Below are 144179 nucleotides of genomic sequence, written 5' to 3'. Positions count from 1 at the left end.
ACCATGTGCCTATATTTAGAATAATCTCCAACTAAAGGGATGGGCCTACCTTGCCTGGCTTAAACCAATTGTGATCCATCCCCACTGCCGATGGCTGTCCATCTACTACCTGAACAGACTTCTTAGATGAAAAATGGGAGAAAGAGCTGCTGGGAGGCCACCATAGAGATCGTCATGTTGTGCAGAGAGCAACTGCAGACCTTCTTGACGACAGCTGTGTGATGCTGAAGGACAACATGAGGAAAAGAAGTTACTCATCCAAGGGGCACCCTGGCCCTAATGAACAAGAAGCAAGAAGGTCTCATTTCTTCCCTGATTCTCCCCGGGAAGAAATGTGTATGGGGAGAGGAGCAGGGCAGGTGGTTCTCATTGCTGTTCTTCCTGAAGGGAGAGATTATAACAGCATGCTGCCAGGACCCAGGCTGGCATACTGGAGGGAAGGAAATGCTCTCCTGTAGGAGAGTCCATGAAGTTACATCTCTTCTTCTCCTTTCTTGTGTCACATCTGACATGGTATCTCAGCACACTCTGCATCAGCACTCACTTTATGTGCACATCTTTCTGTCCTCTGCCTCCTGAGTCCCTTCAATGTTGGGCCTGTTGTTCCCTGGGCTATGAACTCAGTTTAGCATCTGTATTAGTTACCTTTGTGTAGCTGTGACCAAATGCCTGACAGAAACAGCTTAAAAAGGAAGGATTTATTTTGGCTCATGGGTTCAGAGGGTTCAGTCCATGGTTGCTTAGCCACCTGTGCTTGGGAAGAGCATCATAGTATGGGAAACATATGGTGGAGGAGAGCTGTTCATCTCAGGGTGGACAGGAATGAGAGAGAGAGAGAGAGAGAGAGGCGGGGGTGGTGGTGGTGGAGAGGAGAGGAGAGAGAGAGCGAGCAAGGGTCCAGGGCAAGATGTAGCCCTAAGGACACATACCCAGTGACCTACTTCCTCCAACTAGGCTATACCTCCTACTTTTCATCACCTCCCAGTAATATTGTGAATTCATCAAGGGGTTAATACATTGATTCAATTAGAGCCCTCAGGATCTTGTCCCAACTGGCAACCATGCTCCCTAGACATGAGGCTATGGGGGACACTTCATACTCAAAACATGTCAGCATCTCAGATATGTCCTTGCACCTAGTGAGGGCACAACGCATGATTGTTGAGCCTTTTGGTTCCCATGTGTGGGACAGAAGCATGTTACATTCAGGCCTCCTAATAGAGACTTACTCTGCTCTTACCGTGTGATGCTGGAATTTGGCAGTTTTAAGTAACTGACCAAAAAAAAGTGATGGCGTGAGCTGTTCATTTATTCAGGTTTTTAACACACATTTTGGAAACCTGCTGTGTGCCAGGTTCACTCCTAGAAGCTGGGATCTAGAGATGCCTTCCAACAGCTCCCCACGTGGGATTTTGCTGGTCACCTTTGTGCACACTAATGGAACATTGCGCAATTCTCTTCCTGTACTTCCTGCCGCCCCAGCGTGGAAGCAGCGCTAGTGCAGGAAGTTAGGAGCCATGGGGATCTTCTCCCATGGACCAGAGTGAGAGATAAGAGTTCAGAATCTGCCTGTTCCTAGCATTGTTACCTTTCCTGTAATGTCAGTTTGCATAGCTGTAAAATAGGAGTACTAATGGTACCTAATTTGTAAACTTGTTGTGAGGATTAAGTTAGTAACGCATGTGAGCGCCTGGCACACTGTTATCACTGTTTCATCCATTAGCTTCACCGCCTTCAATAAATGCACCGTTCTGAGTAAAAATGATTCCTTGTTCACGTAGAGAACACAGAATAACAGTTTTTTAGTCAAAGCTTGGTGTCAGATTTTAAATGGACTATAAAGGAATCCTTAAAAAATAAAATTAACTCATACCTTCAACTTTTCACTAATGAAGGGTTTGATTAATTTTCATTTAAAAATAATTTCTGGATGATATTCGTTGCAGAGGTGAACTAAGTGCCTCTTACCAGAGCCCAGAAGTCTTGTTGCTTTTTAAGTATTGAAGAAATTATCTAATTGTTTGAGTAGGAACTAGAAATTAGGAAAATGGTGAGATTCAGCAAAAAAAGCAGGCAAAGAGGGATACTTGCAACCATGTGTGGAAGGGATTGGGCAAGTCTTCACTCTAGCTGCTTATTCCTTCAGCCTTTCTAGATTTATTACTCAAGAACTCTCATGTCATGATAATTGCCAAAACCTAGGCACTTGCCTTAGTCTGATTTTAGGTCATAAAGTTAAATAGACTCCCCGCTCTTTCTGGTTTTTAGGGAAGGAGCCTCAGGGAAAACATTGTGTTAGTTGGAAAACCAAATGTACAGCAGGCCAGAGCTTTTGGTGCGGCTCTGAGATGATCTTGTCATGGAGCTGGTGATTCCTGGGAGATGAGACACCAGACTCTACGCTCCTTGAGGGCAGGACCCTGGTCTCCTACAGTTCTGTTTCTGGAGCTTAGGATACCGCTCAGTAGGACTGGAATATGGCTCAGGTGATAGAGTGCCTGCCTAGCAAACGTGAGATTCTGAGTTCAAATCCCAGTGCCACCCCACCCAAAAAGGATATTACTCAGTAGTAAGAAGTGCTTAATAAGTATTTGTTTAGCTCACCTTGTTGAACTACAGTTTAGCTGGGCATGAAGCTGCGTGCCCATGCTTTTGTTAAACATTTGATCTTCTCTGCAACTGTTCACTGACTTCTCATTTGTATTTGAGAAGTCTGCTATCTACTTACTTAGCATTCCCCTACTCTCCAGAGGTGATTTTATTCTGAAGTTTGTGTATATTTTTCTCATCTATATTATTCTACTCTTTGTAACTATATGTATTTAATCATAAACTAGTGTAGTGTTTAAAAAAGATTATATGAATTATTACCCTACCAATATCCTGCAATTTGCTAAGTATTGGTCCTGATATTTAGCTGTTTATACGAGTAGTTCTATTTCATTCATTTTCACTGTTGCGTAATATTTCATCATATGCGTATACCACAATGCATTTCCTCACCAATGATCACTAGGTAGTTGTGACTATTGCCAACAGTGCTTTTGTGAGCATCCCTGTGTTTACCTGCTTGTATAATAAGATACACATTTAGACATGAACTTGCTGGGCCATAAAAGATACGAACATCTTAAATACTGATGGTTGACCTCCAACGTGACTGTATGAGCTTACGTTTCCCCAAGCTGGGTGCAAAACCTTCCTTTCTTCACATTTTCTCTCTAGTGGAAGCTCTCTTCTTGATGGGAATACCTCCAATTCCAACTTTAGACTTCCTCTCTGGTCATTTCATCCCCTTTTTACAAATGACAAAACTGAGACTAAAGAGTAGCATGCTCAAAGTAGGAATGAGTGAAGGAATGGGAAAATGTGGTGACACGGCTTAGCTAGCTAATTAATTATTTCTCCTTTGAGAATAGACGGTCCATAAGTACAAAGATATTGCCCAGTCTTTAGGGCAGGTTTATTTAGGGCTTCTTGCTGTTGGAAGAATGAATGGAGGATCCTAGGAAGGAAATGTCTCCAGGTGGCTGCCCTTACCCGGAGCTGTGTTCTGCACTCACTCTGCAGAACTGCAGAAGGCAGGGCTCTGGCTATCTCTGCCATTGTAAGTGTTGAGGCCTGTAGCAGGCTGGGCTAATGGAGCTGTGTGTTTTTAATGTGTGTGTGGTGGGGATGTGGGGGGTGCTAGCTAAGAAGTTTTTCAATGGGAAATTAAATCTGCCCAGTGGGAGTCTGATGAGAAGCTGGGGCTGGCCTGCAGGGGGAGGCAGCTGGGGGGCCTGTCCATCTGGCTCTCACAGGCCTCTGGATGTGGAGAGGTTATTCTTAGCCATTTTCTCTTCAGTCTTTATTTTCTCTTAATCAGGGCTCTCTTGATTTTGCAATTGGTGCCCCCCCCCTTTCCTTCTGTACAGCAATGATTTTCCATATAGTAATTCTTTCCTTCTTCAGTCTTCCCACAGTGGGTGGGTGGTTCCTTTGTGCTCTGACCCCCTGCACATTGCCTCCCACCCAGCTCCTCCCCTGAGTATTTTTGTGGCTGGTGGAGATGTGTTATGTGTGCTGGGCATTTGGCCCCCATCTCCGTGTTTGTTTACAAAGAATTAACCATACCACTCTTCCTGCTAATTATTTTTTCCGAGTAACATCTACTATGAGTACATTTGCCACTCTTCCTCCCTCTACCTCATGTGTCCTGAATTCTGCTGGATTAATTAAACTTGCGCCTGAAGAGGCAGCAAAACCAAGGGCAGGTGGCTCAGCTTCAATCCTGGACTCCTGTGTCGCAGTCATACTCGCTCGCAATAATGCCTGGCTCCGTGGTTAACAAGCACTTCCACATCCAGTAGCTCCTTAGTCTTCACAACAACAGAAGCGAAGGCCTCTGGGGTTCAGTGACATCCCCAGCATCATGAGAGAATGAAGAGGCAAAGTCTAGCTTTGAACTTGCTTTTCTGATCTTAAATCCCCTAATCTTTTCTTTCAGTTCATGCATGGATCACCAAGTCAAATGTTTAGGGGGAAGGTAGATGATATGAAAGAGAGAAACTGGGCTCGAATAGATCAAGGATTATAAGGATTGCAAGGGACTGGAATGCATACCTCGTCTAAAGGTGTTAAAATGCAACCCATTTGCTGTAACTTGAACCACCCAAAAGGTCCACGTGTGAAAGGCTTGGTCCCCAGGGTGGTGCTATGGGGCATGGTGTAGGCCTTTAGGAGGTGGGACCTAGTGGGAGGTCCTTGGAGCACTAGGGGATGCTCTTGAGGGGGATTGTGGGACAGTGGTCTCCCAGGCTTTCTCTCTGTTTTCCGGCTCATGCTGTTGGGAGTTCTACTTCTTCTGCCTTGCTACAAGGCCTAGAGCAAATGGGACCACCCAATCTTGGACTGGAACTTCCAGAACCATGAGCCAAAATCAACATGTTCTCCTTGTAAGTTAATTGCCTTAGGTATTTTATTATAGTAACAGAAAACCGATGAATACAACATTTAAAAAGCAATGGGAAAAAAAGAAACCCATTTATTTTATCACCTACTCAGTGCCCGGTCTATAATCAACCTCTTTGTTGGTAGAAAATGGACAACATTCACGTGGTATTGCCTTTTACAAACTTAACCTTATGGTCCTGGTAAGCTCCCCTTTGGTTGTAGTAAGTCTATTGTATGAGTAAGTCTATGTATAAGTCTATGTATGTACAGTATGCTAAAGTAAGTGAATTCTTCTATTGCTTTCAGAATTGAATTTCAGGTTTTAGAATAGCGTTATAAACCCGGGCAGGTATGGGATGCTGGGCCTACCCATCACCTCTCCTTCCCTAGAGTTTTCAAGGGATGGAATTCAAAGACAATGACAGTGGCAATGAGATAGGTAGGCCCTCAAGAGAACCCAAGGTGACCTTCTCATCCAGGACCTGGGGCCTGGAGAAGAGGGGAAAGTGTGGCTCTTGCCTTTGAGGAGAGTAACCTCACCTGCTCAGGGAAGGTCATGAGCTTTGGACAATCTATGGGAATTCCTCCTGAGGGAGTTAGGAGGGAGTAGGCCTAGTATCCCTAGCATTAGTAGGGAAGCAGGAAGTCTGCCCAATGGAAATAGAGTGGTTAAGACTACAGGCCAGAGAATACAATGCTCCACCTAACAGCTGTTATTCAACCTCATTCCCTAGCATTTCATCTGTAAAATATGAATGACTGCAGTGGTGTCAAGGATTAGCTGAGATAAGCTATGTGTATTGTTCAGTAAATGTGAGGTTTTCTGTTGTTTTAAGGTCTGCCTCCATGCCATACCCTTGAGCAGCTCATTTTAGCTAGGACCTGAGGAAGCCTTCCAATGCTGGCAGAATGAGGAGACCATAGAACAAGAATCAGCAATCTGTGACCAATTTCTTCTCTTCAGAACTGTACTTGCCCAACTGCCCTGGTTCCACCTTTTCTGTCTAGCTCCTCACCCTCAGATGGTCCTGGGAGCTGGAAGCCTGGGCAAGATAGCTGGGACTCTGCTAGATGGGACTTGGTTCTCAAATGTGCTTTTGATGAGGTACAACTGTGATTTTTCTCAAAATATTCACTCTGACTTAACTGTCATTCAGTTGAAAGTTATCCCAAGCAGTTGTTTTCTCATTTGTCCTCAGTTGGCTCCTTGTGGAACCAAAAGCTGAAAATGGCACGTTCCTTTCCCAGTCTTTAGAGTTCATTTTCACTGGTGTGTTTTACATATATCAATAACAATAGGCCATCATAGATATTGCTGAGGCATAGAGTTAGATGTTAGATTCTACTAAAGTGTGGCTCTTTTTTGAGATCCTCCTGCCTCAGTCTTTGGAGTGCTGGGATTGCAAGGATGTGCCACCATGCCTGGCTAATGTGAGGTTTTTTTTTTATCAACGTGCAGAAGTAGAATTGAGATACCATACAGTAGGCTTACAATACTCTGAGTTTTTCTTAGCTTTCACCCCATAATGTTTCTGTTGAAACCAAGTGACAGAATAAGAAGCTTGGCAAAGAAAAGTCAGGGATAATTCTGAAATGAAAATATTCACAAATTGCATGTATTTTAGAATTGGGTCAGTGATATGCCTCTCCTCCCCTCCCCTCCTCTCCCCGCTCCCCTTCCCTCCCTTTCCAGTTCCTCCTGGCTAAGCCCAAAAGAAACTTCCTGGAAGTGAAGGGAAGGGCACTGTCCAGAACATATGACACCCAGATTCCAGGTCCAGTCCTGCCACCTCCTCACTGAGCAATCTTCATCCATCTGGGTCTCAGCTTCCTTATGTATAAATTAGTAGGGAGGGGCTGGTTCCATGAGACTAAGGAGCTCTCAAACTTTCATAACTCTTGTGCATTCTACCTTTCTAGCTTAGGACCTAGCAGGTCTCAGCAGCTGGCCACTTAGCTAATCCCCCAAAGCAGATAAATGCCTGCAGGAGAACTGAGAATCAACCCTGATCACAGCAGAATCCAACTACTCTAATAGATACTGGTGCCTTTGGCTCCCTCACCCATCCACCAGCCAACCCAGGGACAAAGCTGGCTGGAAAATTGGATGGATATGTTGGAAGGACCAGTGCCATCTCCAAACACAGCATCTGGGAAATGCCCATGCCCCTGGAGGGGATTGCGGAAACCGTTCACATTGCGGTGCTGTGCAAGAATCAGGCAGACCAGGTTTTGCATGTTGCTCCTGCCACTTGTAAGGGCTCCCCTCTGGGCAAGTTGGTTTGAACTGCTTCATATTCCTCCTTCATATAATGAGAGTAGCCATCTGTCCTCATTGCTTAATTGTGGTAAGGAGCAAGGTCCTTAGAGGCCTCACAGTAACTACAAAGCATAGGTCCTCCAAAGGACTTAGGAAACTGCAATAGTTGTTGTCGTCCTGTGCCCTTTCTTCACAGGAGTCTCTCAGGGGACTTGGGTTTGAGCTCCTGGCTGTGGCTGGGAAGCCTTGGCTTCTGGCCCCAAGCCCAGCCATGCCAGGGAGCCTGGTTCAGAGATGCTGCTGGGGTGTGATTAAATTCTGAGTGAGGAGCTCCAGCATTCTGGCCCAGAGCAGAAAAGCCAGAATATCTAGCATACTTGGTGTGGATCCCTAATGAAGATATTTTTCAAAACTGCCCTTTTCGAGGTCTCCGTCCCCTTTCCTCACTTCTCTCTGGGTGCCTGCCAGAAAAGGAAAACAAAACAATGTGAGGCCCTTCCTTCCTTCCCCCATCTGAAAAGCAGAAGATGGGAGGCAAGGAAAGGCTATTTCCCTTGCAGAAAACCTGACCACTCGAGGTGGCTGCATACCCATTGAGGCTCAAGTCCCCAGCTCAAGTCTGCCCTCCCGCAGATCCCTGTTTTCTTAGCAAAGCTCAGCAAAGCTCAGCAAAGCTCTCAACTCTCTCCTTTATCCTTTATCCCGACAGCGTCCAAGTGCTCTGCTGGGAAGGGCGATTAAATAGCACTAAGTGTATTTTTCCATTTTCCAGGATCCACCTGGTAAAAATAAAATAAAACAAAATAAAGGGAGGCCCAGGGCTGAACTGTCATTTTTTTTTTTTTAAAGAGAAGGGGGAGGTGGTCACATGACTGCGAGTAACTGATTTAAAAGCCAAGTGGCTGCAACTCGGAGTTTGCTGCAGAGCCGCCCCTCCCGGCTGGAGCGCTGACGTCACGGAAAAGCCCCATCGCGGGCGGCCGGGCTGCTATAAAGCGCGGGCCTCGGCGGCTCCCGGCAGCGGGCGCGGACGGCGGGCACGGCGGGCACGGCATCCCAGCGCGGACCCACGCACCCACCCGAGTAAGGGGCGTCCCGGAGGGGCTCCCCCGGAGGCGCGGGGCGCGGGAGGGCAGAACTTTCTAAGTTGGGAAAAGAGCCCCTGGACAACGCGCGGTCTGCACAACTTCAGGTGCAAAAAGGATGCTTCAGGAGGGTCCCCGCCTCCGGCAGAGCGGTGGCCGGCAGGCAGCCCTCAATGACATTGGGCTTTCCCTGTCTGAATGCAATCGGCCAACTAAGGGACACTGGCGGGTGTCCCGGTTAGTGGCGAGATGTTGGGGTGTGGGGTGTGGGTGAGAGTTGCGCGTTCCGCTCTCTCACGCGTGGATCTTGCTGACTCAAACGTGGGAGCTTAACTTTATGCCACGCAGCCTAGGGGAACAGATCTAGGTGTCCCGCGAGGCGCTCTTGCAAGGATAAAGTTGGACGAAGTTGTGAAATGTCATTTAGGAGAGTCTTTGGCCTTCTTAATTTGCCTCAAGAAGACGGGAATGTCGGAGAGGACGTGGTTTGATAAGAGTGAAGCACTTCCCCTGCGAATTTGATAGGTCTCTCCCTGCCAGAATGATTAGGCTTGAGGTTGGGATGTTTTAAACCTGGGATCTATAGGCAAGAGGGCAGAGCTGAGGCATAATCTCCGCAGTGTCTCTTCAAGCAGCTGGTGAGCATCAGGGCAACTTTACTAAACATGGAAGTTCCCCAAAGTGCCTGTCCAGCCCAGCCAGGGGGAGTGATGTCATTGCCACGTGTTTCCCACTGAGGCACAAAGGGCTGCAGGATGCTGGTGCAATGAAGAGCCATGTTTAGACAAGAGCAGCTAACCTGGCCAGCTGTCCCCAGCAGCACTGACTTGTTGCTCCTCAAAGCGTCTCTGGAGGCTGTGGGTTCTGTCCCTCAGCCTTTGGGCCAGCTCTGAGTGGGATCCCAAGCTTATTTAAGGATGGGGGAAGCTTATGGGCAGTGGGCAATGATAATGGTGCTGTTTTCTCTATGTAAATGATAGCCTGCCTGTGTGTGTCCAGTTGAAAGCTTGGCTTGCTGGGGCTTGGGGACTGCTTCATTGGGATACTTGCTTCTCACCCATCTAATAAAATATCACTGATGACTGACTGTGTGTTTGAGTGCCCTGAGTTCTAGCTTATGCTTACTAATGCTGGTGTCTTGGTCTCTTTGCTTCCTAGGACCCCACGATGACTCTGAATAATGTCACCATGCGCCAAGGCACTGTGGGCATGCAGCCACAGCAGCAGCGCTGGAGCATCCCGGCCGACGGCAGGCATCTGATGGTCCAGAAAGAGCTCCCTCCGTACAACCATGGCAACCGCCACTCTGCGGCCCCTGAGGACCATTGTCGCCAGAGCTGGTCCTCTGATTCCACAGACTCCGTCATCTCCTCTGAGTTGGGGAACACCTACTACCGTGTGGTGCTTATAGGGGAGCAGGGGGTGGGCAAGTCCACCCTGGCCAACATCTTTGCAGGTGTGCACGACAGCATGGACAGTGACTGCGAGGTGCTGGGAGGTAGGTGGCTCAGCCCAGTGGGCTTTTGTCCCTTAGCAGTGATCCATGCAAAAAGAGCGAGCTTGAGTGGGTCATTTACCTGCAGAGCTGAAAGAATAATTATGTATTCTTGGCAATGGATGAGGGAGCTAGGTCCCCAGAAAAGCCCAGACACAGGCCCTCAGGTCAGGAAAATGAAAATGCTTGTAGATGTTGAACCTAACTCATAAAGGGAATTTCTGAAATTCCAAGTCTGAAGGGTCTCAGCAGGCTGATTAAAGATGACTGAGCAGGAGGTAAGGATCCCACTTCTGGCTTTTGCTGATTCTGACCTGGACCATATTTGAAGAGCTCAGTATAGACACAGTCTTCTTTCATGCTTATACATTTGTAAAAAAACTGTTAGGATGGATTCATCAGTTTGTGTCCATCAATATTAGAGACTTTTGTGAGCATAAAATAATTCAAACTCTGTATTCAAAATAGTATAGTAATTAAAAACTTTTTTTGACAGTACTGAGATTTGAACTCAGGACTGTGCTTGTTAAGTAGGTGCTCTACCACTTGAGCCACACCCCTAGCCCCAGAGTCTGACAGTTTGTAAGACAATTTTCCCTGTAGTCTTATTTCCAATATTTATTTATTGTATCCTTACCTATTTCCCATACTGTTCTGAGGTGACATTATCTCATCAATGTCTGTATCTGGGATCAAATGCAGCCTTATATTCTGGGATGTAACATGAGGATCCTATTAGCCATCAGAATCCATACAGTGTCCTTTAGCCCTGGCCTCAGTCTTAGCCTGTGTGACCAAGGCAGCAGTATGTCCCTATTTACAGTGACAGAAATGAAGGAAGAACTGTTGTGTGCTTGCCCACGTCACATTGTCTGTCCCTAAAGTCACTTATGATTATGCACAACTGAATCACAGACTTCCAGGTAGGAAGATGGCTTAGTGATGACTCACTTGTCCTTCTCACTCCATGTGTATGAATCGTACTCCTCACTACAACAGCACATTTCATCTAAGGGTTTTATTCATCTTGATTGTCTCAGCGTCAGGGAGTTCACTGCTTACAGAGGCAGCTCAGGAACTAGGCCATAAATGATGACTCATTGATGTAACATTGATTTGTCTCTCACTTCCGGAATCTCAGGGACTACAGCTAAGCAAGAGTCAGGGGAGAAACAGGGCCAGTGTCATACAGTGGATTCTCTTTTTCTTTGTGCAAACTGGTAGATGGCTGTGGCTAGAAGAGAGGAAGAGAAGGAAGGAGCTAATAGTTGGAGCGAACATTTACAATGGAATTTGTAGATTGGTTAGGTGCTTTATAGTCACCATTGTTTGTTTTGGTCCTCACCAATAGTCCTGTATTCATATGAGTAAACAGAGTCTCAGGGAGTCTGAGTAGCAGATCTGGAATTACCCAGTGGGGAAGCTGGGTTTAGAATTTGGGATTTTATAATCTTAGTTTGGTGCTTCCTGGTTCATTCTACCATTGTACCTGCTCTTTGCTGGCACTGTGCTAAATACTTGTAATACTTGCAAGAACAGAACCTATATAGTATTAATATTCACATTTTACAGGTGAAGAAAGGGAGGCTTACAAACTCATGGCACTTTCCCAAGGTGGAAAAGCTATACATGGTATGGCTAGGATTCAAACCCAGTTGTGGTTTTACCCTAATCCTTCTTCCACTGTCCCCTGCAGTCCCAGGATTCAACTTCCAAATGCCATCAAGTGCTCAGGATATTGGGTGGCTCTGTGCCAGGCTCTGGGAAACCCAGTGATGGGTGAGCCTCACCATATCCTCTTAGTAAGGATCTCAGTGTCAGTGGCCATAACTCAGAGCAGGGTGAAGTTAAAAAGTAACCATAAAGTGCTTTGATGATTGACATAAGGAGGAGATCAACAGAGAGGACTTTTTATTTGTCTAACGTGTTTTTAAGAGGGAGGAATCAAAAAGTTAGTGGACATTCAAAAGTGGGTTTCCATTAGAAAGGGATGGTATCTATGCAGCGGGTGGTATGCCATAGACATAAGACCTAGTCACACATGGCATTTGGAAAGGCAGTCTTCTGTATTGGGAAAGTTCTTTGTTGGAAGAGAAGGAGAGGAGGAGAGAGAATCTTTTCCTTACCCCCACACCAACCTTTGACAGTGAGAAGCTTCTCAGGTGACTCATCCCATCTTACATGTCCTGTCTGAGTAACTGTTGGGATCACCAGATAGCTTTGTGCTTCACAACAGGAAGGTTTTCCAAGGCACACCCCTGCATTGGTTCTCTTCTTCTTTTTTTTTTTTGGCATTAACCATAAGAGAATCTACATAATATTCTCATCACTATTTCTCCTAATAAAGATGGATGTTGTATAGTTCTACTGCGACAATCTTGTGACTGTCTGTGCGCATTTGTTGCCATTCATTCATTTCTAAGCCGTTACTGAACATACACCACAGCACTTGGGGAGGCAGTGTGGGGACATGCAGAGTCCCGGGACTCCCTCCTTAGTGGTGGTCACAGTGTGCAGTGGAAGGCAGACAAATACTGACTCCAAAGCAAGCTAGGAGAAGGAGAAAGTGCTACGAAAAAGTGGAATTCAGAGGAGAAAAGAGTTCTGGCTGTGGAAATCAGAACAGGCTTCATGGAAGAGGTGATCTCTGAGGCCAGCCAGGACCTGGGAGCCCTAAGCTAGGTGAGAAGGCTCTGTGCACACACACAGGAGACAGGATAGAATACTGGATTGGAGTCGATGAGTGGTTTAGGTTCCTGTGGTGACACTTATCTGGGGTTCTCAGACAAGTCACGTAACTTCCTGAAGCCTCCTCATTAATCTAGTCCAGGTGATACTGCACGGGTGGAGTGAGGAATTAAGAAGAGTCGTTGCATGTGCCTCGGGGCAAGTGGTGCAGAACCACATAGGTAGTAGGAGATGGTTCACAGCCACATGGTATCTGTTTCATTCATTGGATAAATTTTTGTCAAGCACCCAGTACCTGATGTGGGTATCAGGGGATACAGTAAGCATAGTGTAAACCTCTGCCCTAACATCTGGGGAGTGGGAGACAGCAAATAGGAAGATAAGTCAGTTACATGTGTTGTGTGTTAGATGATCGCCAATGCAAAGAAAAAACCATAAAACAGGAAAAGGAGTAAGAAGTATTGGTGGGAGAGAGGTGTTGAGTTTCTGAATCAGTGAATAGGAAACACTTTCCCCAAAGCAAGGGGACAAGACTATAGATAGAGAACGGAAGAGATTCCAGGCAAAAGAACCAAAAAGAAAAATGAGAAATCAGCTGCTCAGCAGGCAGAGACTGGGAGGATTATAGTTCGAGGCCAGCCCTTTCAAAAAGTTAGTAAGACCCTATCTCAGCAAATAAATGAGGTGTGGGGGGGCAGGCCTGTAAGGAGGAATAGAAAGAAGGATCACAGCCTGAGATCAGCCCCAAGCAAAATGAGACCTTATCTGTAAGCAAAAAGGGTTGGTTTATGTTCCAAGTGTGGCAGAGCATTTACCTAGCAAGTACAAAGTCCTGAGTTCAAGCCCCACTACTGCCAAAAAAAAAAAAGAAAACTGATAAATCATTGTGAAAAATCATAATTTTCAAATGATGAAATTCAAAATAGGAAAGCTTAGAGTAGGGATGGGCTCAATAGTGTGGGGGTTGAAGGGAATCCATCTTGCAAAAGCCCCAGTGAGGCTGGAGCTCCTCTCTGTGCTGCAAGTGAGCTGACTGCTGCTCTGTTGCTGTACTTAGCTGAAAACCAAGTCAGTTAGTCTGAGGCAACTGCATAATTTTTTTTTTAAAGGAAGAAAAACTACAGCCCAAACAAGGACAGTCTCATATATTTTTCTTACACTTTTCCAAAGAGGAGAAATGTCTCTGAGCTCAAATCTCCTGAGATTGCCAGCAAAGGCTGAGAACTACCCACTGCAAGGTAGCACTGAAAAGCTTAGGACCAAATGAGCTTGGAGTTAATGCATCCTTATCCCCTCATCCGTTCATTCTGAGTCAAAAGCTCTTTTTTTTTTTTTTCCCAGTATTGGGATTTTAACTCAGGGTCTACACTTTGAGCCACTCCACCAGCCCTTTTTCTGTGATGGGTATTTTTGAGATAGGGTTTTGCAAACTATTTGCTCAGGTTGGCTTCGGACTGCGATCCTCCTGACCTCTGCCTCCTGAGTAGCTAGGATTACAGATGTGAGCCACCCGTGCTGGCTCAAAAGCTCTTAAGTGAGTTTATCCTCCTAAATGGTTTTCCTATATAAAAGGTCCAAGAATGATGAAAATGAGCATCCTTTAATTCTAGTGGTTTAGTGATACACACTGCAGAGAGGTAGGCAATGTATTCAGTGAATACCAGAGGGTTTCCATCACCTGTTGTTGAAAACAGTCACTTATCTTTGTGAATATTTACATAATTGGTTGCATGTTTAGTAAGTATATATTTTTAATAAAATTTTTTATTAGGATATATTCATTTTACAGGGGGGAGTCATAGTGACAATTCCGATTAGACTTATATTGTGCATTATTTACATTGCCCCCATCATGTCTCCCCCTCTACCCCCTCCCCACCCTACTTAAAGCAATTGCAAGAGGTTTTTTAGTTCTTTGTAAGTGTATTTTTAGCATGACTTTCTACATTACCTTTTATGTCAAAGTGTCGCATATTCACCTGACTCCAATATCAACCTTCTTTCTTTTCCAGAAGACACATATGAGCGCACCCTGATGGTTGATGGGGAGAGTGCGACCGTCAGCCTTCTGGACATGTGGGAGAGTAAGGTACGAGGAACCTGCAGCTCTCAGTGGGTTTGGTCAGGGCTTGCCTCTCGGCAGGCTGTTTAGTGCAAGGGTAGCCCTGCCCTACATAGTGCTGTTGTACTGAGGTGGGCTTGTTTCCTTGCTTAAACTGTTTACTTGGGAAAAACAATATGGTTGGAAGGCACAAGCCACTCACAGATGCACTCTGAGTAACAAACAAGCTGTAGTGCTTTGCCTTTAGTGCTATTAAAAAACACAAAAAGCATATTTGTTTCAGGGAAAGTTCAAACAAGCATGAACGGTTATTTTCAATGACAGAGAATCATCTTGTATGAAGTTGACATTCTCGATACGTGTCTTCGACATTTGCTTTTTAAAGGTTTTGGGCTTCTCAGCATATATTTGAGGCTTTCTGTTTGTTGAGAGCCTTCCTATTCTCACAAAAGGATTCTTAATTTTGTCTCTTGGGAAAGACAAAAGGAAGTTTTTGGAAAGTCAGAAAAAGCCCATTTTTGGTAACTTAGATGCAAGTTGGAAATACTGCTTGGCAGAGTTGTTATGTAATTTATCAACTCAAGCTGTAGGAGAAATGGGAAAATAAAACCTTTTGGGCATAAACACTATGCAGGATAGCAATCTTAACAGCTCCCAGATAGCTTGTAGTCATGGATGACTGACACATTTTGGGGAGTGGGAAGCAGTCTTTTTCCTTTCTGTTATCAGCAAATTATCTAGGATACACATTTTGTTCCTTCAAAGTGAGTACTCATTTCCCAGGCCAATTTGAGCTCATGGGAGATTTCTTGTTTCATTAGGGGGAGAATGAATGGCTCCACGACCACTGCATGCAGGTTGGGGACGCCTACCTGATTGTCTACTCCATCACAGACCGAGCAAGCTTTGAGAGGGCATCTGAGCTGCGAATCCAGCTCCGCAGAGCCCGGCAGACTGAGGACATTCCTATCATTTTGGTTGGCAACAAAAGTGACTTAGTGCGGTGCCGGGAAGTCTCTGTCTCGGGTAAGAGGGGTGGGCCCATACTGTGGAAACCATCCCTGGATCACATGAACTTGTCTTCATATAGGTGCTTCTTCCTTCCTCTTGCATGAGGCTGGACTCATTAAAATGCTGCATGGCGTCTGATGTGTACCTTGTAAGACTCTACAGTCCCAGTGGACTATCTTCCAGGTGGTTGCTCGCCTTTGTCCATCTGCCTGCAGATTCCAATCTCCTCGCCTGGCTTGGGGTGGTGGCCTGAAAGTCCTGTAGGGAAGAGACCATGCTTGGTGATTTACTGGCTCTTTATCCTTTCCTTTCTCTGATGCCAAGAGTTTGGGAGAGGGGAAATAATATCTTCATGCAAGGAGGCTAGGGAACTCTGATTTAGGGGAACTGTGGGAAAGAGTTTCACTAAGAAAAAGAATTATGTTCTGGCTGCTGCTAGTTCCTTTAAACTCTAGATATATCCTCCCACCCCTCATGGCTCCCTAAATTTCAGTTAAGGCATCAGTCTGATGGACACATATACTTTTTCATAGTTGGTTCAAGGATAATTTCTACTTGCTGAGTGGGCAAGTGCTTTTAAGGATCTTGAGATTTTATTGGCCTAATACAGATTTGGTCCCTGATACAGCTGTAAAAATAAAATACAGCCCTGCTCAGGGGCAAAGACACCCTGGCAAGGCAATGCATTCAACTACTGGTAGACGCGTCTTTACTACCTTGACATGACCGTCTACAGTAATCATTTCCCACCAGACCAAAATCTGGACACGTGGTTCTGAACACAATGAAATATTTGAAATTGAGACTGTTCCAGAAATCTTGAATAGTTTGATATGACTATTCATTTGTAAAATCCTCAATTTTTTCCCCAAATATCTTAACACTACTTTCTTTCTTTCTTTTTTTTTTAAAGAGAGGTAAGCCAAGTAGTAGAATTCTAATTTTCAATTTGGGTAACTGAATCAGGAGAAAGGGTATGGGTTTAAAAACTAAGCGGAATTCACTGTCCCAGGCTGTGGGAACTCCCTGAAGTTTTTAAAAGACCCCACTCAATTTCTTCATCTACCTGATGGGGATAATTTATTTTCTATTAAGTTTATGAGGATTAAAAATGTTTATAAAGAACTGAGGCTGGATTTTGGCATGTAGTAAGGTCCACAATAAATTAAGGCTATGGCTTTTGCTGCTATAATTAATATCACTATATTTGATGAAATTGGACCTCCACACAGTGAGTTTGTGGTGGACCAGCTGTAATAAAGCCCATATTTCTTGTATCCAGGGATCCTCCTGTAACTTCTTCTCTGTCTGCGCTGAGGGTGGACATGTCACAGTGGCCTTCTCTGTCCATGAAATAGCTGACTGACTGAGCGCTGTCCTGAGGGCATTCTGAACAGGAGTCCTCAGGCTTTCCTGTGTGCTGTGTAGGGTTGTGGTCTGCAGCCCCTCTCACTTTCTTCTCTCCTTTTCCTTCCCAGAAGGGAGAGCGTGTGCAGTGGTGTTTGACTGCAAGTTCATCGAGACTTCCGCGGCTGTGCAGCACAACGTGAAGGAGCTGTTTGAGGGCATCGTGCGGCAGGTCCGCCTTCGGAGGGACAGCAAGGAGAAGAATGAGCGGCGGCTGGCCTACCAGAAAAGACGTGAGAGCATCCCCAGGAAAGCCCGGCGCTTCTGGGGCAAGATTGTGGCCAAAAACAACAAGACCATGGCCTTCAAGCTCAAGTCCAAATCCTGCCACGACCTCTCTGTGCTCTAGGCGCCCACTGTCACCCAGATGCCATCCTGATGGACATCGTTGGTGGCCATCGAAGCCAGTAATCTATATTAGATTGGATACTTAAGTATTGTTAGACATGGCTTCCCCTGTTGCAGCCGGGAACTAACCATGCAGCCTCCTGGCAACGGAATGCGTGAGAAGTGAAAGATCTCCGTCAAGAGTCAATATCTATTCATTGGAAAAGCCTGACCGTGTATGTGGATACCCAAGACTCATGATAGGGTGTGTTTGGGGCTCCCATGAGTTTTTTCCCTTCCTTTGTATAGGAGAGAATTGAAGCTTATTTAAAAAATGCCTAGGAAAGGAACTTTTCATCGTTAAAATTTTGTCCAGTGTTCTTATATTGGATTTTGAGCCATTAGGTCATAAATATAGGAAAGCTGTCAAAACGTTTATTCAAAAGAGAACTTTCTATACACCCTATCTTCATGGAGCTAGAACTTTATAACTGGCCCCATCATGGTTGCCACCTCTGCTCCATTAAACTGTGAAAAGAAGTGAAGGACCTTGCTGGAAACTAAAGCATGAGAGTGTTTGTTCAATGTCTGGAGGGGGATTTGTAGAATTGACAACTGATGTGTGTACCACTTATAGAGTCAAAAATTATATCTTTACTTGTGTGTCTTATAATTTTTTATTTAGGCGAAATTATTTTCTTCAAAGTCTACTTAGTCAATTCACCTTTTATGCTTTATTCTTTTTGAAATTGTGGAGCCATCATAAAACTGTTTTTAAAACCTGAGTTATTGATAACCTGCAGTGTAAAATGCCAAATTTCTCACTGTAATCAAAGGTCTGAATTTTTATAAAACATGTAACATAAAAACTTCCAGTACTTTGGGTTGAACCTTGTATTCCATAGCTCTGCTCTATTTATTATTATTTTGCAAAATAATCATTTTAACATTTGATAACATATTTATGAGCATATTTCTTAGTAAGAAAAATGTCCATTTTGTTACCATTTTGTATCTTTTTCAAAATATGCAAGTTTTTACCTATATGTCTTCTAATAAAAGGAATGAAATCTTTGAAAAGAAAGACATTCTATTTTCTTCCCCAAACAAGACAACTATGATTATCTTTCTATCACTTTTAGAACAAGCATATTCCAAAGAGACAGACCTATTAGCTTCTTTCTTTTCCTCGTCAGCAGTGGCCCAGTCATTATCTGTTTTAGAGTATCCTGGTCATCTCTCCTTAGGAATCATAATTCACAGGATTGCAAAGTTATTTTTGGTTGATTCAATTGGGAAATATTTGGGGTCATTTAAATGCTATGTAGAGTCAAAGCTGATTGACCTTGTACTTCTGTCTGACATATCCCTGACTGAACAGATGGGCCCCCTTTTGTTCTCTGAGGGCTCATGGTCTTAAGCTTGACTAAAGCATTAACGGGAGTTAAAAAAGATTAGAGAAGGGGAAGAAAACTAGTGATTTTCGACCTAATCTCTAGCCAGGCAAAGCTTTATCCAGATTCTCCTTTCTATCACTAATACATTAACCATGTGGCATCTCTCCAAGGGCCTTTTGCGACCCTTTTGAAGGAGTGGAATCTCCTGATGTTCTCCTTTCCCTTCTTCTCTGGCCCCTACTAAAGCCTCTTTCACCTCCCTGTCTTTCTGAGTTTGAAGTCAGACATACTGGTTGTGACAATCTTAGAGCCTTGCAGCTTGTCTAAAGCCACATGGTTTTAAAGGGCAACTCTGCTGTTTAGTCAGTCACTTCTTTTTCAAGCTGAGGGCAAAAGTTCCACTTCTCCACACTTTGCATCTTTGAATTGCTCTAAGAAATCATGCTGGGAGTAATAAGAGGAGAGATTCAGGTTGCACAGGTCTGGGGTGAGTCTTGGTTATGCTTTTTGACATTGGTTTGTCTTTGGAGTAAAGATTAAATGTTTTTAGGCATCCATTTTCTCATCTGCAAAATGGGTTTGCTCATAATGCCTACCTTGTGAGGGTCTTGTGGGATTAACACCTTTTAATTTGCCGTGCAGTAGTGAGCTAAAAAAATGTTAGTTTTGCTGGGCTCAGTGGCTCGTTCCTATAATCCCAGTTACTTGGAAGTGGAATATAGAAAGATCAGGGTTCAAGGACAGCCTGGCCAAAAAAGTTAGCAAGATTCCCCCATTCCAAGAGAAAGCCAGGTGTTATGGTATGTGGCTATAATCCCAGCTGTGTAGGAGGTGGAGGACCATGGTCCTAGACTGTCCCTGAGCAAAAAGCGTGAGACCCTATCAAAAAAATAACTAAAAGCAAAAAAGCCTAGAGGTGTGGTTCCAGTAGAACACCTGCCTAGTAAACACAAGGCCCTGAGGTCAAACCACAGTGCGTCCAAAAAAAAAAAGAAATGTTAGTTTTCACTGTTCCTTGCTGCACATCTTTCATGTTACATAGATTAGGGCTGGTTTTATATATCTATTTCCTTCATTTCAAACAGAAACTCCTTTGAATCGGTGACCACTATGTCTTTTCCTTTTTATCCTCTTGAGTGCAGTGCCCTGCATGGGCTGAAACTTTCAAAACTTCTTGAATTGCATAGATCCTCCAGTGGTTCTGGGAGGTGACAGTAAACTGGTTCAGGGGGACAGTAACTGCCCAGGTCTGAATGTTCAGATGTTAAGTGTCTGGACCAGGCCTGGAGTCAAAATATGACAATTGGTCATTTGAATATTCTGGTCTCCAAGATGGTTTCCAATAAAGTCAGCCCCTTTATTCCCATGTAGCACCCCATAAAGCACTCACACACACACACACACACACACACACCTAGTACACACTCACGCAGCACACACACACCCAGAACATACACACATAGCACATGCACAACACACACACACAGTACATACAGTACACACTCATGCACACAGCATACACACAGCACATACACACATAGTGTGTACACAGCACACACACTCATGCAGAGCTCACACGCATGGTGCACATACAATACACAGCACACACACTCACACAGAGTACACACACATGGTGCACACACAGCACACACACAGCCACACGCTCACAGCATACACACAATACACTCACACACAGAACACATGCACTCACACAGAGTACACACACACTCACGTACACAGCACACATGCATACATACACGCCTCCTACATAATCACGTCCTTTACACTGTTCTCTGCTCTCAGAGTCAACCTTCCTCACCACTCTCTCAGCCCTCCCCAGCCAAATGATCAACAGATTGCTGCCTCCTGGGCTTAGGGCTGTGCTTGGTATTAGCACACCAGATACCATGGCCCAACCTGGTGAGACACGCTGGCTGCTCTCTGTCCAAGAGACAGTGTGGTTAAGAGCTATAGCTCTGAGCCAGGCAGACCTGGTTTTCAGCATGTCCTGGAAATGTGACCAAGAGTGAATTTCTTATACGTCCAGCCTCGGTTTCCCATCTGTAATGTGGGGTGAGGATGATGTGAGCCTGTAGAAGTACCAGCCATCTTCAGGGGGTATAGCGACTCCTCCCCTCCGAGTACAGCACCAGCCCTGCCTCACTCAGGTGAATCTGCAGACATTATGCCACACCCAGGCGCTGACCATACCGAGGGTAAAACAGTGTCTAACACATTGTCCCTGTCCTCAGAAACCTTGAGAACAGTAAATCTGACTGTCCCCAAAGCCAAAGAAGGTGGCATTAGAAACAAGAAGAAAAAAAATTGTCTGAGTAGTATACCTGAAAGATTTACTTCCATTAGATAAAATCCAAATAAAGGAAAATTATTAAAATGATTGGATTAGATGTGGAAAAGTAAGTCAGGCTTTAAAAATTCCATTTTGGGGAAGCAGGGGTATGCAGGCTGCATTTTTGCTTCCCGACACAGGAAGCATTAGTGCAGACAAAGAGGCAGGCGATTTAGAATTGACTTGGCCACATACAAGGAGCTCCAGCCTCTTCAAGGGGCCATGGGGACACACAGTGGGACAAGTCAGCTTTGCTGTCAACAAGCTTAGCATATGATGCCTAGTGGCAGGGAGTGGCGTGCTGGTGAGGGAAGACAAGTGCACAAAAACCGGGAATGTGCTGTTGAAGATAATAGCTATCTGAGATGTGAGGTGAGGCGGTGGGAGTCGGGTGGGTATACAAACTAAGGACTTGGGGTTTTCAGCAGAGGAATGTAAGGGGATTCTGTATGTGTGTGTCTGCTCTTGTGCGTGCACTAGAGAACAGAGTAGAGGTAAGGCAAGGGAGGGCTCATGGTTAAAGGAAAAGAGGCTAATAAATCAGATTCCAGAAACTTAAAACAACACCTTCTCATATCGGCTAGACTCTCATCTCACTCCACATTTTGGTATGTTTGGCCGCCAGATGCAGTCGATGGTCTTAGTTATTTCAGAATCAACTGAGGAGGCTGAGCATTCAGGAGGCGCGTGCCCTTTCTAAAACTCAAGACAAATCATTGTTATTTAGGTTGCAGGGACTGTGGTCAAATAAGTAAAAACAGTATCTGACATCTTCTATTGGGCTGAAGTGTTTAACCTCTTGATTTAAAGTAGAGAAGTTATCCCTTTACTTTCAGGCCTTAAGAAAAATCAAAATGCAGGAGAAGTACTGAGAAATTCTGTTGCTAGCATCACTCAGAGGTCCCAAGACAGTTGTTGGAGACATATGGCCAAACTGGGTTAGAGAATGAGAACTTGTCTCAAAACAAAACATACCTGACGGGGAATTCTAAGCCCTCACATCAGTATTGGTAGAATGAATGTCTCTTCTGGAGAGAGAAACACCCCTGGTAGGTGTTCACCAATGTGCCCACCCAAGAAGGACATGTGTGTGTCTATCAGAAAACAGTCACAGAACAAATTTACGAGGGGGCACAACTCAAGCAGTTAGCCAGATATATTTGAAAGTAGTAATTTCTTTTTCTGTAAACATCAAGCTAGACGAGGCAATGAAGTAGGAGTGGAAATCCTATTAAAAAATCCAAAGGAAATTGCCTCGTGATTCATCTATTTGATTATAAGATGGAGCTGGTGGCCTGGCATAATGTGTTTCAATATTTAGAAACAGCTTGTGGGGAGCTTGGATTATCTGAGGAATGATTGGGCAAAAGTAGTTCTGAGCTGGGGTGGAAAAATAAAAATAAGTGAACTCAGGGTCTCCAGATGTCTCTTGGACAAGAACTGATTAGCATGAATACCAGCTCAAGGAGGCAGGCAGGGAGGCACAGAACATTGTGACCCTATTACACCTGCACTTAGCACTGTGTGAAGGGCACATTTTAGTAATCATGTGCAAATGATCTGAGTCACAGCCATGATGATGACGTCATTGAGGACAGAAGTGGCTAATATTTATTGAGCTGTCTTTGTCATGTGGCAGCCCATGTAGACTCCCTACTGACTCCCATAGATAACTCAAGTTTAGAGCTTGAAATGACCTGAGATCCAGGCTCTCCTGTTCCTTTTTACACAGAGAAATAGTGAGGACCTGACATTGAATGTGTTTTGCTTCCAGTTAGCCTGGAACCCTGGACTCTTCCCACGAGAGCATGCTGCCATGTCACCTGGGTCCACACCATGGCAGATGGAAAAGAGCTCTTTGGTCATCTTTCTTGGGTCTCAGGCCATTCTCTAGACTTCATTCTTAGCACATCTAGGAAAACTCACTTGGCCCAGGCTTTGGGTGTCTGTCAGGTGAAAGAATTATGACAGATGTGGATAGTGTTAATATTTATGTCCAGAGAACTCTGGTCTTGAATTAGAAAATCTTAGATACTAGTTCTGGCATTGCTAATTAATGAGCTTAAAAACCCTCACATATAAAATGAGAACAATTCCAATCTCAGAGTGTTCTTAAGATGACAGACTTGGATAAGTCAAAGTGATTTGTGGTCTTTAAAGAGTATTCAAATCTCTACAGGGTCATGAAAGTGCTATGCATACATGAGGTGGCCTAGGGCTTGTCACACTTCAATTGCTTCAGCAGTGTTTGAGGGACGATGACAGGTGAGTATCTGACAGGCAAATGGAAAAGACCTTTTTGTAGTAAGTGGATTTCTCCATACCCACCTCCAGCCACCCACCCTCTGGTTCCAGCATGGAGACAGACACTTGCTGACTTTGCACCCACATTGACCTGGCATTGATTATTCTCCCTCAGAATACATAAAGCCAGTTAAAAACATTAGCACTTGAGAAAAATGCCAACACCATGGCTCTGGCAGTCAAGGGGACTCTTGATTTGATTTCCTTTATGAGAATCTGTGCCGATTGGATGACAAGGAATGCTATTTTTGCTGTTAAAGATGAGGGCATTTGACTGATGGAAACCAAGATTTGAGAGTGAACTGGTCCATTCCCTGATTGTAAGCAGAACGCCATTCCACTCCACAGCTAAATGGGCCTCTAGGGTCTCCCAGACACTTCTGGTTAGGATGGTGAGTGACTACAAAGACCAAAACAGACACAAAGAATCCACCTGTCCTGTGCTGAGAAGGAGGATGCAGGATGTGCAGCTGTCACAGGATGGCTGAAGGAACGAGATGGGGTGGCTAACATGGGCCGGGTTCTGGAATCCAGCTGTCTGGGTTTGCATCTTGGCAAGTAACTTTGCCCTTCTGTAACTCTGTCTTCTCATGTTAAGGATGAATTTCTGTACCTGAATTAGAAAAGCTTGAGCACCGGAGTTCACCCTCTGCAGCTGAGAACAGTTTGAAAATTTGAGAACCTTTGAGAAGTCGAGGCCGCTAAGCACCTGCACCTCTATGTGGGCAGGTCGTCCACAGTGTCCGAGGTGACCGGCTCCAGTCACCTGCTTACGTTGGAGGTAGTATGGTCTCAAGCCTCTTGTCTGGAGTTCTTGGGTTCAAGCTTCCAAACTCCGATAGAAGGCTCTCTTTAAGGATCCCCACTCAGGAGTACCCCACAGGTACCCTTTTCAAGATGTGGTGCTGCGGATTGAACCCAGGGCCTTGTGCAATGCCAAGCAGGTGCTGTGCCACTGAGCTCCTCCCCACCCCCACCCATACTCATCCGGAAGCAGAAGAGAACCTTTCTCTCTTCATCCTGGCTTATCGAGTTTTTTCCTTTCCCAAAAGACTGACCCAAGTGTTTCTTCTCAGGGTGAAAGCCTCACGCTACGAACCATGGGTTCTTACCCAGACCCTATAGGTCTTGGTCCAAGACCAATGCTAGTCTTTTCCATGGTGTGTTCTCTGGAACCCTTATTCTCTGTTGCCTTCTCTTGAATTCTAGTGAGAAGGGGATTCCCACAAAGATGTTCAGGAAAATTAGGTTAAAGAAAGTAAAATAGGTTTAAAAAATTTTTATGGTGTTAAGATGAACCTAATGTAAGACTCACAATTTAACCATTTTTAAGAGGACAGTTCTTTGGCCTTAAGTATTTTTGCATTATTGTGCAATCATCACCGCCATCCATATATAGACAGTTTCATCATCTCAGCTGATCTCTGCACCCATTAAATAACAACACTGCATCCCCCTGACTCTCCAGGGCCTGGCAACCAAAATTCTACTTTCTGTTTATGAATCTGAGGATCCCCGGCAGTCACTCAGGGGATGATCCTGTTCTGTTGCTCTTCTGTAACTAGGTTCTTTCCCATAGCGTGGTGTCTTCAAGGTTCATCCACACTGGAGTGTGTCTCAGAATTTCCCTCCTTTTTAAGGCTGAATTATATTCCATCAAATGTGGTTCCACACTTGTTTATCCAGTCATTCATTGGTCTTGGATTCTTGGGGAGCTTTCATATTTTGGCTATTGGGAAAAATGGTGCCATGAACATGGTTGTAGAAATACCTGCGTGATTGCCTACTTTCAATCCTTTTGCACATATATACCCAAGAGTAGAATTGCTGGGTCAGATAATAATAACTCTTTTAATTCTTTGAGAAATAGCCATACCAGTTTTCACATTGGTTTGCACCATTTTACATTCCGATTGGCAAGTATAAGGTTCTCAATTTCTCCACATCACTTCCTATTTTCTATTTTTATACATATACAGGAAGCCTGCCTTCTTGTTGGATTTATTACACACAGTTTTGGCCAAACATGATAAAATAAACCAATAAACAAATAAAATTTCAAAACAAAAATTTTAATTTCCCGTGTTCATTATGCAGCTCAGTTGACACGAAGAAGCCTCAGTCAGTCCTGCATTATCATCAGTTGTGCTTAAATCCTTCTGTGATCTGCTGAGTGTTTCTCTGCCCTTTATTTTGTGAAATTCTGGCTCCCATAAAGAAAACAGGGCTCAAAGAGCAAGGTAAAGGCTAAAGTCCTTAATTTAGATGATGAAGTGAAAATTTCAGATTTGTTGAAGGGCAGCATGTCTTTAGCGGAAGTTGGGCGGCATTCTGGGAAAAATGAATCAAGCATCTGCTGAGCAGTAGCACTATAGGTGTAGAGCTCTCTGCAGCCTGAGTAGGTGCCATCTTTCTTCAATGGCCATCTCCTTGGAACCTCAGATCCAGGGATACCGAGGGTCTGCTGTGACAGCCACACACACTGGGTGTGAAGTGATGTCTCATTGCGGTTTTGACTTGCATTTCCCTGGTGATCAGTGATGTTGAATGTCTTTGCATATTGGCCACTTGAATACCTTTGGAAAACTATCTGTTCAAGTCCTTTGCCTACTTGCACACCCATGTTTATTGCAGTGCTATTCCCAATAGCCAAGTTATGGAAGCAGCCAAGATGCCCCACTACTGACGAATGGATCAAGAAAATGTGGTATTTATACACAATGGAATTTTATGCAGCCATGAAGAAGAATGAAATCTTATCATTTGCAAGTAAATGGATGGAACTGGAGAACATCATTCTGAGCAAGGTTAGCCAGGCTCAGAAGAACAAAAATCGTCTGTTCTCCCTCATATGCGGACTTTAGATCTAGGGCAAATACAGCAGTGTGGTTGGACTTGGGTCACACACTAAGGGGAGAGCACATACGGGAGGTATGGGGATGGGTAGGAAACACAAAACTTGAAAGTGTTTGGAGTCCACACTGTAGAGGAGCTAATACAGAAACCTTAAAGCGACAGAGGTCAATATGAGGAGATCAGGATCTAGTGAAATGGTCAGGTACAGATGAATCAACTTGGGTTGTAACACATTTGTACATGGAAGCAATGTTAGGAATCTCTCTGTATAGCGATCCTTATCTCAACTAGCAAAAACGCCTTGTCTTTCTTATTATTGCTTATGTTTTCTTTTCAACAAAATTAGAGATAATGGCAGAACAGGTTCTGCCTGGAAGTGAGGGGGCAAGAAATGGCCCAAACAATGTATGTACATATGAATAAACATATAAAAAAAAGTCCTTTGCCTATTTTACAATTACTTTTGGTGCTTAGTTGTAGCAGTTTTTTTTAATATGTGCTCTGTATATTACTCCTTTGTTAAGCATAGGATTTTGCACAAAAGTTTTTAATTTTGATGAAGTCCAATTTATCTATGTTTTTCTTTTGTTGCTTGTGCCTCTGGCATCATATCCAAGGAATCATTGTCAAACCCAATGTCATGAAGCTTTTCCTCTGTTTTCTTAGAATTTTTTACTTGTAGGTCTTACATTTATGTCTTTGGTTATTTTGAGTTAATTTTTATACATGGCAAGGGTCTGACTTCAATTATTTGCATGTGGTGAGTAAATTTCCTGCATCAGTTGGTGTTCAGTAGTTGTAAGCACCAGAAACTGAGACAGTCTAATAGAAGGGAAATGACTATGTTTTTTAGGTATCACATATGAATTAAGAGAAAGGTTGAGTGGTGAAATTTTTGAATGCATAGGATCTGGGGAAGCTTTAGGCATCTTAAAAGTAGGAACTCAAGAACTTTAAAAAAATTTTTATTTACTAATTAGTATGTATTAACTTTACACAGGAATTTCATTGTGATATTTCCATACATGTATGTGTCATGGACTGTTTTTAAGGGCATTAAGATCTGAGAGACTCTGCTCCAATAATCTCTGTGTGTGTGTGTGTGTGTGTGTGTGTGTGTGTGTGTGTGTCTGTGTGTGTGATTCTGCACTGGATGCCACACTTGGCCAGGGGCCTGTAGGTGTTGAGGATGAGGCAGCATTGTCACTAAATGGTCTGAACCAACAGGACCTCATGAAATGCAGGGTCAGGGTGAGTGGAAGGAAGGGAGTGGTTCCCCAAAGGAAAACCTGTCTTCTTTGGTAACAGGAGACAGGTGAGGTCAAACATCAAATGTCCACTATTTTTTCTACTGCAAATGTTCTCAGAGCAGTTGCTATTGGTTTGTGATTCTCAGATAGGGAGGGGTAGAGTATGCACCATTGCCCAGACCTACTTGTCTAAAAACCCCTTAGGAGTTGGGTGCTGGTGGCTCACGCCTGTAATCCTAACTACTCAGGAGGCAGATATTAGGAGGATTGCTGTTGGAAGCCAGCCTGGGCAAACAGTTCACAGACTCTATCAAGAAAATACCCAGCACAGTAAAGGGCTGGCGGAGTGGCTCAAATAGTAGAGTGCCTGCCTGAGGCCCTGAGTTCAAACCCTAGTGCTGCCAAAAAAATCCAACCAACCAACCAAAAAAACCCTTAGGAGCATCTGACAGATGAATGTTCTACAGAGAAAGCTAATGCAAGGAACTATGTACCCGCATGAACTTTCTAGAAGATTTTGGAATGGGTCTTTTTACCACACTTTGATAAACCAGCTAAACCATGGACAAAGGCCTGATAAGGATCCTGGTGGTAAGAAGAACTCTGTCTTTTAAAGTGCAATCCCTGGGCTTTCAGCTTCTCAAAGTGGCAACAGCATACAAACAACATGGTCACTTTTCACATCCTGAAACATTAAATTCGCCCCTCAGAGCCCTATTTTGGAGGTCTGTAAACCCAGAGGAGAGAGTCTGGTGATTACGGCCCGGCAGAATTGGTCTGAGCTTGGCCAGGTGCCTAGTTTTGTCTTGAGTGACAGGCTGCAGGGGTGGAAAGAGATGGGGGCCACAGAGGAGCCTGTGTTCCCAGGGCACAGCTGTGGATCCATTGCTGATTCGTGGATCTTTCACAGCTTTCAGAACTGGTGACTTTTTCTTTTCTGTTGCCAGCATCACTCTGTCTAGCTTCTCCAAATTGTAGGCAGGCACCAGGATTTCTACCATTTCATAAATCCTGGTGTGCCTATGAGGAGTGCAGCTCCCCACCTGCTGCAGGTAAGGCAGGACTGACTGACTTTAATTCCAGCCATCAGCACCCACCCACTGGGGCCCTCTGAAGATGGTCTTTGGGATGCACTGGAGAATTTCCTGGGCGCCTCTCAGGGTTGCAAGGCGGCTTCCTTGTGATGTCAACGACAGGCCTGGCTAGCCAGAGGGTGGGGCTCAGATGATGACCTGCACACTCATTGCCAAAGGCAGGGGTCAATGAGCACGGGCATTGGTGTGTCTTGGTACCAGCAGAGGTATGCTCCAGTGCAGGCTAGGAGCAGGAAACTGAGTCTGGGGCTCAGCCTCTGCTCTTCCACAAAGGTCTGCTTGCCTCTCCAAAGTGAAGACAGTGAGGCTAAATCAACTCAAAACCAAACGCTGACAGAGCTTTGATTATGCGCCAGGCTCTGCCAGAGGGATGTGACATTAAATAAGGTCTGCTGCATGCCAATTGTCTTCACAGTCTTTCTAAGGTTTCTTGCTGTGCTTATGGTCTCTGAGTTTACAAATGCAGGCCCGTGTGCAGCCCTGGTTGAGTGCTTCACGTTCATTGTCACAGCACTGAGGGGCATGTCATTCTTCCCACTGGTTGAAGGTCCAGTGACTAACGACACACAGCTTTGAAGTAGCAGAAGTGGACTGAAATCAAACCTGGTGACTCTCAGGCCTGTGCTCTCTGCTCTGTTTCTTGCTGTCAATGGCTCTGTTTCCTCCTTGAGAATTTTGCCACCTGAGAGCTCACAGCTGTCATTTACCAAGCACTTGCTTTGGGGCCTGCTACAGGTGTTATCTCAAGGCGACTGCATAGGAATCTGATTTGATAGTACTATGTTGGTATTTCAGAGAGGAAGAAACAGGCTCAGAGAGGTGGATTACTTTGCTCAGAGTCACACAGCTTGTCAGCAGCATGTGATCTCATGCCTGTGTGGGACTGCTATGCTGAACTGTCTTCCAGAATCACTGAGAGAAAGGACGGGGAGGACACCAGGCTCTGTTCTCTCCCAGAGGGAAGGTTGTCCCTTTGGCGGGGTCCTTCCTGGGCTCCCACTGCAGGATCCTGGCTGTGAAGAGAGCTCAGTCAAGGCCTGTTGCTGAGTTGAGGGCCCTGAGGGTGGGCTGTGATAGGGACTATCATGCATGTTCAAAGCCCAAAATACATCCCAGGTCCCACCAGTCCAGAGGCCCCAATAAGAGCAGCTGTGAGGTAGGAGAACCCCTGTTGTTTTTGAGAGGGGATAACATGAGCCAGTTGGGAAGGGCACTTCCGAGGGCTGAGTTGCCTGCTGACAGCTGCCCGTGCAGGCCCTGGGTTTTAATCAGCTGGCAAGGAGCCGTGATAAACTTAGACTCATCGTTAGCCACCAGAAGTGCGTGGGATGCGTGGGGACCCCAAAAGGACCTTGTAAGGTAGCCAGCAGCTGGGAACAGGTACAGGAGGAGTAATCAGAGCTGCCCGAGATGAATCTGCAGGCAGTAGGGGAAAGGATCCAAGTCCTGCTGGTCTCAGGCAAGGTGGCTTTGATGGCTGTGAAGTCAGCCCTGGGGTGACAGATATGCCCTGAAACTTAGGCATGGGGACCAAGCTGTCTCCATAGCTAATCTCCCATAAAACGCAAGACAAATGCTATAAAAACAAATGCTCCAAACTGGGCTTGCAGTTAGCCTGGGGAGAAGGCTTCACATTCAATTAATTTCAATTAATTTCTACCTGACCAGGCTGCTGTCCTGGGGAAGGCCCTGCTCGTCAGGAGGATTAAACTCTACCAGGGCCCCGGGACTGTGTGGGACTGCTATGCTGTAGCAGGGAGCCAGAGCGCTGCAGCCTTCTGGGCTCTGAAGCACTGGAGATGGGCTTTGTGAGCTATGCAAACTACAGATGACAAACCTGAAGCAGGTGGGGGAATAAAAACCTTAATGGAGAACTGTGGAGGTAAAACCAAGCCTTTTCTCTTGCAAAGAGAAAAGTGGCATTTGTTTTTTTTTTTTCCTGAAGAAACATAGTATTTTAAGGGGGGACATTTTGTTCCTGCATTGGCAAGAGAAAGAGGCAAGGACGGGGCAGCAGTGAGCTCTTCTCAGTTCTTGAAGTGGGCTGTGACCCTGGCATGCCTTGGTTTCCCTCCTTGTGACATAAGGGCAGCAAACACGTGGATTTACGGGAAGCTTGTTCTGAGCTCCAGAGCCATGTACCAGCTCTGGAGAGAAGGACTCTCATGACTGGAATAAGCAGGGTGGATTGATGGGTCCCTGCTGGTTGTCAGATCCTGATTTGAGGATAAGTCACCCAGGTCGGGGCGGGAACCTGGAAGCCTGGGTCTCATTCAAATGGTGTAGAGGAATGGGGGAAGCCATTGGGATGGTTCATTGGGGTGAAAAGTCCCAGAGGGCTTCTCGAGATGGGAGGATTAGAATCTGGGGATTTGGGATCACTATTCAGGCTTCAAATGAGGCCAGAAGTTTGCAGTTTCAAAAGTAAATGCTTGGAACTCTGAGCACCTGACTAGGTGCATGCAGAGGACTTGAGTCAGACAAAGCTGGTTCCACCTGTTGAATCATTTCAGGTCACTGTTTGACCTCTCTGAGTCTTGTGTTCCTCATTTATAGTGCAAGGGTGATAAACATCTCCCTGTTAGGGTTGGCGTGGGAATGAAGTGGAATTTACACCAGCACACCTGGGGGCTGCTGCAGGTAGGTTCTGAACCCTCCAGCCTAATAGAGTCACCTTTCCTTGAAGTCCTCACAGACCTGCCCAAGGCCCATTTCACCCACTGTGGCCTGTCCCATCATCTCTCCCCTGCTCTCTGGAGAATCTGTTTTACTCTTGGTGGCCTCTGAGTCTAACTCCTGCCTCTGCAGAGTCTTCAAGCTTCCTCTGTGCCTCAACTGCTTTGTCTGTTCTCTTGTTTCTCAAAGCCAGAAGAATGGAGTTTGAATGTTTTCACTATAAAGAAGTGATAAATGTTAGATGTTCAACTTGACTAGACAATGTATGCATGTATTGAAACAGCACAAATTAGTAATATGTACAGTTTTTACATTGTCACCTTAAAAAATGAAAACAACAAAAAACACTTAGGACTATTTTCAGCTGCAAACATGTTTGGAAAGGGAAAAATGTCAATGAAGAAAAATAAACATTCTACACAATAAAGGTACAAGAATTCAGAGGCTTTGGAAGAAAATTTGGGGGTCCTAGAACAGGGGGAAGATACCATTTGAAAAGAGATCTAGACAATCCAGGAGGAGAGACTGAAGATCCAACAGCAAAAGGCTGAGCAGAAATGTGGCTGGTGAGTTGCAAGATGTGGACACAGCATCTCACCCTTCCCTGCATCCCTATGGATTCACAGCTCCTCCCACTCAGAGGCGGAGTCTTTTCCCTCCGCTGAATGTGCTTGATCCCGTGACCTGCCCTGATCCATAGCATGCAGTGGGGTGTGGGTTCAAGTTCAGGCCTCAGCAATCTTGTACACCTCTACTCACCACCACCTGAACAGGCCTCAGCTAATCTGCTGCTAGCTGACAGACTACCTGGACCAGAGCCCATGTGTCCCTGGCGACACCTCAGTCTTCTAGCTTTTTTTTTGTTTTTGAGACAGGTTCTCACTATGTAGTCCAGGCTGGCCTGGAACTTGAGATCGTCCTGCTGTGGTCTCCTACTTGCTGGGATTACAGGTGTGTACTTCATGCCCTACTTCTTCTAGCTTTTTGAGATTTATAGGACACAATTGCTATCTACCGTCACCCTACTGTTCAATAGTGCACCAGAACTTCTCACTCCTATCTAACTGTAACTTAGTACACCTCCATCAGCCTTTGCTTACCCGCCCCCCTCTCTCCCCATTCTCTGATAACCACCATTCTACTCTCAACTTCTATGAGGACACCTCTTACGTTACACATTTGGACAAGATCATGAAGTACTTACTTGTCTTTCTGTTTCTGGCTTATTTCACTTACCATATGACCTCCATCCATGCTGTTGCAAATGGCAAGACTTGTTTCTTCTCGTGGCTGGCTAGTGTTTCATTGTGAATGTGCACCACACTTTCTTTACCCATTCTTCAGTTGGGGACACTTACGTTGTTTCCATTTCTTGGCTATTGTGAATAGTGCTATAGAAAACATGAGGCGTGGTATCTTTGTAATGTACTGATTTCATTTTTTTGGATACATACATACAGTGGGATTATAGGTCCCATGGTAATTATATTTTTAACTTTCTAAATGTGTTTGAATAAAATAAGCTATTGGTTGTCAAACTGCCTGGGCCTCAGACTCACCTACAAAGTTATTTATTTATTTAAACAATTATTTCTGCCCAGATCCTACACCCAGGATCCTAAAGATCATAGGTTTTGTAACAGCTTGGAATAAGTAAAAGTGGCACCATGTAACTCTGAGATAGCTTTTGCTTTTCTAAAATATGAACATCTAGAAGTTTCTTTTCTTTCTAATGAGCGTTTCCTCTTCCCTGTGACATCGGCTTGCAGATCTCATTCAGTGAGAGCTGTCATCATCATTACCACGGCTATCACGGACACGCTAAGGTGGAGGTCAGGATGAGGGCTCTGAGGTTAGACCACTTCATCTCTCTCTGCCTCAGTTTCCTGCTTCATAAACAGCTACCTGCTCATGGATTGTTGTGAGGACTAAATGCCTAACGTACTAGGTTCACAGAAGCTGTGGAATAAGTAAGTGTGTAATTATTGTTGTGTTCACTCAGCCTCCAGTTATGAGGCTCACCTTCAGTTTGCTTCCTCTTTGGTCCAGTTTCCATAAAAACTGTGATAATGACACTGGACAGAGCAAGGTCATGGTGCTATGACAGTGGCTATAGCATGCTGGCAGTGGAGTTTACACAAGCGAGGCTTCTGTTGCCTGGGGAGCCCTTAGCTCCACCCACTCAATCTAGAGTTAATAATCTTTTTAAGAGCATTAAGAAAAATTTCTGGTGAACTTGGATCTCCTCTTTCTTTTCTGAGTTTTCTTTATCCTAGCACTCATTTTTAATGGAGGCAGACTCAAACTCATGCAGTTACTTGAGTAGCTGCAAGCTTAGCTCAGTTCAGATGTCATGGAGATAGATCTGCACTGATCTGCGGGCAGAATCCTGGGCCAGTTTGAGTGCCAGTGTTGGGGGAAGCCAGTGCATTGAGAGGGGGACAGAGGACATTGTGGAATCACAGAGTGTCAGAGTCAGACAACTAGTTGTACATACAAGGAAACAAAATCCAGAAGAAAGAGAAGCATCCAAAGCTGTGTAACTGGTAGAGTGCAAACTAGGGAAATCAGGAGAATTGTAACTGTCATGGCGCCTAGTCTTGGGCCAGGACTTGTGTTACGACTTCATCTTTACTATTTTAGTGATATTTTGCAACTCCAAGAAGTAGGTATGATGGGCTTTATCTTGTAGTGTACAGAACCTGAGGCTTACAGTGTTGTGATGTCACAGCAAGTAGAAAGAGAAGTCAGTTCCCACTGAAATGTCTGGAACACCATGAAGACTTTTTCAGGCATTGGAAGGGCATTTCACTTTGAAACAGATTGCTCACCATTGTCTAGATAAGGGACTACAGTTGTCTCCATGAGTAGGGTTTTAGGAGAATCTCTCCAAATGTAAAAGCTACCAAACCCGAGTCTCACTTTTGTTTCTCCCATCTCATTTATCGATATGTGAAAATTAGGACTTATTTAAGATTTTACTTTCTGATAAGATGGGAAACATTCTTCAGAGAAATTTCAATCTAATGTGAGCTTAAAGAAAACACCATAGTGGGGACTGAGTACTAGTTTAAGGACTCAGTGTGTGCTCTCATATTTTAAATAACTTCCTTGATTTAAAATTGGCTAGGCTGGTAAAAGTCACACAATTAGAAAATAAGGAGAATTCCAAGATGGCAGCTAGAGGTAGGAAGCAGAAAGCGAGCCTCCTATAGTGAAATCTTGGAGAGACGCTGGAGACACACTTTGCAGGCATAATCACCGAGAAAAGGCATAACTTTGACTCCTCCACATCTCCAGCCGGCGCAGAGAATCTCCACTTCACGTTAAACGGAGAACCGAGGAGGGCCCCCGGGGCCGCCAGTGGCCGGCGCCCATACAGCTTGGGAAGACGAGGACCAGGTGAGCTTCACGGTACCGCGGTTCCCACACAGACAAGCCTGGGCAAGAGCAGCATAGCCCCCTGGACAGACTGACCTCCACCAGGGAAAAAAGGAGAAACTGAGTAATAAGCAGTAAGAACAGTTAAGACACGCTGGAAAGAGGGTGGGGCGCCCTGAGCGCTGAAGATCGGGGGAAGGGACTCCTTCCCGGGACTGTAAATAAACAAGCCAGGTGGGCCGGAGAGGCTCTGGCGGGAGCGGGGCGCGCCCAGCAACCAGGAGCAGGGACGCTTGTGAGAGGAGGGAAGACCCACTTCCCACGTGAACTGTAAATAAACACACAGGCCTGACAACGTGGGGCAGTGTCACCTTTCCCAGTGCTTGGAAAGGGGAAAGCCTGTAGCAGAGGCCCCCCGCACAGGAGAACTCTGAGCAAACAAAGCCTGTGGGACCAGGTGAGTGCTAGCTCACCCCAGAGATCTGCATAAATAACGCCGCCAGCTACAGGCTGAGCGCAGCAGGCAGGCGAGCCACAGTTGCAGATACCACTCTCAGAACTGCCTCCAGACGCTTTTTTTCTTTTTCTCCCTACCTTTGATGAGAGAACAACCGAATTACACCCGCAAGCCGAAAAACTTACTGAAACTGTATTGCATTTGAACTGGGGACACTTGGTGGGGCTTTTTTTTTTTTTTCTTCTGTGTGTGTGTGAGTGTAGTTTTGTTCTACTTTATGCGTCCCCTTTGATGAGACAACTACAGAACAACATCTGAGGCACCAACTCCAGGACTGGAGATTGAGACATACATCCAAATTATTAAGACTGAAATTGCATTGCATATAAACTTGGAAGTTTTTTGGTTTTTTTTTTTAATTTTCTATTTTCCATTTTATTTTAATTCATTTTTATATATAGATATTACTTTCATATACTTATTTTTTATTTTTTTATCTTTGATTTTCAATCCTCTCTCTGTCTCTCTATTGTCTGTTCAGCTTACTGTCGATTAGTACACTAACACTCCCTGTTTATACCTTTGAAACTCTCTTGTCTGATACCTTGTTCTGCTTTCTCCCTCTTGTCTGTATATTTGTTTTCCCCTTTTCTTTAACTTCTTGCTTTCCATCTCAGCTCACTCTTCCATTCTCAATATTACCATTGTTATTATTACAAGCTAGAAAATACTTAATTACACACAGTACAGGGACAGTAACAACACCAAGGACAATGACAGGAAGACAGAAAAAACAAGGAAACCAGTTTCCCCACAGCAAAAAATTAGTACAGGAACCAGAGGGGAATGAAGAGAACAGAAACTCAGATCCAGACTCCACCAAAATGAAGATAAACTGTGCCAAAGGACCCAATGAAGCCCACAAGAATAATTTAAAAGAAGACATACTACAAGTACTCAATGAGAATTTTATAGAGATGATACTGGATAGGGTCAACCAAAATGTACAGGAGACACTCAAGAAATTCCAAGACAATAAAAATAGAGAATTTGAAAAAGCAAAAGAAGAAATAAAAGAAACCATAGAAGCACTGTATAAACACCAAAGTGAAAGAGAGAACACAATGAATAAATGGATAAATGAACTCAGGACAAAAATAGACAACAATAAAGAAGAAAACAGCCAGGATATGGAAAACCTCAGAAAAAAGAACGAAACAGAACTGCAAAACAAAACGGAAGGCCAATCCAGCAGAATAGAACAAACAGAAGACAGAATCTCAGAACTTGAAGATGAAATGGTAATTAAAGGAAAAACTGAAGAACTATTAATTAAACAACTCAAGACCTGTGAAAAGAAAATGCAAGAACTCACCGACTCCATCAAAAGACCAAACTTGAGAATCATGGGCATCGAAGAAGGAGAAGAGGTGCAAGCGAAGGGAATGCGTAATATATTCAACAAAATAATAACGGAAAATTTCCCAAATCTAGAGAAAGATATTCACATACAAATGCAAGAGGCCTCCAGGACACCAAACAGACCAGATCAAAATAGAACTACTCCACGACATATCATCATTAAAACAACAAGTTCAGAAACTAAGGAAAGAATATTGAAGGCTGTAAGAGAGAAAAAACAAGTAACATACAAAGGTAAACCCATCAAAATCACGGCAGACTTCTCAACAGAAACATTAAAAGCAAGAAGAGCGTGGGGTGAGATCTTCCGGGCACTGAATGAAAATAACTTCAACCCCAGGATACTCTACCCAGCAAAGCTATCATTCAAAATAGATGGAGCAATAAAAGTCTTCCATGATAAGCAGAAACTAAAACAATATGTGACCACAAAGCCACCATTACAAAAGATTCTGCAAGGGATCCTGCACACAGAAAGTGACACCCAACTTAACCATGAAAAGGCAGGCAGCACCAAACCACAGGATAAGAAAAAGCAAGACAGTAGAGAGTAACATCAAGTTAGGTACACACAATCAAACCTTCAAACAACTAAGATAACTAAATGGCAGGAATCACCACATACCTATCAGTACTAACACTTAATGTTAATGGACTTAATTCACCCATCAAAAGACACCGTTTGACAAAATGGATTAAAAAAGAAGATCCAACAATTTGTTGCTTACAGGAGACTCATCTCACTGACAGAAATAAGCATATGCTTAGGATGAAAGGCTGGAAGAAGATTTACCAAGCCAATGGCCCCTGAAAACAAGCAGGAGTAGCAATACTTATCTCTGACAAAGTAGACTTCAAACCTACATTGATCAAACGAGATAAAGAAGGACATTCCATACTAATAAAAGGGGAAATAGACCAAAAGGAAATAATAATCATCAATCTGTACGCACCCAATGTCAATGCACCCAATTTCATCAAACATACCCTGAAAGACCTAAAAGCATATATAAACGCCAACACAGTGGTTGTGGGAGACTTTAACACTCCATTAGCATCAATAGATAGGTCATCCAAACAAAAACTCAATAAAGAAATCCAAGATCTAAAATATGCAATAGATCAAGTGGACCTAGTAGATGTCTACAGAACATTTCATCCAACCTCTACACAATATACATTCTTCTCAGCAGCCCATGGAACCTTCTCCAAAATAGATCATATCCTAGGGCACAAAGCAAGCCTCAGCAAATATAAGAAAATAGAAATAATACCATGCATACTATCTGACCACAATGCAGTAAAAGTAGAACTCAACAACAAAAGTAAAGACAAAAAACATGCAAACAGCTGGAAACTAAATAACTCATTACTTAATGAAGAATGGATCATCGATGCAATAAAAGAGGAAATTTAAAAGTTCCTGGAAGTCAATGAAAATGAAAACACAACCTACCGGAACCTATGGGACACAGCTAAGGCAGTCTTGAGAGGAAAGTTTATAGCCATGAGTGCATATATTAAAAAGATTGAAAGATCCCAAATCAATGACCTAATGATACATCTCAAACTCCTAGAAAAACAAGAACAAGCAAATCCCAAAACAAATAGAAGGAGAGAAATAATAAAAATAAGAGCTGAAATCAACGAAATAGAAACCAAAAAAAACCATACAAAGAATTAATGAAACAAAAAGTTGGTTCTTTGAAAAAATAAACAAGATCGATAGACCCCTGGCAAACCTGAGTAAAATGAGGAGAGAAAAAACCCAAATTAGTAGAATTAGGAATGCAAAAGGGGAGATAACAACAAACACCATGGAAGTCCAGGAAATCATCAGAGACTACTTTGAGAACCTATATTCAAATAAATTTGAAAATCTAAAAGAAATGGACAGATTTCTAGATACATATGATCATCCAAAACTGAACCAAGAGGAAATTAATCACCTGAATAGACCTATAACACAAAATGAAATTGAAGCAGCAATCAAGAGTCTCCCCAAAAAGAAAAGTCCAGGACCTGATGGGTTCTCTGCTGAATTCTATCAGACCTTTAAAGAAGAACTGATACCAACCCTCCTTAAACTGTTCCACGAAATAGAAAGGGAAGAAAAACTGCCTAACACATTTTATGAAGCCAGTATTACACTTATCCCAAAACCAGGCAAAGACACCTCCAAAAAGGAGAACTATAGGTCAATCTCCTTAATGAACATTGATGCAAAAATCCTCAGCAAAATAATGGCAAATCGAATTCAGCAACACATCAAAAAGATTATTCACCACAACCAGGTAGGCTTCATCCCAGGGATGCAGGGGTGGTTCAACATACGAAAATCAATAAACGTAATAAACCACATTAACAGAAGCAAAGACAAAAACCACTTGATCATCTCAATAGATGCAGAAAAAGCCTTTGATAAGATCCAACATCATTTCATGATAAAAGCTCTAAGAAAACTAGGAATAGAAGGAAAGTTCCTCAACATTATAAAAGCTATATATGACAAACCTACAGCCAGCATTATACTTAACGGAGAAAAATTAAAACCATTCCCTCTAAAATCAGGAACCAGACAAGGATGCCCACTATCTCCACTCCTATTCAACATAGTACTGGAATTCCTAGCCAGAGCAATTAGGCAAGAAGAAGGAATAAAAGGAATACAAATACGTAAAGAAACTGTCAAAATATCCCTATTTGCAGACGACATGATCCTATACCTTAAAGACCCAAAAAACTCTACTCAGAAGCTTCTAGACATCATCAATAGCTATAGCAAGGTAGCAGGATATAAAATCAACATAGAAAAATCATTAGCATTTCTATACACTAACAATGAGCAAATGGAAAAAGAATGTATGAAAACAATTCCATTTACAATAGCCTCAAACAAAATCAAATACCTAGGTGTAAACCTAACAAAAGATGTGAAAGACCTCTACAAGGAAAACTATACACTTCTGAAGAAAGAGATTGAGGAAGACTATAGAAAGTGGAGAGATCTCCCATGCTCATGGATTGGTAGAATCAACATAGTAAAAATGTCGATACTCCCCAAAGTAATCTACATGTTTAATGCAATTCCCATCAAAATTCCAATGACATTCATTAAAGAGATTGAAAAATCTACTGTGAAATTTATATGGAAACACAAGAGGCCACGAATAGCCAAGGCAATACTCAGTCAAAAGAACAATGCAGGAGGTATCACAATACCTGACTTCAAACTATATTACAAAGCAATAACAATAAAAACAGCATGGTACTGGCACAAAAACAGACATGAAGACCAGTGGAACAGAATAGAGGATCCAGATATGAAGCCACACAACTATGAGCAACTTATCTTTGACAAAGGAGCTAAAAATATACGATGGAGAAATAGCAGCCTCTTCAAGAAAAACTGCTGGGAAAACTGGTTAGCAGTCTGCAAAAAACTGAAACTAGATCCATGTATATCACCCTATACCAAGATTAACTCAAAATGGATCAAGGATCTTAATATCAGACCCCAAACTCTTAAGTTGATACAAGAAAGAGTAGGAAATACTCTGGAGTTAGTCGGTATAGGTAAGAACTTTCTCAATGAAACCCCAGCAGCACAGCAACTAAGAGATAGCATAGATAAATGGGACCTCATAAAACTAAAAAGCTTCTGTTCATCAAAAGAAATGGTCTCTAAACTGAAGAGAACACCCACGGAGTGGGAGAAAATATTTGCCAATTATACATCAGACAAAGGACTGATAACCAGAATATACAGGGAACTTAAAAAACTAAATTCTCCCAAAACTAATGAACCAATAAAGAAATGGGCATGTGAACTAAACAGAACTTTCTCAAAAGAAGAAATTCAAATGGCCAGAAAACACATGAAAAAATGCTCACCATCTCTAGCAATAAAGGAAATGCAAATTAAAACCACACTAAGATTCCACCTCACCCCTGTTAGAATAGCCATCATCAGCAACACCACCAACAACAGGTGTTGGCGAGGATGCGGGAAAAAGGAACCCTCTTACACTGTTGGTGGGAATGTAGACTAGTACAACCACTCTGGAAAAAAATTTGGAGGCTACTTAAAAAGCTGGACATCGATCTACCATTTGATCCAGCAATACCACTCTTGGGGATATACCCAAAAGACTGTTACTCCAGAGGCACCTGCACATCCATGTTTATTGCGGCACTATTCACAATAGCCAAGTTATGGAAACAGCCAAGATGCCCCACCACTGACAAATGGATTAAGAAAATGTGGTATCTATACACAATGGAATTTTATGCAGCCATGAAGAAGAACGAAATGTTATCATTCGCTGGTAAATGGATGGAATTGGAGAACATCATTCTGAGTGAGGTTAGCCTGGCCCAAAAGACCAAAAATCGTATGTTCTCCCTCATATGCGGACATTAGATCAAGGGCAAACACAACAAGGGGATTGGACTATGAGCACATGATAAAAGCGAGAGCACACAAGGGAGGGGTGAGGATAGGCAAGACACTTAAAAAACTAGCTAGCATTTGTTGCCCTTAACGCAGAGAAACTAAAGCAGATACCTTAAAGCAACTGAGGCCAATAGGAAAAGGGGACCAGGTACTAGAGAAAAGGTTAGATCAAAAGAATTAACCTAGAAGGTAACACCCACGCACAGGAAATCAATGTGAGTCAATGCCCTGTATAGCTATCCTTATCTCAACCAGCAAAACCCCTTGTTCCTTCCTATTATTGCTTATACTCTCTCTACAACCAAATTAGAGATAAGGGCAAAATAGTTTCTGCTGGGTATTGAGGGGGGGGAGCGGGAGGGCGTGGAGTGGGTGGTAAGGGAGGGGGTGGGGGCAGGGGGGAGAAATGAACCAAGCCTTGTATGCACATATGAATAATAAAAGAAAAATGAAAAAAAAATAAATAAATATAAAAAAAAAATCATACAACATCTGTTTTCTGTTGCGGTTGGAGGGTAGTGTGAGATAGGGTCTCATGTAGCTCAGGCTGGCCTGTGATCCTTCGGTCTCATTTTCCCAAGTGCTAGGATTATAGGCGTGTGCCATCACCCCTAGCTGATCAATTCTTATTTGGTAGGAGATATTTATACTATAAAATCTTTAGAAAATATACAATTCTCTATGATGACTATAATGTACCAATGAATGTGATACTATTACACAAGATAGGATGGGGAAGTAAAAATGATAAGCCTCAGTAAGCCTGTATGTCTCGTAATCACAAAAAATATATAGAATTAGAATGCAGTGTAAGAGAGTGGCTATGTTTTTAGACTTGGGAGTCAGACTTCCTGGTGGCACCTGGAATGACTTCGTGCAAGTTTACTTAAGTTCCAGGGCTCATGCTTCCTCATCTAGAAGGTAGTGAGAATGGTGGTGTGTACCTATAGACAGTGTGGCTTTCAGACCTTCCTGGTGAAGGTCTCTTATGTGAATCCTCTCACAGCTATTGCTTTATGGATAGCAATAAGGTTTTGGAATTCAAGCAGTCACTTTCCTTGTTTCTAATCATTATCTTTGCCTTAAAGTACCTGGAATTACCTCTTGGTGACTATAATTTAGCACTTGCACATAGTCATCTTGGCAGAGAGGGACTGAACTGACACTGGTTTGCAGCTTAGCTATGATTTTCAGCGCTTTGGCAAATGTGCAAGGCCAGCTGTTTGCAGCAGGAAGCACTAGGAAGGGAAGGCAGGTCCTCCTGTGTGTTTCTCACTAATAGATGGCATGGCAGAACCAACAGGCCCTGGGTCCCAGTTGGGTCACATGCCATGGACTGGTTGTAGTTTTCCATCATGGCTGCACTGAGTGTTCTGCCATACAGTCAGCTTCCCCCATGCCCTGGACCCTTGCCTCACTGAAGGCCAGACAGGGATCTAGAGGAGGTAGAGGATTCTCTTCCTGCTTTGGTGTACAAAGCCGGGGTGTGAGGGATGGGAGAAGGGAGATAGACCAGTTTCCCAGCCCAAATCCCAATGCAAACTTAAAAACAAACAGCACAAGAACCTCCATAACAGTCACCCCCTCGGTGTGATGTTTCCACAAAAACACCTGGTCATGAGCAAGATCGGTCCTGAGCCTGGCCCAAGGATGTGCTCTTCTAAGGTGAGCAAGGAATGGGTCACCCAGGGTGTTGTCAGGGACCAGTTAGACACCAAAATGCAACTGTGCTGTCTGCTGGCCACATCTCAGCAGCTCTTTGGAAAAACCTTTGCTGCTGACTACAAGCCACCATTAGCCTGAACTTGGGGTTGGCAGAGAACAGAGCCTGTCAGATGGTCCTGTGACAGAGGGTCTACAGTCCAGGGCCTCATGGGAATCTCCTGCAGAAGATGATTGTCAAGACAGTGTGCTACCAAAAGCATCCCCAATCTCTTTAGAAGGGAGGATCAGGTCTGCAGTCTACAGGCTTGGATGCACACTGGGGAGAGGACTCCTTCCCACAATTTCCCCAGCCAAGACCGAACAGTGGAATATTACATACGCACTTCTCTTGTGAAGACAAATGATGGCATGAGCCAGTTTCTGCGAGCCTACTTCTGTAATACATATAGTATAATTCAGTCATAATGACATAGCTGACAGTTAGAACTCTTACCACAAACAGGGCATATCAAAACCCCCTGTGTACATTACTTCTTAAGCATAATAGTAGACGCAGCCGTCTATGCAATGTAGTCAGGCATCACTGAGGGCTCCCAAGTTGCAGTGCTAAGTTTCTTCCTAGACGTGGACTAGTGGTATGAAAAGGCTGACTCCAAGCCATTTTCTAGCATGTTCTTTCTAGTTCAGGTCTAGATCTAACTCTCCACAATCTTCACAACATGGAGTAAATAGGTATGGCCCAGGGGATCATATTTATCTAGATCTAGTGTGTGAAAAGCCAGCATGGTCGGGAATGTGACATTCTGGGTAATTAAATGTTCTGCTTCTATAGCTTCCCCTGCCATGTGCTGCCCAACAACTGTCAGATTAATATAATTCAATGAGATGCAGTTAATGCTCTGCCTCGTTGGAATACAGTTTTGTTTGATGATGAGTCATAAGTCTCTTTAGCATAGCTTTCTGCCTCTGGGTCATGTTTGCGGTCATCGGATCTCATTGTATTTTATCACTACTTTCTCATCAACAGGGCACTAAGTAAATGGGCTTTTATTGCATTACTTGCCACAGGAGACAAGGGGCAGCATTGGTCTAAGATACTGTTCAGGATCTATTTACACGTGATATAAGGTTAGTGGGGTAGGTGAGGAGCTGGGGATACACTTACTCCCCTCTCACTTCCTACCAGCACTCTCCAGGTGCTCTGAGTGACCTTGGACTTGCTGCCCTGAGGTGTGAGCTGTCTTCTGACTCACTGGCCTTCCCGGATGGTGCTGTTGCCTATATTGCAAGGGTTAGAATTTTTACCCAGGAAAATGCTCTGTGTGTGACCTCTGCAGTGACACCAAAAAAAATGGTGTCCCTAGCTCACCAAATCCAGACAGGTGAGAAAGGGGTTTTCAGGCAGACTGTCCAGGGTTAGAGGACAAGCCAGGTGTGACCCTGAGCAAGTTATTCAACTTCTCTGAACTTCCTTCTTATTTGTTCACTTGAGGTGACAATACTAACATCATGGCAGAGGGGGAGGGTTATAAAAACTCAATGAAGTAATAACAAAATATTTATTGTGTGGTCTGGAATGATTAATTCACAAATGGTAGTTATTATAACCATACTACCAGCTCAGAGTTCCTGACCAGTGGAGACTTGGACAACATTTCTACAACCTCAAATCATGCCGTGCAAGGCTACTGAAATCCCCATGATTCCTGAAAATTCCCTAGGCCTCATCTCAGGTGGACAAATGCCCCTCTGTAATGACAAAAGCTCTGAGCTCACCTGGACCTGCACTCAGCAGTTTCTCCAAGGAGACTCGATTCCTTTACACACCATTTCTCAGTGACCTTTAACAAATCACACACTGGCTCTAGGGCTGCCCACTGCGGAAGGTTCGGTCATCATTTCTAGATTTTTTTCAGAGGGCAGAATTAAAAGAGAAAATACAGTTCCTACTAGTATTTTGGATCTGAGCTTGAATTTAGCATTGCACACACACACACACACACACACACACACACACCTGTTGTTTATTTTTTTGAGACAAGGTCTTGCTATGTAGCTCAGGCTGGCCTGGAACTCACTATCTGTCCAAGCCTGGCCTTGAAGTTGCTGTCCTCCTGTCTCAGCCTCTTGAGTGCATATCCTCATGCTCAGCATTTTAATTCTTCCTAGCGCCGGGGCTGGAACACAGAGCTTATGTGTGCTAAGCAATACTCCATTACTGAGCTACACCCCCAGCCCATGTGATTTTTTCTACCACTTATCAGCATAACCTAGAGGTTGCTCCATAATGTACATAGAAATCCTCCTCCTTTATTTTTTGAATTTTAAACAATATTTTGAAAATTTAAATTGACACATAATAATTATATATACTATATATATGCTTGTGGGGTATAGTATGCCATTTCAATACATGTACACGATGTGTACTGCTCAGATTAAGATAACCTCAAACACTTATTATTTCTTTGAGAGCATTCCAAATCCTCTGCACTAGCTCTTTGAAATGCACAATTAAGCCTTGTCTGCTATAGTCACCCTCCTGTGCTGTGGGACGTTAGAGGTTACCCCTTCTCAACTATAACTGCGTACCTGTTACCCATCCTCTCCCTCCCTTCTTGCCCCTACCCTTCTCGACCTCTCGAATCCACTATTCTATTTCCTATTTCTATAAAACCAACATTTTGAACATTCACATGTAAGTGCGAACATGCAGTATTGCTTTTCCTATGCCTGGGTTATTTCGTGTAAAATAATGTCCTCCAGTTTCATCCAGGTGGACATTTTTGGTTGTTCCCAGGTTTTTCTGTGGTAACTAGTGCTTTACCAAATAACCGTATGCATACATCTTTGGACAATTTTTCCAGGGTGTCTTGGAATATATGCCTAGAAGCAAGATTTCTAAGATGAAAGGTAAGTATAATTTTGCTAATATTGCCACGTTCCCTTCCTCGTGGTTGTATCATTTTGTATTCCCATTAGCAATCAATGAGAGTAGCTTTCCCACATTCTCACCAATAGGACATGCAATTTGCATTTTTGCAAATGTAGTTTTTAATTGTGCCTTTCTTATTTTTAGTGAGATACAGTGCTTTTTCATATGTTTAAAAGCCATTTATCTTTCTTTCTTATGAATCATTGTTCATATTGCTTGTCTATTTGTCTATTTCTTGGTTCTTTTTATTTATATATTTTATTTTTAAATAATTTCTTTTCAGTGCTGGGGATTGAACCCATGACCTTGTGTGTACTAGGCCAGTGTTTTTCCACTGAGTCATATCCTCAACCCTTTATATCTTAGAAGCTTAATATATTAAGTATATTGACACTTTCTCTGTTATATGTTGCCTTTAAAAAAGTTATCATTTCTTTTTACTTTGTTCTTGGTGTCAAATTCATACAAAAAGTAAAATGTTAATATTAAGTTTATGAATATTTTTGCTGTTGCTTCTGGATTTTGAGTTACAGTTTTAAATTTCCTGGTTACAGTAGAATTCACCTGTGTTTTCTTCTAATACTTGTATGGCTCTCCCCCTTTTTTAAAACTTTAAATCTCTGGTCTATTCGAAACTTATCTTGGTATACAGAATGAGGAATGCATCTTTGCCCATATTCATTCAGTGTTTGGCTAGAACTGGGTAGCAGCAGCCAGGTGAAGACTCAGCTATTTGTGAGAACCTGGAAGTCACTCTGCACAGCCATAGACATGCTCTCCTCAATTTAAGAACTTCCGGGGTTAAGAGTCAGCAAAAGTTCCTCAAGATTGCTGACCACATGCCGGTGATGTAGAGGGACTTGGATGGTGCCACATCAAACGAGCATAGATGGACTTGAAAAAAGCCTTCCCAAATCTAACCTATTTGCAAGTCGAAGTCCTCTATACTTTAAATATCAGTCAAGCAGACAGCAACTCTGACATACGATCTCATGGACTGGCAAGCCAGGCCTGTGTTTCAGGTTGAGGGAAGGTCATTCTATATTTTCCAGAGCTGCTTTGAGGAGGATTACTATGTTTTTTCTAAGAAACCAATTTAGATGCGTAGGGGTGGGTGGGTGTGTAGTGTGGTTTGGGGCAACAAGACTGGGCCTGAGCTGATTGCTGCTGAAGCTGGATGATTGGGCCTGGTGGTCCATAACATTATTCTCATGACTTTTGTTTCTGTTTGAAATGGTCTTTTATGAATTGTTAAAATGAGAACATTCCAACCATTATATGTTTACACACTCACGGCCTCACTGAGGCATTTGTAGCTGACTGCATGTGTTCTTAGGGGCTTTCCAAATTATCCTTGAATCCAGTTATTCTAGAATACAGCCTAAATTAACTCACACCCCTGTAAGAAAAGTCTTTACTAAGTTATGCTTTGATATTTCATCCTTTGCTTTTATCAGGAGTGGATATAAAAACTGCCAACTGAGAATGTCTCTGTATCTTATATATGATCACAGTGGTTTTCCTCTTACATTGTTAAGATCTGTATTCTAGATTCATTTTTATCTGATTGAGATACAGTTTTTTTCAATAAGAACCTTCATAAGTAAGTATTGCATACTTCTTCCAGGAGGCATAGAATTGTTGGCTGGGTCTTGTTTGATGATTCTTGCCTAGACTTGGACACGTAGAAATTTGCAAAATGGTAATATTCTAATTCTATCATCTCTCCTTGTTTATTAGCTAGAAAACATCAATGAGAGAAATGTTTCCTTGTGCACAGAGCCAGGCAGACATGACTTGAGGTGGGGAAATGCTAAGGAATGCTAACTTCAGTTGGTTTCCTCAACTCAGGAGAAGCATGGGTGACTCCAGGTGGCTTCTAAGGTGGAGAACACTGCATTTGGACAGTGGTTTAGACAATTTCATGAATATGTCCCTATGCCCAGACAGGCTGTCTTTCAGAAGTGCCCATAGTTCTTGCTGGGAAGAGTTCTAGGCTTCACAAAATAGGAAGATACTGCTGCAGGGCTATAAATATAGGTCCATTTTCCCTAGATCCAAATGGAAACCAGAGCTCCTGCCATGCTTCCAGAAGTCATTTGGTGAGATGAGGTCTAGTACCTCATCTCAAGGTCTCCACTGATGCTTGCTGTATTCTATTTTATTTATCACTAGTAATTAATTAATTTTTTGGTGTTGGGGATCAAATCCAAGGTTTTTATGCATGCTAAGCAGGCACTCTACCACTTATCTATATCCTCATCCCTATAATTTACTTTTTATTTATTTATTTATTTATTTATTTATTTATTTTTCATTTTTCTTTTATTATTCATATGTGCATACAAGGCTTGGTTCATTTCTCCCCCCTGCCCCACCCCCTCCCTTACCACCCACTCCACACCCTCCCGCTCCACACCCTCAATACCCAGCAGAAACTATTTTGCCCTTATTTCTAATTTTGTTGTAGAGAGAGTATAAGCAATAATAGGAAGGAACAAGGGGTTTTGCTGGTTGAGATAAGGATAGCTATACAGGGCATTGACTCACATTGATTTCCTGTGCGTGTGTGTTACCTTCTGGGTTAATTCTTTTTGGTTTAACCTTTTCTCTAGTTCCTGGTCCCCTTTTCCTATTGGCCTCAGTTGCTTTAAGGTATCTGCTTTAGTTTCTCTGCATTAAGGGCAACAAATGCTAGCTAGTTTTTTAGGTGAATTACCTATCCTCACCCCACCCTTGTGTGCTCTCGCTTTTATCATGTGATCAAAGTCCAATCCCATTGTTGTGTTTGCCCTTGATCTAATGTCCGCATATGAGGGAGAACATACGATTTTTGGTCTTTTGGGCCAGGCTAACCTCACTCAGAATGATGTTCTCCAATTCCATCCATTTACCAGCGAATGATAACATTTCGTTCTTCTTCATGGCTGCATAAAATTCCATTGTGTATAGATACCACATTTTCTTAATCCATTTGTCAGTGGTGGGGCATCTTGGCTGTTTCCATAACTTGGCTATTGTGAATAGTGCCGCAATAAACATGGATGTGCAGGTGCCTCTGGAGTAACAGTCTTTTGGGTATATCCCCAAGAGTGGTATTGCTGGATCAAATGGTAGATCGATGTCCAGCTTTTTAAGTAGCCTCCAAATTTTTTTCCAGAGTGGTTGTACTAGTCTACATTCCCACCAACAGTGTAAGAGGGTTCCTTTTTCCCGCATCCTCGCCAACACCTGTTGTTGGTGGTGTTGCTGATGATGGCTATTCTAACAGGGGTGAGGTGGAATCTTAGTGTGGTTTTAATTTGCATTTCCTTTATTGCTAGAGATGGTGAGCATTTTTTCATGTGTTTTCTGGCCATTTGAATTTCTTCTTTTGAGAAAGTTCTGTTTAGTTCACATGCCCATTTCTTTATTGGTTCATTAGTTTTGGGAGAATTTAGTTTTTTAAGTTCCCTGTATATTCTGGTTATCAGTCCTTTGTCTGATGTATAATTGGCAAATATTTTCTCCCACTCCGTGGGTGTTCTCTTCAGTTTAGAGACCATTTCTTTTGATGAACAGAAGCTTTTTAGTTTTATGAGGTCCCATTTATCTATGCTATCTCTTAGTTGCTGTGCTGCTGGGGTTTCATTGAGAAAGTTCTTACCTATACCGACTAACTCCAGAGTATTTCCTACTCTTTCTTGTATCAACTTAAGAGTTTGGGGTCTGATATTAAGATCCTTGATCCATTTTGAGTTAATCTTGGTATAGGGTGATATACATGGATCTAGTTTCAGTTTTTTGCAGACTGCTAACCAGTTTTCCCAGCAGTTTTTCTTGAAGAGGCTGCTATTTCTCCATCGTATATTTTTAGCTCCTTTGTCAAAGATAAGTTGCTCATAGTTGTGTGGCTTCATATCTGGATCCTCTATTCTGTTCCACTGGTCTTCATGTCTGTTTTTGTGCCAGTACCATGCTGTTTTTATTGTTATTGCTTTGTAATATAGTTTGAAGTCAGGTATTGTGATACCTCCTGCATTGTTCTTTTGACTGAGTATTGCCTTGGCTATTCGTGGCCTCTTGTGTTTCCATATAAATTTCACAGTAGATTTTTCAATCTCTTTAATGAATGTCATTGGAATTTTGATGGGAATTGCATTAAACATGTAGATTACTTTGGGGAGTATCGACATTTTTACTATGTTGATTCTACCAATCCATGAGCATGGGAGATCTCTCCACTTTCTATAGTCTTCCTCAATCTCTTTCTTCAGAAGTGTATAGTTTTCCTTGTAGAGGTCTTTCACATCTTTTGTTAAGTTTACACCTAGGTATTTGATTTTGTTTGAGGCTATTGTAAATGGAATTGTTTTCATACATTCTTTTTCCGTTTGCTCATTGTTAGTGTATAGAAATGCTAATGATTTTTCTATGTTGATTTTATATCCTGCTACCTTGCTATAGCTATTGATGATGTCTAGAAGCTTCTGAGTAGAGTTTTTTGGGTCTTTAAGGTATAGGATCATGTCATCTGCAAATAGGGATATTTTGACAGTTTCTTTACCTATTTGTATTCCTTTTATTCCTTCTTCTTGCCTAATTGCTCTGGCTAGGAATTCCAGTACTATGTTGAATAGGAGTGGAGATAGTGGGCATCCTTGTCTGGTTCCTGATTTTAGAGGGAATGGTTTTAATTTTTCTCCGTTAAGTATAATGCTGGCTGTAGGTTTGTCATATATAGCTTTTATAATGTTGAGGAACTTTCCTTCTATTCCTAGTTTTCTTAGAGCTTTTATCATGAAATGATGTTGGATCTTATCAAAGGCTTTTTCTGCATCTATTGAGATGATCAAGTGGTTTTTGTCTTTGCTTCTGTTAATGTGGTTTATTACGTTTATTGATTTTCATATGTTGAACCACCCCTGCATCCCTGGGATGAAGCCTACCTGGTCGTGGTGAATAATCTTTTTGATGTGTTGCTGAATTTGATTTGCCATTATTTTATTGAGGATTTTTGCATCAATGTTCATTAAGGAGATTGGCCTATAGTTCTCCTTTTTGGAGGTGTCTTTGCCTGGTTTTGGGATAAGTGTAATACTGGCTTCATAAAATGTGTTAGGCAGTTTTTCTTCCCTTTCTATTTCGTGGAACAGTTTAAGGAGGGTTGGTATCAGTTCTTCTTTAAAGGTCTGATAGAATTCAGCAGAGAATCCATCAGGTCCTGGACTTTTCTTTTTGGGGAGACTCTTGATTGCTGCTTCAATTTCATTTTGTGTTATAGGTCTATTCAGGTGATTAATTTCCTCTTGGTTCAGTTTTGGATGATCATATGTATCTAGAAATCTGTCCATTTCTTTTAGATTTTCAAATTTATTTGAATATAGGTTCTCAAAGTAGTCTCTGATGATTTCCTGGACTTCCATGGTGTTTGTTGTTATCTCCCCTTTTGCATTCCTAATTCTACTAATTTGGGTTTTTTTCTCTCCTCATTTTACTCAGGTTTGCCAGGGGTCTATCGATCTTGTTTATTTTTTCAAAGAACCAACTTTTTGTTTCATTAATTCTTTGTATGGTGTTTTTGGTTTCTATTTCATTGATTTCAGCTCTTATTTTTATTATTTCTCTCCTTCTATTTGTTTTGGGATTTGCTTGTTCTTGTTTTTCTAGGAGTTTGAGATGTATCATTAGGTCATTGATTTGGGATCTTTCAATCTTTTTAATATATGCACTCATGGCTATAAACTTTCCTCTCAAGACTGCCTTAGCTGTGTCCCATAGGTTCCGGTAGGTTGTGTTTTCATTTTCATTGACTTCCAGGAACTTTTAAATTTCCTCTTTTATTGCATCGATGATCCATTCTTCATTAAGTAATGAGTTATTTAGTTTCCAGCTGTTTGCATGTTTTTTGTCTTTACTTTTGTTGTTGAGTTCTACTTTTACTGCATTGTGGTCAGATAGTATGCACGGTATTATTTCTATTTTCTTATATTTGCTGAGGCTTGCTTTGTGCCCTAGGATATGATCTATTTTGGAGAAGGTTCCATGGGCTGCTGAGAAGAATGTATATTGTGTAGAGGTTGGATGAAATGTTCTGTAGACATCTACTAGGTCCACTTGATCTATTGCATATTTTAGATCTTGGATTTCTTTATTGAGTTTTTGTTTGGATGACCTATCTATTGATGCTAATGGAGTGTTAAAGTCTCCCACAACCACTGTGTTGGCGTTTATATATGCTTTTAGGTCTTTCAGGGTATGTTTGATGAAATTGGGTGCATTGACATTGGGTGCGTACAGATTGATGATTATTATTTCCTTTTGGTCTATTTCCCCTTTTATTAGTATGGAATGTCCTTCTTTATCTCGTTTGATCAATGTGGGTTTGAAGTCTACTTTGTCAGAGATAAGTATTGCTACTCCTGCTTGTTTTCGGGGGCCATTGGCTTGGTAAATCTTCTTCCAGCCTTTCATCCTAAGCATATGCTTATTTCTGTCAGTGAGATGAGTCTCCTGTAAGCAACAAATTGTTGGATCTTCTTTTTTAATCCATTTTGTCAAACGGTGTCTTTTGATGGGTGAATTAAGTCCATTAACATTAAGCGTTAGTACTGATAGGTATGTGGTGATTCCTGCCATTTAGTTATCTTAGTTGTTTGAAGGTTTGATTGTGTGTACCTAACTTGATGTTACTCTCTACTGTCTTGCTTTTTCTTATCCTGTGGTTTGGTGCTGCCTGCCTTTTCATGGTTAAGTTGGGTGTCACTTTCTGTGTGCAGGATCCCTTGCAGAATCTTTTGTAATGGTGGCTTTGTGGTCACATATTGTTTTAGTTTCTGCTTATCATGGAAGACTTTTATTGCTCCATCTATTTTGAATGATAGCTTTGCTGGGTAGAGTATCCTGGGGTTGAAGTTATTTTCATTCAGTGCCCGGAAGATCTCACCCCACGCTCTTCTTGCTTTTAATGTTTCTGTTGAGAAGTCTGCCGTGATTTTGATGGGTTTACCTTTGTATGTTACTTGTTTTTTCTCTCTTACAGCCTTCAATATTCTTTCCTTAGTTTCTGAACTTGTTGTTTTAATGATGATATGTCGTGGAGTAGTTCTATTTTGATCTGGTCTGTTTGGTGTCCTGGAGGCCTCTTGCATTTGTATGTGAATATCTTTCTCTAGATTTGGGAAATTTTCCGTTATTATTTTGTTGAATATATTACGCATTCCCTTCGCTTGCACCTCTTCTCCTTCTTCGATGCCCATGATTCTCAAGTTTGGTCTTTTGATGGAGTCGGTGAGTTCTTGCATTTTCTTTTCACAGGTCTTGAGTTGTTTAATTAATAGTTCTTCAGTTTTTCCTTTAATTACCATTTCATCTTCAAGTTCTGAGATTCTGTCTTCTGTTTGTTCTATTCTGCTGGATTGGCCTTCCGTTTTGTTTTGCAGTTCTGTTTCGTTCTTTTTTCTGAGGTTTTCCATATCCTGGCTGTTTTCTTCTTTATTGTTGTCTATTTTTGTCCTGAGTTCATTTATCCATTTATTCATTGTGTTCTCTCTTTCACTTTGGTGTTTATACAGTGCTTCTATGGTTTCCTTTATTTCTTCTTTTGCTTTTTCAAATTCTCTATTTTTATTGTCTTGGAATTTCTTGAGTGTCTCCTGTACATTTTGGTTGACCCTATCCAGTATCATCTCTATAAAATTCTCATTGAGTACTTGTAGTATGTCTTCTTTTAAATTATTCTTGTGGGCTTCATTGGGTCCTTTGGCATAATTTATCTTCATTTTGGTGGAGTCTGGATCTGAGTTTCTGTTCTCTTCATTCCCCTCTGGTTCCTGTACTAATTTTTTGCTGTGGGGAAACTGGTTTCCTTGTTTTTTCTGTCTTCCCATCATTGTCCTTGGTGTTGTTACTGTCCTTGTACTGTGTGTAATTAAGTATTTTCTAGCTTGTAATAATAACAATGGTAATATTGAGAATGGAAGAGTGAGCTGAGATGGAAAGCAAGAAGTTGAAGAAAAGGGGAAAACAAATATACAGGCAAGAGGGAGAAAGCAGAACAAGGTATCAGACAAGAGAGTTTCAAAGGTATAAACAGGGAGTGTTAGTGTACTAATCGACAGTAAGCTGAACAGACAATAGAGAGACAGAGAGAGGATTGAAAATCAAAGATAAAAAAATAAAAAATAAGTATATGAAAGTAATATCTATTTATAAAAATGAATTAAAATAAAATGGAAAATAGAAAATTAAAAAAAAAAAACCAAAAAACTTCCAAGTTTATATGCAATGCAATTTCAGTCTTAATAATTTGGATGTCCGTCTCAATCTCCAGTCCTGGAGTTGGTGCCTCAGATGTTGTTCTGTAGTTGTCTCATCAAAGGGGATGCATAAAATAGAACAAAACTACACTCACACACACACACAGAAGAAAAAAAAAAAAAAGCCCCACCAAGTGTCCCCAGTTCAAATGCAATACAGTTTCAGTAAGTTTTTCGGCTTGCGGGTGTAATTCGGTTGTTCTCTCATCAAAGGTAGGGAGAAAAAGAAAAAAAAGCTTCTGGAGGCAGTTCTGAGAGTGGTATCTGCAACTGTGGCTTGCCTGCCTGCTGCTCTCAGCCTGTACCTGGCGGCGTTATTTATGCAGGTCTCTGGGGTGAGGTAGCACTCACCTGGTCCCACAGGCTTTGTTTGCTCAGAGTTCTCCTGTGCGGGGGCCTCTGCTACAGGCTTTCCCCTTTCCAAGCACTGGGAAAGGTGCCACTGCTCCGCATTGTCAGGCCTGCGTGTTTATTTACAGTTCACGTGGGAAGTGGGTCTTCCCTCCTCTCACAAGCGTCCCCGCTCCTGGTTGCTGGGCGCGCCCCGCTCCTGCCAGAGCCTCTCCGGCCCACCCGGCTTGTTTATTTACAGTCCCGGGAAGGATTCCCTTCCCCCAATCTTCAGCGCTCAGGGCGCCCCACCCTCTTTCCAGTGTGTCTTAACTGTTCTTATTGCTTAGTACTCAGTTTCTCTTTTTTTCCCGGGTGGAGGTCAGTCTGTCCAGGGGGCTATGCTGCTCTGGCCCAGGCTTGTCTGTGGGGCTACCGCGGTACCGCGAAGCTCACCTGGTCCTCGTCTTCCCAAGCCGTATGGGCGCCGGCCACTGGCGGCCCCGGGGGCCCTCCTCGTTTCTCCATTTAACATGAAGTGGAGATTCTCTGCGCCGGCTGGAGATGTGGAGGAGTCAAAGTTATGCCTTTTCTCAGTGATCATGCCTGCAAAGTGTGTCTCCAGCGTCTCTCCAAGATTTCACTATAGGAGGGTCGCTTTCTGCTTCCTACCTCTAGCCACCATCTTGGAATTCTCTCCTAATTTACTTTTTAAAATAGAAACTTATACACAAACTTAACTTTCTATGGCTTCCTTTGTATTTGCCTTGTATGTTAACAATAGCAGATTTTAATTCTCTAACAGCCTTTGTAATACTGTGCTTAGGCGAATTGCTGTCAGTTTCTGGTCTGAGCATGGTTTGGAGATGAATGGGAAAATACCCTGAAAGCAGGGGAAGCAGAACAGAAGGACTCTTTAGAAAAGTGACTTATGGGAAATGCTAGGATCCCTTCTTTCCACCTTCAATGTATATGTAAGTAACTTGGTACCACTTTGAGGCAAGTAGGGTTCAGAGCTCCCTTATAAAGGCCCCTATCCACCTTAGTTTCCTCCTTTTGATTGAGCCATCACAGTTGTGAGCTCAAACACAGGAGGGGTGGGAAATCAAGGGTCTACACTAAGATTTCCAAATTCATGCTGGTGATAAATATAGAGGCCAAAGAATAGCACTGGGATTGGGATTTCCATCCCAATTTGCCAGTCTTCAGAGTCTGTAGCCTTAAACCCTATGCCTTAAGGAATATCAGACTAAATTATTTTAGAAAGCTAACTCAAGAAGGGGAGAAAGAAATTCTCATTGTCTGTGTCAGGCTCAGAAATGTGCCATGAACACTGAGTCCCTCAGGACTGAGTCCCTGGTAATTCTCCCTACATTCTTTTGCTTCATGACCAGAAAAGAAAAGGACTTTGCATTCTAAAGCAATGGAAAATTAATTTGCAAAAGTCCAAGGTCCTTGTAGATCAATATAAAATTCCCAAATGAAGACCAACAAGTCAGCATTGTTTATTGACAATCTCATTCCACTCCAGGCCTGGAGAGGGTTTTCAACATTGAGGGGTGGGTATACCTTAGGAAACCCACCGAGTCAGGGTGACACAGTTATTTCTGGGGGCCAGGTGCTCCTGGCATAGTGTATAACTAAATAATGTTGGTTGGCAAGGCCTGGGGTAATTGAACTGGGCTATGGTGAGGTTGACCACTTCCTTATTAGTCATGGTGAGGATGACCTCCCCACCAGCTGAAAGAGAGTGACTGGGTAGGAATTGGTCAGGTGATGGTGTTGCTGTTATTGACAAGGAAGGTCAGGAGGAAAACATAACGGGTGATCAGCCCGGGAAGAGATTGAGGTGAAACTGCTCCATGGGATGAAGTGGCTGGTGACATTGGTTAGTGGAGGTGCCATATGAGTGGCTTTCCCAGCGGGGTCAGGATGCTCAGTGATGGAACTCTCAGAGAAGAGTGAGTGGGAGGGAAAGCCCAGGATTGCACTACTGGGGTAGAAGCATTTCTGGCTGTGGGTCTGTTAGTTGATCAATCTGCTTAGTGGACTTGGGTCACCCTGTCACATTGCTGAGGGCAGGAAGCATATTCAGTAGCTTTTTCTGGGGAGCTGCAGAAGGTAGTGATTAAGCCCTTTAATTTTTTTCCCCTTGAATCCAAACCCTAGAGAATCAATTTGTATCTTTGTTAAATCTGTATGTATCTTCTTTGTTCTTCAATGTCTTTATTGATAAATCAATAAAAACATCTCCCAGTGTTGCCATGAAGATTAAGTGAGATAATATAGAGAAAGCAAATATAAAAGTGCCTGATTGAGGGTAGACATTTAAACTGGTAGTTCTCAAGATCAGCTGCACATTGCACCCAAAGGGAATGTGAAACAAATCAATTGCTGTTAGGTTTCAAAAAATTCAAAACAATCGTGTTGTATGCAACCATGGTTGAGAATCCTTGTACTAAAATTTGTTACTTCTACCCAGAAAACTCTTTTAGGAGTTTAGAGTTGGTTAACTTTTAGTCAGGTGTTGAGTTGTTAACTGCCATTGGTTTTCTTTTGCACAACGTGGTAATTTAGAAAAGGTACAGCCACGGCTGTCTTGTAAATCTGGTTGGATAGAATCCTGCTTTTGTGAAAATTGACTGTTTCTCATCCCTGGAGGGGCAGACCTGGGAAGATCTGGGGCTCCCCTCTGGAATCCCGCCTTTCTGAGAAACAAGCCAATCAAATCAGGTCTAAACCAGGAGGCAGGGATACATGGGGCTCCTGCAATGAAATTCCCACCCTCTGCTGGGCGGTGGCCCAGACCATGTTTTTTTTTTTTTTTAATTTTATTTTTTAAAATTTTTATTTTATTCATATGTGCATACAATGTTTGGGTCATTTCTCCCCCTTTCCCCCATCTCCTCCCTTACCCCCCCTCATCCCCTTGCTACCAGGCAGAAACTATTTTGCCCTTATCTCTAATTTTGTTGAAGAGAGAGTATAAACAATAATAGGAAGGACCAAGGGTTTTTGCTAGTTGAGAAAAGGATAGCTATATAGGGAGTTGACTCGCATTGATTTCCTGTGCATGTGTATCACCTTCTAGGTTAATTCTTCTTGAACTAACCTTTTCTCTAGTTCCTGGTCCCCCTCTCCTATTGGCCTCAGTTGCCCCAAAGTATCTGTTTTAGTTTCTCTGTGTTGAGGGCAACAAATGCTATCTAGTTTTTTGGGTGTCTTACCTATCCTCACCCCTCCCTTGTGTGCTCTCGCTTTATCATGTGCTCAAAGTTCAATCCCCTTGTTGTGTTTGCCCTTGATCTAATGTCTGCATATGAGGGAGACACTGGGGGAGAGAGAGGAGGGTCATGGTGCACACATTGTTTTCTCCTTATTTTATGCTCAAAGATAGTCTTTATGTACTGAAATGTTCTAATCATATTTAACTTATTATTATTATTTTTTACAGTCAGGGTCTTGCTATTTAGCTCAGTTTGGCCTTGAACTCAGGATCCTTCTGCCTCAGTCTCCTGAGTGCTGGGATTATACATATACCCCACCATGCCCCCCTCCCAAGAACCACTCTTAAAGGCAAGATTTCCAGAGGTAATCTCATAGGCGGAGAAGAGAAAGGAGTATGTACTGAGCTGCTGGTATCACATCAGAGTCTTTCTGGGCGGGGATGGAGGGGTGTGGGGAGGTGCGGAGGGGTGGCGGGGTGCAGGGAGCATAGGCATTCATGCTAGTCTCCTATTTGACCCTGTAACAGGAGTTACTAATGAATCACAGCACAGTTCTGGCTACACTGTCTTACAGCTAGGACTGTCCTAAGTTAAGACCGCAAGGTGAACTTTGGGTGTGTGTGTTTTTTTGTGTATGTGGCACACATGGGTGCCACTGTGCCGTGTGCTGTTGGGTATAGGAGACTGGAACCCTGAGCAGAGGGGAGACTGGGCTGGAGAGAGAGGCCTGAGACTATAGTGTGGAGGTGGGAGCAGGTCCAATTTCCCGGAGTGAGGGGCAAGAGAGTGTAGAATTGGACATGGGGGACCCCATAGGTGGGACTGCAAGGAACTGGCTTGAGAGGTGGAAGAAAAGCCAGGACGGAGCATTGGTGAGGAAGCTAGGGGAAAGGATGATTCAGGGAGGGCTATTGGTGGTGTTGGCTACATGAGAGGTTAGAAAGGTGCAGACTGCTGTATCCCTCCCATTACCATGCAATGGTGGCTGGTCACCATAGCCAGTGCCATCTCTATGGAGTAATGGAGATGGAATCCAGACATTAGGCAGTACACTAGATGTGAGCAGGGGCTTCTTTAGTGAAATTTGACAGGAGAGACAGAATTCGGCTCAGAAAACCACCAAGATTATTTATCATTGCTTGGAATTTAAAGAAAACTCAAGGTCAAATAAAAAGTTCAGCTGACTGTGAGAAAAATGACAGAGGGAAGATGAGCATATCTGTGTCTGCTAGATCCAGCTTGCAATCTTCAACATCTTACCTGCATCCTGCAGAAATGGAGCTAGGCCTTGCTAAAGAATATTTGCTGGCAGGTAAAGCACAGCATCCCTAAGCTAGCATTTTTCAGGAAGGGTCCATGTTATCCTGCATCAGAAATCCACAGTGTTTTAAAATGTGCAGTCCCCAGATGCTGGACCTGCTGGCCCAGGATCTCACAGTGCAAATCCAGTTTTAATAAACTCTCTGCCTTTGTCCGGTGCAACTGGTGATGTGAACATTTGTTACCCACTTCTATCATGAGAGTCACACCCCAGTTTCATGGCAGAATAACTGCAGCCAGATTACCGGCCCTGCCTCCTAGGCTGGTGCTTGGAGAAACCATTCATGGATTGAGTTAAAATATTCCTGGAATAAATAGCTGCGAACTGGGCCCCTTTCCGTCAGAAGAAGTAGTGGGGGAAAAGTTTTTACTAGCATGCAAGATCTTTGTTGAATATTGTTTGGAAAAGCACAGGTGGCTGTCAGCTAAGATTTTGAAACAGCATTATGTTTGGCTCAATGTTTCTTACTTGACCAGCAATTCATTTTATTACCTAAGTTTTAAATATTTAAATGATTCCCTAAAGTGATTTGGTTTAGGAAGTTGCCAAAACACAAACAAAACCACCACCAACAAAACTCCCAAATAAACAACCCAAACAAACCCAGAAACAGGAATAATAGCTGTATGAAAGAGAATTTACTAGACTCTGTCCTGGCCTGTGAAAGTAGCTAAGGAAGATTCTGCTTCAGCCTAAAGCATTCACTTTATTCTATGGGATAGAAGTGGAACAAAACAAAATTGCAGTTTTACATTATTTGTTTGTTTGGGTTCCCATCAGCCTTAGTTAAGTTTGTAGGTAGTCCTGACTGTTCTGAATTATTGAATTAAATAACTGAAGGATTCAGTTCTAAGAAGTATTTACTAAAAACCATCATTAAGTTAACAAGAGCAGGACAGGTACTAAGTAATTAAAATATTATTATTAGATACAATTCTGTTAGGTGAGGCTTGTGTGTTGATAGATTCATGACAAAGTATTCTCAAAACACATATGTAACATGAAATTGAAGATCAGATTGAAGTGCAAGTACATGAAAAATAGAAATCTCATGGATTCCATTTACTTTGAATTTTAAATGATAAACATAATAGAAACTTAACATACTTGGAATTTTAAAAATAATTCCAAGTGTTCATAAGATTTTTGTCTGGGAGGCAATCCAGACGTTATTTCTTATTAACTGATTTTATTCCTAAATTAAACATCACATATTTTCTGGAACCCATGTTTGAAGGGTGGTTAAAAATATAGACAATTCCAAAATGTCATCATCCCTATGAAGCAGTAATTAAAAGCTTTTTCCCAAGTCCTTTTAATGCATCCTAAAAATCCTATCTCCTTTGCTCTGAAAGAGAAGTCGTTAATCTTAATCAACTATATTTTCCTTTATTATTTCTATTATTCAGTATTAGCTGTTGAACTAGCAATGCCTTGCTTTTGCTTCTCTCTGAATTCTAAAATGCAGTGGTGTCAGTCCTGAAACATGCATTAATTAACATGCAAGATTAATCCTTATATTTAATCTGGAAGAATGTAATAAATATATAAATAGCTCTTGGAACCATGTGAGCCTATTATCCCAGAGAGTCCAGAAAAAGACTCCATAATCAGAAATTTAACCACCTCTTACTTCCTCTGATGTAATAGAGGATGGTTGTTTGGTCTTTTCAGAGTTTAATTAACCCAAATCTCTGAGCTGGAAGCTGAGAGATGCACAAGACAATGGATCCCCATGGAAGGATTCTTCCCTGCATGATTTTTATTTGATTATTCACATGGAGCTGGAGGAAAATAGTCAGCAGGATTATAGTTGTGACTAAATCTGACAGACCAGGGATGGAAGCCTGATTTTGTTGTCACAGGCTGTGTGACTTGGCCAGGATACACTATTTCTCTGTTCCCACACTTTCTATCTATAAACTAGAACCTGCTTCATAGATATGTTGTCAAGATGAACGGAGAAAACCTTGATGCCTACTGCATCCACATGCAGGAGCGGGGTAGTATAATGTAAAAAGACAAGACCATCTAAACTTGATCTACATATGCATTTTGCTTTTAGAAAACCTTGTAGACTTAAAATCACTTTTTATACATGTTACTAAAAAGCTTCCAGAGAAGAAGCAAACTCCTTTCAGAGCAATGCAGTGAGGTGAGATGCTGTTGATTCCAGGAAGTGAAATATGTGGCAAAAGGAAGCTACTTGATTTTGTAGGACAAGGTCATTTTATTCAGCTCATGGGAGTAGATTTCTTTAAACTTAGTGGTGTTGGCTCCACTAAGTCTGATCACCAGTGTGCAATGAGATGGTTTGACTTTCAGGGTCCCCAAGATAACAAGGTCTCTTCCTGTCAGGGCTTAGAGCACTTATGAAGCCTTCTCCCGACATCTGGGAGGGAAGGAACCCACCTTGATTGCAGAGTAAGCCCTTGTGTTTTCCCTGAGCTGAAGGCACACGAGCAATGGACAGAAAATGCAGTCCCAGTTCAGGAGAGGCCAAGAAGCACACCTCAGAAAGTTCCTGAAACACAGCAGAGGATGACATGTCTGATCCTCCAATGGCATTGATTCTCATCCTCAGTGTGGACTACCAGAGCAACTAAAGTGTGAGAATCGAAAGTCTTCTAAAAGAAGTCTTGACTCAGAAGTCTGGGAGATTGGCTTTTATTGGTTAATTGGAAACCATTTTGAGTGGAAGAAATCACTTGCTCAATAAGTCTCCTCCCTGAATTGTGGGAAAAAAAGATAAAGTTTGTGTTTTGGGGAAAGTTTTCTATTGGTTGTTTTATGTAGGCTTTGAAGGAGACCTTTGAATTTCAGAAGCAGGGGCAGCCAGCTCATGTTTGGTCCCCTCTGAGTCATTTATGATGTCCCTTGTGGCCGGTTATCAATGAACTCCATCATTGTGCAGACTTGGAGCCCTATGGATGTGGAGCATGGAATCTATACAAATATTTGTGGACTGAGTTTCCTTTGTGAACACTGTGCTAAGTATCGGGGGTACAGAATATAAATAAAACTCTGTCTTTTGTCACAGAGCTCACACTCCATGTTTTCTAATTTGCTAACCTTCATTTGAAAACTCAGCACCTGTTTTGAGATATATTAGATATGAGTGGAACTTCTTTTAGTACAAATTCATTTCTTTCCTGGACTGCATGTAATGATACCTTTTATGATTCTCAAAGATCAATAAAAAATGTTAATGGTTAATGTTTGACTGCAGGTGAAGGGAGAGGCTGGAGAGGCAGTGCAGGGTAGAAGGTGTGTTCCTCAGGAGATCCTCAAGTCCAGCACGCAACTCCACAGCTGAATGGAAGGAAATTTTGTACAGAAAGGTAAGGACAGATACGTCTTAACTATTCTATAATGTATTTCTTCAAGAATGACAAATTAGATGGAGGGGTACTTAAGAAATTGTTGGATAAATTTATTCCTTGATGTGGCTGTACAACATCGCTAGTAAAAGACGTTTTTTCCTGGTGTGATAAGTTTTGTTTGCAAAGTACAGTTGCTTTCTTTTGTGGTTTCTTTTCATTGGTTAATATTTTAGAAATTCATTTGATGAAGTAACTTCAGTTGAGCCAAGGTTGGCAGTGGAATTAAAGGAAAGATTGGGTTCTCTTGTGTTTAAACAAGGATTACACCCATTTGTTGTGATTAGCATATAAAAAATGCTTAACTTTACATTGCTCTGGAGCTCTTGTATTCTAGAAATTGGGGTTGCAACCGTATTCTCATAAAATAAAGCATCTCTCAGATGTGGTCTTTAAAGGCTGAGCTTTCAGAGAATAAAATTCAATTTAGGATTCTTAGGACCGTCTGGGACACAGCAGAGAGAGAGGCACAGAGAAGAAAAGAAGCCTTTTAAAGAAAGTACTGGAATAAGAATTGAAGATAGAGAGCCATACCTGCTGTCACAATTGGGAAGGGAGGCTAGTGTGCATGTCAGGTTGCTTCGGGTGCTGCGTTTGGTCTCGCAGTGGATGAACCACTGCTAATGTGTGATTCTAGAGATGTTAAATCATGTGCCACTTACTGGCATCTTCAAAATTCCAGGCTTTGCCTGTGTCTTTGTTTCTTGATTACAAGTGACTTTATAGGGACAGATGCCCTCTGTGGTAGGGGACACTAAGTGGGAGAATGGAAGGGTGGTAGTGCTTTCTCTAGTATCTTGTCTTCATTTTTCTTCAAAAACTTAACTAGCAAGTTTGAAAGAAGGAAATGTATGTTTAGAGGACAAGGAAAATGGATGATATTCAACTTTTACCAGGAAGTAAAACAAGCCTTTTTATGGGGAGGTTTTACAGTAGATTGTGGGGCATGTAGTTTATCAGTCTTCAGGGCTGGTCAGATGGATAGAGTGAGTTTCATCATTCATAAGTCAGTGAGCAGTGAGGAGAGTACTTAAGCTCTGTGAACCTTAATGTTTTTCCTTCTATAAAGCAGAGATAATCTGCCTAACTGGGTGATTATGCAAAGTAAATTAGATAAGTGGGGAAATAGCTTACTACGTAGCTCGGCATATGGTAGACATTCAGTGATGTTAGCACTCTTTTCCATGAGAAAGTTTAAGTAAGTCACTGAGGTCAAATGGAGGAGTTACTGTTCATTCTGTAGAAAAAAGTTAATAATGCCACAAAACATCATCTGTCTTAAAAGACAGTATTTTACTTTGTAGCCCAGACTGGTCTCTAATGCTCAATCTTCCTGCCTAAGACTTCCAAGTGATGGGGTTACAGGTATCCACCACCACGCCCAGCTAAAAATATCTAATCTTCCATTGTACAAGAGAGCAACTAATGCAGTGATAAGGAGGTAGAATCCAACCATAGAAAAAGAGAACAACAAAGCTATTGGGTTTTGATAAATAGTTTAATACCAACAATTAAAGACCCCTCAAATGGTTCCCACATAAGCTTCAGGTGCAGTGTGGACATGCTTTGAAACTAAGAGGAGCCCTGAGAAAAGTCATTATTGCTCAAGGTGAAGGTTACATTTCCAATACTTTCTTTCTCTGACTCTGAAAAAGCAAGTGGACATCTCATGTTCCTTTCTCTGAAGGTTCACAAACAGATGCTTATCAGGTGCTAGTTTATCTGGGTAGAAATAGGTTTACTTGTTGGCCTAAAATCGCATCCATTCAGAAATCACTGGTGTTGAACTTAGTGGTTCTATGGCCTACTCTTTGATTACCTAAACAAGGAAAAAGGTGCCAAATTTCATTAAGGAAGTACTCATCTACCTATTTGTTAGTTGTGAGACCAAACAAGGATGTTTACTTAGGTACAAGAAATATTAACTTAATAAAAGGAAGATATTAACTCAGTGGCCAAGGTATGATTTATATTAGTGCTGATTTTTTTCACTTTAAGCAATATAGAACAGACTAAACTATACTTGGTGGTCACATACATGGTACAAACAAAACTTAATTTTTCTTAAAATACTCTGTAAGGCTGACATTTTGAGTCATCTCATTCATGATATTCTGGGTCAATGGATTTTTTTTTACCATATTTTAAAACAGTTGGGACTCACAATTTTAGAGTAAACAGAATTGAAATGATAGCCTTGTGGTTTTAAGGAATATTTAATCTAAAGGTGAGCACATCTTCTTCATGTGGAGGCCATGGAGCCCAGTGTTTCTGTGCTTGGTCTCTGCACTCAGATGGGTGTCCCTTCCTCAATTTCTCTAAGTTTAGTTTCCTGCCTGGCAGGATAACAAGACCCATATGATAGGATTGTTGTGTTTAAATGAATAGGTTTCCCAAAATCCTTAAATTAGAAAATATGCAATAAATGAAAGCTATTTTTTAAAGTTTCAATTAAAAAACAAATTCATGATGAGATTTCATAGTGGCATGGCACTCTCTATTAGGTAGAATTAAATTAATTTTCCTTACTCTCCCCATCAGTTATGATTTAATTATAGAAATAAGGAAGTTCACCTGCTGTACTTGAACATGACTATACATTTTCACCATTACGATTCTTGCCTCAGGGTCATCTTGTGAATGCATTACAGCAAGTGTGTGTTTTAAAAAATCCTTCAATGTTTCAACCCTATGGGATGGAATCAAATTGAGATTTACCTCCTACTGAATTTCTAAGACCAGAATATGTGATCTTATTATCTTGACAAAGTGCTCATCTCTACACTTTATAATACATGAGGAAATTTTGTATAATTCATGAAGGAAACACTGTGTCAAAAAATTAAGCACCTTTTGTGAGAAATGGTGATTCCCATCCTCTTCTTTAGGCCAGGGAAAACCCTTATGCTTGTGTTTTATAGATACGGAGGATAAAGAAGGTCACGCCCCTGCCTCCTTCCTGTGGTTCTAAGAGTGAACTTGCCCATTTCAGGAAATTTAGTGCTGAAGTCCTTACTGTCCACATGTTTAAGACATGAGGGAAGCGCTCCACAGGGAAACCTTTTATCACCCCCCATATTGGAGCCTCCCTTTCCTCTGAGGATTCAGAACCACCTTTCCATTTAGGGCTGGCACCTCCCATGGGCCTCCTCTCCACAGTTGACCTGCCCTTGCTCAGTTTGGGGGAATGAAAACTAAACAAGAATGAGTGTGTCCATCTTCCCCCAAATATTCCTTAGAACTCATTATTCTTTGCTTTAATTAGAATAATTGTGCTAGTAATTTCTATTGTAATTGATCATATAAATTTAAACCATTTGAAGTTTTATGGGGAGTCATCTATCTTCTCATGAGCCCATCTACCCTCTCACGAACCTATTTGTAAAATAAATAATCATCCCTAATTTTGCATATGTGTAAATCCAGATTTTCATATTCAGAAAGACTGGCATGTCTCTATGGGAAAGTTCAGTGGAGAAAAAAGTGCTTACATTTGTGTGTGGGCATGGGCGTGGGTAGTGCTGCTTCCTCTCTCTTCTTTCCTTCCCTTAACTCTAAAAATACACCATGCAGCTGCCCACTCCTTCCTCAAGTGGAGTCACTAGTCTGATGGGTGAAGCAGCAGCCCTGATGTTATGGCTGAGTGCTTGTTTCTAGCTTATTAAGAGCCACTTTAATTGGGTCCCTAATTTGTCAAAAGTACAAATTGGTCATCTCCTCCTGTGGTTTTCTAAACCTTAAGTGATGTAATTGGTGCCACTGATTTATAAGCCAGACCAAAAAGACGGCAGGATGGATCTGAACCTTACTTGATGAACAATGGTGTGAGCCAGCTTTTAATCTGAGCTTTACTCATATCTGGCCTTGCCTTATAATTTATGCTGCTCTTAGTGATATACAACGCAGATGTAAAATAAATGACACACAGGATATGTGGCAGTGTTCCAGCTTGGTGGTGTTATGAATTCCAGTCACATGCTTTGCTGCCCGCACAACCCTAAGATATTTGAAAACAAATTTTGCAGTTCTCTGCTCAATCTTTGTTTTTTGAAGTTTCATGGCTCAACCTTGGTATAATTTGAATTACTTAAATTTCAAGCTTCTTGTTATTCTTCCTTCTTTTCCTTTCCCTTCCATTCCCTCTCTCCCCATCTTCCTCTTCATTGTCTTCATCCTCCTTTATAAAAACCAAAACAAAAAAGATAAGAGATGACTGGTTCTGCTTAAAATTTGCCAAGCACTTAACTTTTTCCAAGGGGGTAAGATCAATGTGTGCATGAGTTACTTGTAAGTTTGGAGAGCTGAGACCTAGAACTTCCCTGTGTTTACTGAGATAAATGGAGAAATGAAGAGTGTCTAAGAATGTTTTATTATTTATTTATTTATTTTGTTCATTTATTCACATGTTCATACATTGTTTGGGTCATTTCTCCACCCTGCCCCCTACCCCACCTTCCTCCTCCTCACTATTCGGCAGGTCCCATTCTGCCCTTATCACTGATTTTGTTGAAGAGAAGACATAAGCATAATAAGGATGACAAAGCGTTTTTGCTAGTTGAGTTAAGGAGAGCTATACAGAAATATTCCTACTATTGCTTTCATGTACAAATGTGTTACGACCCATGTTGATTCATCTCTAACTGATCTTTACACTAGTTCCTGATCCCCTGCTCATGATAACCTATCTTTTTTTTTTCATTTTTCTTTTATTATTCATATGTGCATACAAGGCTTGGTTCATTTCTCCCCCCTGCCCCCACCCCCTCCCTTACCACCCGCTCCACCCCCTCCCGCTCCCCCCCTCAATACCCAGCAGAAACTATTTTGCCCTTATCTCTAATTTTGTTGTAGAGAGAGTATAAGCAATAATAGGAAGGAACAAGGGGTTTTGCTGGTTGAGATAAGGATAGCTATACAGGGCATTGACTCACATTGATTTCCTGTGTGTGGGTGTTACCTTCTAGGTTAATTCTTTTTGATCTAACCTTTTCTCTAGTACCTGTTCCCCTTTTCCTATTGGCCTCAGTTGCTTTAAGATATCTGCTTTAGTTTCTCTGTGTTAAGGGCAACAAATGCTAGCTAGTTTTTTAGGTGTCTTACCTATCCTCACCCCTTACTTGTGTGCTCTCGCTTTTATCATGTGCTTATAGTCCAATCCCCTTGTTGTGTTTGCCCTTGATCTAATGTCCACATATGAGGGAGAACATACGATTTTTGGTCTTTTGGGCCAGGCTAACCTCACTCAGAATGATGTTCTCCAATTCCATCCATTTACCAGCGAATGATAACATTTCGTTCTTCTTCATGGCTGCATAGAATTCCATTGTGTATAGATACCACATTTTCTTAATCCATTCGTCAGTGGTGGAGCATCTTGGCTGTTTCCATAACTTGGCTATTGTGAATAGTGCCGCAATAAACATGGGTGTGCAGGTGCCTCTGGAGTAACCTGTGTCACAGTCTTTTGGGTGTATCCCCAAGAGTGGTATTACTGGATCAAATGGTAGATCCATATCTAGCTTTTTAAGTAGCCTCCAAATTTTTTTCCAGAGTGGTTGTACTAGTCTACATTCCCACCAACAGTGTAAGAGGGTTCCTTTTTCCCCCACATCCTCGCCAACACCTGTTGTTGGTGGTGTTGCTGATGATGGCTATTCTAACAGGGGTGAGGTGGAATCTTAGCGTGGATAACCTGTCATTTTAAGGTTTCTGTATTAGTTCCTCTGGAGTGGGGACATCAAACACTTTCATGTTTCGGGTTTTCTACCTATTCCTATATCTCCTGTATGTGCTCTCCCCTTTTCTTGTGATCCAAGTCCAGCCACATTGCTGCATTTGCTCTAGATCTAAAGTCTGCATATGAGGGAGAACATACAATTTTTGGTCTTCTGAGCCTGGCTGACCTTGCTCAGAATGATGTTCTCCAGTTCCATCCATTTACCTGCAAATGATAAGATTTCATTTTTTTTCATGTCTGAGTAAAATTCCATTGTGTACAAGTACCACATTTTCTTGATCCATTCATCAGTAGTGGGGCATCTTGGTTTCCATAACTTGGCTATTGTGAATAGTGCTGCAATAAACATGGGTGTGCAGGTGCCTCTGGAGTAACTGTGTTGCATTCCTTTGGGCATATCCCCAGGAGTGGGATTGCTGGATCGTATGGCAGGTCTATGTTTAGATTTTAAGAAGTCTCCAAATTTTTTTCCAGAGTGGTTGCACCAGCTTGTATTCCCACCAGCAGTGGATTAGTGTTCCTTTTTTTTGCACATCCTCACCAGCACTTGTTGTTGGTGGTGTTTTTGATGATGGCTATTCTAACGGGGATGAGGTGGAATCTCTAAGAATGTTTTAGAGCCTCTTAGAAGCATTGGGGTCCATCAGGAGAATCAATTAAACTTCTAGTGGCCCTGTGAGATGCCATGGACACTGTGTATAATAGTAGAGTAAAACCCCAGTTGAGGGCATCCCTGCTCTGGGATGGCAGTACCTTACTCAGTTGAAGCCAGAGTTGTTTAGTATATTAGTTTGCTAGGGCTGCCATCTCGAAATGCCACAGAATGAGTGGCTTAACAGAAATTTATCATCTGACTGTTCTGGAGCTAGAAGTCCAAGATCAAGGTGTCAGCAGAATCTGTTCCTCTGTGGGCTGTGAAGGAAGAATCTGTTCCAGGCCTCTCTCCTAGCTTTGGAAATGGCTGTCTTCGTGTTCACATGGTGTTCTTCCTGTGTGCATGAATCTGTCTCCAACTTTTTTCTATTTATAAGGAAGCAGTTATACTGGATTAAGGCTTACCCTAGTGACCTCATTTTAAGTTCATTACTTCTGTGAAGACTCCAGAAAAGGTTATATTCTGAGGTGTTTGGGAGTTAGGACTCTGACATGTAAACCTTGGAGGAATACACACAATTCATTCCATGACTTTTGGCTTGATTAAAGTATGGGAGGCTGAGGTAAAGCTCAGAGGGGAAATTAGGAGAAAGAGTGACACAGAAATGTATTCGCTGTAAGAACAAAACCTCTCAGGCTGATGCAGCCTTTGCCTTTATGTGGTGGGAGATGTGTGTGTGTGTGTGTGTGTGTAGGGGGAAATTATGCCAGCATAATGAAGAGCAGCCATGAAGTTAAAAAAAAAAACCCCAAATCTCTTAATATTTGTAAAGATATACCGGATAAGGTGATGTTTGTTATCCCATTAGCAGGACACTCAAGCTTCCAGAGGTAGAAGAATATATGATTAAGAGCTCAGGCATGGGAATTAGCTTGGCACGTCTTCTTTGACCTTCACCTTTTGGGTTTTTTTAATCTTAAGATATAGATGATGATAATCTCTGCTTCATAGGGTTTGTCTAAGAAATTGGTAAGATAATTCACATGAAAGTCTCAGAACTGTGTGTACAAATTGTTTTCAGTAAATGTGAGCTGCCTTTGTGTTGGTATCCTGAGTGGACACAGTTTTGGGATGTGTAGGGATTTCACTTTTTTGAAGGTACCCCCCCTGCATCCCCTCCTCGAGTGAGGCCAGCAGTCCTGGTTCCATATCTGTAAGCCAAGGCCTTGCTTTATCCATGCTTAAAGCAAGTGGTGGTGGTATATCCATTGGTTTGAGAAACATCCACATTTTTGGGGTTTGAAGTCTTTTTTACAAAACTCCTTTTGAAAAGAGCCAAAAGCCTTTGACCCGTGTTTCTAAGGGTAAGTTAGACCTCTCAGATCGTCACCATAGGAACTGATTGAATTCATCCTTGCACCAGAGGGAGACCCTGACAAATAGCAAAAATTCCATGCAGGTGGTTGGGTCAACTCTTTCAGGTAGTTTAGATAAAATGTCACTGAGTTATCTGAAAAGCTACTCAAATTCTTTCTAAACAGTATTTGTGAGGAGACCTATCATATGGATGACTTGGTGATTTTAGGTAATTTCAGTTATAAGCAGTGGCTTCCTTCATGACCTCAGTCTGATATTCACTAGGGGATCATGTTCCTGAAAAGAGGAAGTAAAAGCGAGACTTGTTTGAGAGATAAAAGTCCTTCTTGGATGTAATCCTAGCATTAGTATAGTTTGTTCTTAATCATTCAGGAAAAGGCTCTGCCTTGTAGCTTCTTTGGGTCTTGAAGATGTTGCTGTGGAAGCTGCTTCTGGAATATTCTCAGTGTATCACAGGAAGCTGGGTATTGTGAAAGGAGACTTACTGTAGAGCAATTCTTAGAGTTCTGACTGGGTTGCTGAATGAATTTTTATTTGACAAACACTGTCCCAAATATTAACTCATTGAATTCCATAACTCTCAAAGGTGGAAACTGTCATTGTCCCTACTTTTTGAATGAGTAAATGGGACCATGACGAGGTAGAAGAGCCAGGACCAGTCAGTCTAACTCCAGAGTCCATGCCTCTAACAACTGTATGTTGTGGTAGATTTTTCCTCAAATAAATCATGGCACTCTATGCAGGAGTGAAGAGCAATGACTTCTCATTCCTGTTGGAAACTGTCCTACAAGTGTTAAGACTGAATGTAAATACCAAAGAAGAAGTGCATTTCCATTAAAGTGTCCCAGACAGTGGCCTGTCTGAACATCTGACTAAAAGAGGGCATTCATTTTATTTTTACTTGCTTTTCTATCATTCAACTTGTATTTCTTTGGAAGATTAAAAGTGCTTAAAAATCAGTTCACAGAAAGATGATGTATTTCAAACATTTCCTAATTATTTACCAAGTAAAAAATCTGGTAATATATTTAAAAGAGAAACAATCCTTTCCATTAACAATAAACTGTATTACTATACTTTTCAAAATAAGGCTATAAATTTCAAATTGCTTTCCTTTAACTATTTATTGATAGTTATTTTTACAATAGCAATATTTATTCTGAAGGCTCTTATAAAGATGATAATAAATTAACAGACTTTCCACTGGTCAATGAGAACTTTTGAACAAACACCTGTTCAGGGCTTAATATATGCAAGATACAGTATGAAGAGATCAGAGAGGTTAAAAACAATAACAATTTAAAAACAAGGTCTCTGTCCTGCAGGATTTTAATTTCAAGCAGAGGCAGTAATCCCAACAAGCAAATAAGTGGTACATAAATAAATAAACAAAACAGAAGTGACTTCCAAGAAAGAGGCTTTTACCTCATAGGACAGTGCTTATTTCACAAAGAAAGTAGAAAGGTCCTTACTCCATGAAGGCAAACCCTGTCTCCTTATTTTGGTTCCTAGTTCTTGGCACCTATAAGAAGCTTGAGTCAATTAAAAAAAATAAACCATTAGATGGACCTCACTAATAAGATATGAGAAGTAGAAGCAGAGATGAAGAAGGATGGTCTCAATCTGATTTCATAAAACAAATATTCATGTTTGTTTTCTCTGGGCCAGGTCTGTGCCAGGTAGGGTGAGCAGCAAATGTCAAGGCACCCATCCAGGAGAGCTGGGGCAAAGTGCACAGCGCGGGCAGGGTGACTGGGTGTGGGATGGGAGTGGCAGATAAGGTTGGAAGAGTTGGGAGCAGCGTGGGGTAGCTCTTGAATGCCAAGGAATTTGAGGAGAAAGATCTTCAAATGGGTCATTATTGTCTGCATTTTTACTTCTACTAAGCAAATGCTGGTTGACAGTTGATTGTGTGCATTTTTCTAACGTTTAAAAAAAAACTAGTTAGACTTAAAGATGCCATTTATTAAAATATATACAGCCATCGCCCAGCGTGCATGAGAATTTGTTCCAGGACCTCCATGGAGGCTCAAGTGCCTTGTATAAAATGGCACAGGATTTGCATATAACCAGCACACCCCTCCCATATACTTTAAATCACCTCTAGACTACTCAAATTCCCAACTCAATGTAAATGTCATGCAAATAGTTGTCATGCTGTATTATTTGGGGAATATTGACAAGAAAAATGTCTGTATGTTCAGTGCAGATATATTCCCCGCCCCCCTACACCCCTGATAATTTTTCATCTGTGGTTGGTTGAATTTAGAATGCAGAACTTGTGAATATGAAGGGCTGGCTTGTTTCATCTTACAATAGGCTCAAACCTGGAATTACTTGTTACTTGTTTTTCTTGGTTATTCCAAACCAAGTAATCAGCCTACAGCAATCAGCCTTGTTTGTGGTTAACAATAATGAGTTTATTCTAACATAATGTTTGGACATACCCACCAAATTAATTCTGCTGCAAAAACTAATTTTTAAATGCTCAAGGAATTTTTGAATCTAAGAGTCCAGAAGGATTTTTAATCCTAGCTTTTCCTTAAAATAGCTGTGGAACCTTAGAGTAAGTTGTTTAATTTATATAGCATGCATAAACTGTATTTGTAATATCTGTCTACATATTTAGGGCTGTGCCTACTTTGATACCCATGTAGCTATCACACTAACAAGGCATAATAGAAAGAATTGAAAAAAGTTTTTGAGTTTGGAGTAGACACACCTTGTGGACAGCCTGACAACGCTTAACTTTGTGGGCAAATTGCTTAACTTTGAACCTCAATTTCCTTTTCTATAAAATCAGCATAACAATTCTTTATGACTCTTTGTTCCACATTTATTAGTGAGTCATTGCTAGATATTTTCCACGTGAGGAAACTGAGGCACAGGGACAATGACATTGCACAGTAGGCCAAAACAGAGCTGGGTTGCAGCAGGCTGCCTGGCTCCACGCCGACTTACTGTACCACTCTGCTAGGCCTTGGCACAGGTTGCCTCACAGGTGATGCCCGCTTTTTTTTTTTCATCACCCAGGGCATTTGTGAGGCTAAAATGAGATAGTACTTTCACTTTTTTAAGTTCAATTATCAGCTATCCAAATGTAAGGCATTAAAAAATTTCAAGGTCTAAACTTTTAGAGTGGTTAAAATTTTAATAACTATTTCCCCACAGTGATTATATTAGTGAGATATGTTCAGTGTAGAAAAACTTTTTAAAAAAATAAAGAAAAAGATGAATTAAACCATGATCCTCTGTAATAATTGACATTTTTCAGGGTGAAAGTTGTAATTTCTGTGAAATGTGAAGCCTCAAGGAGGCTTCTTCACATTTCTGTGGAATTCGAAGGTAATGTGGACAGAGTTTGGATGCTTGTTTGGTCTCTTTTGGAGTAATAAGCAATACATTTCCCCCTCAGGTGTACTGCATGAGGCCATAACAATATTTAGAAGACCAAAGAGCTCATTAGTAAGGTCTTTGAATGAAAGATCATGAACATTCTTGGGTTCTTTTCAGTTGAGGAACCTCATATATTTGCAGCTTTGAATAAGAACCACTAAAATTATTTTGATGTAGTTATCTTGGCATTTGCTAAGCATATCTTCCTCACCCATATAAAAAAGTGAAAATTATAAAACAAACAACACCCTCCCTCCAAAAGAGCAAAAAGGATATTCATTGCCTAGCATTTAAGAATCTCAAATGAAGACTGTAATAGAGTAAAGCAGTTAAAGAAATGAAATTTCAGAGAGCTTGTTTGGAGATGTTGACTTGTATTCGCTATGGATGGGGGCTGGTGAAGCTTCTGGAAGAGTGGCTATTCCACAAAGAGGAGAGCTGACCTTTAGGGATTCCATTTTTGTAGACTTGTGGCTGGATATCATTCAGTGACTGTTACTGGCTGGCAAGACATGATTTTAAGAGATTGGCAATGAATCACCTTTGTCTCTGGTTTATTCACAGGCATTTGAGTAAAGAAGAGCAAGATGGTGGCAGCCTGTCTTTACTTCCTGTGTCTTCTGCTTTATTTGGTAAGAGCAGAGGGTGTACATCTATACTTAACCGGGGAAAGAATGGTTATCATCACTTAAGAAAAAAGGTGGCCTATCAAAGTTAACTTTTTGTATAGCATTGACTCAGTGTAATCTGATGTTATATCTTTAATGAAATGATTACAAATCACTTGTCTGTACTTTAACTGAAAGGGATACTTTTTTCTCAGTTCTTAAAAACCAATACCATGTTATAGGCAACACTGAACTTGATTTATTATTGTTATTTATTTTGCAGGGCTAGGGATCAGACTCAGAGCTTTGTACATGCTAGGCAAGTGCTTTAGTACTGAGCTACACTTCCAGCCCCATGGGCAAAGTTTAAAACAAATTTATTTGTATGTATAGTTTAAGGACTCTGGAAAGAAATTATACTGATAACATATATTAGTCTATACCTCTTAAACTTGACTTAGAAAAAACTTTTGACTATGAAAACTTACCACCCAAGCACATTAAGATGATAATTTTCTCTATTTTGGACTCTTTTCATTCTGTGTTTTTCTTCTCATAAAAGGCTTGGAGTTTTCTTAAACTTGTCTTTAGCCATTTATTGAGTTAATCCTATTGTCTGGTAGGCTTCTAGAGATTGGAACTGGATGAGAATTGGGTAGTCCAGCCCTTGACCTTGGGTAGATAGTGGAATACTATTCTTCTTTTACTATAAGGCTGCTAAGGTTCCTTAATTTTTGTTGTATTGTGAAGCAAGATTATAGGAATATATTTGCTTTTTTCTTAGAAGGAAGTTTCTAGATCCTCATACCTCAAATCTTGCTTCTTTCTTCTAGTTTCCAAAAGTAATACCAAATTTCAAGGCCCAGAAAGCACTGTAGAGCCCATACAGTTCAAAATTTTCACAGAGTGAAACAGAACCAGACTTTCATTCTCCTAGGTGGGAAAACTACTGTTCAGTTTTTATGAGCAATAGTGTCCTTGCAACCTTGGGGCTCAAAGCTTATCCCCATTATTGTATAAGGGCTATGTTGAACATCCCATTTAACCTTTCTCTTCTTCCTATAATCTCAAATGTACTTTTCTACCTATATTATTGTAGGGTGGTGGTAGAGTCAGATCCAGGTTCAAACTTGTTGCTGCTACTTACCAGTGATAGGAACCCAAATGAGTTATGAATCCCTGTTTTCTGCATTTTGGAATGAGTATAATAATGTACTTGACTTAAGGGATGTTGTTGCAAATAAGTAAGTCAGAGCATTTACAAAGCTCTTGGGTCAGTGACTAGAACAGCCTAAGCCCTGAATAAGAATGTCATAACAGCATTTTAAGTGTTCAGTGTCTACATCCTGACCTCCATGAAGGAGGGACTCCGTTTTAGTCATCTTTGCAGACTCAGCACCAGCAAGTATCAGGAACAGGTTATAAATGAAATAAACAGTTATGAACTTATATTAGGAAGCAACAATGAGATTTAAGAGAGTAGAGAGAGAGGGAGAGAGACAGAGAGAGAGAAAGAGGAAGAGAGAAGGTTCTATGATAATACTTTGTGCTTGTGGGCTCATTTGTCTGAGAAGGAGATGTGAATTGCTCTTCCTGGATGAAAGGTGTGCTTTCACCAGTTTCTACTGTACCATCCCTCCCAGCTCTGATGGTGTGGCTTGGTGACTCAGAGTGTGCTCATGCATTTTGAAATCTTTATAGCTCCAATAGTCATATTAGAAGGCAGGAAGAGAGATTTGTTGCCCTGATACGAGAACATGACTTTGAACCCTGGAACTGCCACACAGGAAAACAGCTTTGTTCATGAGGCTTGTTGGCTAATATAGTTTCTATCAGAGTGACCAGCTGAAAGGCTGACCACTTGCTGGGTGAGCACATTGCTGAGGGAAGTACTTTGCTGTTGGGCAGTAGCTGCACAGAAAACACTGCACCCATCTTGGACCAATCATGGTGGCACCTGGACATGTGCACCCAGCTCTTGTATCCTACTTTCCAGAGGAGGAAATGGAGCTAGGCAAGATGTGGAAAAGAAGTGGAAGGAACGAAGAGCTCCCAGAGGAAGACAAACATAGAGGTGTGTAAAGTTATTGTGAGCTAAGGATGCTTGCAAGCCTCTTAAATAAATAGGAGTTTATTTTCTTCAGATAACAAGAAGGCTGAAGTAGTCAGTCCAGTGAAGGTTTAGTAATTTCATGGTATTATCAGAGACTTGGGTGTCATTCTCTTTGGCACCATCTTTTGAGCTGCGCTCTCTTGTCTCCTCATGGCACATGGTGGGTGCCTCAGTTGCAGATACGAGGTCCATTGTCTCAGCAAGAACCTCAGCAAAGGGCAATCAATGCCAGCCACATCTGTCCTTTCCACCAGGAAAACGAAAATTTGACCCCACCCATCCATAGACTTCCTGTCTTGTTTCATGACTCAGAAGTTGCAACTTGGCCAGCATTATAGCTGCAAGGGAGCCTGGGAAAGAGACCACTTTGATGCCTAGCCACTGTGATAGGAGGCAGCAAAGGAGAGGGCTGGTGATGGCCAGGAGTCAGCAACTCCAAAGAGATGCCACAACTCAGAAGGTGAGAAGACCAAATTTCAAAGCTTTCTGTGGACATCTGTACCCAGCCTTTTACTGGACAATCAGTATCAACTTAGCTGAGATTCAACAATGGAGGGATATAGTATAAGAGCTTTCCTTGTCAGTCATGTACTGACTGTATTCCCAGAGGGCAGTAGTTTCCATGGCACAAGTGTACTTGATTGCACTATATACATGGAAAATAAATCCTTTTCACCCCACTGATCATAAATGGGAGACCCAAATACCAAAAACCACCCACAAAGGAGAGGCCAGCATCTGGCATGGGACACTAAATCCCTGGTTACAGAGGATGCCTGTCACCGGGTGTATGGCTGGCTGTCCCTCCAGACACCTGCTCCACTCTTCCTTAAGTCCCCTTTCCAGGATGCCAGCCTGGTGAGGGGTGATGGTGATGACCGGGCTGTCACTGAATGCTCACTGCCATGTGATGGGCAGTGGTGCATAGGGGCCGAGAGGGACAGTCAAGGAGTTGCAGATCCAAATCCTGATTCTATTCATGACCTAGCCAAATTACTCTCTGCATCTTACTCTCATCTCCTGTAAAACAGGGCTGAGGTAGTAATTTCCTTCAGTAGGATTGTCACCAGGATTAAATGTGCTCAGAACAGAGCCCTATATACATGAACTTATAATGTGTGAGCTCTTCTTCTCATAGTCCCAGCCTCTCTTGGATTTGAGTGGCTGCTGAGTCTGCTTGGCCTTCAGGTCTAAGACCTTTGGATTTTAGAACTGTTGTGGTTCTACAATGAAGTGAACATTTTGTGATTTTTGTTAAGTGAATTGAAAACCAAATGATTTTCTGAAAGTTGCAGTTCAAATTCAGACTCAAATTTGACTAAATTTTACCATGGAATTATGAACCAAATATTGTACTAGAGACCTCTTTTTCCTCTTATAAATTGAATTGTCTTTGAGGTGACTGTGACCTCCCGAGTGCTGGGAATCTGAATTCAGATTCAGAAAGTCATCAGAGACTAATAGGACTGGAGAGAGGTGCTTTAAGAAGCTGGTGTGAAATCATGTAGAATTTAGATGCAGAATGGTATTGTGGGAGATCATGAGCTTTGGCTCAGTTAGAGCTAAGTGCATGTGCCATCCAGACCCATAACTTCCATGTTTTACTCTAGGCTTTACCCTTTAAGCTTCATTTGTAACACAGAGGGTGTTAATATTCTTTCCACGTGGCATTTGATCAGATGGTTAAATGAGAAAAACAATATAAAACTCTAAGAATTGGACCCTTTCAGTCTGTTCTAACCATATTTCACTTTGTTCCAGCTATGGTAGAATCCTATGGTTTATTGCTTCTGGAAGCCTTAATAAAATTAGCAATAGACAGACACATTCATAATAAGTGCTAATTTTCTCTTTCTTTGTTAACAGACGACTGGATATGGCCAAGATGGGAAGTTTAGTGGACCACTGAAGCCTATGACATTTTCTATTTTTGAAGGCCAAAATCCAAGTCAAATCATATTCCAGGTAAAGGTTACCTTTGATTACTGTTATCTTGATTTTTCATGCTTTCCCAGTAGACTTTTATTCCTTGCTCTTCTATACGGCAGGAAATTAAATGGAACCATGATAAATCTTGACATCAAGAATGATTTCAGAAACTAAGTTAAACAGAAATGAGTAGCTAGAGTGTTGTATTAGTTGACCTGACATCCTTATTCAGACTTCCTCAATCATGTCTGAGGCCAGTGCTTCTGTCCCTCCCACAGGGAACTTGGGCTCCTCTGGAGTGGAAAGGCCACTGGTGTTTGGAGAGGCACTGGTTTTCTGACAGGTCATCTGCTCAATGATCTTGTTGCTTCAGTGTTTAAAGGTGGATCTTCTCTGTTGCCAAGGCTTGCCTTTTCTTGTCTGCCTCCTCTGGGCCTAAGAGAGGGCTGTTGCCTTTGTGTTGGTCAAGGCATACTGAGCGTGTTAACTTTTCCATGACTGTGGAAAACTTGAGAAAAACAATTAGAGGAAAGATTTATTTCAGCTCATGGTTTTCAGAGATTTCAGTCTATGGTCACTTGGCTCCAGTTTCTGGGCCTATGTGAGGAAGCATCACGGTGGGAGGGTATGATGGAGGCAAATTGATCACTCATGATGAACAGGAAGCAGAGAGAGTAAGAGGAAGGGCCTGGGGACAACATGTATACTTCAAAGGCTTTCCACAGTGACCTACTTCCTCATTTAGGCCCTACCTCCTATAGCCCGTTCTGCTATGAACTCATCAATGGTTAACATTGATAAAGTTAGTACTCTCACGATCCTGTCACTTTTCAATAGCACCATCAGCTGGGGACCATGTCTTCAACACATGAACCTTTTTGGGGGGATACTTTATATCCAAATCATGACACCAGGACGTGATTACTTCATTTAGTTGGACAACTGTGAAAGGCATTCAATTGAGGGGTAGCCTAGAGGTAAACTGAAGGACTGCAGCTAGTAAGGGTGGTGAAATAATCCCAGAATTTGTAAGGAAGAAGGAGAAAAATGTGCTACCACATTTACTAGATATCCCCTCAGGAAGCTGCTTGGCCCTGGAGTGGTTCGAGGTACTTTGATGAGCCTTTTGGGGCCACTGATGTCCCCTTTCTGCCCCATGCACTGGAGAAGTCACAGAGGGTTGCTAAGTAACCTTCTAAGGTAGACCCCTTCCCTTAACCACTGAACATCTGTTTTGTTGAACAGTTTGATCCACAGAGTTGAGGCTGAAAGCTGCCACATTCCTGCTCCTCTCATTTGAAACAGCTGAGTAGAATGGGGCCCAAGCACGAGCTGGCCAGAGCACACATGCATGTCTGTCTAGCTGTGCTATGTAGTGTGTTATCAGAGTCTTTACCTTTCTGGTCAGGGAAGTCAGGCTCTGAGGAAGTGGTGAATATGTTGAGAGCTGAAGGCTGATGGGAATCAATCTGATAAGGAAAGGAGAGGAGAATGTCCAGCAAAGACCAAGCAGGACCAGCGTGCTGGGAGAGGGCAGGGCATGAACCAGGACCAGCAGCAGGCCATGTGGCTGGGGAGGGGAAGAGGGTGGGAGAAGGCTGCGGAATCAGAAGATCCTGCTTCCTGAGGCTCTGATCTTTTCTCCTCAAAGGAGTAGGTTGACTGAAGTTTCCATTCAGAATAGATCCCTCAGGCCACAAACTGGAGGGACCCAGGAGGAGCTGGTTAGGAGTCTCAGCAGGGGTTACACAGAGATGGATTCTTCCTTTACCTCCCTTCTCTGTCCTGCCAGGGAGCACTTGGTTTAGAGTCTCACTGACATTTTTTATTCCTTGTATTCATGAGTTATGCTTAGGCACACATACATTCTCTTACTAACCATGAAGAGTGCCAAGAGTGTGAGTGACACTATTATGGGTGCGGGGACTTATCAATGCTAATCCTGTCCCAGTGAGCTCACCAGTTAAAATGTGAACGCTAACAAATAAACAAACACATTCACTGAAGATTCTAGTAATCAGAGGGAAGGTGAAGAAAGAGTGAGTAATCTTATTTATTTCTTTTTTAAATTGACAAAGAATTTGGTCAAATTGACAAAATACTTGGTCAGATGTGGTGTATATGCCTGTAATCCCAGCCACTCAAGACAAAGGCAGGAGTATTGAGGCCAGTCCAGGCAATGGTAGCTATGAGACCCTGTCTCAAAAAGAAAAGAAAAGAAAAAGAAAAAGGGCTGGGATTGTAGCTCTAGTGGTAGAATGCTTGCTTAGCATGTGCAAGACCCTTGGGTTTGATCTCCAGAACTGCAAAATAAATAAATAATTAAAAAGTACATATTCATCATGGCCACATTTTTATTTATTTACTTTTTATTATCATGTTATTGTTGCCTTGGGTGGTACATTGTGACATTTACAAAAGTTCTTACTATATTGTAGTAGAATTTGCCCCCTCCACTGTTCTCTTTTATCCCTTCTCCCCTGATTCTTAGAATAGTTTCAACATATCTTATTTTTCCATTTTCATACATGAGTACATTATATTGCTACCATATTCATCATCCTACACCTATTCCTTATTTCCTCCCCTCCCACTGGTACCAATCCCTAGACAGGACTTGTTTTAACCTTTTTGTCCTCTGCTTTTGAAAAAAGACATTTTTGTTTGTTTAAGATATCTATACAAGGAGTTTCTTTTTTTTTTTTTTTTTTTCATTTTTCTTTTATTATTCATATGTGCATACAAGGCTTGGTTCATTTCTCCCCCCTGCCCCCACCCCCTCCCTTACCACCCACTCCACCCCCTCCCGCTCCCCCCCTCAATACCCAGCAGAAACTATTTTGCCCTTATCTCTAATTTTGTTGTAGAGAGAGTATAAGCAATAATAGGAAGGAACAAGGGGTTTTGCTGGTTGAGATAAGGATAGCTATACAGGGCATTGACTCACATTGATTTCCTGTGTGTGGGTGTTACCTTCTAGGTTAATTCTTTTTGATCTAACCTTTTCTCTAGTTCCTGGTCCCCTTTTCCTATTGGCCTCAGTTGCTTTAAGGTATCTGCTTTAGTTTCTCTGCGTTAAGCAATACAAGGAATATGTATTGTATTCCAAATTGGTTCTTCCCCTCCATTTTTATCCTTTCTACCTTAATCCTTTTCTTTTCTTTTTCATTCATTTATTTATTCACTTATTTTATTATTGTTGTACTGGGGGTACACTGTGACATTTACAAAAGTTCTTACAATTTAGTCTTTTTCTCATGGTGATTTCAGCAGGTTTAAAAATTCTATATTCATTCTTTTTTTTTTTTACATATAAGTCCATTTAAAAAAATTTTTTTTCTTTTCATTTTTCTTTTATTATTCATATATGCATACAAGGCTTGGTTCATTTCTCCCCCCTGCCCCCACCCCCTCCCTTACCACCCACTCCGCCCCCTCCCTCTCCCCCCTCCTCAATACCCAGCAGAAACTATTTTGCCCTTATTTCTAATTTTGTTGTAGAGAGAGTATAAGCAATAATAGGAAGGAACAAGGGTTTTTGCTGGTTGAGATAAGGATAGCTATACAGGGCATTGACTCACATTGATTTCCTGTGTGTGGGTGTTACCTTCTAGGTTAATTCTTTTTGATCTAACCTTTTCTCTAGTACCTGTTCCCCTTTTCCTATTGGCCTCAGTTGCTTTAAGGTATCTGCTTTAGTTTCTCTGCGTTAAGGGCAACAAATGCTAGCTAGTTTTTTAGGTGTCTTACCTATCCTCACCCCTCCCTTGTGTGCTCTCGCTTTTATCATGTGCTCATAGTCCAATCCCCTTGTTGTGTTTGCCCTTGATCTAATGTCCACATATGAGGGAGAACATACGATTTTTGGTCTTTTGGGCCAGGCTAACCTCACTCAGAATGATGTTCTCCAATTCCATCCATTTACCAGCGAATGATAACATTTCGTTCTTCTTCATGGCTGCATAAAATTCCATTGTGTATAGATACCACATTTTCTTAATTCATTTGTCAGTGCTGGGGCATCTTGGCTGTTTCCATAACTTGGCTATTGTGAATAGTGCTGCAATAAACATGGATGTGCAGGTGCCTCTGGAGTAACACTCTTTTGGGTATATCTCCAAGAGTGGAAGATACCACATTTTCTTAATCCATTCGTCAGTGCTAGGGCATCTTGGCTGTTTACATAACTCTGCTATTGTGAATAGTGCCGCAATAAACATGGATGTGCAGGTGCCTCTGGAGTAACAGTCTTTTGGGTATATCCCCAAGAGTGGTATTGCTGGATCAAATGGTAGATCGATGTCCAGCTTTTTAAGTAGCCTCCAAATTTTTTTCCAGAGTGGTTGTACTAGTCTACATTCCCACCAACAGTGTAAGAGGGTTCCTTTTTCCCCGCATCCTCGCCAACACCTGTTGTTGGTGGTGTTGCTGATGATGGCTATTCTAACAGGAGTGAGGTGGAATCTTAGCGTGGTTTTAATTTGCATTTCCTTTATTGCTAGAGATGGTGAGCATTTTTTCATGTGTTTTCTGGCCATTTGAATTTCTTCTTTTGAGAAAGTTCTGTTTAGTTCACGTGCCCATTTCTTTATTGGTTCATTAGTTTTGGGAGAATTTAGTTTTTTAAGTTCCCTGTATATTCTGGTTATCAGTCCTTTGTCTGATGTATAATTGGCAAATATTTTCTCCCACTCTGTGGGTGTTCTCTTCAGTTTAGAGACCATTTCTTTTGATGAACAGAAGCTTTTTAGTTTTATGAGGTCCCATTTATCTATGCTATCTCTTAGTTGCTGTGCTGCTGGGGTTTCATTGAGAAAGTTCTTACCTATACCGACTAACTCCAGAGTATTTCCTACTCTTTCTTGTATCAACTTAAGAGTTTGGGGTCTGATATTAAGATCCTTGATCCATTTTGAGTTAATCTTGGTATAGGGTGATATACATGGATCTAGTTTCAGTTTTTTGCAGACTGCTAACCAGTTTTCCCACCAGTTTTTCTTGAAGAGGCTGCTATTTCTCCATCGTATATTTTTAGCTCCTTTGTCAAAGATAAGTTGCTCATAGTTGTGTGGCTTCATATCTGGATCCTCTGTTCTGTTCCACTGGTCTTCATGTCTGTTTTTGTGCCAGTACCATGCTGTTTTTATTGTTATTGCTTTGTAATATAGTTTGAAGTCAGGTATTGTGATACCTCCTGCATTGTTCTTTTGACTGAGTATTGCCTTGGCTATTCGTGGCCTCTTGTGTTTCCATATAAATTTCACAGTAGATTTTTCAATCTCTTTAATGAATGTCATTGGAATTTTGATGGGAATTGCATTAAACATGTAGATTACTTTGGGGAGTATTGACATTTTTACTATGTTGATTCTACCAATCCATGAGCATGGGAGATCTCTCCTCTTTCTATAGTCTTCCTCAATCTCTTTCTTCAGAAGTGTATAGTTTTCCTTGTAGAGGTCTTTCACATCTTTTGTTAGGTTTACACCTAGGTATTTGATTTTGTTTGAGGCTATTGTAAATGGAATTGTTTTCATACATTCTTTTTCCGTTTGCTCATTGTTAGTGTATAGAAATGCTAATGATTTTTCTATGTTGATTTTATATCCTGCTACCTTGCTATAGCTATTGATGATGTCTAGAAGCTTCTGAGTAGAGTTTTTTGGGTCTTTAAGGTATAGGATTATGTCGTCTGCAAATAGGGATATTTTGACAGTTTCTTTACGTATTTGTATTCCTTTTATTCCTTCTTCTTGCCTAATTGCTCTGGCTAGGAATTCCAGTACTATGTTGAATAGGAGTGGAGATAGTGGGCATCCTTGTCTGGTTCCTGATTTTAGAGGGAATGGTTTTAATTTTTCTCCGTTAAGTATAATGCTGGCTGTAGGTTTGTCATATATAGCTTTTATAATGTTGAGGAACTTTCCTTCTATTCCTAGTTTTCTTAGAGCTTTTATCATGAAATGATGTTGGATCTTATCAAAGGCTTTTTCTGCATCTATTGAGATGATCAAGTGGTTTTTGTCTTTGCTTCTGTTAATGTGGTTTATTACGTTTATTGATTTTCGTATGTTGAACCACCCCTGCATCCCTGGGATGAAGCCTACCTGGTCGTGGTGAATAATCTTTTTGATGTGTTGCTGAATTCGATTTGCCATTATTTTGTTGAGGATTTTTGCATCAATGTTCATTAAGGAGATTGGCCTATAGTTCTCCTTTTTGGAGGTGTCTTTGCCTGGTTTTGGGATAAGTGTAATACTGGCTTCATAAAATGTGTTTGGCAGTTTTCCTTCCCTTTCTATTTCATGGAACAGTTTAAGGAGGGTTGGTATCAGTTCTTCTTTAAAGGTCTGATAGAATTCAGCAGAGAATCCATCAGGTCCTGGACTTTTCTTTTTGGGGAGACTCTTGATTGCTGCTTCAATTTCATTTTGTGTTATAGGTCTATTCAGGTGATTAATTTCCTCTTGGTTCAGTTTTGGATGATCATATGTATCTAGAAATCTGTCCATTTCTTTTAGATTTTCAAATTTATTTGAATATAGGTTCTCAAAGTAGTCTCTGATGATTTCCTGGACTTCCATGGTGTTTGTTGTTATCTCCCCTTTTGCATTCCTAATTCTACTAAGTTGGGTTTTTTCTCTCCTCATTTTACTCAGGTTTGCCAGGGGTCTATCGATCTTGTTTATTTTTTCAAAGAACCAACTTTTTGTTTCATTAATTCTTTGTATGGTTTTTTTGATTTCTATTTCGTTGATTTCAGCTCTTATTTTTATTATTTCTCTCCTATTTGTTTTGGGATTTGCTTGTTCTTGTTTTTCTAGGAGTTTGAGATGTATCATTAGGTCATTGATTTGGGACCTTTCAATCTTTTTAATATATGCACTCATGGCTATAAACTTTCCTCTCAAGACTGCCTTAGCTGTGTCCCATAGGTTCCGGTAGGTTGTGTTTTCATTTTCATTGACTTCCAGGAACTTTTAAATTTCCTCTTTTATTGCATCAATGATCCACTCTTCATTAAGTAATGAGTTATTTAGTTTCCAGCTGTTTGCATGTTTTTTGTCTTTACTTTTGTTGTTGAGTTCTACTTTTACTGCATTGTGGTCAGATAGTATGCACGGAATTATTTCTATTTTCTTATATTTGCTGAGGCTTGCTTTGTGCCCTAGGATATGATCTATTTTGGAGAAGGTTCCATGGGCTGCTGAGAAGAATGTATATTGTGTAGAGGTTGGATGAAATGTTCTGTAGACATCTACTAGGTCCACTTGATCTATTGCATATTTTAGATCTTGGATTTCTTTATTGAGTTTTTGTTTGGATGACCTATCTATTGATGATAATGGAGTGTTAAAGTCTCCCACAACCACTGTGTTGGCGTTTATATATGCTTTTAGGTCTTTCAGGGTATGTTTGATGAAATTGGGTGCGTTGACATTGGGTGCATACAGATTGATGATTATTATTTCCTTTTGGTCTATTTCCCCTTTTATTAGTATGGAATGTCCTTCTTTATCTCGTTTGATCAATGTAGGTTTGAAGTCTACTTTGTCAGAGATAAGTATTGCTACTCCTGCTTGTTTTCGGGGGCCATTGGCTTGGTAAATCTTCTTCCAGCCTTTCATCCTAAGCATATGCTTATTTCTGTCGGTGAGATGAGTCTCCTGTAAGCAACAAATTGTTGGATCTTCTTTTTTAATCCATTTTGTCAAACAGTGTCTTTTGATGGGTGAATTAAGTCCATTAACATTAAGCGTTAGTACTGATAGGTATGTGGTGATTCCTGCCATTTAGTTGTCTTAGTTGTTTGAAGGTTTGATTGTGTGTACCTAACTTGATGTTACTCTCTACTGTCTTGCTTTTTCTTATCCTGTGGTTTGGTGCTGCCTGCCTTTTCATGGTTAAGTTGGGTTTCACTTTCTGTGTGCAGGATCCCTTGCAGAATCTTTTGTAATGGTGGCTTTGTGGTCACATATTGTTTTAGTTTCTGCTTATCATGGAAGACTTTTATTGCTCCATCTATTTTGAATGATAGCTTTGCTGGGTAGAGTATCCTGGGGTTGAAGTTATTTTCATTCAGTGCCCGGAAGATCTCACCCCACGCTCTTCTTGCTTTTAATGTTTCTGTTGAGAAGTCTGCCGTGATTTTGATGGGTTTACCTTTGTATGTTACTTGTTTTTTCTCTCTTACAGCCTTCAAAATTCTTTCCTTAGTTTCTGAACTTGTTGTTTTAATGATGATATGTCGTGGAGTAGTTCTATTTTGATCTGGTCTGTTTGGTGTCCTGGAGGCCTCTTGCATTTGTATGTGAATATCTTTCTCTAGATTTGGGAAATTTTCTGTTATTATTTTGTTGAATATATTACGCATTCCCTTCGCTTGTACCTCTTCTCCTTCTTTGATGCCCATGATTCTCAAGTTTGGTCTTTTGATGGAGTCGGTGAGTTCTTGCATTTTCTTTTCACAGGTCTTGAGTTGTTTAATTAATAGTTCTTCAGTTTTTCCTTTAATTACCATTTCATCTTCAAGTTCTGAGATTCTGTCTTCTGTTTGTTCTATTCTGCTGGATTGGCCTTCCGTTTTGTTTTGCAGTTCTGTTTCGTTCTTTTTTCTGAGGTTTTCCATATCCTGGGTGGTTTCCTCTTTAATGTTGTCTATTTTTGTCCTGAGTTCATTTATCCGTTTATTCATCGTGTTCTCTGTTTCCCTTTGCTGTTTATACAGTGCTTCTATGGTTTCCTTTATTTCTTCTTTTGCTTTTTCAAATTCTCTATTTTTATTGTCTTGGAATTTCTTGAGTGTCTCCTGTACATTTTGGTTGACCCTATCCAGTATCATCTCTATAAAATTCTCTTTGAGTACTTGTAGTATGTCTTCTTTTAAATTATCCTTGTGGGCTTCATTGGGTCCTTTGGCATAGTTTATCTTCATTTTGTTGGAGTCTGGATCTGAGTTTCTGTTCTCTTCATTCCCCTCTGGTTCCTGTACTAATTTTTTGCTGTGGGGAAACTGGTTTCCTTGTTTTTTCTGTCTTCCTGTCATTGTCCTTGGTGTTGTTGCTGTCCCTGTACTGTGTGCAATTAAGTATTTTCTAGCTTGTAATAATAACAATGGTAATATTGAGAATGGAAGAGTGAGCTGAGATGGAAAGCAAGAAGTTAAAGAAAAGGGGAAAACAAATATACAGACAAGAGGGAGAAAGCAGAACAAGGTATCAGATAAGAGAGTTTCAAAGGTATTAACAGGGAGTGTTAGTGTACTAATCGACAGTAAGCTGAACAGACATTGGAGAGACAGAGAGAGGATTGAAAATCAAAGATAAAAAAATAAAAAATAAGTAAATGAAAGTAATACCTATATATAAAAATGAATTAAAATAAAATGGAATAGAGAAAATTAAAAAAAAAAAAAAAACCAAAAAACTTCCAAGTTTATATGCAATGCAGTTTCAGTCTTAATAATTTGGGTGTCCGTCTCAATCTCCAGTCCTGGAGTTGGTGCCTCAGATGTTGTTCTGTAGTTGTCTCATCAAAGGGGATGCATAAAGTAGAACAAAACTACACACACACACACACACACACACACACACACACACACACACAAAAGCCCCACCAAGTGTCCCCAGTTCAAATGCAATACAGTTTCAGTAAGTTTTTCGGCTTGCAGGTGTAATTCATTTGTTCTCTCATCAAAGGTAGGGAGAAAAAGAAAAAAAAGCGTCTGGAGACAGTTCTGAGAGTGGAATCTGCAACTGTGGCTTGCCTACCTGCTGCTCTCAGCCTGTAGCTGGTGGCGTTATTTATGCAGATCTCTGGGGTGAGCTTAGCACTCACCTGGTCCCACAGGCTTTGTTTGCTCAGAGTTCTCCTGTGGGGGGTGGGGGGCCTCTGCTACAGGCTTTCCCCTTTCCAAGCACTGGGAAAGGTGACTCTGCCCCCGCGTTGTCAGGCCTGCGTGTTTATTTACAGTTCATGTGGGAGGTGGGTCTTCCCCCCTCTCCTCTGAAGTTTTCCTCCCACTGCCACTTTCAGAAGCTTTCCTGCTCCTGCTTACTGGGCGGTGCTGCTGCTCCTGCTGGCCGCCATGTTTGTTTACGGTTCACGTGGGAAGTGGGTCTTCCCTCCTCTCACAAGCTTCCCCACTCCTGGTTGCTGGGCGTGCCCCGCTCCCGCCAGAGGCTCTCTGGCCCGCCCGGCTTGTTTATTTACAGTCCCGGGAAGGATTCCCTTCCCCCAATCTTCAGCGCTCAGGGCGCCCCACCCTCTTTCCAGTGTGTCTTAACTGTTCTTATTGCTTATTACTCAGTTTCTCTTTTTTTTTCCCCGATGGAGGTCAGTCTCTCCAGGGGGCTATGCTGCTCTGGCCCAGGCTTGTCTGTGGGGCTACCGCGGTACCGCGAAGCTCACCTGGTCCGCGTCTTCCCAAGCCGTATGGGCGCCGGCCACTGGCGGCCCCAGGGGCCCTCCTCGTTTCTCCGTTTAACGTGAAGTGGAGATTCTCTGCACCGGCTGGAGATTGTGGAGGGGTCAAATTTATGCCTTTTCTCGGTGATTATGTCTGCAAAGTGTGTCTCCAGCGTCTTTCCAAGATTTCACTATAGGAGGGTCGCTTTCTGCTTCCTACCTCTAGCCGCCATCTTGGAATCCTCCTATATTCATTCTTGTATAGAAAGTACATCAACCATATTCACCTTCTTTACTTCCTTATTTGGTCCCCCTGCCATGTATATATTTTAAAAAAGAAACATGTATATGTATATTTACTATATATAATGAAATGGCTAAATAGAGCTAATTAATATATGCATCATCTCATATTCTTATCACTTTCGTGTGTGTGATTAAAAATACCCCAAATCTAAGAGTGCCCTATTTTAGATGAGGATGGTAATAGGTGAACAGATAAGGCTTCATCAGCCCCTGAACTGAGTAGTGAAAGATGAGCAGGTGCACATGAACAGGAAGCAGGTCTTAGTACAGCAGGGGGCTAAACATGGAAGTGTGCATTGAGCAAGAAAGTGATAGATGATGGATGGTTCAGGGTTGAGGGTGGAGACCTTGTATACACACCTGCCGAGGTCAGCACAGATGTGTTGGTGGCCCTGGAGGGCTTCAACAAAGAGCACCCCAATAGACTCATACAAGTTTACTCTGTGATAATGGTGGACATGTGTTGAAGGGGTGGCCTGGAGGCAGAAAGGGTCTTATTACAAATGTAATAGTGTAGTGTGAAGCGATGGGGTCTGGTTCAAGTAAGAGAAAAGGGATGCTATGGTCTGAATGTTGATGTGCCCCCAAATTCATATGTTGAAACCTACCCCCCGTGCAATAGTATCAAGAGGTAGGCCTTTAGGAGGTGATTAGGGCATGAGGGCAGAGCCCTCATAAATAGAATTAATGCTCTTATGAAAAAGGAGCCTGTTTGCCCCATCTGCCAAGTGAGGACATGAGGAAGGTGTCTCTGTGAGAAGCAGGTCCTCATCTGGTCTGTTGGCACAAATCACCTGCCACTTTGATCTTGAACTTCCCTGCCTCCTGAGCTGTGAGCAATAAATTTGCATTGTTTGTAAATTGTCTAAAATATTTTGTTACAGCAGCTCAAATGGACTAAGACAGGGAGAATGGGAAGAAGGAGACAAGTAGGAGCAATGTGAGGGAAGTCATGCAAGGAACTGGTTACTGAATAAGCACAGGTGAGGGACAGGTGCTGGGGATAATGCTTAGGTCTCTGGTTTGCTTGATTGGGTATTTAGTTGTGTGTGTGTATGTGTGTGTGTGTGTGTTAGGTGGGACTGGAGGGTTAGGACAGGAGAGTAGGCAGTAGAGGATGAAGAGGATCTCTATCCTAGAATCACAGAATGTCTGCTAAAAAGCACTTTAGAGGTTTCTGGTACCAAATGTTATTTACAGATGGGAAACCAAGGCTTAAATCAGTTAATGGCAGAGTCGAGAGTAGAACAGAGGTCTCCTGACATCTAATCTAGCATGCTGTGCTCTCTCTGTCGTGTGTGTTGACCATGCAGCAGCCCAACCTTAGTACGAAGGGCTTTGAACTCTGTTACAGCGGTAGGGAGGAGTTACAAGGATTCCCATCCCACCAGCATCTGGAGTTAGAGGGGCACACAGAAAGCTCATTGCCCATGAGAATGGCGCTTGGAGTATTAATAAATCCTCTAAAATAAAATGAACTAAATGACCGTGGAGTTCTTTTATTGAGGATTTTCAACTAACACCAGCTTAGTACTGTCTCAGGGACTTCCAGATCATAAGGCAGTAATGGCATATACCTTAAAAAAGGTCTTTTTTCCCCTTTTACTCTTCATGAAATATAGCTCACACAGCATAAAAATTCACCCTTTGCAATGCATAATTCAGTGGTTTTTAGTCTATTACGAAGATGTGCAGCTACCACACTATTAAATATCAGAGTATTTTCATCACTCCAGAAGAAACCTTGTGTCCACTAGCTAGCAGTCACTCCACTGTCCTCACTTGCCTTCAGCCAGTTTTTGACTTTTGGCCTCTGTACAGTTGTCTGTTCTGGGCCTTTCATGTAAATGGAATTATGCCACCACTGGCCCATGTATGGCTTCTTTTATAGACCGTAATGTTTTTGATGTTTAGTCAAGTTGTAGTGTGTATCAGAACTTCACTCACTGAGGATGAGTAATAGTCCGTTGCATAATTATACCACATTTTGAATATTTACATGCCAATTGATGGACATTTGAGTTGTCTCTCTTATGGCTGTAATGAGTGATGTTGCTATGGACATTCATTCTTGTACAACTTTTTGTGAGACTATGTTTTCTGTTCTCTTGGGAGCACACACACAGACACACTCACATGAAATTGCTGGGTCACAATTAATTCTTTGTTTAACTTTTGAGGAACTGCAAAACTGTTCTCCCAAAAAAATGAAACATTTTACATTTCTACTGGCATTGTATAAGGGTTCTAGTTTCTACCCATCACCAGTGCTTGCTATTATCTCTCTTTCTTTTGTGGTACTGGGGATTGAACTCAGGACCCTATGCTTGCTAGGGAAGTACTCTTTCATTTTTGTGATAGTTATCCAAGTGTTTATGAAGTGGTATTTCTTTGTAGTTTTATAATTTTGGTTTGCATTTCCCTAATGACTAGTGGTGTTGAGTATCTTTTCATGTGTTCGTTGGCTCTCTCTATATCTTCTTTGGAGAAGTGTCCATTGAAATACTTTGCCTTTTATTTAATTGGATTATTTGTCTTTTTATTCCTGTAAGAGTTATTTATATATTCTGCATACAAGCCCTCCCTTATCAGACATGTGATTTGTAAGTATTTTCTCATATGCTATAGGTTATTTTTCACTTTTTTTTCTTTTATTCATATGTGCATACAATGTTTGGGTCATTTCTCCCCCCTTCCCCCTGCCCCCTTACCCTCCCCGGCCTCTCCCTTTCCCCCCCACCCCCTCACTACCAGGCAGAAACTATTTTGCCCTTATCTCTAATTTTGTTCAAGAGAGAGTATAAGCAATAATAGGAAGAAACAAGGGATTTTGCTAGTTGAGATAAGGATAGCTATACAGGGAGTTGACTCGCATTGATTTCCTGTACATGTGTGTTACCTTCTAAATTAATTTTTCTCGAACTAACCTTTTCTCTAGTTCCTGGTCCCCTTATTTTTCACTTTTTAATAGTGTCCTTTGCAACACAAAAGCTTTTAATTTTGATGAAGTTGCATTTATTTTTTGTTTTGTTGTTTGTGCTTCTGATACCATATCTAAGAAACCATTGCCTTATCCAGTGTCGTGAAGATTTATGTCTATGCATTCATTTCATATTTTATAGTTTCAGCTCTTATACTTAGGTCTTTGATGCATTTTGAGTTAGTTTTTGGATATGGTGTGAATGAAGGGTTCAATGTCATTCTTTTGCACATGGATATCCAGTAATTCTGGCACCATTTGTCAAAAATACTATTTTCCCCCATTGAGTGGTCTCAGCACTCTCATCAGAAATCAGTTGGCCACAGTGGGAAGGCATGTTTATGGACACACATTGATCCATTGATCTGTCTTACTTACCACGCTATCTTGAATTGTATTCTTGTAGTAAATTTTGAAATCAGATAGTGTTTAAGTCTTATAACTTTGTTCTTCTGTTCTAAAATTGTTGTGGCTATTCTGGGTCTCTTGCATTTCGGTATGAATTTTAGGATCAGTGTATCAATTCTACAAACAAAGAAGCTCTAGTTTTGATAAGGATTATGTTCCATCACAGAGCAACTTGGGGACTGTTGCTATCTTAACAATAGTAAGTTTTCAAATGCATAAACATGGACTATATTCCATTTATTTAGATCTTTAATTTTTTCAACAATGTTTTGTAGTTTTCATTTTATAAGCCTTGTATTTGGTTAAACTTATTCTGAAGTAATTTATACTTTTTTAAAATCATGTTTTAGATGGCATTTAAGAAATATTATTTTCAGGTTCATCTTTGGTAGTGTATAGAAAAACAAATGATTCTTGTTTACCTTGTAACCTTTTTTTTTCTTTTATTATTCATATGTGCATACAAAGCTTGGGTCATTTCTCCCTCCTGCCCCCACCCCCTCCCTTACCACCCACTCCGCCCCCTCCCTCTCCCCCCCACCCCGTCAATACCCGGCAGAAACTATTTTGCCCTTATTTCTAATTTTGTTGTAGAGAGAGTATAAGCTATAATAGGAAGGAACAAGGGTTTTTGCTGGTTGAGATAAGGATAGCTATACAGGGCATTGACTCACATTGATTTCCTGTGTGTGGGTGTTACCTTCTAGGTTAATTCTTTTTGATCTAACCTTTTCTCTAGTTCCTGGTCCCCTTTTCCTATTGGCCTCAGTTATGAGAATTGTTTATTGGTAGTATTAGCTGTCTTTTTAAAAAAGGTTTCTTGGATTATCCATATAAGATATGTCCTTTATGAACAAAAATAGTTTTGCTTTTCTTTTTCCAATTTGGATGGCTTTTGTTTCTTTTCCTTACTATTTTCCCTTGCTAGGCCTTCTGGTACAATGTTAGATAGAGGTAGTAAGATGGGTATCATTGTCTTGTTCTTGGTCTTATGGGTAAAGTTTTCCGTCTTCTACCGTTAAGAGTGAGTCAGCTCTGTAGTTTTCTTAGATAGCCTTTGTCATCTTGAGAAGCTACTTTCTGTTCCTTTGTTGAGTTTTTTTTTTTAATCATGAAAGGATATTGTATACTGTCAAATGATTTTTCTGTCTCTATTGAGATACTCACGGGTTTCTTGTTCTTTATTTTATTAGTAGAGAGTATTATATTAATTGATTTTCATATATTGAATAAGCCTTGCATTCTGAGATAGATTCTACTTGATTATGGTATATAATCCTTTATGGTGCTGGATTCAGTTTGCTAGAATTTCACTGAAAAATTTTGTGTCTATATTATAAGAAGTCTTCATGGTCTGAAGTTTTCTTGGACTGACTTTTTCAGTTTGGGTATGAGGATAGTACTGAACTAAAACAAGTTGGGATGTGATTCCTTCTCTTCTAGTGTTTGGAAGAATTTGTGGTTTAGTGTTAATTCTTCATTGCATGTTAGTCATAATTCATCAGTAAATGCTTCTGGTACTGGGGCTTTCTTGGGGAATTTTTTTGATTGCTAATTAAACTTCTTTTCTTGTTGTAGTTCTAACATTTAGAAACATTTATTCTTGAGTGAGTTTTAGAAGTGTTTTTTTTTTCTGTCTAGGGATTTGCCCATTTCACCTAGCTTGTCTAATTTGTGCCAAAACAATTACTTGTACCATTATCTCAAATGCTTTTTTCCCCTGTAAGTTTGGATTTATATGACCTCTTGCATTCCTGATTCTAATTATTTGAACCATGTTCATTTCTTCTTGGTCAGTAAAGCTGAAAATTTGTCATTTTTTTGAACTTTTCAAAGAATCAACTTGTGCTTTTGTTAATTTTCTACTTTGCTCTCATAGTCTTCATTGCACTAATTTCCATTCTAATTTTAACTACTTTCTCCTTGCTGTGGGGTTAGTTTATCCTTCTTTTCCTATTTTCTAAAAAGTGGATGATTAGGCTATTTGACATCTTCTTTTTATAATTTCTTTTTTTTTTGTCAGTACTGGGGTTTGATTTTAGAGCTTTGTGTTTGCTAGGCAGGCACTCTACCACATGAGCTGTGCTTCTTGCCCTCTTCTTTTTAAATATAAACAGCTACAGATTCTTTTTAAGTATCACTTTCTCTGCATTCTTTAATGTTTGCTATGCTGTTTGGTTTTTTAAAAATCTTTTTCATTTCCATTTAACTCAAAGTGTTTTCTGATTTCCATTTGGATTTCTTCTTTGGCCTGGTGGTTATTTCCACATATTTGTGAATTTCCCTTCTTTTAGTCTATTACTGATTTCTAATTTCATTCCACTGGGTATGAGAATAAACTTTGTGTGACTCCAACCCTTTGGGATTCCCTGACACTTGTTTATGGTCTAACATAAACTCTACCCTGGAGGATACTCCATATAAATGGCTTTGGTTGGATGGAGTATTCCACAGGTACTTGTTAACTTCTAGCTGGTCTATAATGTTGTTCTAGTCTTCTGTTTCTTACCTACTTGTTCTATACATTATGGAAAGCAAAGTCTTGAATTTGTCAATGATACTGTCCAATTATTTGTGTTCCTTCAACTCTGACATTTTTTCTTTCATGTATTTTAGGGTCTGTCAGTAGTCACATACATGTTTAAAATTGTTATGGTTGCTTGGTATATTGACCCTATATCATTACAGAATGTCATTGTTTTGTTTGTAATAATTTTGTCTTGAAGTCTGTTTTGTCTGATAGTAATATAATTTCACTCTCATTTTGAAGGATAGTTTTATTAGATGTACAATTCTTACTTGGCATCCTTTCTCTTTTAGCACTTGGGATGTGTCCTTTGACTGCCTTGTGTCCTCAGGGAGAAATCAATTGTTAGTGTTGTTGAGGAGCCTGTGTATGGGAAGAGTCTACGTAGTTTAAGTTGCTTTCTTGCTGCTCCCAACATTCTCTTGTCTTTCAACTGTTTGATTATGGTGTGTCCGGGGTTAGGTCTCTTTGAGTTTAATCTACTTAGAATTCATCGGCCTTCTCGGATATGTAGATTTTGAGAAGTTTTTGGTAATTCTGCCTTCAAGTAATCTTCTTTCCCCTTTTACTTTCTTTTCCTCCTGGAACTCTTATACATGTGCTTGTTCAGTGATGGTTTACTTGTCTCTGGGGCTCTATTCATTTTTATTATTTTTTTCTATCTGTACTTTAGGGTGGATAATCTCAATCTATTTTCAAGTTCATAGATATTCTTCTACTAGCTCAAATCTTCTTTCAAGTCCCCTTAAATATATTTTTTTCATTTCAGTTAATGTACTTGTGAACTCCAGAATTCTTCCTCCTCTTTCTGCTGTAATGGAGGTTGAAATCAGGGCCTCGCACTTGCTAGGCAGGTACTCTACCACTTGAGTCATGCCCCCAGCCCTTTTGGCTTTGGTAATTTTGAGATAGGGTCTTGCTTTATGCCTGGGCAGGTCTGGACCTTGCTTCCCATGCTTCCCATATAGCTGGGGTGACAAGTGTGTGCCACCATGCCCAACTTTTTATTGCTTGAGATGGGATCTCAGAACTCTTGCCCAGGCTTGGCCATGAACCATGATCCTCCTGATCTCTGCCTCCTGAGTATCTAGGACTACAGGATTGAGTTGCTCTATCTAGTTTGGAATTTCTATTTTTTTGATATTCTCTATTTGATAGAACATTGTTTTAATATGTTCCACTAGTTCTTTGGAGATGATTTCTTAAGTTTTGAATCTACTTAAAACACATGATTTAAGATCTTTATCTAGTAAGTCCAACAACTGGACTTCCTTAGGGACAATTTCTATAGACTGTTTTTCTTTACCCTGGTGTATGGGATTTAGTTTCTTACTTGTATGTCTCATAATAATTTGTTGAAAACTAGACATTTTAAATAATATAATGTGGTAACTCTAGAAATCATATCTCTTCCTTTTTCCAGGACTAAATGTTATTACTGTTTGTTTAGTGGCTTTCATATACTGATTGTGCAAAGTCAGTATTCTTTGTCATCTGTGGCCACTGATGTGTTTGCTTAGTTAGCTACGTGTTTAGTTAATGACAAGGCAGATATTACCATAGGTGCCTTGAAGCAATAAATCTCCTAGACTTTTCCAAGCAGTGCTGTGTGTGAGGTGGGGCATGCCTTCAACCGTGCGGGTAGACAGCTTATAGCTCTGCCTTACCTCTCATTTCTTGCTTGTAGAGTCTCAAAGTCAGCTAGAGGTGAGGGGAGACTAGGGCCTTTTCAGCCCTTTCTGGGCTGTTCACAGCCTTGCTCATAACTGGATTCCTAATAATATATCTGAGATTTTCAGAGTTCCCTGTGGACGTCTTATTTGCCAGCTTTTCCTTAATTTTTTTTTTTTTTTTTTTTGGTCAGCTTCTTATTTGCTTGGACTTTTATCACTACTTCAGGTAGCTGAAATGTTAAGTAAATGTCCTGGGGATTAGGGGCGGGGTGGGAATTGAAGTGAGCCTTCTCTGAGTCAGATCAAATAAAGGCAAGGCCTGAGGGAGGAGTTTCCAGGGAAATGCCAGGAATCAGATGATGGCATGTCCCCTCTATGATACTGTGGTTTTGAGGCTGTTGGTTTGCAAGGCTACTTCAGATTTTAGGAAAGGACCATGGGATTAGGTAAGTTAAAACATCACAAAACTTGGCTCTTATTGATATTCCTTTTTTTTTTTTTTAATAAACATGAGTTGGATTTTACACACATTTGGTTAATTCCCAAGGTTCTAAAACAGCTGATATACAATGTTTGCCAACATTTTCGGTGCTGTTGGAGAGGAACACTTTTGTGCTGCTGACACCTGGGTCTTTTTCTTAAAACACAAACAGCAACACTTTTATTTATTGTCTTGACAGCATAATGTTAGCAAGTACACATGCACAAAACCTCTTTGCTCATAGTGATTGTAACTGAACACATCAACTCTTGTGCTTGAAAAAAATTCCCAAAATAAAAAAGTAAAAATTCCATTCCTTGCATATTGACCTGCATGCTTTTGGTACTGTTACGATCATAGCCTCATTTTATTGTTATATTCTTTTATTTGCATTGTATCCTATGTCTCTTCATAATGAACCTTTCAGTGATTAACATTATGTCATTTATATACCAGAATAATTTCACTAATTTTTTGATTTAAGAGCTCTCAATTTTTACCAATATTAAAATTATGCTTCTTATACTACAGGCATGTAGTTTACTATTTAAAACTTTTTTCCCTTAAGATAAATTCTGTGTAGTAATGTTTACTATCAAAGACTACAAACATTTTATACCTCAAGTTATTTCCAAAAGGATTATATAAATTATATTTTCATCAATAACATGTTACTAACATTGTCATTAAATGTTTTAATTAAAAATATATTATTAAAATTATTAAAAAATATTAATAAATTAACACATAATTAATAAAATTGAGCTACTTTTTTTTCATGGTACTGGGGTTTGAACTCAGAGTCTCTACTCTAGGCAGGCACTCTGTCACTTGAGGCACAATCCCAAGCCCTTTTGCTTTAGGTTATTTTTCCGATAAGGTCTTGTATTTTTTGCCCCGACCAGCCTCAGACCACAGCCCTCCTACCTATACCTCTCACATAGCTGGCATTACAGATGGCACGCCCATGCCTGGCTTGTTTGTTGAGATGTAGGTCTTGCTGACATTTTGCCTGGATGGCTTTGAACCACATCCTCCTGAGTAGCTGGGATTATAGAAATGAGTTACTGTGTTTGGCTGCTTGAGCAGCTTTTATTTCTTCTTATTTTTATGTAAATTTTCTATTTTGTGGTCTTAAAAGATGCTATAGCTATCTTATGCATAGCAATTGATATTTTTTTCACTTCTGAAGAAATAATTAAGAGATTATCATTATAGCATAGTATTCAGTTGAAGCCACTTACAATCATATCTTGATATTAACATGCCTCTTAATCTTTGTCACAATTCTTTTTTTTTTTTTGGTGGTTTTGGGGTTTAAACTCTGGGCCTCATACTTGCTAGGTAGGCACTCTACCACTTGAGCCAGCCACTCCTCCAGCCTGTCACAATTTTTTAAACTATTTAAAGGGTACTTTTTATTCTAGCAATGAAGTAACCCTTATATAAACTTCTCAGATACTAGTAGTATCATAGCTTTCAAACATTCCATGAAAAATATCCTTTAACTCCAATACAATTTCAAGCACTTATGCCCTTTGTTAATGTATTAAATTATATGATACATTGTTTCTTGAGGAAAATGTATTATTGAATGTTACATAATTAATGCTTAAGCAAACTCGTAGACTATACCACTTTAAAGGGCTGAGGATTTCTTATTTAGTGATTGTAAAAATGACATCTTAGCCTGACATTGGTGACTTTCTGCAAATTTTTCAGCATTGCCTTTCCTTGCAGCCTGACCTCTGTTTTTGCTTTTTTCCCAGTTTAAGGCCAATCCTCCTGCTGTGACGTTTGAACTTACTGGAGAGACAGATGGCATATTTATGATAGAACCAGATGGACTTCTATATTACGCCAGCACCCTGGACAGAGAAACAAGACCCATTCACAATCTGCAGGTGAACTGAGCTGGGACAAAGGGATGGGACTCCACCTACAGCCCCCTCAATCCTGGAAGTCTCACTGGCACCTTTGTCCCTTGCCTCCCGTTACAGCTCTCCTAACATTAATGGGCTAATGGCATAGCTTATGAACCTCATATGGCCATTTTTGACAACTACGGAGGGACATGGCAAAGGTGCCCTCTTCCTTAGGCTTTTTGACCAGAGTAATCCAATTTACATTGCCAAGGCTCTCAGATGGCCTTACCCATGTTCAGTCACTGGGGCTAAAACCAGGCCAGTGCTCCTCTGCTGTGCCGCTAGTACCTGCCTGTAGCCATTGCATGGGTTCTAGTCCCACACGAAGGCAGCCTCAGTACTGGGGTGGAGTTTCTGCCAGCCTTGGAAAAAGCAGAAGTAGCCAATGGTGAGAGGACAACTGAAAGGACCCTTTTCCTCTCTTTGCCCACAGTTTTCATGGTCAGTATATGAATATCAAAGAATGGCATGAGAGTAAGCCAACAGCTTCCTGTCTGACACCTTCTGCCATGGGCTCAGCAAGCCACCCACCATCACAGCTCTGAGAGCCACTATCACAAGACTCTTCCATAGCCTCCTAGGTCAAAGTGTTCTCATGTCACTGACTGCAGTCACTTAGAGCACTCTCATGTCCAGTGTCTAGCACCTTCTCTTTCTGGAAAGCAACCACCATGATCAGCCAGATTGAACTCATCAGATCCTCCTTTAGCAGATCCCAGTTTGGGCTCTTGTGAGTTCTTTGTCTTCTATAGTCACCAGGCTATTTGAGTTCTAATTGCCTTTAAGTGACTTCTGGGCATGGGATATAAATTCCAGTGTCTCACCAGAGTTGTTTCCTTTTCCTCCACCTCAGCTTGCAGCCCTGGATGCTCAAGGAGCAACGGTGGAGGGCCCAGTTCCCATCACCATAGAAGTGAAGGACATCAATGACAACCGACCCATGTTTCTCCAAGAAAAGTACGAAGGCTCGGTACGGCAGAACTCTCGCCCAGGTAACAGGCAGGAGCCTGGTGAAAGGGTGTAAGATGGATAGAGCAGATGTGTGTGGCTAACAGTTGTAGCTGGCACTCACTTAGCACTTATTTATCTTGTGTAATTTTCACAGTGATCTTCTGGGAGCTGTTTTGTTATTCCTGTTGCTCTAGACCAGGACCTTTCATCCTTGGTACTATTGACATTTTGGGCCTGATAATTTTTTTTTTTTTGGTCAGAGGCTGTCCTGTGCTTTGTAGGATGTCTAGCAGCACCTCTGACCTCTAGCCACTAGAAACCAGTAATACCCTATGCTCCAAGTTATGGCAATAAAATGTCTTTAGAGACTGCAAAGTATACTGTGGAGGTGATGGTCAGGTGGAAACACTACTCTGTAGTTAACTTTAAACCACCTTAGAGTTCAAGGACACCATAGAACAGTCTGGAAAGGTGAGCTCACCTCCCAAACCCTTTCGGGAACCTATGTTGTCACAACCACCGCTGGTTCCCTGCTTATTTTCTCATACATCTCTCAGAGGAAGCTATCTTTTCTATATACTGCATTGACCTTCTAACCTTCATTTCCACAAAATACTTTCTTCAAGGCATAGTATGAGCACCAGGTACCTCTGAAAAAGCATCACATCATAACAGTGCACAAAAAAAAATGAATATTAGACTTCCAAGTTCTCAGAAAGACTCTCAGCCATTTCCATGAACTCACAGTTGATTAATCTTTCATGTTACTCAGCCTCATCCTTTTCTCTGTCTTCAGTGCCTACAACTAATAATTCAAGAAGTAAAACCCCATCCACTTTATTATGTAGAGGAACTCCATCGTCCCCAACCTTTGACCTTGAGGTTGCTACCAAAGACATCCTCTGAGGCTTTGCTGTGTAAGAGTCCTCAAGGACTTACCTTTGTTCTCTTTACCAACAAAATCTTCTAGAGATATGATTCTTAAACTTTGTGGTCTCAGGATTCTCACATTGTCTTAAAGTTTTTTGAGGACCTCAACAAAATTTTGGATATATGCATTATATCCAGTAGTATTCCAGTCAATGTTTAACAGTTGTTTTCCTGGGGAAGGAGGGTTGGAAAGCCCTGATGTGTGGCATTTGCAAATTCCAATAGTAGAAATACACATTGTGGCCTATGATAATAACAAGTTCAAGCTACCAATAGTGTAAATAATTGACTCACAAAATTTCTGAAATTTCACAACTGGTTGTCACAAGCTGACTCCAGAACTCACTGGTTATATGTATCCATATTACTGTATTTGAAATTAAAAAAAAATTATTAAATCATTTAAAAGAATACAGTTTTGCATGTATACATTTTAATGAAAATTGAATTTTTAGGACAAAAACATTTAGTGAGAGTAGTAGCATTGTTTTAATCTTTACAAAATTTGTTTAATGTCTGGATTAATAGAAAAACATTGGGTTATCACATGTGATTCTATATTCATTTTGTTGCTGAATGCTATTCTTTCCTGAAGTAGTACATGAAGAAAAATTAGCTTCACATGGTATATAGTTGGGAGAGGAATGTTTTAACAGCATTTTCAGATAACTGTGGACATTCTTTGATATGTTACCATAACCTGAAAAGTGATGGTTTCTTAAAGATTAGTTGCAATGTGGATTCTGAAGCCCTGTCATGTTTGTACTCCTTTCTAAGAAAATCCATTAAATTATCTTGTCCTTTGAATAGTTCTTTACACATGAGTGATTTCTAACTTCATAAACCCCTTGAAACAGATTCAGTGACCCTCAGAGGTCCCCCTAGATTACACTTTGAGAAACCCTAAGGGAAGGAGAACATTGGAGGGGGTGAATTTAACTATGATAGGTTATAAGAACTTTTGTAAATGTCGCAGTATACCTCCAATATAACAGTAACATGATAATAAAAAATTTAAGAAAAGAAATGAGTGGAAATGTTTGCAAGGAATAGATTCATAATCAATGCACACTTTTTCAGTATAATGAATTTGAGAGGAAATGCTAAAAAAAAAAAAAGAGGGAGAAATCCTAAGGGAAGGAGTAGAATAAAGGTTCATTTTCCCACTGATACAAATCATGGCACTTTCTCCCTTTTGATTGTGCTTCTTAGAAGGTAGAAGTGGCTATGTTTGGTTAGGATTTCAATGACTTCTTTTTTTTTTCTGGGTATGTTTTATTAAACAGGAAAGCCCTTCATGTATGTTAATGCTACAGACCTGGATGATCCAACCACTCCCAATGGCCAACTTTTTTATCAGATTGTTATTCAGCTTCCCAAAATTGGTGATGTCATGTACTTTCAGATCAACAACAGAACAGGAGGGATATCGCTCACCCCCCAAGGTAAGTCAAGAGATGCCCTCATAGGCCTGAGTCAGAGAAAGGATCTTAGGTCTGTCACCTTCACAGGATTTCCTTTTCTCCCTTGTTTACCACAGGATCTCAAGAATTGGATCCAGCTAAGAATTCTTACTACAATCTGGTAGTCTCAGTAAAGGACATGAGAGGTCAGAATGAGAATTCCTTCAGTGACACCACATCTGTGGATATTACGGTGAAGGAGAATATCTGGAAAGCACCAGAAGCTGTGGAGGTTATCGAAAACTCCACTGATCCTCACCCCATCAAAATCACTAAGGTAGTGGCCAAGTGACACCTAGAGCCTCCTAAATATATATGCTTGTTGTGTAGACCTACCTCAGAGTCTTCACCTACACATCTTTATATCACGTACTTATAAAGCAAATTAAACAGTCTTTGGCCCCATGTCTTTGGAGATTAGCATCATGGGCAGAAAATTTGGATTCAGACATATAATTAAACTTTCAGAGAGAACTTCACTCACCCTCACTTTAAAAGTAGTTGTCAGGGTTGTTGTTCCTGGTTAGCAGTGTGGGATATGGCTGTCTTAGAGTGGGTTGTATCTGGCACACCCATAATGTACATGTACGTGGTTTAAATTTGGGGTGGCAAATACTTTTAAAGATCTGCCTTTTGATCTGGTGGGAAAAGTCTTGTCCAAATAGACTCATTCGATCAGAGGCTGAGAGCAGAGACAGGCCTGGTCTAGAGTAAGAGTCATAAGGTAATCTTGCTCCTTGGAAATCCTGTGCTCTATCTACTGTATGTGCCTCTCCCTGCATTCAGTGGTCCTTCTCTTACTTCCATAGTGGACACACTCACCCTGATGGCCCCTCAACTTAGCTTCAGGAAATCCAGTCCGGACCCTACTAACATTTGATCTTTTCTGGAATCCCAGGAGATTCCTTGGCATTAAGGTTGGTGGAAGAGCCCTGAATTTGGAAGCAGATGACTGAAACCATGTTTTTGAGCCATTAATTTATGATGAATCATAAACAAGTATGTCACTATGCTGAGCCCCTATTTCTCATCAGTGAAATGGGGATAATAAAATCTCTTAGGCATATTATGAAGACTCACTGAGGTAGTAGCTGTGAAAATGGATGAAAGATGTTAACATTATAAAGAAGTACCAGTCTGTATTTCCGCTAATATTAAAAAAAAATGATTATATTGTTAAGGAATGGCCCATGTCATCATATCTATGGTCAACTGAAAGGGACTTACATTTATTGAATGTTGAACTAATTGATGTCACCTTTAGGAAATAAAAACACAAGAGGAATTTTGCCTTGCAAGATAAGCAAGCATGCCCATATTCATTATTGTGAGAATTTCAGATTTGGGGCCTGGACCAACATCGTCAAAAATGAGAATCATAAATGCAAAAAAGAACCCAATATGCTCAGTTGCTCTTGAGCTAACAAAGAAAATTAATTCTGGGGTGCCACACCCAAATTCCAGGCCTGGAGAAAGTGCGCGACTGTTCTGAAACCCACAAAGAATAGGAGTATGGCTCAAGGCAAAGGAATGCAGGCTGAATTTTTAGCACATGGGGGATGCTTGCTTTAGGTCCAGGAATGCACTCTCTGGCATGCACAGTGGGTGGTGCTTAGATAACTAGCAAGGGACAAAGTTCCTTGATAACTCTCCAAACTAGTCTGAGAGAATAATTTCATGTGGAAATTTCAACTAGCTCTTGGACCTTGGGCAAATCACCTAATTTTTTTGTGCCCTAGTTTCTTCATCAAGAAAGGAGGGATAGCTGTCGTCTCTATTTCATAGGACTCTTTGAAGATGAAATGAGATAATACATAAAAGTGTTTAGAATTGTGCAGGCATGTGGTAACTCAATAAATGTGATTATTGGTGTTAGTAACAGATTATCAGAGAAGCCAGTAGCAAGTAGATTGGTCTTACTATGAAGTTTGTTTATTTACTTTTGTCAGATTGTTTGCAAAACAACTCTAGGAGTTGGCAGTTAATTTTTCGGGAAGAATGTACCTTATGTATACATCATTTGTCTTACTTAACTAATTGCATGGAGAAGGGTCTAAAGTGTCCCCTAAGTTTTAGGAGCTCATCATACACCATGACTTGGTTCTTAGAGAATGCCAGCTGTCAAGTACACTTTGCTTCTTAAATTGATGTTTTATAAATTTGAAGCCTTAACAGTCAGACTTCCAAAGGAAAACAAGCCACTACCTCTTTACAAAGAATTGCTTTAGAGAAGAAAGTTTCCCTGTTTTGCTGTTTTTTTTTAAGTAACAAAAAAGTTTTTTTTTTTTTAAAGTCATGTTTTAGGTTGAAAATGAAAAAAATGCAATTCCGTTGTTGTAAGAAACTACTGACATACAAAGTTGTCAGAAATTTCAAACTAAGGACCAGAAGGGTATTCATTTCCTTTCTGTTTCTCTGGGTCTGCACTGTCTCTTTTCACTGGTCACCTTTGGCTCTGCAGGTGCAATGGAATGATCCAGGTGCACATTACTCGTTACTTGATAAGGAGAAGCTGCCAAGATTCCCATTCTCAATTGACCAGGAAGGAAATATTTATGTGACCCAGCCCTTGGACCGAGAAGAAAAGGATTCAGTGAGTAAAATGGGGAGAGTTTCGCAAGTGACAAGACAAAGTCCTATGTCTGCTTACAATTGAAAACAAAATTGATTTTACTTAAAAAAAATCTGCATTCCCAACCTTGATGTATTATTGACTCTCAACCATGACAATTTTATAACTTCATGACTCATTTAATTTTTTCTCATTTTCCAATACTAATTGAAAATAAAAGGGCTGGCAGAGTGGCTCAAGTGGTAGAGCACCTGCCTAGCAGGCGTGAAGCCAGGAGTTCAAACCCCAGTATGACCACCCCCCCAAAACAACAACAACAAAAACCAGAAATAAGGAGGGAAGAGGAAATAGAAACAAAACTGCTATTTTTCTGTTTTAAGAGGGACAGTAAAAGAGTCTTGACTCTGACCTTCCTGTTGTAGTATGTTTTTTATGCAGTTGCAAAGGATGAGTATGGAAAACTACTTTCAAAGCCACTCGACATTCATGTGAAGGTTAAAGACATTAATGATAACCCACCGACATGCCCATCTGCAGTGACTGTATTTGAGGTCCAGGAGAATGAAGTACTGGGTAAGAATTGAGCTGTTCATCAATGTGCAATTGTTTTCCCTGTGAACTCTGTGATCCCTTTCTTCTGTCGGGTAAAAGATGGGCAGGTGAACCTAGTCTGTGCGGTCACTTGTTCATCTCAGGCATAGCATAGATTTGAATGTACCATGAGAGTCACATAAGTGCAACTTTTTGGATCAAACACTGGGTAGTGTTCTTGAATTGGACTTTGTATGGCTGCCATCTCCACCACCAATATTATTAATATGATCTACCTCAACTACATACTGGTATCATTTGCAACAGTTTCCCTAAGTCATCTTATTTGACCCCTAATGAAATCAAAAGCTCTTCCTAAATAACTTAAACATTTATATACAAAGTCAAATCCCCCAAAATGAGTAAAAAACACATTGGAAATTGAATTTGACCCTGAGTCTCCCTCTCTAGGAAGCTGGTAATAATTCAGATGAAGTTAAGTCCATTTGTATTTATTCTTTTAGTTTTCTCTTGTTTCTCTATCCTTCCTCCCCCCGCAATATCATGAAGACTGTCATGAAGCCCCTACCTCCATAAAGTATTCTTGGATACTGTCAAGTGATGCTGTGTGTGCCCCTGAATCAGCCAGGGCTGCCACCTGTCCTGTCTTCAGTCACTCAGAGACATGGTGCTCCTTGCACTCTGGCACATGCACAGAGTCCTCCTGCCCCCATGGAGGAGTGTTCCCTAATGATGACAGTCCTCATGGTGCCTTTGACTTGTGGAAGTTTCCTGTGGAGTGGGAGAACCATGACCTCAGTGTTATGCTCACTTGCTGAGGAAACACCCAAAGCAGGGTTGCTCAGACAAAGGATCACAAAATGAGGCAGGGCACACTTTCTTCCCATCACACAGACACTTTTCTTGCAAGACGTGTATACCCCACAAAAGTTACTGATTTGTGATAGATTCAGAAATAAACAGCAGCTGCTACACTAGGTACAGATTCTCTTCTGTTGGGTTGCTTACATGGCCTTCAACACTGCCCATGAGACACTCCCGCATGTGTCCAGTTCCACTGTAGACATAGTGTAGATACTTCCCTTCCCCAGCTCCCCAAACCAAGACTCCTCTACATTTTCAAATAAGTCAATGCATGCAAACTGCTATGAGAGGAATATAACCTAACTCAAAAAATGGGTTGAAACCGAGTGGTGTATATCTGTAATCCTAGCACTGGGGAGGCAGAGACAGGAGGATAGTGAGTTCAAGGCCAGTCCAGCCACAAAGTGAGACCCTGTCTCACCACCTCCCTCCCCAAAAAAAAAGGATGGGGAAGAGGTGGGATTTTTACCACATGTAAAGAAACCCACAGTTCCTACTTCATGGAACCAGATGACCCGGAATCTCTCGGCATTGACCCAGAAGTGGTGGAGCACAGTCATAGCCACTGACTTCCGGAGCTCCTTGGACTAAAACAGTCACAGGAAAAAAAATACTTGGGCTGTAGCCTGCAGTCTGGTGGGAAGGGTGTGTGCCTGATCTTTGCCTTATGCTATCTTTGGGGTGGAGTTGTTCTCTGAAGGTTGTTCCCTACAGTTGCTTTAAAGTTGGTTTCTCCTGGTTTAGTTCCTCCGTTTGCCAAGTGCATAAGTGTCCTAGGGCTGATGAAATGAATCACCACAAACTCATGACTTAAAACAACAGAAAGTTACTCTCTTAGTTCTGGAGGCTGGGAGACTAAAATCAAGGTACTAGAGTCTCTAGTGGAGAATCCTTTGCCTCTTCTGTCTTCTGTTGGCTGTTGGTGGCCACATAGCTCTGATTTCTGAGCTCTCCCTTAATGCCATCTCTTCCTCTGTGTGTGTCTCAGTGTTCTCATCTGATAAATGATTTAGGGGTTACCCTAAACTATCCAGGATGGTTTCAACTCAATTTCCTTATCTAATTGCATCTGTAATAACCCTATTTCCAAAGAAGGTCCCATAATGAGAATTTGGGTGGACAAGAATATGAATTGGGGGGCACTGTGTGCTGAATTGTGTCCTCTCCAAATTCATTTGTTTAAGTCCTAACCCCTGTGTGGGCTGAATTGTGCCCGTCTTCCCATTCATATAGTGAGTTCTAACCACTAGTACTTCAGAATATGGCTCTTTGGAGATAGGATCTTTAAAGGGAGAATTGAGGTAAAATGTGGTCCTTATAGTAGCTCTAATCCAGTATGACTGGAATTTTCTGTTAAGAGGAAATTTGGGCACAGAGAGGTCAGGGGAAGATGATATGAATAGGCACAGCTATTCATTCGCAAGCCAGAGAGGAGCCTCAGGAGAAACTAGCCTTGTCAATGCCTTGATCTCAGACGTCCTGTCTCTAGAGGTGTGACAACATAAATTTCTGTTGTCCAAGCCACCTAGTGCATGGTACCATGGAATGGCAGCCTTGGCTAACTAATACACTATCGTATTCAGCAAATTACACCATGAGAAGGGTAAGGAACCAAAATAAATCTGAAAGTCCTTGCTACCCAACATTATTCACAGTGCTTCTTAGGAACCTACTTATCCAGTGAAACCTTCTTTTTTTTCTTTTTTAAATAGGCATATATTAAATTGTACAAAGTGAGGGGGTCATCATGACACTTTCATACATGCGTGTAATGGATTTTGATCATCGCCTAGAACCATTTTAAAATATATGACATGGAGCTGTATGAATGATTTCCTTTTCCTTCTCCACAGGTAGCAGTATTGGAATCTTTACCGCCCATGACCTGGATGAAAAAAACACTGTCAACAGTATTTTAAAGTACAAAATTGTGGTGCAAGCCCCCCAGATTCCCATAGATGGACTCTTTCTGGTTGAAGAATATGAGGGAAAATTCCAGTTAGCTAGACAGTCCTTGAAGAAGCAAGACAGTCCTCAGTACAACCTAACAGTCCAGGTGTCCGACAAAGGTCAGTATGGTGCCTGCTGTCATAAGCACAAATAATTGCTTTTCTTCTAGTTACAATTTGTGAAGCAGCTCTACTGCCTGGATATATTACAGAAAATATTCTTATGTTTAAGAATTCTTCCTTTGTGAAATACATGTAACACAGAGGCAGATGTTTTCATAAAGACGTGAGTTGCAGCTCAGGCAACATTGTTGTGCTAGTCTGAGACCCCTGAGTAGCAGATGCCAAGAGGGGACTCCTTTGAGAACAAATAGAAGGGAGACTAGATGATCATCAAAGTGCAATACAGACCAACCCTGAGTGAAGGAGAGAGGGGGAAGGAGGCTGTGGGAATGTCCCAGTCCACTGCACAGTCAGGAAAGTTCCATGTGTCTGTCTAGGATTCCAAAGTATATTATCTCTGAGAATGGTCCTGGCTTAGCATCACTGCTTTGCTTTGTAGCTGGCTGGGGGCTGCCCATGGGAAATGAAACATTGGTGCAAATACAGTGTTGGATTTCAAAGCACAGCAGTGGGGCCTTCATTAATTAATATCCTGGCTGTCAAAAGTCTGTCAGGCACATTCTTGTGGACACCAGGATCACAAATAGGAAAATTAATTATATTTCCCAATTCTTGATTTTGGGACTCAAAGGGTTCCTCTGTATGAAAGTGGAAGAGTAATGCATCATTGGGGAAGTTCTACCTTCTCCAGTCAGTTCCTATTTGACCATCTGACAAATCAGGAAACAGTCTTCTCTATCCCTTGTACACTTTCTAAACAGGTGGTTCTTAATCTCTGTGGATCACAGGACCCATTGACAGTCTGATGAATTCGCAAACAAATGCACACATTCCTAGACAAATGTGCACAGAGACACAATAAGACATTCAGAGAGAGAGAGAGAGAGTTATTTCTGGGGCACTCAGATTCTTAGAAAGTTAAGAATCATTCTTTGAGTTATTAGCACTAAATCTTAGATTACCAAACAATTCAGTAATTGTTATGCTAGGGGCATAGGTTACACCAGCATGGAAAAGAGAAGTACATTATTTTACCTGTCTTTCATATTCCTCTGCTTCCCATGGAATGGTGATGTACAGGGCGAAATGGAGTTTATCAGGTCTCTAATGTAGAATGTTTGAAACCTGGTAATTGGACAAATTTTGAGGGTCTAATATTTAACAGACACAATGGAAGTCAGTATAACAAATAACCCTCTCATGGTAAAGTTACAGTTTCACATTATTAGCTGTGCATTCTTTTAGTGAACAGTTAATGAGCTTCTGCCTTGTTTGAAGAACCAGGCAAGGTATTGGGGATGCACAGATGAATAAGACCCAGTGTCTGCCCTAAGGAGTGCTTGTTCTGGTAGAGGAGATGGACATGGGAATCAAGAAATTGCAAGGAGCACCATGCAAGGGAGCTCAGAAAGGAAATGAGCAACCCAGTAGAAAGAAAGAGCAGGCTTTCTGGAAGGTGGTAGCTATTGAGCTAAATTTGACATATGACTAGTTACAAAACTGTAAAGACATTGGGACCTGAAGTAGTTTGAAGTTATAAGAGTGCAAAGTAGAAATCAGATTGCAAATTGTTGATGTGCATGAGTACATCTATGGAAAGAATGGACCAGATTATAAATCTATTTATATATAACTATGTGTGTATTGATGGAATTAAACATTCAATTGGGCAACTACAGAAAATTAGAGTCTAGGCGATAATTAGCATAGTTTTACTTAAAAATCAAGAAAGGCCTGTCAAGCAGGAGATCCACTACGGCCCAAAGTTTTTGAAGACCAGTGAGTTCTGGGACTGGAACCACCTCATTCTTGTATGCAAATGTTCTGGGGACCAGCTGTAACTTTAATCAGCATCTGCTTGTTTATAATTAGAGTATTAGACCATGCCTGGCACCATGTTCAGTACACTGAGCACAAAGTCTAGAGTTGGACTACCTGGGTGTATTAGTCAGGAGCCTAGCGGGAAATGGACAGCCTGCTCGTAAGGGGGTAGCTATGAACAGTTTAAAGGAGGATTAAGGGAAAAGGTCATGGGGAGGGTTAAGGGAAACCAGCAGGTAGAGTGGGCTTTCCAACCCTGAAGGCTGAAGGGGCTTCCCTGAGACAGACAGATCGGTGGTAGTAGAAAGGGAAGAGAGATGCTTTCTTCCTGCCCTTCCTCCAGTCTCCTGCCAGGCTTCCCATTGGCAGAACCCAACTATTATTAGGAGGTCAAAGACACCCACTGATACTGTTGATAAGTTCAGCTCCTGATCACAGAGCAGATTGAAGGGCAGACAGAGGATAGAGAGGGCTAAAGGAACATGTGGATTTGAATCCTGGCCCCACAATTAGTTAGCTGTGTGACCTTGGGCAGATTTCCTAACTTTTCTATCCTTTGGCTTTCTCATTTTTTAAATCAGTAGGAAAGGAAACCATATCTATGTCATGAAGTTATTGTGAAGATGAAATGGGTAATGAGGTAAGGCACTTAAGGCAATGTCTGGTAGATAAGACTGCATTAGAAAGCAAGTCTAAGCAGCGTACCAATCCCTCCCCTACCAACCCTTTCTCCAGTGACTTACAGAAGACATTTGAAATCGAACTTTAGGCAATCTCTGTGGTTTATGTATCTTGTCTGTACCTAGGCAAGGGCAGAGTGTGGAGATCAAAGAAGCAAAGGGGACTTTGTTTCCCTGATCAGTACATTTTTTTACTAATCCCAAAGGTCCCAAGGAGCGAGTCTAGGCACAGAGTGCAGTGAGAGATGATTTAAAAGAAGTGGGAAAACCATTCCTAGAGAAGACTATCTTGCAGCTAGGCTAAAGAACTCCAGGAGATGTTGCCCTCTGTACCTGCCTCCCTCACCCCCTTATAAATCTCTGGTAACAGAGAGGCAGAAGTATCTGAACAGGAATCTATATTCAAAGCACACTTACTGGAATATAAAACACAACAACAGAAAGCAAAATGATCTCTCTTCATTCACCTGCCTCCTCTCAGTACTGGCCTGATTTAGAGATAAAGAACAGGTGGGTTGGGCTCAGACTGGGAAAAGAGGCAGGCTGTGCTGCCAGAATTCTGGGAGTGCACAGCAGCAACTGCCCAGCAGAGCTATATTTTGGGGGTAAAGGTGAGCTTCCATTTTGAGTAACAGAATAAATGTTATAAATATATATCAAAAAGCCAAAATCTTTATTTTTATGCATTTAGAATATTTTAAATAGTTCTCAATATTAAAAAGTTGTATGAGTTGTAAGTAATCTTGCCAAAAGTAAAAGGGTTAGTTGTAAGAAATTGTACATAAGATTGGTTTATCATTGATGCCTATTGAAGTAAAAAGAGGAAGGGTTGAAAGTTGCAGGCGGGATCCCTGGCTTGTTTGTAAGCATTCATTGTAAGTAGCACATCACAACAACAATCATACTTATGACCAATACAGTCACTAGGTTGTAGTTTTAAATAAAGAAAATGAAAGAGCAGTATTGTCCTGGTTTTAAACCTATCATGAAATTCTAATGTCATTATTTTAATGGAATCAACCTAAATACGCTCTAGAGAATATGTTATCTTTTATATATTGTTGCAGTTTCCTTATGTTAATCCTTTATTTTAACACTAAGGTGACAGTGACATAATCATATCCACAGAAGGAAACACAGGGCCACTGTATTGGTTTGTAATGTGGGTTTTGATTGTTTGCCCTTTAAATTTTGTTCCCACATGTTCTGTGAGAATGGGGATTCTGGTTTTACTCATTTTGTGAGCCATGTCCCCCTCCCCCTAGTGAACAGAACATCCCATTGCCAGTCTCAGCCACTTGACCTCGGGTAACAACATGAGATCCCATCTCATTTTTACTTTTGAACGTTGGCCTTGCAATCAAATGTAAGTTATATATACATACATACATACATACATATATATATATATATATATATATATATATATATTTGTACTGATGAGAATTTATAATCTGCTTTAACAAAAATAAATGTTCGTGGTAGAAAAAAAAAAAAAAGGCAATGTCTGGTAGATAAGATTGCTAACAATTTGTATTATGATGAGAACTTCCATTTTGTTGTTATCCACATATGTGAATAAGCTGAGTGAGGCTCAGAAACGTTTAGCCCACACTCAAGTTCTCATGTCTCCGATATGGGGTAGAACTAGCATTCAAACAGTGGGATCCCAGAGCCCAGAGTCCTAACCATTATACAATAGAGGATTATGTGGTTCCAATGATGGCAACCTCAACAAAGAACCTGTCCTTTGTTTCTCTTCCCGGGTATCTCTTTCCACCTATACTCCATGGTTAGCTTGGATCTAGGATCAACCTGCTTGCTGTCTTTGATTAGGTCTCCAAATTGTCAAACCCATCCCTCAAGGCTTGTGCCATTTCCTTAAGGTTCTGTGAGCTATCTCACAGCTTTCCTTTGAGTAGGCTAATTGTACTACTACCCCTCTTATTTGGAGAGGAAGACAAAGGTGCCCTTGAGCCTCTCCACCTCAGAAGGCAGAGCTGATAGAGGGCAGATCCATTCAGAGAGGGAGAGATGGCTGTAGGATACTTTGGGCAGGTTTCTGGAAGGATAGCTTTACACTGAACTTTGAAGACTACCTAAGTTTCACTAGTGAGAAAAGGGAGGCCATTTCACACACACACACACACACACACACACACAGACACAGACACACACACACACACACAGACATACACAGACACACACATACACACACACACAGACACACACACACACAGACACACACACACAGACACAGACACACACAGACATACACAGACACACACACAGACACACACACACAGACACACAGACACACACAGACATACACAGACACACACACAGACACACACACACACACACAGACACACACACACACACACACACACACACACACACACACACACACAGAGCCATCCTTCAGGAATAAGCATTCCCTAGGATGGGGCTTTTCCCATCCTAGGATGAGAAAACTTCTCTGAGGTCTTTCTTCAGCTCCCACCTTTCCCTTGATCACCTGTTTGTTGGTGTAGGCAGGGGGCAGAGAAACCCCCATCTATGCAAATTACAGGTCAACTGTGACACTGTGGCTGTGGCTCTCATTTCACTTGCCAGTATTTCCTTACAGAGTTTCGATTTTAATGCATGATTTACAGTGAAAATTTTTGTGATATCCCTTTGTTTTGCAGATTTCAAGACCCTCTGTTTTGTGCAAGTCAATGTGATTGATATAAATGATCAGATTCCCGTCTTTGAAAAATCAGATGTGAGTAGTTGTCACCACTTATTTTTTCTTACTTTGTTCATATTACATGACCCCAACTTCTGGGATAAAAACCACAGACAATAGCTAAGAAAAATGACAGATATGACAGGTAGCCGTGGTTAATGCACCAGTAACAAACCTTAGTGGAAATCTTCAGGGAACAATAACATTCACTATTGTAGTATCTGTGAATGTCTGTTTATAAACTCTTGCCAACAGCTCATTTATTCCAAGGACTGCTTAAAAGCTACAAACACAACCTCTGACAAATTGAAAAGCGCTGAGTGGCTGCTTATGGTTTGTTATTATAGATTTTGTGTATATAAGGACAATAGATAGATTACTGCTAGGTCTCAATCAAGCCTTTTGAGTCAAAATTTAATAGTTGAAGTATTGGCAACTTTATTTTATTTTGTAATAATTGGGTAAGAAAAAAATGAAAAGAAGAAAGTGGATTTTTGGCTTAAGCTGAAGAAAAAAATTCATTCGAGACATTTGTAAGAATTAGAACTGGGCATAAAGAGAAAAGATCAATTTAGAGCATCAAAAAATGGAAATGATTGTTTTCTTGTCTTTGATACAGGCTTCAGACTCAGTGATGGCTTTGTCACTGCTTCCCTTAAAAGGGATGTCTTGATTTATTTAGTTTGGAAGGGAAAGAAGCCCATTTGACTAGATGGTTATGTCACGTTTGAAGTCAGTTATGAGGCAGCCCAGAGTCCTCTTATGAATGTTCCTACATCAAAATAGGGACAAGGCTGGGACAAAGGAGAGAACTGATTTATGATAGGGTTTGGAACAGTAAGAAGTGTGACTGAACGTACCTTGTATAACAGGCACTGATGTTAAGCAAGCATGAAATAAAGAACCCATTTCTTCTCAGCTTCCATTCTCTTTCCCAGTGTGGTGATTTCCCTGCATTTCATCCAGTGTTCTTTAGGCTGAGCATAAGAATTCTGCTTTGGGAGTCTCAGAACTTAGAGATGCAAAAAGGGAAATATATAGGGAATATAGGAAAAATATAGGGAAAGTGAGCCTACTTGTCTCATTGCCCTGTCCTCTCTTAGACCCTTCCAGGTACCATCTTTGGGATCATGGTGCCATGAGAGCTGACCTGCAGATTTCCGGGGGGGGAGGTGTGGAGAATTATTTAGGCCAGCAATAATAGCACAAGCTCTAGAGTTGGACACACATGAGTTTGAATCCCAAGCCTATGATTTGCCAGCTGTGTGATCCTGGATGCGTTTGAACCACCCAGGCTTTTGCTCCTTTGTCAAGTGGAGCTTGGTCATGTAGCCTCTCATAGACTGTTTCGTTGCCTATCTTTTTTTGAGCATTGACTGTACACCAGGCATTCAGGGGCTTTCCATGAATTATTATCTCTCTTAATCCCCATACAGACAGGAAGTAGGTTGTATTGTTATCTCCATTAGACAAATGATCAAACCGGCACAGAAAGAAGTGAGCTAATTTGCTTCAAGGCACTCACCTAACAAATGGCAAATTTAGGACTCATTCCCAGCTCTTTGGCTCTGAAGTTCAAACTCTTAACTGTTATTCCTTAGTTATTTATAATTAAAATAATGTACATTTGCAAAGCATCTGTCACACTTTTGGTATTTAATACATTGTAGCCATTTATATCATTTCTACTATTATAATGACAGTTATTAAACACATTGGATATGGGAGGGGTAGTCTGTTTTAGGATCCTAGGTCTTTGAGATGTTCTTTGGTATCATGGATTTTGGTTTGTAAGTATGACTGATGTTAAGATCAATACAAAGTACTCATTCATAGCAAAAACATGCCTGGGAAATATATATTTTTAATGCCTGGTAAATATTGATGCAAACCATGATGAGGGTCCATTCTGAAACCAAAAAGACAAGTTTTTCCTTTGGCATTTATGGTGGGTGACAATGGACATTGTCATTGTTCCCATCCTCTATTTCCTCCTCAGTATGGAAACCTGACTCTCCCTGAAGACACAGCCATTGGGACCATCATCTTAACCATCCAAGCCACTGATGATGATGAACCGTTTACTGGGAGTTCTAGAATCCTGTATCGGATTATACAGGGAGACAGTGAGGGGAGACTGGGTGTCGACACAGATCCCCAGACCAATGCAGGCTACGTCATGATTAAAAAGGTAAATAGTTTATTTAATGAACTTGTCTTTTTTGTGGATTAGTTTACTTGGGACTGTGTGAGGACTACTAAGCCGAGGTGACATGTTACCTCTTCAGGCATAGCAATGGACTCCTGGCACACACTATCCTTCTCATCCTCCCGAAAAACAGAAAGTTAGGGTTCTAGTTCTACTCTGTCACTATATGGCTGATAGTTTTTACGAGATGTTAATGAATGCCACATAAAATACAAGAACCATGTTTTAAATATAAGTATGTCCCATGTAATATTTAAAAGCATACTAAAAATTGTTTGTTCTTTAGCTGAAATTCAAATTTAAGTAGTTAATCTATATTTTATCTGATAAATCTGGCCACCTCTTTTGGGGTGGCACTTACAGCTTCACTTACTCCTGTGAAAATGTGGGGTGCTAGGACAGATTAAACTCTGTGGCTCTTAGGCTATACACCCTTTATTCTAGCATGCCTGGCACCGACTCCTCCTCAATGGTGACTGGATATTGTTGGGTCTCCTTTTGCAGGCTGATAGGCAAGTTTATCCTTTCACCCCGCTCCTTACTTACATCTTTTATGGTGTTAAGCCCACTGGCTCTGGCTTTGTCACTCCCTCTCTAAGAGCTATGTACTCTTCCAACCCTCCTTCAACCTGCTCCTCTCCCCCACCATGTACACCTGAGTCTTGATTTTTTTCACTGTATCTGCTTCATCTGTGTTAGGACATAAAGGGTTTACCAGGTGACTCACATGGAAGTAACACTCAATATCATTCACTGGATACTTTGAGTTATCCCCTGGAAATACCTTTCTGGGGCAAAGAGTGAAGCCTTCCAGTTAAAAAGGACCAGAGGTAGAGCAACAGAGAATCTGCAAGCATAGTTAGTTGCTGAAGGATTGCACAGCAGGAGATTGGAAGCTGCAAAGGAAGAGTCTGGAAAATAGTTTTGAGTCGGAGTGAATATGAAAGTAGAGGCTAAAACTGAATACAAAATAGAATAATTTCACAGAAAATGGACAAAAGCAAAGAGGAAAAGGTGCTAATGCTAAAGCAGGCCCTGAGACAGTAACTGGGAACTCCAATTGCATTGTCGCTATGGATCCCACCTTGGGCAAAGGGCCTTCCTGGCTTCGGTGGAGAGCTTTGTGTGGGTACAACTCATACCATAGCACTCTGGGTAAGCTTGGCATTTGGAAAAAGATGCTATTATAACTTCCCAGTCATGATTGTCTACATGGAGAGAAGGAAAGGGTAGGGAGAAGGCAGTTTTCAGAGTTGAGAGTGGGTGGCCAGGCAGCATCATTGCGTGATCCTTTTGTACAGTATGGGATAGCTTTCTCCTACCCTTCCCAATCAGGACCAGAGTTCTCTAGGGATTTAAGGGAAGACAGAGGATAGTCCATCCCAGTAGGGATGATTCCTTTATGTCGATATATTTTTTTGTGGTGGCTTATTGTAAATCAACCTAACCTAATTTGGCCCAAATGGGCACATTTAGGGAGGTGTTGGTAACCTATAGTGGTGAGTGATAGGGGTATCCTGCCACGCAAACTTGACATGAGGTGCTGTGCAGCAGACCTCTGACCAAACTTTGTCACATGTTTAGCTTATATTTCAAGTGTCTAGAATATTGCCTGGTACCTTATTGAGGTTTAGTAAATATTTCTTGACTGAATTATTATAATCAGTCCTATGTACAATTACTAACAGTCACATAAGCAATCATTTACCCAGAGAGCCGAAAGTCACAGTTCTCTGTCCACAGGACATGTAATAGCAGTATTCAAGAGAGAGGATTTGTCTGGTCATCCATAGGAAGATTGATACTTAACAGAGCACAGTCAGACTCCTAGAACTCAGAAGGGTTCATCTGTTGGGCCAACCAGGCTTAACCATCTGTTGGCAATGATCAAGTGATATAGTTTATTTTTAACCAAACTGAATACATAAATTCTACTCATTCCACCAAGAAAATCTCTTTGTAAGATTGGTTTGCTAATTAGCAATTGGCACTGACTGAGAGTGCCAGTTGGAAAGCTGTTTTAGCTACCTCTAGAGTATTGACCTCAGATTAGGTTCTTTCAAATGCCAAATAACAACTAACGCTGAGGTGTAGATTTGATTTGGAAACACCAAATGTTAGCCTACTGGATGTAGGAAAAAATGTGACAGGTTTTTTGTGAAAATGTATTGATACGATACAATTGTGATTAAATGTGATACATTTTGGTCTGTATGACATACATGCCAAAGAATTTTATATTGCAGACTTTTAATGTGTTTTTTTTTAATGCATAGCTTAGTCTGACATCTATGTCTCTGCTTACAAAGCTGTCAAAGGATGACCATTACTTCAGAACAATTGTGTCAATCACTTTTAAGCATTGAAACACACTCTGCCCCACTGGGGACTGATGCCTCAGCCCTTATAGGGAAAAGCCTCGAGACAGAAGTTTCGACAAGTCCCTCAAGTGGTGCTTCTAACTGAACAAGTTGTGGAGAGGCTGCCTCACTCAATCTTTACTAAGCCACTGTGGGATCGGCCATCACAGTCCTGGGGCTAAGTGGGGTCAGTCAGGAGCAGGACAGTGCTTCCATGTACATGTGTGTTAAAACTCACATGAGTTCATCTCTATCAGACGTCTTCACTGCTTCCTAGTCCCCTTCCCATAGTGGCCTCTGCCAGTTTAAGATTACTATATTCACTTCTCTACAGTGAGCACATCAACCACATTCAAGTTTTAGGTTTCCTTCCCTTTCCCTAGTCCTCCCATGTGTGGCTGCCCCTTAGTGTGTGACCCATGTCCAATAATATCACTGCATTTGTTTTAGGTCTGAAGTCCACATATGAGGGAGAACATGTGATTTTTTTGGCCTTCTGAGCCTGGCTAACATCGCTTAAGATGATGTGCTCCAGTTTCATCCATTTACTTGTGAATGACAAAATTTCATTCTTCTTTGTGGCCGAATAAAATTCCATTGTGTATAAATACCACATTTTCTTAATCCATTCATTGGTAGTGGAACAGCTTGACTATTTCCCACTTGGCTATTGTGAATAGTGCTGCAATAAACATGGGTGTACAGGTGCCTCTGGAATAACCTGTGTCACGTTCCTTTGGGTCTATCCCTAGGAGTGGTATTGCTGGATCATATGGCAGATCTATGTTTAGTTTTTTAAGAAGCCTCCATATTGTTTTTCAGAGTGGTTGTACTAGCTTACATTCCCACCAGCAGTGTATGAAGGTTCCTTTTCCCCTGCATCCTCACAACATCTGTTGGTGGTGGTGGTCTTGATGATGGCTATCCTAACAGGAGTGAGGTGGAATCTTAGTGTGGTTTTGATTTGCATTTCCTTTATGACCAGTGATGGTGAGCAGTTTTTCATGCCACACAATTTGGAAATGTCTGTAGGATAAGTCCTTCCCAAACTATGGCCTGAGAAAATAACTTTCTAGTGAATGAATGAGTGAAGCGCCCCAGGGTGAAATGAATTTGAGGAGTGTACATTAGATTTCTTCCTCTAGGACAGTCACATGCACACTAAAATATTGAAAGCGCTCATAAATCCCACAGTAGACTGTTTAATGGTTCTATATCATCATTCAAGGAAGGAGATTTTTGCTACACTGAATTAAGAACTGCTCTCTGTATGAGAGTTTTTAAAGTGCATAGGAAATGAATCATTCACGGGAACCAATCACCCCAAAATTAATTTTTCCTCTTTTTCCTTCCACAGCCTCTTGATTTTGAAACAGCACCTGTTTCCACCATTGTGTTCCAAGCAGAAAATCCAGAGCCTCTGGTGTCTGGTGTAGTGTACAACACCAGTTCTTTTGCTTCGTTCAGGCTTATTGTGACAGATGTGAATGAAGCACCTGTATTTTCTCAACACATATTCCAGGAAAAAGTCAGCGAGGACACGGCTGTGGGCACAAAAGTGGGCAATGTGACTGCCAGAGATCCCGAAGGTCTGGGTGTAAGGTACAGGAGAGCAAGGCTGGGCAGGCCTAGACATGTGCTGCGACCACAGCCAGAGGGGCTGAGGAGGAACTGGTCTACACTGGCTAACGGTCTATTGCTGGCTAACAGAGTAGCCAGCAATCTGAGGCAGGGTCTCTGGCCTTCAGTTCAGGCAGGTGTCTCAGACAAGTGGGAAGCAGTGTCGGGTTCATTCCAGCCCATTTGCTGCAGGTCCCAGCTAAGAACTGGTGAGCTCTGCGGTAGGATTCAATTCCTAGAGACTGGGCATGACAGAGCCACGGCCTGTGTCTTAGACAGTCATGTGGTCTGAGGTCTGGGGATAGGTTCCAGCCCCAAGGTAGACTAGAGTTCTAGACAGAGAGCCAAAAGCAAAAGCAGATCGGGCCCCCTTCCAGGGGAAAGGAAATTGTCTGGATGGTGCCTAAGTTCCTTGGCTCTCCAGAGAGCTGGTCGAGGGCAGCAAGACTTAGTCCTTTGGAAAGGAACACATCATGACCGTTAAGGATGTCTCCATCTTTAAACCAAATACACTCCTGGATATTATGCCTAAATAAAAAAAATTTAACTGAAGTTAAAGAATTACATGAACACATATAGTCAAAACATTATAAAAAATGGTTCACGTCTTGTCTCTCCCAAATTCGTCTGTCACACCCTACCGATGAGTTCCAGATATGACCAGGTCACTTCCCCCTTAACACCTGATAGCTGCCCAGTGTTTCCATGGTCTGGCTCTTCCAACCTAGCAGGCCTCACCTTTTGCATCCACTATTTCCCATGTGTACCCCAACACTGCTGAAGCATGTGACTCCCCAACATCTACCAAGCTAGTCCCTGGCCTCCCTGCTCCAGCTTGTGCACCCTCTTTTGCTTGAAGTACCCTTCTTGTCTGTGGTAACATCTCCTTTAGAAATACTTCTTTGACTCCCACAAATTTTTGTGGGGCTCCAGTGGACCCCTTCCATTGTATTTATCACATTTTAATGCAATTGCCTGTCTATGGATCTGCCTCCTCCACTGGCCTATCAGCCCCTTTGTGTAAATCCTTCCCTGGGTTCACTGTCTATGTGTTCACTAGGATGACTGTTGAATGAGGAATTTACTGGGCTGCTGGCAGTCTATAATTCTTCATCTCTTTCACCAGTGTCTCCAACACACCGTTCAGCTTTCCTTAGAGGGGGCGGTTTTCTGAGAAGTTTTAAAAGACATTTCCAGGTTGCTTTAATTTGAATTCCTTGATTGCCAGGAATGTTAAATTTTTCTTCCAGAGTTTGTGACTGTAGCTTTCCTGACAAAACAAGCACAAACACCATGTTGTAAGGATGAAAAAACTCTCCTTTTGCAACTAGATGATATACATATAAAAACTTGAGACAGTGATTCTTCAAATATGTTGTAAATAATATACAAATTATAATGCTGATAGTCTTTAATTTTCATTCAAAATAATGCAGACTTTTTTTCTTGCTCTTTTCATTTCGTGAAGGTATTCACTGAGAGGTGACACAAGAGGTTGGCTTAGAATTGACCCTGTCACTGGTGACATCTTTAGTGCAGCTCCTCTAGACAGGGAAACTGAAAGTCTGTACCGGGTCCAAGTGGTGGCCACTGAAGTAGGTGAGGAAAAAAAAGGTGGGGGAACATATGTTATCAGGGACTCATCAACAGAAATAGGGGGTGGGGAGGCGAGAAACCTGATGAGGCCCAACACCAGACTGGATCAACCTCAGAAGGATGACATAAGTACAAAAAAGGGTGTGTGAGGGAGGTGAGGTGGTAGTGGTGGGAGTTCACTTGGGAGGGGGAAGTTCACCTGGAGAGGGGTGTCACCTCCTCCTGATTTTCCTAAGGATGAGAGCCACCTGTGCCCGCCTGGGCTTCTTCTGGGCAAGGCTGTAGGTTTCTTCTGGGAGAGAGGTCAAACCAGTGGCCTGTTGACCTAGACTGCTATTTGTTCCTTGAGCCTTAAACTGTAGTTCCTTAAGTCTCATTTTTATTTATTTATTTTTTTTGAGACAAGGTCTCACTATTTAGTCCAGGTCGACCTCAAACCTACTATGTAGCCCAGACTGGCCTTCAACTCATGATCCTCCTGCCTCACCTTCCTTAGTGCTGAGATTACAAGTGTGTACCACCATCCTTTTTGAAGCAGAAAAATGTTTTCTATAATATTCTCCTCTTTGTTATGTGTCAGAACTACTTGGTAGGCTTGTTCAATAGCCATCCTAGGAGTCTACCTTGGAGATTCTGATGCAGTAGGTTTGGGGGGCCTGGGTATCTGTGAACTATTGAAAGGAGTTCCAGGGAAATTTTGAAATTAAAATAAGAATAAACTCATAGGAATAGTATGATGATAAGGCTGATAATTAAAACACTGAGTTCCTTTGCATTTAAATGGAAATTTCCAATTTATAGTAGGAGTTCTATTGATCTTATGCTGATTAGAGGCTCCAAGATAAGTAAATATATCTGCTTGGTTTACAAAAAAGAAATGAGAATGCAACAAATTACTATTAAATAAATACAGCTTTAGACTAAAAAATAAACTTTTAAAATACAGAACCCCAAATTGGAGGCTGAAATGGGAAGCAGAGAAAGGAATCATAAAAATTGTTTCTGTGTGTGAAGAGATGATGAAGAAACAAAATGACCACAGTGAAATTAAACCAAAGTAGGCAGACATGCAGAAATATGTGCCAGCTTTGGGACGATGTGTGAGTGGATGGATCTGTCTCTGTCACTTGCCTCAGCTTGAGCACATTCCACCATCACATTGTGTATGTTTAACTCTTGATTTAGAAGGTCCCAGTTAATCAGCAGGAAGTCTCTGGCTGGGCCTTCCTGTCGTGCACTGGATCAACACTTCACTTTGGACGTGTCCTAAGGGTTTCTCACATTTTAGAGGTTTCCACTGTCCATTTCCAGTTGTTGGCACTGAAATAATAATGTAAATAGACAAAACAACTTCAAAAACATCAGTGGGTTTTCTGACTTTGGTTTAGAGTGGTCAGGGACATAGAAGACATTTGAAAAGAAAAGCAAAAGATCAGGATTTACTGGAAGCAAAGCCGGCGCCAGAAAATAGGGCTTACTGGAACTGAAGCAGAGTCAGAAATTGTAGAAACAGTATCCGTGTTTGATGTCAGAGAAAAGAGTCCATGTTTACATTGCACTGACAGCCGAGCGCTGCACACCTCGGGTAATAACTTTCTCTCCATCCGACACTATGAGGTCAGTTCTGCTATTGACCATACTTTGTGCACAAGGAAGCCAAGACACTGAGAAATTAAGTGACTTGCCTCGCTTAGATCACACAACTACCAACTAGTCACACAGCAGAGAACGAGATTTATTTTTTTTTTACCAGTATAGCATGACAAATAACACTTGTGTAGCTGTTTACTATTTTCTAGAACATTCCCTTATATGTGGGATCTTCACAAAGCCACATTTTTTTTTTGTTATTTGTTTGTTTGTTTTTTCTGCTAAAGAAATGAGGCTTAGAAAAGTGGACTCTCATGCCTGAGGCAGTGATAGGAGTGATTGAGGGTGTGGGTGATAGTTAGGCCCCCTGATTGGAAGGCTCTGTACTGCTCTCTAGCTGTGTGACCTTGGGTACAACTTCTTTGAGCTTCAGTCTCCTCATCTGTAAATGTATCTCAGGATTGTTTTGAAGTAATATAAGTAAAGCATAAACATAGAGATCTTTGTTAGCATTATCAACATTTAGACTTTTAAACCAGGAATAAAGCCAGGCCTTTGATTCTAAAAGTTTCTTTTCTTCCTGCTTCCTCAGTAGACCTGACTGCTTGAATATTTTTTAAAGAAAAAGAAGTATTCTTTGTTGTTAAGGACAATGAACTTGCTGACACCATGTTTTAATGATTCAATTCCTCAGGTGGGTCCTCCTTGAGCTCCGTGTCAAATTTCCACCTGACCCTTACTGATGTGAATGACAATCCCCCACGGCTAGCCAAGGATTACACAGGCTTATTCTTCTGCCACCCTCCCTCCGCTCCAGGAAGCCTTATTTTCCAGGCCACTGACGATGATCAACAGTCACTTCGGGGTCCCCAGTTTACATTTGCCCTTGGCAGCGAAAGCTTTCAGAGGGACTGGGAAGTTTCCAAAGTCAATGGTGAGTTGTAAAGTGTATGGAGGAGAACATGATGTATGATGGAATTAGGCTTTACTACCTTTGTGGGTTTCCAGAACTCAACACTGTTTTCTTCCATGCTCCAGAAAGGAAATTCATGCTTTGGAAACTCACACAGGGAGTCTCCAAAAGGGACAAAGCTCTGGGCTTTGGAGGGATGGAAGATTGGAACCACACAGCATCCTGTGTAATGTAGATGGATAGTTGGACAATTTGAGTACCATTTGCAAAATTTCCAATGATAACTGAACAACAGCTTTCACAATAATTTCTGAACACTTTATTGAAACATAATCATACAGTAAATTACGTATATTCAATGTGCATGACTTTTAAAAAATTGTTATATGTAAATATTATTGAACTCATCAGCATGATCAAGTTAATGAATATGTCATCACTCCCAAGTTTTTCTTTGTCATATGGCAGTCTCTACTTCCCACCACATCAAACAACCCTTCTACTCAGATATCACTCGTCTGCCTTCTGTCACTGCAGATAGAGCATTTTCAATAATTTTTATCTAAATAGAATAATACAATATGCACACTGTTTTGGTCTAGCTTCTTCCACTCAGCATAATTATTTTGACATGTGTTCATGTAATTGTGTTTATCAATACTTCATGTTTTTTTTATCATGGAGTAGTATTCCACTATTTGACAACATCATAATTTGTTATCCATTCACTTGCTGGTTATTATTTAGTTTCTAATTTTTGCTATTACAAATGAAGCTGCTATGCAAATTTGTGAAGAAGTATTTTGTAGGGACGTATGATTTCATTTTTCTTGGTTAAATGCCCAGGAGTGCAAAGATTTTAAGAAAATGTCTAACTACTTTCTAAATTGTTCTTAACATTTCATATTCCCACCAATATATGAGAGTTTTGGTTGCTCAGCATTTTCCCCAACACTTGCTTTGCTCAGCTTGATTTTAGCCTTTACAGTGCGTATAGTAGTATCTTATTATGATTTTAATTTGTATTTCACTAGCGACTAACATGTTAAGTATCTTTTCTGTTCTGACCTGCCACCCTATGTCTGTATTGATGAAGTATTTACTCAGACATTGTTTCCATTTTAAAAAGTGAGCTGTTTGGTGTCTATTGCTGAATTGTAGGCATTTAAATATATATATATATATATATATATATATGTATATATTATATATATAATATATAAGTTGACTTGGGGGGAGGCTTTCACTGGGCACGTGAAAGCAAGCAAAAGGAAAAGAAGAAATTTTTTAAATGAACAGGAGTGTCTGTGGCCTGATAAGTGTTTGTCCATGAAATGGCACGTGGTGCATGTCTTAGGGCGGGATTGCTTCTAGATCTGCAGAGACCAATAGGAGGGGGCCGGGGGTAGGGAAGCAAGGTCATTGGCTGAGGGATGTTGCTGAAGTAGAATGTCAGTCCCAGCTTTAGCATGTTTTTATTATTCTTGTTCTGGGTCCCCCACCTGGATTCTTTGCCTTAATAGTTGTACATAACTGTAACCAAGTAGAACTGAAAACAGACAACAGCTTGCTCCATATATATATATATATTATAAATAAATAAATAAATAGTGGCTACATGTGCTTTGTCAGATATATCTTTTATTAACATTTTCTCCTAGGCAACTGTATTTTTCATTTTATAGCAGTATCTTTTAAAGAGCAAAAATTTAAATTTCATTAAAATTTGACTGATTTTTGCCTTGTGTAATTTATGATTTTAAAATGAGTTATATTTAAGAAATTTTTGCCAAGTATAAGGTCACTAAAACTTTTACCATTTTTCTTCCCCTAAATTTTATAGTTTTAGCATTTACAATTAGCTAAGATCCATTTCAAGTTAATTTTTGTATAAGCTATGTGATGAAGATCAATGTTCATTGTTTTTTAATATGGCTAATTATTCTAATACCTTTTATAATATGCTTTTTACATTAATTATCCTGACAAAGTTTATATATATATATATATGAACTTTCTGTTTAATTGATCATTGTCTGTTTTTAGCCCAATACTATTGTCTTGATTACTTTAGTTTTATGACTTGAAATCAGGTGACATAATTTTTCCAAAATGGTTCTTTTTCAAAATTACATCTCTTCTTGGTGTTTTGCATTTTGATTTCAGAATTCAGTTTGTCTGTTTCTACCAAAAGAAACCTGTTGAGGTAGTGACTGGACTACGTTGAACTAACTGAGAGTTTGGGGAGTCTTCTACATCATGAACAAGGCATCTGTCTCCATTTATTTACGTCTGCTTTCATTTCTTTCAGCAACATATTTTAGGTTTCAGCATTATAGTTTATGCAAAAATTTCCCTAAACATTTCATATATTTGATGATCTTTTAAATGAGATTTCTAACATTTATGTTTCTAAATACTTGTAAGATAGGAATATAATAATGATTTTTGGATATTAACCTTATATTCTACAACCCAACCTTGCTGATCTCACTAATTTTTTATTATTTAGATTCCATAGATTTACCTTCCTTCTTCCTTCCCTCCCTTCTCCCTTTTCTCCCTCTCTTCTTTCCTACCTTCCTTTTTTTTTTCTCTTTTCAGCAATGCTGGGGGTCTAACTCAAGGTCTTGCACATGCTAGGCAAGCCTCTTCCACTGAGCTACATCCCCAGTTCCGAGATTCCACAGACTCTCTACATGGACAATTACGCTGTCTGGAATGACAGTTTCACTTCTTCCTTTTCAATCTGCACATCTTGTGTTTCTTTATCTTGCCTTATTACTGGCTGAAATCTTTAGGACAAAGCTGAATAGAGGAAGTGAGAACAGAACTTCTTGACTTGTTCTGATCGACAGCATCCAGTCTTTCACCACTAAGTCTGATGTTAGCTGTAGGTTTTTGTGAATGATTGTGAATAGTTTGAGGACTTTACTTTCTATTCCTAACTTGAGATTTTTTTCCCTTGTAAATCAAGAATGGTTGTTAAAATTTTCTGGTGTTTTTTTTGCATTCACTGAGATGATTTTATGGTTAATTGGAGTTTTTTGTTCTGTTAATTGGTAAATTATATAGGCTCATTTGAATCTAAAACTGCCTATTTCTGGGATAAAGCCTACTTGATGATGAAATATTATTTTTATATATTGATGTGTTGATTTATTAAAATTTTAAGAAGTTTTACATCTGTATTCATGAAGAATATTGTTCTGTATTTTTCTTGTAATTTTTTTAAAGGCTGGTTTTGATATCAGGGTAATGCTTGCCTCCTGGGATATGTTAGGCAATACTCTCTCTTCAATTATCTGCAAGAGTGTGTGTAAAATTTGTATTATTTCTTCTTTGAAATTTGGGAGAATTTATCAGTGAAGCCATCTGGGACTGGAGGTTTTTTTGTGGGACGGTTTTGTTTTGAGACAGTTTTGTTATGTAGCCCAGGCTAGCCTTGAACTTGTGATCTTTCTGCCTTAGCCTCCAGAGTGCTGGGATTATACAGATGAACCACAGCCCCTGACTTTTTGTGAGAAGTTTTAACTACAAATTCCATTTCTTTAATAGAGATAAGGCTATTTTAGTTATGTATTCATTCTTGGTTGAGCTTGTTAGTTTGTAGCTTTCAAATAATTTGTCTGTTTGTTTTTATCTAATATATTGGCATATTGTTATCCTTTATTCTCTTAATTCCTTAGATATGTAGTGACAGTACTTCATTCTGATAATGGCAAATTATGTTTCTTTTTTCACTGACAAATCTGGCTGGAGTTTTATTAATTTTCATTGATACTTAAAAAAACACCAGCTTCTTTTTTTTTTTTTTTCATTTTTCTTTTATTATTCATATGTGCATACAAGGCTTGGTTCATTTCTCCCCCCTGCCCCCACCCCCTCCCTTACCACCCACTTCACCCCCTCCTGCTCCCCCCCCTCAATACCCAGCAGAAACTATTTTGCCCTTATCTCTAATTTTGTTGTAGAGAGAGTATAAGCAATAATAGGAAGGAACAAGGGTTTTTGCTGGTTGAGATAAGGATAGCTATACAGGGCATTGACTCACATTGATTTCCTGTGCGTGTGTGTTACCTTCTAGGTTAATTCTTTTTGATCTAACCTTTTCTCTAGTACCTGGTCCCCTTTTCCTATTGGCCTCAGTTGCTTTTAAGGTATCTGCTTTAGTTTCTCTGCGTTAAGGGCAACAAATGCTAGCTAGTTTTTTAGGTGTCTTACCTATCCTCACCCCTCCCTTGTGTGCTCTCGCTTTTATCATGTGCTCATAGTCCAATCCCCTTGTTGTGTTTGCCCTTGATCTAATGTCCACATATGAGGGAGAACATACGATTTTTGGTCTTTTGGGCCAGGCTAACCTCACTCAGAATGATGTTCTCCAATTCCATCCATTTACCAGCGAATGATAACATTTCGTTCTTCTTCATGGCTGCATAAAATTCCATTGTGTATAGATACCACATTTTCTTAATCCATTCATCAGTGGTGGGGCATCTTGGCTGTTTCCATAACTTGGCTATTGTGAATAGTGCCGCAATAAGCATGGATGTGCAGGTGCCTCTGGAGTAACAGTCTTTTGGGTATATCCCCAAGAGAAAACACCAGCTTCTGATTTGCTCAATTTTCCTACTCTTTTCTATTATGTATTTCATTGCCCAGATTTTTACTTTCTTCATTCTTCTTATAGTGTGTTTCATTTATTCTTTTTGTTTTATTTTCATTCAGGTAGAAACTGAGGTAATTAATTTGAAATCATTTTTCTTTGTTAACAGGCATTTGGTGCTACAAATTTCTCTCAGTAAAGTTTGATATATTGTGTTTTCATTTTCATTATGTTAAAATGCCATATAATTTTCCCTTATATTTCTTCTGTGACCTATGAGTTATTTAGAAATGTGTTATTTATTTTAGTTTCTTCCAGGTATTGAGGGGGTAGGGGGGAGAGTGAGGGGGCGGAGTGGGTGGTAAGGGAGGGGGTGGGGGCAGGGGGGAGAAATGACCCAAGCCTTGTATGCACATATGAATAAAAAAAAAAAGAAATGTGTTATTTAGTTTCCAAATATTTTGGGGAACATTTCCTGCATTTTTCTGGTTTCTAATTTAATTCTATTGTGACCAGAGAACTTGTGGCTGAAATATTTTTACATTTATTGGACATTTTTCTTTTAGTACTTCAAAGATATTTCTCTACCATGTTCTAGTTTGCATTTCTAGTCTTCATTACTTTGAAAGTAACATTTAAAAATAAATGTCTGGATGGTCTTAATATATTCTACAGTTTTAAGGAACTTGATTATGTATCATAGTATAGTTCTGTTAATTTTTTCTTGTTCCTGAGGTTTGCTGATATTTTTGGATCTGAGGGTTTAGGGTTTTCATCAGACTTGGAAAAAAATGAGTCACTATGTCATCAAATACTTTTCTGTCTCTCCAGAAACTTTCTTCTCCTCCAGGGATTCAACTACACATATATTAGGCTACTTGAGTTCTCTCTCTTAGAGCTCACTGGTACTAATTTCACTTTTTTTCCCCCCTTTCTGTATTTCACTTTGGATTGTTTCTATTTAAGGTTACTGATTTTTATTCTGTTAATTTGCCATTGATCTCATCTAGTATACTTTTCACATCAAACTTTGTAGTTTTCATCTTTAAGCTAACTTGGGTCTTCTTCATATCTTCCATGCCTCTCCTTGACACTCTTGATCATCTTACTTCTTGCACATGTAGAATATGATTATTATACCTATTTTCTTGCCCTGTACCATTCAATTGATTAGCTATTATCATTATTTTTCTCTCTTCTGCCATGTCTCGCAATTTAAAAATAAATGTCAGGCATTTGGATGCTGAATATTTTTGTATTCCCACTGTTATTTTTGAGCTTTATTCTGAAATGCAGTTAAGTTACTTACTTTCACATACTGTTTTAAAACTTGATTAGGTGGGCCTGGGCAGTGTTTATTCTAGGCTCATTTTTCCAGACTTTTGAGACAAAATCCTCCTGTGACATCTACCCAATGCCCCATGAACTGTGTGGTTTTCCACACTGGCTCTTAGCAGAAGGAACTAGGCTCAGCCCCATGTGAGCTCCAAGAATTGTTCTTTTAGGTGGTTCTTTCTCCAGGCTTGGGTAGTTCCATCATGTACATATTCTGAGCAGCACTCAGCTGAAGACAAATAGGGGCCCCTTTGCAGATCTTTAATATGTATATGTGTGTGGGGTGCATGCTCTCTCCCCCTCCTCCCCACTCTGCTCAAGAACTCTGGTTGCCTTGACCTCTCCCTATTCCTGCTTCATTGCCTCAACTCAGGATCAAACCTAGGCTCCCCCTCTGTTCACTGACACCTGGTCATTCTCTGTAGGTAGTAAGCTAGGGACAATTATAGGACATATATAGTTTGTCTCCTTTTAGGGACCGCTGTCCTTCATTGTCTAATATCCAAGGTCCTTAAAGCCTTGGTTTCATTTGTATGTTCTCAATTGTTTTTGGTGGGATGGTAAACCTGGTTTCTATTATTCCATTGTTCTTCTAGGAATGGAGGTTTAAACCATAATAATTTTTAAGTCTGAAAGTATTTCCCCAAATTCTGGAAATTTTCTAGGCATATATGTGATGAGGGGAGGGGTTGTGGTTATAAGGAAAATGAGTTGGAACATTATCCAAATTGTCCTTTGGAAATTTGAGACTTAGTGTTATTTTATGCTCTCAATTCTCTATAAAAGAAGAAAAAGAAATACCCCCAAATCAGGTGAGATATCACACATCTCCTTATTACAGGACTCAAAGGGATTCTGAGGGCTGTAGATGTAGGACTTGCAAATGTCATGTAGCTCACAAGAGGCAGGTTTGATACTCAGGATCAGGTCTACAGATGCCCTGTCCTGTGTACTCTCATCCACTGTGCCATGACTCAAAGATTCTCATGACTCAAAGATTATGTATCACAAACTACTCATCTACTTGCTCAAATTTCCACTCCCCACACCAGCAGTACTTAATGGACTTTAGCATTCATGGACACTAGCAAGGGGTAAAAATTTGAATTCCTGGCCAAAGTTGAACAGAGTGTCAATCTGCCCTCTTTTTTCCATTCTCAGTGTCTTTTCTGGAGTCTACCTAGTGTCTTATGCCTTGTTTTTGTTTTTTGTACTTTTTTTTTTTTTTTGCAGTACTAGGGTTTGAACAAAGATCCTCCCAATCTTTGTTTTGGGAATAGCTGGGATTACAGGTGTGAGCCAGCACACCCAACTCTTTGTGTTTTTATTTCACTGTTTAAAATGGCTCTGAAGCAGAGTGAAGTGCTGTCTTGTGTTCTGAAGGACAAGAAGGCTGTGATGGACCCTACAGAGAAAATCCATGTTAGATAAATTTGATGGAAACAGGTATTCTAATCTGCTGGCCATGAATTTGGTGCTGATGGTTAACATTGCATCTTTAAATAAGGTATCTTTAAACAGAAACACACAGGAAGCAAATTATATATTCACTAGTTAGTTAAAAGTGTCATGACCAAAGGTTCACGAGAACCTAACCCTGGATTTCCCTAAAGAGCAAATGTTCAATATTCATTAATCTCACATTTGGGGCAAATATATAGAACAGAACTACTGGAAATGATGAGGACTGACTGTATTTAGTATTCATTTCTACTAAGAAATGGTGAGTTGAGAATTTAAAGGATGCTTTAGCACTTTTTACATGGTGAGAAGATGCCTGTGGGAGGCTGGAGGCAATACTTCGAGTGACTAACTCACATCTAACCTCTTTCCAGTCAGCCTTAGAAAACAGCACAAGGATGAATTTTATTCCTGTTCAGCTGGGAGTCTGATATTGTGTCTTTCTCCTGTCATTCCTTGTCTCCCTGTTCTGACAGGCACCCATGCCAGACTCTCCACCAGGCACACGAACTTTGAGGAGAAAGTTTATGAGATCCCAATTCACATCAATGATGGGGGTCGACCACCCTTGGAAAGGACAGTCTCTTTACCAGGTAGGTACTTGTTACAGGCAACTTAAGATAGCATCTGTGCAGTTTAAGGAAATTTTTGCTTTTTTTCCCCTGGCAGTACTGGGGTTTAAATTCAGGGCCTCGTTCTTGCCAGGCAATTTAGCCACGCCTCCAGCCCTTTTTGCTTTTGGTTATTTTTTTAGACAGGATCTCACTTTTTTGCCTGGATGGGCCTGGGACTATGATTCACCTATACCCCCATGTAGGGAGGCATGCCTATTATCCCTAACAGAAATGCACAATCACACCTCACTTAATTGTTGAGATAGGGTCTTGCTAACTTTTTGCTCAGGCTGGCTTTAAACCATGATCTTCCCAATCTCTGCCTCCCGAGTATTTGGGATTATAAGCATAGGATACCATACCCAGCCCTAATTCTTCTCTTTCACAAGGGATTCTGAAACTATTCACTTGAAATTTTATCATACCAAATACTGTTCTTTCAGTTACTTTCTGCACATGTGTAGAAGGAAGCTGTTTCCGGCCAGCGAGTCACCAAGCTGGGATACCCACTGTGGGCATGGCAGTTGGTATACTTGTGACTACCTTTCTGATCATTGGTGAGTATAACTTCCTGTATTTGAGGATTCCTGTCCCTAGTCTCAGAAACATAAGCTTATCTCGGAGTCTGTCTTTGGAGTCTGTCTGGTGGCTACTCAAATGGCACCTTAGGCACTAACCAAGGACACAGTTTGCCAGTCAATCACATCAAAAGATCTTGGTTGGGAGATACTGCTTTGGAACCACCCTCTACTTAGTTGATTGGGGGAATATACCATAAGAGGTTTTGTGTTAAGCAGCTTTCATTTATTGTAACAAATATCTGAGATAATCAATTTATAAAGAGAAAAGGTTTATTAGACTCATGATTTCAGAAGTTCTATGCCATGATCAATTGGCCTGTTGTTTGAGGACCTATGGCGAGGCACATCATGGTGGGGAACACAAAGTGGATCAGAGCCATTTAGCCAAATGACAGAGGATGGGGAATGGGTTGGCGTCCTCCTCTCCTCTTCAGGAGCATGTTCTTAATGACTGCAAAGCCTCCTAATAAGTCCTACCTCTTAAGTTTCTATCACTTCCCAATAACACTGACCTTGGGACCAAGCATTTAACATGTGGCCATTGGAGATCACTTAAGATCCAAACCTAGGCAAGCTCTTAGAGCATAAACTGTTCTATTTGAAGCCTAGTGGCCAAGCTTTCATAATGAAGGGAAAGAAATGTAGTTGCTGTGCCCCTGCTATACAGTGCTTCATAGGACAGATATAGCGATCCTTCACGCAGATCTCGTCTGCCATTGTTGGAATAGGTAGAAGTTGGCTTTCAGTGGAGCTGTGGATGCACCTGAAATATTTTGAAATTTCCCTTTGAATGTTTTCCTGACTGTGCACTCTGATTTTATATGACCCAGATAGGTAGTAGCCATGTCATAAAGGCCTTCCTGTGTAATAAGGAATTTAGACTGAAGAGTATAAAGAAAGAAGATCCCTTTTAGACCCATGAGTCAGAGCCCAATGTGATGGGTTAGGCCATGGGAAAAACACTAGATGCAAAGGAAACAATCAAAAATACTTGAAATAATCCCAGCCTTCCTCCTTGTTTTAAAGAAAAAAAGTATTTGGAACTGTGTTAACTCCTTCCATCAGATACACATGAATTAATGTATTTCTAATTAACTTGTGGTGAGGGCAACAATTGAAAGAGTGCAATCACTACAGAAGGTACTAAATTGCAGAGAGGGAGAGAGAAATGGAGAAAGGGAGGAAAGGAGGGAGGGAGAGAGGGAAAGAGGGAGAGAGGGAGAGAGAGAGAGGGAGAGAGAGAGAGAGGTAGAAGAGGGTATTTTTGCTCTTTAGGTAGGCTAAGACCAAGGCAGAATCATGGCTAAGATGCTATGGAATTCTGGGTCATGCCTCCCTGAGAACTACTATCTACTGCACACCTTTCATACCAATGGAGCTGGCTTTTTGAAGTCTTCACCAAGCTCCCTTCTACCTCTATACCTATTATTCTTTGGCCCACTCACTTTGAAAGGATTTTATGCACCAAATAGTAATTTTCTTACACATTCATTTAATCCCATAGTCCTAACACAATTAATAGAATGTATGAGCTTGGGGACATATAATTTATAGGATCTTATAGTTCTATATCCTTATTCTTTTCAAAATAGGCTTGGGACTACTACAAGATTCTTAATGGGCTTCTGAGCATCCAATCTTTTATGTCTTGATTCCCCTTGGTAAACTTACTGACAGGAGGTAATTTCCTTAAAACAATTCCCATTTCCCTAAGGGCTATGATAATATACATTAATGCACAGGTACACATGTAATTTTGTAGGAGGTAAGAGATAGGAGATAGCAGAAGGCTCAAGCAGTCTGCTCAAGGTCCCTCAACTGCATAAGTTGGAACCACAAGGATGACCATAAGAAAATACATATTTGGGGTGGACATGATGAAAGTAGGCTCTAGGTAGATAAACAGGTAAGGACAGCCTTCTGGTTGTTCTTGTTGGGCTGTTTTCTCTAGGGAAGGAGAAGGACTGGAACCAATATTTGAGTTCAGAGTTCAGGAACTCTGCTAGGTGCTTTATACTCAGAGCAGGGTAGGATATTGGGTCTTGTATTTCTTGGTAGAGACTTGGTGACAGTTCCCAGGTTAAATATGATTTGGGACATACCAGCCGATAATACCTGCTGATAATGTGATGAGCTCACTTATCCAAGACAGCCAGTGTCTACGGTCCTTCCTTCACTAGAATAACAGAACTTTGCTGAACAAAGATTAAGATATATGAGTCACTTTTTCCTATGAAGACACTATTTTATAAGTGACTGTGTGGCGTACACTCAAAGATTCTCTTTGACCCTTGGTTTTCTCTTTTAGGTATAATTTTAGCAGTTGTGTTTATCCGCATAAAGAAAGATAAAGGCAAAGATAATGTTGAAAATGCTCAGGCAACTGAAGTCAAACCTCTGAGAAGCTGAAGTGGAAAAGGAATGGTTGAGTTCATACATCAAGTGCTATTTCAGTGACTGAACTGCTTCATGTCATGATTTTACTTTCATGCAACATGTGTACTAGAATTTTTTTTCAACTATTGCCTCTTGCTCTTTAATATTTTACCATTCTTAGATATTTAGTGTGCTATAGACATTAGATTTTCCATTTTCCCATGACATTTTTTTCACCTCTGAAAAAGCCTTAGCTACTTAACACAAGCCAAAAATATATGCAATTTTCCCTTTGGGCAAAGATAAGCAGATTAAATGTTCTGTATGTTTTTGCTTCATCAAGGAGACTTAACAGTTGTCTACTACAGAACTTCCTGGATTCATTCCATGTATGTTTTTTCTCATTCCATTCTGTGTTCCCTTCATCTGTATCTTCTTTGGCATTTCACTGAATTTAGGACAATTGTCAGACAAAAGAACAAAAGGAGGACTCAGGAAAACAATGAGAGTGCAGCCTGGCCCTTAGTATGAACAGGAACTCTTCCATGTTGTTAATAACCGTCTTTAACCCAATGTGGCTCTTTGATGGAGGGTCTCCAGCTTGGGAGTGGCGCAGACCCCTGGAGCGCATCAGACATAGTTGCTCTGTTCCACAAAGACCTACTTGGTACCCCTGGGCGTTGTAGTCCACCGCTGCCTGGGTTCATCACTACCTACCATGCATACATGCTGCGCATGTTTCTTTATTTGTAAATTAATGAAGTTTTGGTTATTATATATTTAACATGTGGAGGAAAAGAAGGAAGCATGAAAAGTAGTGACCAAAATCAAGAATAAACATTAGTTGTGGTAGTTTTTGTGTTGGTTCTTTTCATTGGCTGAGAGGAGGGGCCAGAAAACAGTGGTTACCTAATGTGTATCAAAATTGCTTGCCAAATAGAATTAGTTCAAGAAGAGGAGACTGCAAAGAAAAAAAAATCACTCCTCACATGATTATGGATGGACGTGTTCCAGGTAGGTACACCGAGGATTTAAAATTTTTAAGAGAATTTTGGGGATTGGGGAACATTTCTAGGCCTGGAGCTATTATCTACCTGCTGGTTTGAACCCTGGGAATATTCAACATTACACCACCTTGGAGAAATGGTACTCGGGAAGAAGAACCAGACTACAAAAGGATGCTCATACAATGCTGCTGAAACAGGCCATAGCCTGTGTGTTTTCATAATAGCCCTTTTTGTGATAGTCTAAAAAAGTCTAATAATAGTTAATTGGCAAAACCAAAACTCTGTTCTTAAGAACTTAGTATTGCTTTCTTGTACAATATTACACTGTGCCTTAAATGGTTTTGTCTTCACACAGGGCTCCTTGAAAGCCTCATAATGTGTTAAGTTTCTCTCCCCGCTCACTTCACATTAAAAGGCAAACAAAAATCCAAGAGAACCAAAAGCAAATCTACTTCACAAATTACATTTCAAGGTGAGGAACAGACTTTTTAGCAGCCCTGTAGGCATTTTATTTTTTTAAGAGACAGGGTCTTGGATGGTGCCCAGGCTGGCTCAGAATTTCTGCGCTCAAACCATCCACCTGCTTCAGTCTCCTGAGAAGCTGGGACCTCAGACTTGTAGCACCACACGCAGCACTTTTATGCCTTTAACAAAGGAATGGCTGGGATGTGACAATTAGAACACTTAAATTGCATTATTGCTTGCCCTTCTTATCTTCAGAAACCATGTCATCATTACTAAGAAACTGAGGAGGGTCTCCTGAAGGAGACTCAGGCTCTCTCCTGCCTCAAATTCATGCTGTCTTCCCTAAAGCAATGGTACTATCTGGTCATAGTCTGGTCACACAGAGCTCTCTTGTCTAAAACCATTTATTATTCATATGCTGTGCTGTTTCTTCTTTGAATGGGCCTTCTGTCTCAACAGTTTCACCCCGCCGGCAGATCTTATCCATTCTTGAAATCCATTGGTCCCTCTGGGAAAGCTTTCTGATTTCTTCCAAGGGATTAGGCTACTGTCACATCTAAACTCCCACACTGTGCTGAGGAAAATGGTTTCCTCCACCAGAATCCACTCCCCCTCTGTAAGTGCTGTTGAGTTTCCCACTGGGAAACATTTCCCTTGGCCCCTCCAAGTCTATATATTGGGTAGAGCTAACCTGTTGCTTTTCTCTGTATCTCCAGTTCTGGGCACATTATCTCAGTGAAATTCACTTCTAAAATTTTAGTTGAAAGTCTTAGAAAAGAGTTCTCTTCATATGGAGTTTACTAAACTAGTAGGAAGTAAACATGGAGCACTCTAGCTACCATAGGAGGCAAGCCTTCCCTGGAATGAGGACCACAGAGATTCAAGAAATGAGAGGGAAAAGTTTGATGATGTTTAGTGTCTTGATCCAGCTATGTCTGAAAGCAACCTTGCCCTGGACTTTTCTCTCCTGTGAGCAAATACAGTTGTTTCTAACTTAAAGTACAGTGGATTTCTGCTTCTTGCAACTAAAAGAACAGATACTTTTACCTTGTGCGTGTCCCTTCTCATGCTCTGTCACTATAGAGTGTGGTCTCTCCCTAGACTCAGGAACTTCTCAGTGCCACGGTGTGAGCCTGAGCCCTGGCTTACAGTGGCTCCTCCATAATTTTTAAAAGGATGAGTAAATGAAAAAGCTGATAAGTTTTGGTCACTTAAGTGCCACCCACTTGACAAAATCTGAATTAAAGGAATAGTAAAACACTTATTGTTTGTGTTCACTTACAGTGCCCTCAAAGATATAAACTCCCACCTCACTGCCCTCATTTTCCCCGGTACTCCAACCCTGAGGCTTCTCTCAAACATTCACAGAACAGACTGTAGTGGAAAATGAGGCCTGGGAATGCCAAATGCTCGGAATTTCTGGATGGTTAACTAATGGCTGCCAGGCCAAGAGGGTGTCAGGGGCACAGTAACTATGTAAATGGAGATTCCTGTGAGGGGCTGTGTAGAGGGTCTCAGGGCTTCTGCAGAGCAGTAAATCAAGATATTATCATCTCTAGAAACACCCTCACAGACACACCAAAGGGTGTTTAACTTATTTAGGCATTTCTCAACCCAATCAAGTTGATGAGCAAGATTAACCATTGGCAATAGGAGGATGGGGAACCAAAGGATTGTTTTATAATACAATTTCTTCCCATTTTACTGGAGTTTTTTTCCATATATTTTTTCATACCACTATATCACAAGCTCTGTTCAAGATTTCAAAATGATTTCCTGAGTATCAGCTATGTGTTAGGCATTTGTAAGCCAGCTGGGCTTAAGGAGGATGGCGTCCTGAGATGGCGAGTAATTTAGGAGGGTCAAAGGCTGACCTGAAGTCTGCACGGTAACATTGACAGCTGAAGCACAAATCATACTTGAGGCCTATACATGTTATTTGTCTCCAAATAGTCACTGGTTTTTTAGTCAGAAACCAAAGCCCCCCTTTTCTATGTGTTCCTCACACTGGGAGAGTTGGGTGAAAGGACAGTGAAGCAGGAAAGTCAAGCACAGAAGGGACAAGCTACTGAAGCAAGTGATCATCCCACTGAAGGAGAACATTTTCATTTTTCCCATTGCAACAGTTGGGTTGATGTGTGAGGCCAGGATCTGAAGGCTACATTTGGAAGAGGAGGAGGGTATGCACATGGGAGGTGGGAATAAAAATAGTGCATGTGTTTACCCTGCATTTTTAGTTACTCTTTTGAATTAAGCACAGGACTGAGAGGAAACAGAATATATTTTTGGTAGAAGACAAAACTGCGTCTCTTTGACTCCTGGCCAAGAACAGTATCCCAAAGGCAGAATTTCCTGGGGTTCTGCTCAGGAACAGCCAAAGCCGTCATGGCCTTGATTCACAGGGAAACAAAGAACCAGGGGAAAGGTCTCTAAGTGGCCAGGTCAGCTGTGGGGCAGGAGGAAAAGGTCCTAGCTGAGGTCTTGCCTTCTGTAGTGGCATTGCAGACAGCCTTCCTGGGACTTACTAGAGGAGAGGCCAGGAATTTCCATGTAAACAATTTATGGCCTGATGGATACTGCTAAAGCCCCGATAGAGTGTATATTGAACACTGGCACTCAGGAAAAGCTTCCACAGGGTTTAAGTTCTTCTTGGCTATTCCTTCATCCTCTCCACTGAGCTTCTCTTTTGACAGAGCCACACTTGTCCAGCCAAGAAACTGGGAAAATATTACTTGGGTCCAGATAGGCACCAGTGTGTTCTAGGAGACTCACTAATAGGTCAGTTTGCCCCTGCAAGAATCAGAGGCCATAAAAGATCTTAGAAGAATAAACAGGAGGGAACAAGAGTAGGTGGGGAAAGCCCAGACGATGGTGGAAGTTTAATGGCTTTTAGAAGGGAGGGTTGATAGGTCATTACAAAGTCTGAGCTGATATGGATCCCCAGAGCAAAGATTGTTGTGAACTCCTGCTGGAAGTCTCATCTCACCGTGCTCTATCACTGCCAAGCATGATCCTGAGATAAGTCCACCTTCCAGTGTGAAAGTATAGCAGCTCAAGGCCCCTAATCAGTTCCTCAGGCAAGGTCCTCTTGAAGGAAGAGCCATGGCTTCCATGAATGTCACAGTTTGCTCTTTAATTTACTCATCAGCTGTTTATTGAGCCCCATTATGCCCCGATACTGAGCTAGTCTCTGGGAGCACAAACAACAATAGCTAATAAATATGCATCATTTATGATGTGCCAGGCTGTGTTCTAAATGCTTTCCAACATGCTAAATCATCAAATCCTTGCAAAGACCCCATGAATTAAAGATGATTAGTATGATTGTTTTTCAGGTGAAAAACCATCACACGGGAAGGTTAAGTATGCACCTTGTGCAAGATCACATACTGAGTGACCCCAGCAGTGTTCTTTAAAAACCTATGCCCAAAGCAACCATATTTCAGCTAATCTAAGGCACTATCTATTCTAAGATATGTCATGAATTTATGTGACAGAACACTGGCAATTAACCTCAAGATACCATCATTAAGATGCATCCTCAATTTCAGAGATATTAAAATGCAAACAAAGTCAAACTGATAGTTATTGAACAAAGGCACCATGCCTGTTCTCAAGGACTTCACAGTTGAGTAGGGGAGATAGACTTAACCAACTGTCCCATTGTTGGTGCTGCCAAGAGAAGTATATGAACAGCTGCAGTGCTAGGAAGGAGGTGGTCTGGGAACTTCTTCACAGAAGAACCCCAGAAGAGTCTTGGGGTTTCTCCAAACAGAGGAGGGAAGGAAGGATGGAAATGGGAAATTTTGAGTAGTTTAGGGCCATAGTTAATAATACTAATGCTAATAATATTACAATAGTAACGATCAATAGCTAAGAACTTACTGAGCACTTACCATGTGCCTGGCACTACGATAAGGGCTTTCTACGCATTATTCCATGTAATCCTCACAGAGATCCTGAGAAAGCTCTCTTATTAGGCCCATTTTGTAGGAGAGGAACCTGAGATTTAGGAGGTTAACTCATTTACCCATAGAATCCAGCTAATGCAGCCAGGATAAGGACCTCTACCAGAATGGCTCTCAAGTTTCTGATGTTATCCGAGCTGCTAGCCAACCTCTCAGAAGTGAGTTAGTAACAAGACATGTTCACCAAAATCATTCTTGTCTACTGGACTCTACTTCCTGGGGGAGCCCAAGTGAGGGCTGGATATGAACAAACACTGGATTTAGGAGAGACCTTTGGGATTCTCAGTTCATACTGAAGTCAGGGCAAGGATGACTGAGGGGAGAGAAGGCTCTGGAACGGTTAGCACATGACTGGGACCTCTGAGTCATTTAACTGTCCAGTATTTGCTGAACGTTTACTCTGTGCAAAGAAAGGTCTGTGTTGGGTGCCAGGAGGGCTATGAAAGAAGTCTTGGCTGAGTACCAGATGATCTATGAATGAAGTATAACATTGGGTCCCTTCACAGGCCTGCCTGATCTGGCCCCTCCATCCCAGACCTCACCTCCTGCCTGTGCTGCCATTTCTCACCAACCTTCTGTCACCCTGGCCATCTGCTACTTCCTGGAGATCTAGCTCCTTCCATTTCTTCTGTTAATGTGCCTATACCTGGAACATTCTTCACCCTCAGCCCTTTCACGTGACTGGATCTTTCTTTTGTTTCAGGTCTCAGTATAGAGGTTGCCTCCTCTGAGACATTCTTCTTGTCATTTGCCATCACAGTGTCTTGTTAATTTCCTTCTGAGGATGTTTCTCAAGATGTAATGATGTCCTTTTGTGGAGGGGCCTTGCTGTCACCTTCCCACAGTGAGCATGGTGCCTGTCATATAGGAGAAGCTCCGGTTTTGAAGGAACTAATAGCTTCGTTTAGAATCTAATTACAGTGTTAAGATGTACATCTGACGTTGAAAATAATGAAGTGCTGAACTGCTCAAAGAATGGAGAATGCCATGTGCTGAAACCGTCAAGATGTCTTACATCTAGAAGAGTGAAATGGCGTGGGCAGAACTCAGGGTTAAGAACAAGCAGGGAGAAAAAGCAGCTGTTTTCTGTCCTTGAAACCTGGAAGCAGCTTCATTTTTAGTATCTGGAATCACCCTAGCTTCCCTTACCGCCTGGGCTCCTGCTCTGGCTTATTAGAACGCAGGGCGAAGAACTTAATTACTCGGTGACTCCCCACCTCTAGTGTACGTTAGTGGGCACCCTGGCCAGACCAAACACAGTACCGAGGCTGACCTCGCAAATGGCTCCTCAGTGTGGGGATGAGGATGCCTGGAGACACATTGACGGACGCTGTCCTCACTTACTTTGTATCAGGGACAAAGTGACTCCCAGTATCCAGAAAGGCTCTCAGATGGCTGTACTTTATAATTCCTTCAAGGTTTTTAGAAGTAGAGATAAATCTCAGCAACTACAGGGTGCTCTGTCAGCTATTCCTTTTTTGCTTTTTCACTCAGATGTCACAAAACATAGTATTTGATCCACTCACTGAATTACGTATTTCTGTAACTTTGAGTTTCATGGATTTCTATACATATACTTTGAGGATAAATAAAAGTTCAGACTTGTTGTCATTTTATACATGTCCTGGTTGATGACCAAGGCAATTTTTATCTGGATTATCTAGAGAGACATCTTTTGGAGTACACGTCTTTTTCATTGTTATTATTTGTTCATCCTGCCTGCCTCTGCTACCTCACCCCGTCAGGCACTCACTGAGTTCTTGAGGGCACAACATCATGCCTTGATATCATTGTTATGCTTCACTAGAATCTTTGGGAGAATCTTTAAAAAGACAGCTGCTTGGTAAATGCTGAACTGACTTTATAGAAGTTCATTATTTCTCTGTGGTGTAGAGCAGTGCAAGTTGCCTCAAGTCACCAGAGCCCAAATTGCTGCTCGTTGACCACATACAACAGTTTGGATCTGAAACGTACCCCAAAAGCCGATGTGTTAAAAGATTGGTTCCCAGCCTGTGGCACTGTTAGGAGATGGTGAAACCTTTAGGATGGGGCTTGGTGGAAAGAGGTCATGTCACTGGGGAAGTGCCCTTGAAGGAGATATTGGGACCCTGGTTTCTCCCCCTCACTTTTCCACCACAGCCTCCCTGCCATGATGTACTATGCTGTCTCCCATAGGCCCCAAAACAACAAACCACAGACTGAAACCTCTGAAAACATGAGCCCAAATAAGCTTTTTCTTCCTTTAAGTTGATTTTCTCAGGTATTTTTGTCATAACAACAGAATTCTGATTAAAACACCATGTGAACCAAAATATATATTCTTGTCAAAGACAATTAGAAAGCAGAAATCTCCTTTTAGCCTTAACTGTTTTGTGATTTAGTTGGGAAAACTTCTTCTTACCCCAAATTAGACATGATTAAATAAGAACAACGAGTGAATTAAAAATAACTTTCTGTGATAGTAGAAAAACAATTTAAGAATCTAAACAAAACCCCTGACTAAAATCTCAGTACTCTAGAAGCTTCAAGCTATTTCAGAGTTTGGAGGGAATACTAATTGCCATTATTTTGGCCAAAGACAACACCATGTAACGGAGGGAGGAATGAAGTCATTTGGGAATGTGTTTTCTGGAACCCTGCCCTGAATGGTTTTCTCTTTGACACATAGCCAGCTCCTTAATAAAGCTTAACAGTAATAATGCTCACAGCCCTTTTTAATATATAAAATCATGTGTAGAATGTGAAGTTTATAGAATCATGTAAATTTTATAAAATCATGTTTAGAATGGAAAAATGCTCAGGGTGAAGGAAAAAAGAGAGAAAAGCAAGCGATTGTTGAGAGTGAGTGAGTGCTCACTCTGATAGTATGGGAAATGTTGCTTTGTTGATGGGAGTCTTACCCAACAAGTCATCTCAATGCTTGCATGATATTTGCTCTGAGTTAGGGAACTGACATTTATCTAAGGATCACCTTAGGTTTACATATTATTCACTGACTCACAAATTTCTATTTATTGCTTTGTTATCCTTAAGAAGTCAGAAAGCACTGGTAACAACTCCATGGCTTTTGTTCTTGAAGATTCCTTTCTATTAATCTAGCTCAACCTATCAGGTCTTCAGGGGGAGATTTTGTATATTCCCAGACTCTAAGGTCAAGGACTCTTCCACGAAATAATTAGTATTTACTGTAGTGTTTGCCCATCTTGGACAATGCTTATCTCTGGCATTTGACCATAATCAGAGATCAACTGGAGTATATTTTAAGGAAACAAAAGGTACAGAAGTCTGTCTCTGTGAGGGCAGATCTGTGGCATTGCAGAGACTTGGTCAAGACTCCCAACAGCTGGGAACAGTCAGTTGAGTGCTGCAGAATTCATCAACCATGTTAAGAGCTTTGGTGCCCTGGAAAAAGCTCCAAAATGTTCCAATCATTAAATTATTCAACTTAAATCACTTTCAGATGAGTAAACTCAGGACAAACATAACTAACTTTTAAAACTGAAGCATATGTTCCAAAAGCAAAATGGAAAACAAAGAAGCTGAATGATGTGTTCTTACCCTACCTGTGTATGCAGGTGATTTCAAATTTACTGCAAGAAGAGTAGTGGAGTCAAAGAAATCTCCAGTGTGTCTTCCACTAGAGCCAATAATACAAATATATAAAAACCTTAAACCACTGATCAAGGAAATTTAATCTTTACATGGTTCTGCCAACTAAAGTGGTTGATGTCAAGATATTTAATTCCTGTTTGATGCTCAGTAAATGTTCATTTAATTGCTGCATCGATAAATGACCTTTGGTGAACAGTGTAAGGTGAAGATATACTTTAAAAATGCTGAAAGTTTTTCAAAGTAAAATAGCCCTATGGAAAAAAAAACCCAAACCAAACAGTGGCCAAAAGAGTAATACAGATCGACCAGCGTGGTATACACCTGTAATCCCACCTGTTCAGTAGGTAAAGACAAGAAAATTGGGGTTCAAGGCGAACCCAGGCAAAAGTTAGCAAGATTCTATCTCAAAAAGCAAGCTGGGCATGGTGGTTCATGAGTGTAATCCCAACTACAGGGGAGGTGGAGGTAGGAGGATCACAGTCCAACGTCAAATGGTAATCTGGGTGATAGTTGTGGCAATTTGCATGCAAGATTAATTTAATGGGCAGCCTCTGACATTGCCCCCTCCTTCCCCCTCCCCCCCACCTGGACTTCATGATCTTCTGGGCTGGACTTAGTGACATAAGCCTAGAGAGTAGAATCTGGCAGAAGTGATAGATGTCATTTCTGCTACTAGGAAGCAGAAAGGTTGTGGCTTCTG

The 144179-nt window shown here is 41.1% G+C and overlaps 2 protein-coding genes across 6 annotated transcripts; both read left to right on the top strand.

The window, feature by feature from the left end:
• Positions 1 to 8134: 8134 nt before the first annotated feature.
• On the top strand, positions 8135 to 18354 carry Gem (GTP binding protein overexpressed in skeletal muscle). Of its 4 annotated transcripts, none has more exons than XM_074068850.1 (5): positions 8135 to 8278; positions 9439 to 9778; positions 14476 to 14552; positions 15347 to 15551; positions 17015 to 18354. In XM_074068850.1, exons 2-5 carry the CDS (start codon positions 9448 to 9450, stop codon positions 17290 to 17292), a joined length of 891 nt encoding a protein of 296 aa, XP_073924951.1. In that variant the 5' UTR covers positions 8135 to 8278; positions 9439 to 9447; the 3' UTR covers positions 17293 to 18354. The 4 variants fall into 4 exon arrangements, with proteins under 4 accessions (XP_073924951.1, XP_073924952.1, XP_073924953.1 ...); XM_074068851.1 differs by having other exon boundaries at positions 8242 to 8387; XM_074068852.1 differs by lacking the exon at positions 8135 to 8278 and adding an exon at positions 8499 to 8517.
• Positions 18355 to 61922: 43568 nt separating this feature from the next.
• Positions 61923 to 135279, top strand: Cdh17 (cadherin 17). Of its 2 annotated transcripts, XM_074068847.1 has the most exons (18): positions 61923 to 62029; positions 73738 to 73805; positions 77761 to 77859; positions 98375 to 98509; positions 99384 to 99522; positions 101698 to 101856; positions 101952 to 102151; positions 104336 to 104467; positions 104869 to 105019; positions 107716 to 107931; positions 113126 to 113202; positions 115166 to 115357; positions 119093 to 119337; positions 120824 to 120954; positions 123236 to 123475; positions 131333 to 131449; positions 131914 to 132027; positions 134360 to 135279. In XM_074068847.1, exons 2-18 carry the CDS (start codon positions 73761 to 73763, stop codon positions 134458 to 134460), a joined length of 2493 nt encoding a protein of 830 aa, XP_073924948.1. In that variant the 5' UTR covers positions 61923 to 62029; positions 73738 to 73760; the 3' UTR covers positions 134461 to 135279. The 2 variants fall into 2 exon arrangements, with proteins under 2 accessions (XP_073924948.1, XP_073924949.1); XM_074068848.1 differs by lacking the exons at positions 61923 to 62029; positions 73738 to 73805; positions 77761 to 77859 and adding an exon at positions 96473 to 96570.
• Positions 135280 to 144179: the final 8900 nt, after the last annotated feature.

The sequence above is a fragment of the Castor canadensis genome, chromosome 3 (genome assembly GCF_047511655.1).
Source record: "Castor canadensis chromosome 3, mCasCan1.hap1v2, whole genome shotgun sequence".
NCBI lineage: Eukaryota > Metazoa > Chordata > Mammalia > Rodentia > Castoridae > Castor > Castor canadensis.
This window is presented reverse-complemented; position numbering and strand designations above follow the sequence as displayed.

Excerpts from the sequence above, each read along its gene's own strand:
- Gem (XM_074068849.1), top strand. The coding sequence starts at position 9,057 with ATGTTTAGACAAGAGCAGCTAACCTGGCCAGCTGTCCCCAGCAGCACT. Across the intron at positions 9,779-14,475 it reads TGACTGCGAGGTGCTGGGAG|AAGACACATATGAGCGCACC; the intron begins GTAGGTGGCTCA and ends TTTCTTTTCCAG. Across the intron at positions 14,553-15,346 it reads TGGACATGTGGGAGAGTAAG|GGGGAGAATGAATGGCTCCA; the intron begins GTACGAGGAACC and ends TTGTTTCATTAG.
- Cdh17 (XM_074068847.1), top strand. The coding sequence starts at position 73,761 with ATGGTGGCAGCCTGTCTTTACTTCCTGTGTCTTCTGCTTTATTTG. Across the intron at positions 107,932-113,125 it reads AGTCCAGGTGTCCGACAAAG|ATTTCAAGACCCTCTGTTTT; the intron begins GTCAGTATGGTG and ends TTTGTTTTGCAG. Across the intron at positions 115,358-119,092 it reads GCTACGTCATGATTAAAAAG|CCTCTTGATTTTGAAACAGC; the intron begins GTAAATAGTTTA and ends TTCCTTCCACAG.